The sequence below is a fragment of the Pongo abelii genome, chromosome 2 (genome assembly GCF_028885655.2).
Source record: "Pongo abelii isolate AG06213 chromosome 2, NHGRI_mPonAbe1-v2.0_pri, whole genome shotgun sequence".
NCBI classification, from domain to species: domain Eukaryota; kingdom Metazoa; phylum Chordata; class Mammalia; order Primates; family Hominidae; genus Pongo; species Pongo abelii.
In genome coordinates, this window is record NC_085928.1 from 194,666,538 (window position 1) to 194,809,521 (window position 142,984).

General features: G+C 48.4%; 1 protein-coding gene and 2 long non-coding RNA genes across 4 annotated transcripts; 1 reads left to right on the top strand and 2 right to left on the bottom strand.

The window, feature by feature from the left end:
* Nucleotides 1-49,611: 49,611 nt before the first annotated feature.
* Nucleotides 49,612-51,339, bottom strand: MAGEF1 (MAGE family member F1). Its single transcript, XM_002814368.5, has one exon. The coding sequence runs from the start codon at nucleotides 51,070-51,072 to the stop codon at nucleotides 50,143-50,145; it is 930 nt and encodes a 309-aa protein (XP_002814414.2). The 5' UTR covers nucleotides 51,073-51,339; the 3' UTR covers nucleotides 49,612-50,142.
* A 54-nt stretch (nucleotides 51,340-51,393) lies between these two features.
* LOC103890322 (uncharacterized) lies at nucleotides 51,394-81,694 on the top strand. Of its 2 annotated transcripts, XR_008524101.2 has the most exons (6): nucleotides 51,394-51,512; nucleotides 52,826-52,907; nucleotides 54,266-55,414; nucleotides 76,775-76,991; nucleotides 77,853-77,980; nucleotides 79,434-81,694. It is a non-coding gene; the product is annotated as an uncharacterized LOC103890322 (long non-coding RNA). The 2 variants fall into 2 exon arrangements; XR_654658.4 differs by lacking the exon at nucleotides 52,826-52,907.
* Nucleotides 81,695-94,488: 12,794 nt separating this feature from the next.
* LOC103890323 (uncharacterized) lies at nucleotides 94,489-111,241 on the bottom strand. The gene is made up of 3 exons (XR_654659.3): nucleotides 111,066-111,241; nucleotides 103,410-103,559; nucleotides 94,489-96,789 (listed from the first exon to the last, which is right to left on the bottom strand). It is a non-coding gene; the product is annotated as an uncharacterized LOC103890323 (long non-coding RNA).
* Between the last annotated feature and the right edge of the window lie 31,743 nt (nucleotides 111,242-142,984).

Sequence of the window (142,984 nt, forward strand, 5' to 3'; positions counted from 1 at the left end):
AATTTCTCTAATCAAATAAAAGGAAAATGAAAAACTCTATCGTTCTCAAACTTTAATGCTCTTAATTGCATTAATTTGAAAAACATACAAGGTCTTTCTGAGTATGGTGTTGGAGCCTATAGGGAAAGAAGCTCAGGGCCTGGCTGGGGGAAAGGCTAGGGGTCTGATGGCAGAGAAGGGTGCCCGGGAGGGGCAGCCAGTGTGTCCAGGGCTTGAAGGATGGCCTGGCACAGACCCAAGTGACAGGCGGTTAGGCCTCTGTGCCCCCACGGCCCCTCCCAGCCTCGGTATTTCCGGGGCCTCCGTGGTGGCTGAAGAGTCCACTTGGCTTGGACCTGCTGCTGTCAGTCACTCTTCATCTGCCCAGACCCAAGGGGGAAGGGCAGATCTTGTCTGCTCTGTCAGCGCCCACAGCCCAGGGCCAGCTGCTCCTCTGACAGCACACCCTGCCCGGATGCCTCCAGAAGCCCAAACCCAACCTGCCCCTTCATTGCGGTCCCAGTGTGCTGGACCTGCCAGCCTTCCCCAGCCTCTTGCTGCCTAGACCCAGCTCCACATAGGATGCGATAGAAAGAAACAACCTGCACAAGGGCGTGGAGCCTGTCCGGAGGTGGCTGGAGCTTCCTGAAGCCTAAGGAGTTGTGGGCTTCCTCCGCTGCCCTCCTGCTGCAGGGCCTGGAGTCAGCAGGGGCCAAGCCTGTTTCTCACCTGCACTTCCCGGGGCGCCCACGGTGTCAGGGTGGAGGAATAATAACTGAGCCTGCAGAGAATGTGGGGCCTGGGGGTTCCTAACCATTCTGGGACACGGCCTTCCTAGAAAATCTGGTGAGGACTAGAGGCTGCGTCTCAGAAAAGTGCAGACACAGGCCAGGCGCGGTGGCTCATGCCTGTAATCCCAGCACTTTGGGAGGCCGAGGCAGGTGGATCACCTGATGCCAGGAGTTCAAGATCAGCCTGACCAACATGGAGAAACCCCGTCTCTACTAAAAATACAAAATTAGGCAGGCATGGTGGCGCATGCCTGTAATCCCAGCTACTCGGGAGGCTGAGGCAGGAGAATTGCTTGAACCCAGGAGGCAGAGGTTGTGGTGAGCCAAGATCACACCACTGCACTCCAACCTGGGCAAAAAGAGCAAAACTCCGTCTCAAAAAAAAAAAGACAAAAAACGAAAAGTGCAGACACATGTGCGCGCGCGCGCGCACACACACACACGGTTTGCACATGAGTGTAGAGGTCTTACAAACACCTGTTCTCCGCGTTCCAGGAGCTAGGTGAAGTCCTGCTCCTGAGTCTTGGCAGGGACATTGCCTTGCTAGGAGTCCTTCCAGGGGAGCAGGATTCTGGCCGCAGAGGCTGGGTGCAAGATAGCGGTGAGGAGAGCTCTCTGGAGCTGAGGAGGGTCTGAAAGACTGAGGAAGTTCAGGCCTGTGACACACAGGAAGATGGCCACAGACCGGGAAGCCTGTAGGTCGGGGTTTAACTGCAGCTTCTCCACACTCCACCTGTGTGACTTTGAGGCAAGTGAAGTTATTGTGTAGGAATAATAGAAACCCCACCAGGACTGTGGGAGGATTGAAAAGCTATGCTGCACGCCAGGCAGGCAGGAGGGGCTCAGGAAGTGTTGGTTCCCCTTGGGACCACAGTCCTTAGATGACAAAGAGGGGCACGAGGGTTGGCAGTGCGCACATAGGAGCTTCAGGGCTTTGTTTTTAGTGGCCACCACAAAGGGCCTTCTTTCTCCATCCCATAGTTTCCTCCTTGAATCACTGTTGCCTTGTGGCTCCCTCAACCTGGAACTCCCATCTTTTTTTTTTTTTTGAGACACCAGGCTGGAGTGCAGTGGCACAATCTCAGCTCACTGAAACCTCCACCTTCCAGGTTCAAGTGATTATCCTGCCTCAGCCTCCCAAGTAGCTGAGATTACAGGCACCCGCCACCAGGCCTGCCTGGCTAATTTTTCATATTTTTGGTAGAGATAGGGTTTTACCATGTTGGCCAGGCTGGTTTTTTTTTTTTCTCGGCTCACTGCAACCTCCGCCTCCCATGTTCAAGCGATTCTCCTGCCTCAGCCTCCCTAGTAGCTGGGATTACAGGCATGTACCACCACACCTGGCTAATTTTGTATTTGTTTTAGTAGAGACGGGGTTTCTCCATGTTGGTCAGGCTGGTCTCGAACTCCCGACCTCAGGTGATCCGCCCACCTTGGCCTCCCAAAGTGCTTGCATTACAGGCATGAGCCACTGTGCCCGGCCTGGCCAGGCTGGTCTTGAACTCCTGACCTCAAGTGATCCGCCTGCCTCTGCCTCCCAAAGTGTTGAAATTACAGGCAAGAGCCACCATGCCCAGCCTGGGAACTCCCACCTTTGCCTTGAACTTGTAGCGAGCTCATCTCAGCTCTCAAGTGTCATCTGCTCTATGAAGCCCTGCAGAGTCCCTGGGAGAACTAACTCCCCTGGGAGGGAGGCTAGGGATGTGTTATTGTTCCTATTTTCCAGAAAATCGAGACTCTGAGAGGTTGGTTGATTTGCCTGAGGTCACTCAGCATCAGAATCAGGACTAACATTCCAGGTAACGGCCTCCACTGTCCAGCACCTGCCGTGTGCTGGGCCCTGCACTGGGTCCTTTGCATATGTGAGCTTGTTGCATTTCTGCCAGAACCTAAGTGGCTTGGCTCCGGGTCCACATTCTTTCCCAACATCACACTGCCTCTCAAAGACGAGGATGGAAAACCACGTTTCCAGGGCTCTTTTAAAATCTTCTTCCTTTGTGAAGAATGTTGTCAGCCATCAGCCAACACCACTTACTCAGAGCTCTGGGCGTGGACTAATGAAGGACACTGTCCTCGTCCTCTGAGGGTGGCCAGACCTGCAGCCAGCCCTCCAGGGGGAAAAGGGAGTGAGAGAGGACAAATTGCATCTCACAGGAGTCTTGCCCTCCTGCTGGTTCTGCCACTAACCAGCCCTGGGGCCTTGAGGAAGGGATGCCTCTCCTGGCCTCAGTTTCTCTATTTGCACCACAAGGAGCTGGAGGCATAAGGTTTTCTAAGAGCACCCCGGCCCTGGGATTCTAGGGTTCTGCGACTTCTGAGAGTGCCTTGGGCTAGCTATGCCTGGGTGCAGGGAGGTGGTGATCAGCGGGGATTCTCATGGAAAAAGGTGCCTTGGTCTGCCTTAATCTTGTGGCTTCATTGTCTGCCAGAGCTCAGAACTCAGGAGGGGGGAGCTCCGCTGGGATAAGGAGAGCCCTGGTTGAAGATGATTTACAAAGGGAAGCTGTGCGCAGGTTAGCGGGGCCCGACGGTGTGCTGGGGGGAACAGGCAGATGTGCTCCTTCAGCTGGCAGATGTTATTTCTTAAGAACTTCTGAAGGCAGAGTCCTGGGGGGAGGGAATCTTATGGTCTTGTGTCTCCTATGACCTAATTTAATCATCCCACCTGATCTATTAGGGGAGAATATTGCCCCCCGCTTCCCACCCCATGTCTCCCCGTATTCCCCCATCCCAGCTCAGCAGTCCGTCAGGTAGTGGAAGTAAGGTCACCTGGCTGGGATGTAGTGGGGCAGAGATGCAAATGCAGGCCCGCTGGTGTCAATGGCCAGGTGCCATCCACTGTGCCATGCCACCCACACCTCATCTCCATTAGGGAGGAGTGCAAATCACAGAACCGGCAGTTGAACTCTAGTGCCAAGGAAACTCAGAGAAGGAAACTTCACATGAAAGGGCTGCAAACTGATTACTGGTGTGCCTCAGTTTAAGCAAATCCAGTATACCCAAATCTAAAAATAGCTCCTTCTATTGGAGCTCTTTCCCATATGAATTCATTCCCATATGAAAACGAATCACTGGTTCTTTTCTTCAAGAAGCCAACTCTATTAGTGCATTAAAAATACAACTCAAGTTGCCAAATGTGATTTCATATGCAACCCTCCTCCCGACCCCCACCCCCAATATACTTCTCACTCCTGATCCCAAAGGAACACTCCGCCTTTCATAAAGAGAGGTTCGCCGGCAGTGAGCGGGGCTGGAAACCAACATGGCAAACACATGTCCAGGATTTTCTGAGACCGGCTCACTTTCTAATATTAGGTTTCCATTGTCCCATGAGAACACTTGGAACTTGGGGCCTTGGGGACTGATGCTTTGGTTGGTACAATAAGGTCACCAGGGAGAGGAGGATGCTGTCCTGTCAAACCCATTTTCTACCCTGGCAGGCCTGGTCAGAGGGCAGGCTGGTTAGAGAGGGTGGTGACGGTGGGGAGCCCAGAGGCAAAGCCTGTAAGGCGGGGGGAGCCACATGGGGTGAGGGATTTGAGGTATGGGGTGAGTCAGCTGAGAGAGTCAGCATCTTGGGTTCCTGGGATCGATTAGCGAGCACGCCACGCAAAGCAGGCGGGCTGCAAAGATGCAGGCTCCCTCCATGGGCTCTCTCTGCATGGGAAGCAGGCGGGCGGGGCCCTGGAAGGTGGCCAGGGAAGAGCAGCTCCATGATTAAAGGGTTGGAGACCACGACTTTTGAAGCGAGACCAGGATGGCTGGTTATTTGTGCATTCACCTCTGGGCCCTGCCTCTACCCCACGCCACTCCACCACCCAGCAACTCAGACCTGCAGCCCAGCCCTGGACCCCATACTGGGCCCTGGGAAGTGGGAGAAGAAGACAAGGATTTCCAGAACGTTGACTGAACACCTGGGGTGTGGCAGCAGGGGCTTTAACACACCAACATCATGAATCCCCCCAACAAGCCCAAGGGGCAGGAGATACTAGCTCCGTTTTTACAAGTGTTCAACAAGAGTTTAAATTCTTGGCTTAAAGTCACATAGCCAAATGGAATAAGATCCCAGATCTTCTGATTCTACCTCATTACAGCAAAAACAGAAGTGACAGAGGAAGGCTGGAGTGCAAGGGTGAGGGTGCGGGCAGGGAAACCTGAATGAGCCCCTCCAGCAACTGCATTATTTCCCCAGGGTTGTTTATGTGTGAAAGTGTGTTCTCAAAACAGGAACAGTAATGAGGTTGCTGTTCTTTACTGAGTACCTATTACCTTTGTGGGGCATTCTTTTTTTTTTTTTTTTTTGAGACAGAGTCTCGCTCTGTCACCCAGGCTGGAGTGTGCAGTGGCACGATCTCGGCTCACTGCAAGCTCTGCCTCCCGGGTTCACACTTCTCCTGCCTCAGCCTCCCGAGTAGCTGGGACTACAGGCACCCACCACCACACCTGGCTAATTTTTTTGTATTTTTAGTAGTGATAGGGTTTCACCCTGTTAAGCCAGGATGGTCTCAGTCTCTTGACCTCGTGATCCACCTGCCTCGGCCTCCCAAAGTGCTGGGATTACAGGCGTGAGCCACCGCGCCCGGCCTACGTTTGTGGCATTCTAATCCTTACAGCGATTTCCCGGGGTATGTATTATAATCCCCATTTCACTGATGAGGAAACAGAGACTCAGAGACTTGCCCACAGCCAGGGAACTAATAAAGGGCAGAAGGGTTTTTTCTGCCTCCAAAGCCCACAGCCCTTCCAACCCCCCACCGCCCTCTGCACACCTGCATATGGTTGCTGGAGCTGCACACATGTTTGTGTGTTAAAGGTCCTGCCGCCACACCCCAGGTGTTCAGTCAACATTTTGGAAATCCTTGTCTTCTTCTCCCACTGCCCAGGGCCCAGCATAGCTCTTATCTATGGGAAGGGAATTTAGGGAGGGACCAGGGAGTCATTCTGAGAATGTCCTTAGAGCACAGGAGGGTTGCCCCAGGAGGCTGCTGACTGACTAGCTATATTCCAGCTCCCCAGGCCAATTCACGGCCAGGCTTTGGCTCATGCTGTTTCCTTCTTGCATTTGTTTTCATGTCAAATCCTACCCATCCTTGAGGACTGGCCGCTGATGGCTCTTCTTCATAACTCCCCGCTGATCTCCTAACCAGAGCTGTGCACGCCCTCTCTCAACTGTCTGTCTGCCTTTCATGTAGCAGGTAGGACCCGGGGCCTCCCCTATTTATCTGGCTCGAATGTTTGGAAGAGAGAGGGTGGGTTATGTTTAAGGAAGGGCTTCCTGGATGAAATTTCAGAGTGGGGATTCCTGAGTCCCAATCTGGGAAGCTTGAGTGAGTCATAGAGAAATGCTGCTCTTGGTGAGTTGAGTGTGGGGACAGCCTGCCCCCACTCCCAGCATCGGGCACAGGTACAGGCCCGGCGGGGCCTCTGCTTTCCCTCACCTTCCTCACAGTCCCACAGTGTTCCTGTGCGTGTGGAGGCCTAGAGATTCCTGCTGGCCATGCCAAAACCCTTCCTCTTAATGCTGCGTATCTGTGGCGCCTACATGGTGTTATAGGAAGAACTCAGCTGGGCGCGGTGGCTCATGCTGTAATCCCAGCACTTTGAGAGGCTGAGGTGGGTGGATTACCTGAGGTCAGGAGTTCAAGACCAGCCTGGCCAACAAGGTGAAACCCCATCTCTACTAAAAATACAAAAAATTAGCTGGTCCTGGTCATGGGTGCCTATAGTCCCAGCTACTTGGGAGGCTGAGGCAGAAGAATCGCTTGAACCCGGGAGGTGGAGGTTGCAGTGAGCTGAGATCACGCCACTGCACTCCAAACTGGGCAACAGAGTGAGAGCGAGACTCTGTCTCAAGAAAAGAAAAAAAAAAAAAAAAGAAGGAACAAACTCAGGACCAGGAGTCTCACTCGGCTGTGGTGGTTTCCCAGCCTGCGTGTGGCCTTGTGAACTTGGGTAAGTCACCTGTTGCTTCTGGGACTCAAAACTGGCCAGTGAGCTTTCCCCTGGGTTCAGGAAATGTAAGGATCAATAATAGAGGGTCCCTGCCCTTAAGAAGCTGACAGTCTAGAGAGGGACACAGTCGAAGAAACAGATTGCTGTAAGTCAATGCAGTTATTTCTGCAATAGAAAGATGAACAGCACCACAATGAGAGGAAATGAGGAGAATCAGAGGATACAGTGACCAACCCTGCCAGGGGCAGTCGGATGAAACCTTACAGAAGAAGCGATGTGAAGGATCACGGGAGTTTGTCATACAGAGAAGAGGATGGGAGCACTCGACTGTTGTTTACTTTGAGCTTTGCTGGTTGGGGTTCATCACCTGAGCTCTATCCCTGCCTTCTGATAAGGACGTGCCGTAGGTTATTACTTGGCGTTCAGGGAGGGTCCTGGTACCCCTGTGGAAACTCAACTCAGGCACCGTCTACATCCTGGCGAGGCTCAGTTAGAGGGCAGCTCACAAAAGAAATGGCTGGTGGGATAGGAACGGAAACCAGAGGAGGAGGCTGGAGGAGGGAGTTTCAAGAAGTAAATATTCAATAGCATTAAGTGCTACAGGGATCGGGAAAGATGAGGATGGTGAAAAAAAAGACAATGTTTGGCACTGAGAAAAAAGACTGGAGGGAAATATAGCAGAATGCTCATGATGGTTGCCTCTGGGTGGTGTGAGGATGCATGCCTGATCCTTTTCCTGCTCCTATGCGCTGCTCTGCACTTGCCAAATTTTCTACAATGAGCATTTATTTGATAACCAAGAAATAGAACAATTGAAACTTGTTTAAAAAAGAAGTCATTGGTGACCTTGGCAAGAGTGGATACAGTAGAGCTGTACCGACAAGCCAGATTGCAGGGCATTAAGAAAGTAGCAGGGGGTGAGGAAGCAGAAGAAGTGCGTGGAACACTCGGAGAGAGAGCTGGCAGGACATGGAAGGGCAGAGACGGTTCCGGAGGCAGCCAGGCCAGGTAGGGATGTTTATTCTTAATTTAATGTAGGAGGGACTTTTGAAAGTGATAAAATTTCCTGCATCAAAAATCAGGATCTCATAAAGGACTTTTGTGCCTTTTCTGAATATAAGACAAAGAAGGGCTGGGTGCAATGGCTCACGCCTGTAATCCCAGCACTTTGGGAGGCTGAGGTGAGCAGATCATTTGAGGTCAGAAATTCGAGACCAGCCTGGCCAACATGGTGAAACCCCATCTCTACTAAAAATAAAAAATAAAAAAATAGCTGGGCATGGTGGCACACACCTGTAATCCCAGCTACTGGGGAGGCTGAGGCAGAAGAATCACTTGAACCAGGGAGGCCAAGGTTGCAGTGAGCTGAAGTTGCACCACTGCACTCCACCCTGGGTGACAGAGCAAGACTCCACCTCAAAAAAATAAATAAATAAATAAAAGACAAAGAAGGAGAAAATTTATTGGAATTTCTAGGACTTTTCTGTGCATTGTAGAGACAACAGAAAAAAAGAATTATGAAAGTGGGATTGTCCTGGCAAATCTAGGCTTTGAGGTGGTTTATTGGGTGGGTTTCCAGTCAGAGGGGAAGGAACAAGTAAAGAAGAAGATAGAGAGGACGTTAAGAAGCAGGGAAGACCCATGTTCACAGAGGCGTTATTCACAATAGACAAACGGTGGACGCAACCCAAGTGCCCATCAATAGATGAATGGATCACCAAAATGTAGCACATATACACAATGGAATATTATTCAGCCGTAAGAAGGAAGGGAATTCTGACACATGTCCCAACGTGGATGAACCTCGAGGACATTATGCCAAGGGAAATAAGCCAGCCACAAAAAGACAAATACTGTATGATTCCATTTATATGAGGTATCTAAAACAGTCAGACTCGTGGAAACAGAGAGCAGAACGGTGGTTGCCAGTGACTGAGGGAAGGAAGAATAGGAAGTTATTATTGAATGGGTACAGAGTTTCAGTTCTGGAAAATGAAAGTTCTGGAGACATTGTGATGACGGTTACACAACAATCTATAACTTAGTGGCTAAAATAGTCAATTGTATATTATGTATACTTTAATCATAATTTAAACAAATCAAAAATAAATAGGTGAGTAGAAAGAATTACCCCACTTCCCAGAGAAGTAGGGGAGAAATGGGGAAGCAAGTCTTCCTGGATGGCAGGACCGTCCCTGAGTATCCCAACAAGGATGGTTTTGGAAAAGTGTAAAGAACACTTTTTGGCTAAGAGCAGTGGTTCATGCCTGTAATCCCAGCACTCTGGGGGACCGAGGTGGGTGGATCACCTGAGGTCAGGAGTTCGAGACCAACATGGCAAAACCCTGTCTCTACTAAAAATACAAAAAATAGCTGGGCGTGATGGCGGACACCTGTAATCCCAGCTACTCGGGAGGCTGAGGCATGAGAATCACTTGAACCCAGGAGGCGGAGGTTTCAGTGAGCAGAGATCGTGCCACTGCACTCCAGTCTTGGCGACAAGAGCGAAACTCTGTCTCAAAAAAACAGAACGCTATCTACCCAGAGCACAAAGTGAAGATGGGAAAGGGAGATACAGAAATAGAAGTGGAGGAGGGAATGGGAGTGAGCCCAAGCGCCCAGGTCTATCCCCACCCTCTATGGCTAAGGTTTAGAGAATAGGTTGGACTTATTCACCATTCATTTGTTCAGTGAAGTACAGTACTTCAGCACCAGCATACACATAGCGCCTTTGCGTGAATCAGAGAACAAACACCACCTCTTTCCCAGGCAGATACAGTCTCCTGGGTGCGGGGCTTAGCTAGCGAACAGTATCTCTGTGGGAGGGGGGAGTTCAACCCCTACCTGGCCACTTGGCTGACAGCCTCTGTATTATAAGCAACTTACACAGAAGCATCATCATCCCTGTGTACCAGGCACTGTGCTAGATTCTGTAGAGTTTTCTTAGCTATAGAAGACCAGTCTGTGCTCTGAACAGTCTAATGTTGCAAGTGTTGAAGGAGCCAGGGGAAGAGAGAGGAGGCAGTCTCTTCGACAGCATGACCCCGAACCTCATGCACTTTGCTTCTGTGGGGTTCTCAGGCCAGGAAGCAGGGATGCAAAAGATGGCAGGAGGGACTGGACTTGGGCCTTGGCAAACCCAATGGCAGGTCAAGGCCACGGGGGTGTGGGGAGGGGCTGAAGGGGCTGACTTGGTGTCCAGGCTTGGGAGGAGCCTGGTTTGGCTGGGGAGGAAGGCACCTGGACACTACACACATGTGTGAGGTGTGCAGGAAGTCTGCCTGCTGCCTGGAGGAATCAACTTGCTGCTGGTCTCCTTAGGCAGGTGAAGCCTCTCCGTACTAAGCCTGGTATACAGGGATAGCCGGTCAACTTCGACTCCTCTGAATTATCCCTGGGGCAGAATGCCTGTAACCAATTTTAACCAGAGGCCGGCAAGCCTGGCTGCATCTGATTTGTGCTGCCTTCCCCACTGTCAGCACAAGCAAGATAATGATCTTTGGGCTATCTATGACACAGGGTAACAGACTTTTGAGTCGGAGAAAGCAGTGTTCAAATTCCAACTCTCCAATTTATAAGCTAAGTGATCCTGGATAAGTCTCAAGTTTCCCTACCTGTAAAATGGATTCAATTATACCATCCCCCTAGGAGTTGATAAAGATGGAATGTGTTGATATATGTAAAACACCCAGCACAATGCCTGTACAAACTAACCAATGTTCAGGGGATGTCATTTCACACACATACACACACACATACACACACACAGATTCTCTCTGTCTCTCACACACATGTGCACAAATACATGCATGTGCACAACCACTTGCTTTGGGATGTCCACATCAGTGAGGTCTGACACCTGGCCCATATCAGTGGGGCTGGTACAGGTGACGGGAAAGACTTTTATCTGCAGCAGAGAAATTCCTTCTGTCCACTTGCTCGGAGGTCCCTCATCTCTCCTCTCTTCCTCTCCCAACCAGCAGGCTTAGAGACAGACCTCCTCTGCTGCCCATGGCACAGCCTCACAGAGCATGCCACACGCCGGACACGGCACTTCTCAGGCACTTATGGTGAAGTATGAGGTGGTATGCTGACTGGCACTGCAATGCAGTGAGGTACACCGTGGGGAGCCGAGCGGCCTTGGGATGAATTGGGGTACACTGTGGGGAGCTGAGTGACCCTGGGATGAAGTGGGGTACAGTGTAGGGAGCTGAGGTACCCCATGATGAAGTGGGGGTACGGTGTGGGGAGCTGAGCTGCCCCATGATGAAGTAGGGGTATGGTGTGGGGAGCTGAGCTACCCCATGATGAAGTGGGGGTACAGTGTGGGGAGCTGAGCTACCCCATGATGAAGTGGGGGTACAGTGTGGGGAGCTGAGGTGCCCCATGATGAAGTGGGGGTACAGTGTGGGGAGCTGAGGTACCCCATGATGAAGTGGGGGTACGGTGTGGGGAGCTGAGGTACCCATGATGAAGTGGGGGTATGGTGTGGGGAGCTGAGCTACCCCATGATGAAGTGGGGTATGGTGTGGGGAGCTGAGGTACCCTGGGATGAAGGAGGTACACTGTGGGGAGCTGAGGTACTCCGTGATGAAGTGGGGAACGGTGTGGGGAGCTGAGGTGCCCATGATGAATGGAGTATGGTGTGGGGAGCTGAGGTGCCCATGATGAATGGAGTATGGTGTGGGGAGCTGAGGTACCCATGATGAAGTGGGGTACGGCGTGGGGAGCTGAGGTACCCATGATGGCGTATGGTGTGGGGAGCTGAGGTGCCCCATGATGAAGTGGGGTATGGTGTGGGGAGCTGAGGTACCCCATGATGAAGTGGGGCACACCGTGGCAGGTGAGTACCCCAGGATGTAGTGGAGTACAGTGGTAAATGGAGGCTCACTGGTGAGGGCAGATGCTCTGGTGAGAAGCAGTGCTACCTTCTGCTTCATAACCCTGCCTTCTCTTCCTGCCTCTACTACTCCACTTTCAAATTAGACATTGCTGCTCAGGATTCCTTCCCTAGAAATGGACCTAAAATACCTCTCCTACAGACATGACCCTGAGGACAACCAGTGGCTTCTCACCTGGGCTCCTCGCTCCCAGCACCGTGTGCTGCTGGGTGAGAGTTCCCTTTGTGCAGAGCCCACTTACCACGTGTTGGATGGATGCGTCCATTAAGGATGGGATGGATGGAGTACAGGAGTCCATTTCGCACACATTTCCTGAGGTCTCCAGGGTGTCATGCATATGCTGGCCTCTGGGGATCAGACAGGAATATAAACTGGTCCCTGTTCTCAAGGAGCTCACATAGGCCCCCGGCTTCACCTGGCCTAAGAGGTATGACCCACACGCTTATTCAGTGTAGGGGACAGGCCACCAGCTCTGCCTTGGTAAGCCGGGGAAGCCTCGACAGAGTTGGTAATCTCCGAAGCGGGCTTTGGAGGAGGCATATGAGTGGAGGACCACGGAACAGGCATTTTAGGCTGGCTGTCAGTGGCTTCAGGAGGTTCTGACTTGGTGGGAGATACGTCCTATAGAGGTTCTCCAAGGACCCACAGTGCCATGCTGATTTTCTGAAACCCAGTGGGACTTAGGTAGGGTGACAAGGGCAGTGACGGAGCTACAGTTGTGTCCATTTAGAGGGAAGTAAGAGTGAGGATGGTCAGAGAACCTGGCTACACCCAACCCTTGCAGTCATAATCTATTCCTTTCCAATCAAAGAGGGTGGGAGAGTGGTTTTTCTCCCTCAGACATAAGGATGAGGCGAGGAGGGAGGAGCTGGGTGGGCTGGGCTTGGACCAGCCTGGCCCTGGTGGACCTGCAGTTGGGCAGGAGGATGCTGGTTATTTGACTACAATGTGTATTTAAAGGTCTCAGTTACAATGGGCCCCGGGCGCTCTGTAACAAGCTGCAGCTGTCCCTTTGCTCTTTAGCTTTCCTGACATCTTCTCGGGGCTGGTCCTGGGAGAGCAGCCCCCAAGCTCCTCCCTGTGGGCTGGGGCCCTGAAAAGCTGACTTCTTGCCCCCAGCCTCAGAGCTGCCATGATGAATGGCGCTGCTGCCCCGTGCAGACAAACGTCTTCCAGGAACAAGCCCCGTTTGTTTAAATCAAATGATCACCATCTTCTCTGGTGAAAGCCCCTCCCTGGACTCAAGGCCCAGGCCTGCCTCAACTGCCACCCGCCTGTCCCTCTGCCTCTGGACATTAGGAAAGGACATCAAGGGTCAGGAACAGCTCTAGCCACTGTCCTCAGAATGGGGACAGAGCAGGATCTCCAGAGCCAGCAGGGCCTGGTCGTCTTTGGAATTGGGGTGAGAAAGGACTAAGCCTTCACGGAGACATGGAGAAGCAGCCAGCAGCATGGGAAACAGGGCCTCAGCTGCGCTGCGTCTTTGCTCTGAGCTTTTCGCTTTCTACATGTGTCTCTACTCAAGTTACGCCTCTCCTGGCTTCAGACCCCTCAAGCATAGAAGAGTTTGTTAGGTCCACAGCTCTCAACCCCAGCTGCATACTGGGGTCACCAGAGGAACTTTTAGGAACTACTGATTCAGTTGGGTTCCAGGCACTGCGATTTCTTCCCCTCAGGCCCTCAAGCAATTCTAGTGTGCAGCCATCGGTTTGAGTAGCCCCCAAGGTCTCTGACCGCACTGCTTATCAGGTCTTCTTTGAAAACTCCTGGCTGCTTAGGAAACACCTCTAAGAAGCCATCAGTTTGCAGACTGTGGGTCCCAAGAAGTTCCTGTACCAGGAGTTCTTCCTAAAGAAACCCACCTGGACTGGAGCAGGAAGGGACCCCAGAGCCCACCTGTTCCAACTCGGTTTTAGAGATGGCAAAACTGGGGAGTACTCCTCCTCTCCTAGGGAGGACCCCCAGCTCAGACGGGAAGTGCTTTGTGAATGTAAAGCACCAACGCTGGGAAATTACTACAGATGGAGTCGTTGAGGATGGAGATTGGGGCACTGGAATTGTAACTACTATCTGTCTCCCCAACTAGATTGTAAGCACCTTAATTGCAGAGACCAGGTCTCCTTTGTCCTCTGTGTGTGTGTGTGTGTGTCCTCCTGACTTAGCAATAAATGACTATGTGGATGGATGGATGGATGGATGGGTGGATGGATGGATGGATGGGTGGAAGGGGCCTTCCACAGGTGAATTTCCCTTCCTTACCCGTCACTAGATTTTGCTGTATGTCACCTAGGCTGTCATCACCACTGTCACTGCTGTGAATAATGGAGTGTCAGGAGCTGAGGAAGGCAGTACGGTATTGAGAGAACCTATTAGCCTTGGGTCTCAGGGGAGGGCCATTAATAAGGAGTAAGCATCTGAAGCTGGTCCTGACAGGCTTGCTGTGAATGGTGAGGCCAGATTACATGCCCATTATACCCTGCTGTGAATCCACATCTCCCTAAGCCCCATCACACAGTGTAGCCGGGAATTTCTCACCCTCAAAGGTCTTCCAACCAAAAAAAAAAAAGGCCATTTCTGCCCAAGGAAGAATGTGGACCTGCAGGTTCCAGGTGGGAAGGAGAGGGGGTCAGGGTCTGGGTGAGGACAGAAGTTGATGCTCTGACGTTGGTATGAATAACGCCAGCAAAGTCTTAATTCCTCAAAATAGTGCCCAACATGCAACCGGCCACCTTTTATTGAACTTCCATGTGGGCAGACACTATGCTTGGCTGAGGATACAGAGGTAAAAGAGAAAGACGCTGCCCTCAGAGGACTTATGGTCAAGGAGTAGAAGCTGTCGGGGAAAGGGCAGAGGGCTGGTGAGCCATGGATGAGAAAGTGCCGGACAGGGCATGGACCCCAGGGATGGCTGCATAGAGAGGCAAGATTTAAGCTCGGTGGGAGTTCTTCAGCGTGGCTCCCGGGAATCTGAATTTCTGTCTTTTTTTTTTTTTTAGATAGAGTCTTGCTTTGTCGCCCAGGCTGGAGTGCAGTGGTGCAATCTCAGCTCACTGCAACCTCCGCCTCCCAGGTTCAAGGGATTCTCCTGCCTCAGTCTCCTGAGTAGCTGGGATTACAGGCATGTGACACCATGCCCAGCTAATTTTTGTATTTTCAGTAGAGGCGGGGTTTCTTTTATTTATTTATTTATTTATTTTTTGAGACGGCGTCTTACTCTGTCACCCAGGCTGGAGTGCAGTGGTACGATCTCAGCTCACTGCAACCTCTGCCCCCTGGGTTCAAGCGATTCTCCTGTCTCAGCCTCCCAAGTAGCTGGGATTACAGGCATGGACCACCATGCCCAGCTAATTTTCGTATTTTCAGTAGAGGCAGGGTTTCCCCATGTTGACCAGGCTGGTCTTGAACTCCTGACCTCAGGTAATCCACTCACCTCAGCCTCCCAAAATACTGGGATTAGAGGCATGAGCCACCGTGCCTGGCCAAATCTGAATTTCTTCTCAAATGCATGGGGGAATCTGTTGTGCCGACAGGGTTAGGAATGATTTGTCTAGTGAGTGGTGGAGAAGGCATCCCAGGCAGCAGAAACTGTATGTGCAAAGAAAGGGAGGTGATCTAAGGGCACACAGGGAGTGGCAAACAGTCAAATATATGTGTAGAAACCAGGTTATTTGGGGAAAAGGGGATGCAACCAGAATGGGAGGAAGAAAATCAAAACGCCATTTTGTTCGAATCGTTGAAAATAATTCCCCCAGGAAGCAGTAATCCATTTCAGCCTTCCTTATTCAGTGCTGATTTGCCCAAGTGGCAGGGAGATCTGGTGCCGATTACCAGGTTTCGGTGCATTAGGTAATGCAACAATAAAATCTGGGTCACTGCAGCACAAAGTCCCCTTTATTTTGACAAGTGTAGTTTTTACTCTGAAGTGTTGTCATAAATAATTAAATTAAACCAGTAAATGGGTTGTAGTATGCTTTGCTGCAGTAACAAAGTCTCTGTAACCCCAGACACTGAGCCACTCCTTTGGGGGATTCTTGGCTCGGAAACATTTGGGAATTTTTCAGAAGTCAAGAATATTTGGAGTAGTCAAAGGACAGAGGTAGGGCTGAAGGCTTGTTCCAGCCCATCCTGCTGCCCCGTTTCCCACTGGGTGTCCCCATCCTGCTGCACGCCATTCTATCATTTGACCTGTGGCAGCTTGAATCTGTAAAGGGATCACTCCTCAGCCCTAGGCTGGCCTCGAATGAAGAGGGGTCGAGAGTCCCAGTGCACATATTGGGCAGCCTCTTTTTTTTTTTTTTTTTTTTTTGAGACAGAGTTTCGCTCTTGTTGCCCGGGCTGGAGTGCAGTGGTGCAATGTCAGCTCACTGCAACCTCCACCTCCCGGGTTCAAGTGATTCTCCTGCCTCAGCCTCCTGAGTAGCTGGGATTACAGGCATGTGCCACCACCCCCGGCTAATTTTGCATTTTTAGTAGACATGGGTTTTCTCCATGTTGGTCAGGCTGGTATTGGGCAGCCTTTTTTTTTTTTTTCCATAATGCCCTCTCAGGCATCAGGGCATCAATCAGTAAATACTTCAAATCTTAGGGCAGAAAGGCTTGCAGGGACTCTCAAGACCACCAGACAACCCACCACCACCCATGACTTTCACCATTTCATAGACATGAAAACCAGGGAAGTGAAGTGACATGACCCATTGCTTGTTGGCCGATGGACAGGACAAGTAACATGCAGAACGTGAGTGCCAAAGACTCGGAGACCCAAAGGGGAGTGTGCTGGAGACACAGGGGCTGCATGCAGGCAGAGAAAGGGCAAGTTGCAGGAGGAAGGAAAGAGGAAACGGTAAGAGGCAGGGGTAAGGTCTGCTACAGGGCTGGGAGCTTTGAACCAAGTCTTCAGGCGGAGACCCTGAGGAGTCATCACCAGAGCCCTCAAGTACTCAGACTTCTGCCCGCTGCATCAGGACAGTTCTCAAACTAAGCAAGAGAGAAGTAAAATATCTGTAGTGAAGAAGGAAAAATGGTGCTGGAGAGAATACCCAGAGGCAGAACCTGCTGGCTTTAAAGCAGGAGCTTTTGGTCCCTCCCCAGGGTGAGTGGGGCTGCTTTTCGCCTCCTTCTCTACCATCTGCCCCCTCTGCTCTCCCATCGTCCTGCCTGCTGGACATCCAGGCATCAGCTTCTGTCACCCTTGTCAGGGCCTGCAGATAAGGTGGCAGTTGGTGGCCAGATTACAGGGGGAGTAGCCTTCCACTGCCCCCTCTTTTGGTGGCATCCAGGCCTGTAGGACTCCATGCAGGGACAACTCCATTCATAGAGCCAGAACTCCCAGTGAGAGTTCTAGAATGGGGGCTCCTTCCGAGTCCCAGAGCCTCCAGCTGAGCCAGCTCCAGGGAGAGCGTGACAAACAGGTATCCTGGATAGAGAGGCCTCTGGAGACCAGACGAGCCTGTCAGAATGAGGGGCCTAACAGCACGCACGGCCTTCCCTCCTGCCCCTCCACAGACCGACTGTTTTTCATAGCACCTTTAGTGGAAAGGAAAGCATGTTTTTCTAACTCCATGGAACTCTGAGCTATGTAAACAATAGAGATAGAGCTGGAATAAAACTCACCTACAGGGCCGATAGCTGCACCAGAAATCCCTCCGGGGAGGAGGCCAAGGTTCCTTGGTGTTAAACAGCACAAAAGCTCAGATATTAGTGAAGTGTCGGTGCCCAGGGCTTTTGCCCCAGGGCTGTGGGGTCTTCGTTTAGAGGTCAGTGAAGGGGAAGGCCCACACCTGGTGGGCTGCACGGCACCCCCTCCTTCTCCCTGACATCTATTGCATCGTTCTCAAGGTGTGTGGACCAGGGACAGGGGAAGTGAGCTCAGCTGACCCAGAAACCCCGGCAAGGCCTGTGCCCAGCTTGCTGTTCCTCACCGGAGACCTTTGGGGTTCTAGGCCACTCTTAGGTGGTGATGGCAGGGCAGGTGTGCACAGGTCTGCCTATGAGGTGGGGATCTGCAACTGTCCCCAGAAACCCACTGCTAAACTGGGTCCTTAGGGACTTCACCGCCCTACTGGCCTTCTCCTCCCTCTGAGGCATCATTGACTCCAGGAAGCCCTCTGTGAACCCCAAGGCTGCACCCTGGGGTGCCAAGCTTCTCTGTGTGCCTGCACTGCACCTGTCATACTCAGAGCTTATCATCTCAAGTGTATTTCCTTAAGACAGGGCTGTGTTTGACTTACCTCTGTGCACACTTCCATATATAGTAGGTGCTCAATAAATGCTTGGTGGACAGAATGGGGCATCTCTAGGCCAGGCCTGGCATCCCTGATCAGGACGGCTTCAGTGGGAGGCCCAGCTCTCTGGCCTCAGCTGCCCTTGGCTCAGGGGGTCCAGTGCGGGAGAGACCAGGGTGGCCAGAGTGTGCACTGCCCTTCAGTCCAGCCCTGGGTTCTTTCCCACGACACGGCCAGATTCCATCTCCTCTTCAACACATAGCGCTGTGGCTACCACATTGCCTTTCTGGCAGACACTGTGGGGATGTGTGTAGTCAGGTTGCAGGGAGGGGACTTTAAACAAACAGTCCACGGCCCCAGTCAGTGCCAAGGCTCACCGCATCCCCACCCCCACACCCCCTCTCCAGGGTGAGGCAGCTTGCTGGACCGTGTGACCGGGAGCCCGCAGAATTCATTTCATAAAAAATGATTTGGTGCTCTGCTTCTCACCCCACCCCCAGCTGGGCCAGAGAGCACCTGAGTGCCCCTCCTGCTCTCCCTCCCTCTTGGGCCTTTCGCCCCCTAATCCACAAAGTGGGGAGCGGTCACGTGGGCCCCCAGCTCTTGACAGGAAGCTGTCAGGCACCGCTGGCTCGCCTGGCCAGCTCCCTTACCGCCAGGGAGGCAGGCTGCCGTCCCCCAGCCCGGCTCACTGAAACCCAACCCCTCTTTCCAGCTGCAGCTCGAAAGAGCCCCTGGCCAGCCTTCCCCAGGGACCCTGCAGCCTGCAGATCTCACGGTCAGGGAATTTTCCCTGCGCAGTGTTCCAAGCCAGCCAAGCCTCCAGAACAAAGGGCAGAGAGACAGAGACCGGTCTCTTCCTATCCCCCCATCAGGGGCAAGAAAGACCCAGCCCACAGAGGCTGCTCCCCTGATCTGGGGGAAGGGTATACCCAGAGGACAAAGACCATCCTTCCTGGGAGGCCTGTGCCTCGGGAAGCACTCCCCGGAGGAGCCAGGACCAGACAGATTTGCAGCAGCCCCCATTTCTTCCACCCCACAGAGGAAAGTGACCTATACTGGCCCTGACATCCCAAGGGCCACAGGTGTCAGGAGGCCTGTGTCAGAGTCAGGTGCTGCACAGAAGCGGATTGTTGCTGGTTAGTGGGGAGGCACACGTTCCAGAATGCAGTGATTCCTTTCCCTGGGGAAAATGCAATTTACAAAAGAAAAATGGGCCGGGCACGGTGGCTCACACCTGTAATCCCAGCACTCTGGGAGGCTGAGGCAGGTGGATCACAAGGTCAGGAGATCGAGACCATCCTGGCTAACACAGTGAAACCCCGTCTCTACTAAAAAATACAAAAAGTTAGCCGGGTGTGGTGGCGGGCGCCTGTAGTCCCAGCTACTCGGGAGGCTGAGGCAGGAGAATGGTGTGAACCCGGGAGGCGGAGCTTGCAGTGAGCTGAGATGGCGCCACTGCACTCCAGCCTGGGCGACAGAGCGAGACTCCGTCTCAACAAAAAAAAAGAAAAGAAAAGAAAAAGAAAAATGGGGCTTTTTTGTTGTGGTCCCTAAGAACAGACTGTTCCTCAAACTCAGATAATAAACTGCTGTCAAGCAGCAGCCCTGGTAACATGTAATAGAGCGGAGAGAAACCTGCAACCAGCATTGGTTCAAGCTCTGATGTCATCACTAACTAGCTATGTGACTGGTCTAGCTCTAGGGACACCCCAGCCATTGTGGCCAGGACAGAATATTTTATAACTAACTTCTCTGAGCCTCATTTTTTCTCATCTGTAAGATGGGACTAGTATTGTTTACCATACCTACCTTCCTTCATTTAGCAAACATTAAGTACCAACTGTGTGCCAGGCGCTAAGTCTGTTGCTGGAAGCTGAAAAATAACAGGATTCCCCACCCCAGGTCACATTAACTAATGGGTATAAAGGTGCTTGGAAAACTGAAATGCCGAAATAAATAGATAAGGACCAGCTGTAATGATCTCATTAACTTTCTGGGAATGAGGCTGCTAAAGTGATTTTTAAAGTTCTCAAAAACAGTTAAGTAAGCCAGACCTGTCTCGGTAATCTGGCCTGCACTATTTATTTGCTTAGCAAACCATTTCTTCATAGATAGTGCAAAAGGAAAGACTTCAGACCAGCCCGAGGCAGAATTTATCCCAAATTCAGAGTGAGTGGGGTCTGAATTAATCAGGTCTTTCTGTAGCTTAATGTATAAACCTGGGCTCAGGAAATTTGGCCTTTAAAGCAGGTGCCCTTTCAAATGAGTGGGTTTCATGTGACTGTTTTAACTTCAGCTTCATTACCCTTTATGGGCTGCAGGAGTGGTAGGGGGAGCAGGCAGGAGGGATCTGGTGTGAGTCTGCTTCCGTGAATGGGGAGCCAAAGGAACCGTAAAACAGCCCCTGGGTCCTCAACAGCCTTCTCCCAACCAGGGCCTGCCAAGCTGACCTGCCCACCTCCCCATGGAGGTAAATTCATACTTACTGGCCCCGTCTGGGGTCTCCTCCAGTCTCAGGTGAGGGCAAGGGCCAAGGCTCCCAGTCCTAATTGTGGGGCTGGTCATCCGCTGGGGTTTCCTCCTTCGACCTCTCATTGTTCTTGAACTTCTTGTTCTAGCTCATTGGCAGCTTCAAACTCCGCAGCATCAGAGCGCTATGCCAGGATACTCTCTCACTCAAGAACCCGCGGTTATTCCCTACTGCCTGAAAGTCCTCAGCCCCCACCACCCGCTCTTATTATCTGCCCAAGATGCTCCAGATCACCCGTCCCTTTAGACAGTCCAATATGGCAGCCACCAACCACCCATGACTATGGAGCACTTGTGGCCAATCCCGATTGAAATGTGCTGTAAAATATACACCCAGATAATGAAGATTCAGTGTGAAAAAAGTAATGTAGGCTGGGCACGGTGAATCACGCCTGCGATCCCAGCACTTTGGGAGGCCAAGGTGGGTGGATCACCTGAGGTCAGGAGTTTGAGACAAGCCTGGTCAACATGGTGAAACCCCATCTCTACTAAAAATACAAAAAGTAGCTGGGCATGGTGGCGGGCACCTGTGATCCCAGCTACTCAGGAGACTGAGGCAGGAGAATCACTTGAACACCTGGGAGGCAGAGGTTGCAGTGAGCCAAGATCATGCCACTGCACTCCAGCCTGAGCAAGACTCTGTCTCAAAAAAAAAAAGAAATGTAAACTATCTCATTAATAATGCTTATAATTTTTATATTGATTACATATTAAAATAGTATGGATATATTGGATTAAATAGAATATATTATTAAAATGAATTTCCCCTGTTTCTTTTTACATTTTAAATGTGGCTACTGGAACTTGTGAAATTACCCATGTGGCTCCCATGTTGGCTTGCAGTAATGTCTACCGCCCAGCCTGCTCTGGAGCATCATGCAGTGAAAGTGCCTGGGCTGGGTTGTGGGCAGATTTCCCTTTCGGTGCTATTTGGTGTGTAACCTTTCCAAACTTCTATTTCCTTTTGTTTCAAATGGGATTAAAAGTACCTGCTTCAGGTGATTACTAGGAGAACGAGATGAGCCAACAGCTGTGAAATCTACTAGCATAGAGCAGTTAACTCAATACGTGTTGGTTTCCTTCCCTGTCCTTTCCAAATCTCATTTCAAAACATCTTTTAGCGCAGTGGTTCTCCCTGGATGCACCTAGAAATCACCTGGGAAATTTTCTATTAAAGAAAAATATATATATGCCCAGGTCTGGACTCCATTTTTGTTTGTTTGTTTGTTTTTGATAGGGAGTCTCTGTCTGTTGCCCAGGCGGGAGTGTAGTGGCGCGATCTCAGCTCACTGCAACCTCCACCTCCTGGGTTCAAGCAATTCTCCTGTCTCAGCCTCCCGAATAGCTGGGACTACAGGCACACACCACCATGCCCAGCTAATTTTTGTATTTTTAGTAAAGACAGGGTTTCACCATATTGGTCTGGCTGGTCTCGAACTCCTGACTTCAGGTGATCCACTCACCTCAGCCTCCCAAAGTGCTGGGATTACAGGCGTGAGTAGACTCCATTTTTTTTTTTTTTTTTTTTTTTTGAGACAGAGTTTTGCTCTTGTTGCCCAGGCTGTAGTGCAATGGCGTGATCTCGGCTCACTGCAACCTCCGCCTCCTGGGTTCAAGCAATTCTCCTGCCTCAGCCTCCTGAGTAGTCGGGATTATAGGCATGCACCACCATGCCTGGCTAATTTTGTATTTTTAGTAGAGACGTGGTTTCTCCATGTTGGTCAGGCTTGTCTCGAATGCCCGACCTCAGGTGATGCGCCCGCCTCGGCCTCCCAAAGGGATTACAGGTGTGAGCCACTGCCCCCAGTCGGACTCCATTCTTAATTGGAGTCAGGATGAGTTTAATTGGTCAGGTTGGGACCTGGGCATCAGCATAGTTTAAAGGGCTCCAGGTAATCTAATGCATAGCAAGGGTTGAGAATTCCTGCGCCAGAAGAACCAGTTGCTCCTTCATCCCTCAGTGCTCTGACCCTGTGCTTTATGTGCTGTCCCTTTAGCATTTTACATGTGTTTGGTGCTACTTTAATGATAACCAACTTTCCTGAACGCCTACCTGGACACCTTTCCTGAACATCTGGCACTTTACGTATAGTATCTTTAATCCTTATCACAACTCTGCGAGGTAAATTAGATTAACCCCATTCTGCAGATGAAGAAGCTGAGGCTTAGAAAGGTTAAAGTAACTTACTTGTTAAATCAGTGGAGGGGAGCCAGGAGGAAGCACTCAACCCCCGGCAAGCCTGACTCCAGCCATTGCTCCCTAGACTATGCTGCCTTTGCTTTCAGTGATTCAGTCACAAGAATCTACACGTCCAGGGGCAGGGTGCTTTCTTCCTGTTTGCAACAGTTCTCAAATGAGGCGTTCAGCAGCCCCTTGATAAATACTGACTAAACCTCAGAGTATCTGAGTTGTTTTTTTTTTTGTTTGCTTGCTTTGAGATGGAGTTTCACTCTGTTGCCCAGGTTGGGCGTACAGCGTACAGGCTGGAGTGCAGTAGCATGATCTCGGCTCACTTGCAACCTCCACCTCCTGGCTTCAAGCTATTCTCCTGCCTCAGCCTCCCGAGTAGCTGAGATTACAGGTGGGCACCATCACACCCAACTAATTTTTATTTTTTTCTTTTGAGACAGAGTTTCACTCTTGTTGCCTAGGCTGGAGTGCAATGGCGCGATCTCAGCTCACCACAACCTCTGCCTCCTGGGTTTGAGCCATTCTCCTGCCTCAGCCTCCTGAGTAGCTGGGATTACAGGCAGGCACCACCACGCCCAGCTAATTTTGTATTTTTAGGAGAGATGGGGTTTCTCCATGTTGCTCAGGCTGGTCTTGAACTCCCAACCTCAGGTGATCCACCCACCCTGGCCTCCCAAAGTGCTGGGATTACAGGTGTGCCAGAGTACCTGTTTGAGGGTATCCAAAAGCAGGCTGAGAGGCTGGAGAGCTAGCGTTGGGGCCCGTAAGGATTCGGGTCTGTGCTGCGCTCTGCTGTGTGCCGAGCAGTTTCAGAGCCAGGGGAGTTTCAGGGCTGCCCTCCCCAGGCAGGCCTCTAACAAGGACAGGACAGCTCTAAAAAGAACAGCGGGCAAATGAGACAGGCTCCTTGGTTTCTAATGTATCATTCTCCCATACTCAGTCTCTCTTAGCAACTCTCTGGCCCAGGAACGCTGTTGAGAGCACAGGTCCTTCGTGGTCAAGAAGGCAAGAGACCTGACTCTGGTGGCTCCTGGGTGGGTGGCAGGTGCCCCAACCCCACCCTAGCAATGCCTCCACCACCTGCAGGTCCCCTCCCCAATCTGCCACCACCAAGGGCTGCCTGGATTTTTTGGACCAGCTCTGAGTCCACGTAATTGCATTCTTTTCAAAATAGGTGGTGTGTTAAAGGCTTGACTAAATGGGATTCAGTTTTTCTACTTTTGTAAGACTTCAAATACAAATGTTCTTAAGTCAGAGGTGCCTCCACCCACATGATGGACTCACCTGCAGCCATTCAAAAGGAGGACAGGCAAACCGCACAGTGGCACGGAAAGACAAGGATGATGGCCGCGAAGTGGGGGCAGCATCCGATCCACATTCTAAAAGTAGCATAATCACTATTACTAAACATTAAAAAAAGGAAAATAAAGAGGTAGGAGAGCAGGGGAGGAATACATGAGAATGTTCCCGGCAGTTGTGTTACGATGGTGAAATTACACGTAATTCTATTTCTTTTATTTGCCAAATTGTCTGTAATGTGTCTATATGACTTAAATAAAGGGAAAGAAAAATTCCTTTGGGGGTAATCCATCCCAACAAAAATCATCAAATCTGATCCGCACTCCTTCATCTTCGGTCTCCTCCATGCCTTCCTAGAAGAGGACAGGAACACAGGCGGGAGGCTCTGTGAGCCCGCTGGAAAGCCCACCAGGCCCTGCTCTGGGGTGGTGACTCGGTCAGATTTTCCCACACCCAGTCTGGCAGTGGAAGATGGAAGGGCTGTATCCTCACTCCAACTGCGCTCCAGGAACAGGGTCCTTTGGGTCCCATGGACGGGTCCCTGTCATTCTGCAGGGAGTAGGAGGGGAAGTGGGAGACCACTGCAGCAGGTGTACTTTCCCCTTATGGGGCTCCTAGTGCCTCCCCTGGGTTCAGAGCCCAGCTTTGGAGCAAGCCAACCTTGACCCTTTTCCCAGCCGGGTGCAAAGGCAGCCCTGTGGTCTTTGGTGCCTGCAAGGCTGACAGGTGTCCAGAACGGCCGTCACTGAGAGTCAACAACTTTCCCTTTTCTCTGAGGCTCTCTCTTCTTCCCAGCGTGGTTGGAGGCCCACCCGGAAGATAGCCCTGCCCACCCTGGCATTTTAGGTTGGTCCCCAGATAAAGCAGGCAGTGGGTAGAGTGGTTATGAGCTTTGGACCCAATCAGACGCTGGTTCAAATCTCATCCAGTTTTGCCACTTACTAAATGAACAACCTCAGGAAAATTACATGCAGTCAGAGCCTCATCTAGAAAATGACATAATGACTCCTGTCTCACAGGGCTGTGATTTGGGTCAAGGGAGAGAAAATGGACATAAAGCACCTTGAACAGCCTCGACACACAATAGCTGTTATTGGTGCCTCCGTTTTCCTAGCCCCTCCTAAGCCAGGCTCTTGGGGCTGGGGGAGGACCCTGGACTTGACTTTAGGGGTTGGCCTCTTTTAATGCTCTGCTCTCACGGCTGAGTGTAGGGGGCTGGGTTTGGGAAAGCAATGTGACTTCAGGCTGGCTATTTAGCCATTTCTTTGTGTCTCTTTGGCTCTGAAGGGGTGAGGTAATCCCTCAGAAGTGCATTCTTCCTGGGGAGAGAATGTCACTGTTTCTTAGGGGGTTATAATCACTGTCCTTGCTGGAGGTTGAATGAGGACAGTGAGGGAGCTGAACCTGCCCCCTCCCCACCTTCCAGCCCTGGCCACACCCCACCACAGGATCTCAGAGTCAGGGGACAGACTCCAGTCTCCAGTCTAGAAGGCTCTGGGAGTGTTTCCCTGAACAACATACACAAGCATTGGGGGTATTTCTGAGGGACAGTGGCTGCTTTTATAAACTCACAGCAATATAATAATCGTTAAGTATTATGTGGCCCCTCAGTTTGGAAAGGACTTTCTCGTACCTCATCTACTCCTCTCTACAACAACCTTGTGAGTGACATTATTATCTCCATTTCACAAATGAGGCCACTGAGGTTCTAAAGGGTAAATGATGATGATGAGAGGTAAGCGATAAAACAATGTCTCCTGACCACAAATCGTGGAATTTAAACATAAGTGTAGTAAACATGAACTCTAGGAAGCCTCCTGGGGCTTCTCCCTGTGTCTGGAGCCCCTGCACATGCCAAAAGGAAGTCCTTTTGGTTCTCCTTTCGGTAGAGAAAGGGAGCATTTCATTAACAGGGAGGTGGGGAAACAAGAGTGGTTGTAGGGGAGGCCAGGTGCGGTGGCGCATGCCTGTAATCCCAGCACTTTGGGAGGCTGAAGTGGGTGGATCACCTGAGGTCAAGAGTTTGGGACCAGCCTGACCAACACGGTGAAACCATGTCTCTACTGAAAATACAAAATTAGCCAGGCGTGGTGGCACTACCTGTAATCCCAGCTACTTGGGAGGCTGAGGCAGGAGAATCACTTGAACCTGGGAGGTGGAGGCTGCAGTGAGCCGAGATCACACCACTGCCCACTGCACCTCCAGCCTGGGCAACAGAGTGAGACTCCATCTCAAAAAAAGAAAAGAAAAAGAGGCCAGGCGCAGTGGCTCACCCCTGTAATCCCAGCACTTTGGGAGGCTGAGGCAGGCAGATCACCTGAGGTCAGGAGTTCAAGACCAGCCTACCCAACATGGCGAAAACCCGTCTCTATGAAAAATACAAAAAATTAGCCTGGCGTGGTGGTGGGCACCTGTAATCTCAGCTACTTGGGAGGCTGAGGCAGGAGGATTGCTTGAACCCAGAAAGCGGATGCTGCAGTGAGCTAAGATGGTGCCACTGCACGCGTAGTGGGTAATCTTCCCCAGGCATTGGGTGTGAGATTAACAGGCTGAGAAGGCAGATGCCTGAATGTCAAAGGCGGTGTTTTGAGAGTACGGAGGATCAGCTGGTGCCACATCTGGGGCCTCTGAGGTGGCTGCCCAGCAGAATATGACCTTGTCCTTCCCACAACCCAGCCTCAACCCTTGGGAAAGAGAACCAAGTTTCCTGCTGTTGTGTCCCTTCTGATGCATCCTGGCCATGGGAGAAGAGAAATCTCTGAAAAGGCTTTCCAGGGTGCAAGACCCCTGCAGTGTTCAGAGGGGCAGGAAAGGAACTCCTTCTCCTGACTTGAGTCTGGGTCAAGTGTCCATGTCGCCTACCTCCTAGAACGGGAGGGATGGATGGGGCGGGTTTGCGGAGACCAGGAGAAGGTTGCTGGCAGCCAGCCCAGGCTCCATTTCCCTGCCCTGGGAGGGTGTGGTGGCCCAGGACCCCACAGCCTGTGGGGCCCAAACCCAGTGACAAAGACATGCTTTGAGTCCCTCTGACTTCCAGATTGCTATGGGGAATGGGGAGGAGGAGAGGGAGGAAGGAAAGGGCGTCCATCCTAGACTGAGTATCCTGAAGCCGGCCAGGACTTCGGTTTTGCCACTGCCTGTCCCCCTGCCTTCGTGGCCAGTTGTGTGGTGGTGCTATTTTCAGCATGAGCAGTAGTAGCGCAAGTGTCGTTCTGCGCAGTCAGCCAACTTCCTGATGTGAAACCCTAGCCGGAGGTCTCCCGGGCCCCTCCCCGAGCACGCGGGCAGGCAGGCCCTCAGACTAGTTCCTGGAAACTTTATAGCCCCTCTCTCTGCACTACTCAGTTCCTCTCTCAGGGATTGCTCAAATAGTAAAATAAAACATTATAGTAACAGTGAGCATTTATTGATCGCCTACTATAGGCCAGGCACTGGGCGAGGCGTTTCATTGATATTATCTCATTAGTTACCACCTTGCCTTGCTTGTTCTGTATCCTGCTTGAGAAAGAGGTATAGTGTGTGGACAGCAGGCATGTCATTTCTAGCTCATTAAATTTGTTGCTGATGGATTGGTCTTCAAAGCCATCATTTTTATGGAAAAAGTAGATTTCACTTACATTGTTCTGCTTTGCAGGAAAACCTCCAGAAACTTCAGTTTGAGCCAGGCCCATAGCTGCCTGTGTCCACATCAGGCATGACCTCAACAGTCATGTCACCCATAATTCACAAGCATCTTTCTGGTCCCAGCTGTTCGTCTCATCAAGGAGGCTGTATTTTAGATGTCTGTTTCTCCAGTCTTTCTCTCTCTCTTGCTCAACGACTGAGGCCTTTCTTGCCAGAATTGGAGGAGCAGAGGTTCTGGGTCCAGCTATGGATTGGTGGGACATGGGGTTGGGGGAGGGCTTAGCAAACCTCCTCTCCCAGCCACTGGGGCCCTGGGCCACTGCCCCTGCAGGAGCTGCCAGGAGAGTGGAGGAATCTCGGAGGAGGGCTGTTGGTGTAGGTGGGAAAGGGGAACATTCCTCCAGCTGGTGGCAGGAGCTGGCTAGCCAGAGGCCTTTTTCACGGCCAGAGGCCTTTTTCACGGCCCAATGCAGTGCAGCTCTTGTGTTTATGAGCTTTGTGAGATTTAGATCACTCTGTATTCACCACAGGGTTTTGGGGGTCACATCAAAGGTTAGAAAGCTGTGGAAAGAGTTCTTTCCCCATGAATCACACTTCCCAAAAATGTAAATCTCTGAGAGGAGCCAGCTTGCTTTATAGAGCTGGTAGGAGAAAGGGGACAGCAAGAACTCCTGGAGAGTTTTTCTAAAGAAACCTCTGGAAGGTCGGACAAAGGAATTTTTATTGAGGAGAGGAGCCAGAGGGGAAAGACGCTCTGGGACCAGATAGATAGATGGGGTTGGGCATTGGGGTGGGGGCAGCAACAGCACTTCAGTTGCTGCTGGCCTGGAAGGACTAGACTGCTGCATCACACAACTCCAAGAGGTATCCTGGCTTGTGCAGTGCACGACCTGTGCAGCCACACATGGCAGCCTTGTCTTTCCTTGGTCCCTCCTGGATGGATTTGGTGGAGCCTCCTTCATGGGTTCCTATAGAATCCTCCAGATGGTCATAGCTTAAAACTATCCACGTGCTTGTCTGCACCCATTTCTGGCCACTTCATAGTTACATCTTTGAGAACAGAGGCCATGTCTTCTAAGATTTTGCTTTCTAGCCTGGCGCATAGTATATGCTCAAGAAACATTTGTGGAATGAATAAATAAACATTGTTAAGAGAATTCTAACATTTAGAAACCGGTACGGCTAAGACCAAGCATTGGGAACGAGAAAGAGCTTTGATTTCTTTGAAGAAAAAGTATGATCCAAATACATCAACTCCTTAAAGATCCAACCACTACCTTTAGGAAGCACCCCAATAAAATTCTGTTCATTTAGTCCCTCCATTTCTCAAGCACTTACCATCCCCTCTGTCAGGCACCAGCTGGGGTTCCTTTAAGATGCCCACAGTCCTGATGGGGCAACAGACATGCGCCCCTGCTACCTGCTGCCAGAATGAAGCGGTCACAACTGCCTGGAAGGCCTGTGCGAGGCATGTGGGGCACTACAGGGCGCTGGAAGGGGAGCCGCTCACTCACTTTGCCAGAGAGACAGGCTTCGTGGAGGAGGTAACGGGGCAGGGGCTTGGAGGGAAAGCACCCTCGGCTTTGCTCCTGTCTAGGTTTTGGCTTTTTAAAAATATTTATCTTTTATTTATTATTTGTTTTGAAATGGAGTCTCACTCTGTCGCCCAGGCTGGAGCGCAATGGTGCAGTCTCGGCTCACTGCAACCTCTGCCTCCCGAGTTCAAGCGATTCTCCCGCCTCAGCCTCCCAAGTAGCTGGGATCAGAGGTGCACGCCACAATGCCTGGCTAATTTTATGTATTTTTAGTAGAGATGGGGTTTCACCATGCTGGCCAGGCTGGTCTCAAACTACTGACCTCAGGTGATCCACCTGCCTCGGCCTCCCAAAGTGCTGGGATTACAGGCGTGAGCCACTGCACCTGGCCCAGGTTTTGGCTCTCTTGAACACAGAGAGGGTAAGTGTGTACTCTAAGGTCACAGAGCTCATAAGTACATCTTAAAACCCCGTTCCTCAACTCCACATCCTGTGACATACCCCCGACTTGCTTTCTGTGCTCGAGCCCAGGCCTGGAGAAGCCCCCTCCGCAGGAGCAGTGAAGGAAGGTGATGTGAGAGGAGGGCCCCACAGCAGCTGTGGATTTTATTCCTGGGCCAACCGGGGGACTTGCCTAGGCTTCTCTTCATGTTGGCCCCATCGACCGTGCAGCTCCTCCTGCCTCTCTAAACACACTGGTGCTGCGCTGCCTTGCTTCGCAGCTCATGTGCTCCCTGCTTGGTTCCTCAGCCCTGACCGGTATCACAATTCCTTACAGCGCCTTGGCACCCTCTGTCACCTGGGTGCTGCCCTTTTCCTGGCTACCCTGGCTGGTGTGCCAGCCTCCAGGCCTTCATAGGGGACTGGGGGCTTCGGCTCCTCCAGGTCTGGGCACAGCTCACTCCACTGAGCCTCTCACCCCGGCCTGAGCCCAAACAGGGCTCCTGCCACCAGCTGCCAGCCTTCCCAGCCAGTCTCCCCTGCCCGGGCTCTAGGCATTGCCTCTTCCCTGGGCTCACCAGTGGTGACACTGCCCATTCCTGCCAACTGGACTGCAATGTCAGAATACTTTGCCCTCCAGCAATGTGGCTCAGGAGAGAGGACATGGGCTCCAGAGTCAACTCTGTCATCTGCCAGCTCTCAGAGTTCCTTAACATCCCTGGGCCTTACGGTTCTCATCTGTGAAACGGGAATGACACCTCTCTCAGAGAAACACAGGCACCGCGGTGCGATACATGCCCGGCTCTGTGCCTCATACCCAGCTTCTAAGGACAGCGGGAGCTGACAGCAGCTATTGCTTCCAAACGCTTCTCACGATCATTATCAGTCTTGTTCTACCCTGAGATAAGCAGAGAAAACTTCATTGTACCCATTTGACATCGAGGAGATTTGGGCTCAGGAAGAGTAAGTGACTTGCCTAAGGTCACCCTGCTCGTCAGGAGAGGGCTGGGTGGGAACCCCAGCATTGTGATTCTGTATTCTGTGGCCCCAGAATAAATTGTCCCCACTCTCTCCTCCACTGTCAGGGCTCCCCTGCCTTATTGTGAGACCCCTGCCGCCTGCCCTATGCTCAGAATGCCAGAGTGAAGGGGCATCATTCTGGCTCTTTCCATGGTCTCAAACAGACCCTTTAGGTGGGGAAGGGTGACAAGAAACCTCCAGATAGGTCATGGGGTGGCTGGGGCTCCAAAAGCCCCCTTTGAGACCACACTTCCTCTCTGTGGCCCACTGGGGACTGCCGAAGGCAGCACCCGGAGCTCCGGGAAGGAGGAGGCTTCAGGTTGGGAGTCACGCCTTACGCCGAGTCAGCCCGGACTCTGCTCCTCGCGCGCCCCAGCCCCTGGCCAGAGCAGCCCCATGGCCCGTTGGCGGCTGCTGCCCAGCCCCCATCTGCGGGCTGCCAGGGCTGGCAGCCTCACGGCCACGCTGCACAACTCCGCGCCTCTCCTCCTCAGTTTATTCCTTCCAGACACACAGTTGCTGCTTTTTATTTGGATCACTTTTCTGTGTTATGGTATTTGGGTTGTTTTTCCAATCCCTCCCCCAACCCCTGCCTTTCCCCCATGGCAGGATTCCTAAGAAGACTCGTTTTTGGAAAGCGCTGCAAGCACATCTGCTCTCTGACTGCAGCATTCCGGGAGGGCCCTGTCAGGGGGCTCAGGTCTCGGGAAGCCAGGACACGCTGGGCAGGGGGTGCCGGCGGACAGGGTGCAGGGCCCCTGGCCGTCAAGGCCTGTGGTAGGCACACTCACTGAGGCAGGCAGTGCTGGGCCTGGGGGTCTGAGGCTGTTGCCAAAGTCCTGGAGCCACATCTCACCAACTCCCCGGCTCCGTTGGCTATGGCTGCTGGCTCTCAGCTCAGACACGAGTAGGCCAGACTTGGGGTGAAAGAGAAACCAGGAGCCTTTAAAAACACCCTGGCCTTCGGGCTCCCTTCGGTGAGCAGATCTGAGGGGTGGGGTCCTGTGTGTGGTAGGTGTTGGAGTCTGCATGGGTGTACCTTATGTGTACTAGAAAAAGTGTGGTGGTTGTATGGAGGTTCAAAAGCCACGGGAGTTGGGTTCCATTCCTGACTTTCCCACCAACTGGCTGTGTGAATGTGGGCAAGTTGCTGTGAAGCAGGGATAATAGCATGTCCCCCAACTCCGCTGTGAGGGTTAAACGGGTTAATACATGAAAATACTTCCTGGCACATAGTAAGTGCTCAATAAATGTTTTAGCTGTTATTATTATATATGCATTAGGATGTGTGTGGAATTATTAGATTTGTGGTGGTGCTCTCGGACTTTGGAGTGTGAGCATTGCTCCCCAGCTTGCTAAAAGTGCTGGCTTCTGGGCCTCACCGCAGAGATTGTTTCAGCAGATCTTGGGAGGGCTCAGGAATTTACATTTTAATCCAGAGGCCTTGGCGATATTGACATGTTGGTCCAGAGTCTGATCTGGAGTCATCTGAGGTGTCTGGATGAATAGAGCCTTGGGAAGGCTTGGGGTGTGTGTGTGTGTGTGTGTGTGTGTGTGTGTGTGTGTGTGTGTGTCTTGGTGGCAGGGGCTGCAGGGGTGTGAGAAGGATTGGATTATTTCCTAGGCTCTGGTAAATCACTCAGAACTGCTTTGCAAATGGAGCTGGAGACTCAGTGAAGGAGTGGAGTGGAATGAAGTGGCCCCAGGCAGGAGTCACCCCAGGCCAGAGCCTTGGGGCTCTAGGAAGGAACAAAGACTGCTGGGGTTTTCAGCAGGGGACTGACACAGTCCAACTGAATGCTTTGGGTTGGAGCTGCCTGGTTTACAGCCTAAGGCACAGCAGATGGCAAGGAGGGTATAAAATTGCAACTAGCTCAAGGCCACAATGGCAGAAGGGTCTATGCCCTGAGAGCAGGAGTGGCAGCAGGATCTGGAGGAAGAGAGGATCCCCCAGATTGAGCAGCTGTGCCCACCCCCTTCACTTCTGAGTTAATGACACCAGAGCATCCAAGCCAGGGCCTGGTCTCCATGAGCCCATCGCTCCAGCAGCCCAGCCAGGATCGCTTAAGATAAGAATCTTGTAAACTCACCCACTCAAGTGCTTGTAGTCTCTTGATTCATTTTCTTCTGCTTTCTCTCTCAGCAAAGATGTTTTAGAAAAACTCTTCGTTTTGACTGAGCTAAAAAAAGGAGGTGGACCCTCCTAAGGCTAGAGAGAGAGCTGGTCGCCTGTTCCAGGAAGGAGACTGGGGGGACCAGCTGTGGCCTGATGGTGTGAGGCCTCCCTTCCAGGAGCAGGCCAGTGGGGGCAGCCGGGAAGGCATGGTTCTCCCAGCGGGGGTCTCCTTTCAGATGCTGGATTGTATGTGTATGTAAGTGTATGTGAAGGGTGTGTGTGTGTGTGTGTGTGCATTCACAGAGCAACAAGATATTTACTGAGTGTGGATTATGTGCCAGACACTGTTCTAGATGCTAGGGATACACCTGTGAACAGAATGAAGATCCGTGCACTTGAGGAATGCAAGGTCGATGGGAATTTCGTGTCTGGAGGGGATGGGTAAGTGCTGTGTGTATGAGTCCACGGTGCACACATGGGTGAGGAATGGAGAATAACACATACGTGCCCAGGCAGACCTCGGTCAGGAAACATCTGCCATTCTCCAGGCATGTGATCTTGGGCAAAATATTTTCTGACCCTTGGTTTTCCATAAAATGGAAAAATAATCTTTCTCTTACAACTGTTGTGAGACTAAATATGCAAATGCTTGGAAAGCTCTAAGCAAAATACCTGATACATGATAGTCGCCAAATGATATTTTTTTCTTCATGTTTCCTATGGAGTTGGTGGAGCTGTTTCTGCATGTATATACCAAGTATGTGTTTGTGTCTGGGTGGGGTGTCCCATGTGTCTGAGAGGTCTAAATGTGTGGGTTCTCCCCAGGTGACAATCTCCTCCCCTTAGGATGTGCCTTGTGCTGTAGAGATATCTCAGGTCTGACTAAAGATGGCATTGCCTGTTCCATTCCAGCCAGGGGGCCCACTAATAAAGAGAGAGAAAAGGTCATTCAGTCTGGAATCCTAGGAGTTGGCCCGTTAAAGCCTTGGCTTAGGTCTGTCATGAGTCTCTCCAGCTGCAGTGTGACTCTCGTTTGCAGTTCTGTTTGTAGTGCACACAAAGAATCCTCAGCCACCCCTTGCTGACACCCACTTACACCAACTTGCAGCTTTTCTTTCCCAGTTCTATGACATCTTGGCCACGCTGCTCCCTGCTGAGACCCTCCCAGTATCCCCCAGGTCACTTGTAAAAGTGGATCTAGAAGGTAGACCCAGGACCAGCCCTCAACAGGCAACTGTGGGAGCAGAACTGCATTGTTTAATGATCCGCTTAGGACTCCCACCATTCTTGCTTCCTCCTGCAGAGTGAGAAGAAAGGTGAGTCCCGTTCCCGCTCTCCCTGCTCTAGACTGTCTCCCAAGGAGAAAGCCCATGGTTTTGGTTATGTTCTTTAAGAAGGTGACTCAGAGTGTCTACTCCTAGCCTCAGTGTCCCTCCTCTGCCCCATTTCTAAGTGTCCATTGGCTGTCCAACTCAGCAACTGAGGCTCAGTGTGCCTGAAGCCATATCCACCTTCCTGCCCCCAAACCAGATCTCCCCGGGCATCCAGCTGTTCTGACGAGTGACTCCGCCACGCTTCCAGGTGCTTCAGCTGGAAACACTGAATCATACCTTACATCTCCCTCCGTTTCATTTCCCACAGTTCATCCATTATCAAATCATTTCAAGTTATTCCCCCAGCCAATCCTTTCCCACACCCATTCCTGCTGCCACCATTGCCCTGGTCAAGCTGTCATCTGGACTATTGCAGAGGCCTCCCACTTGGCCTCCTTGCCTCCAACCTCCCCTTTCACAACCAGCCAGTCCATCTTCCTCAAGCATTGCCATGAGCTCACTGCTGTCCCTCCCTCCCTCCACCGCTTCCGCAAGGGGCTCCTCTCCATCCACAGCACCCTCTCCTCTCCTCCAGACTTTTGGCTCCAGCATAATCAGTCCCCTCGTTGTTCCTGGGGCACAATGCACACTCCTGCTACCCTTCCGCTTTTGGGGTAGTTGTTTCCCTCCCCTGGAATCCTTTTCCCCATTCTAACCTTTCCCCTACATTTTCACCATCTTTAACACTAGGTGACATCCCTGGCTAAGCTGCATCCTAAGGTTTTAAAAACAGGGTGAGGAGAAGGCTAGAAAAGTTGGGGGAAGGGTCCGGGCACAGTGGCTCACGCCTGTAATCCCAGCCTTTTGGGAGGCCAAGGTGAGAGGATCTCTTGAAGTCAGGACTTTGAGAGCAGCCTGGCCAACATGGTGAAACCCTGTCTCTAGAAATATAAAAACTAGCCGGGTGTGCTGGTGCGTGGCTGTAATCCCAGCTACTTGGGAGGCTAAGGCATGAGAATCGCTTGAACCCGGGAGGCAGAGGTTGCAATGAGCCGAGATTGCGCCATTGCACTCCAGCCTGGAAACTCAGTCTCAAAAAAAAAAAAAAAAAGAAAGGTTGGGGGAAGGGAGCAGAACTGCTGGCAGTTTGCTAGAGGTAGAGAATTTAATTCACCCCTGGGTCAGACTTTTGCTTTGTTTTGGGAAAATCAACACGAACCTAAAACTGTATAGTTACTGTCAGCCTAAATACAGATGTTAACTGTTCTGGTTCAGCGATGGAGATGGCCCTGCCTTGGGAACCTGGTCTGCCTTCCCTTCTTTTTCACCCTGAGGTTTGAGGGAGAAATTATGGACGGAGGGAGCCTAGATTTGTCCCGATGGAGGCGGCTATTTTCAGCTGAATTTGGGAGAGTTGCTGCAAGAGATAGAAACAGAGACAGCCTTCCTGAGGAGGCTGAAGGGCCCTGGCACTGTTGCTTTGGGACCTAGGTGACATATCTTGGCACAGACTGCGGGAAAGGACATTGTATCCAATTTGGAGGGAACCCAGCATCTCTCCAGAACTCCACCGGCATTAGAGGATGCGGCAGTCATGGATGCCGGGGACCCCTCAAGGCACACTCCCAGCAGAGGGTCCTTTCCTGGGCCTCCATGAGCCCTAGTTATGACTGCAGTGGACAGATGGGTTTGTGACATCATGTGAGACATCCACTAGAGCTCTCAGAAGTATTTGCGGAAAATATCGTACAAGGTGGGCTCAGTGTCATTGTAACTCACTGTTAAAGTAGCGATAAGTCATTTATACCCTGGGCAAGTGAAAACAAGATTACTAGAGCTAGAAAGCCATACTATACTGTTAACCATGGTTGCCTCTGGGTGCCAGTATTGTAGAGAATTCCTTTTCTTCTTTGTATTTTTATGAAACCTTCCAATATTTCCACCGTAAGTATTTGTAATTAGAAAAACAAAAGCTATGAATAAAGAAGATGCTCTATCTTTCCTTCCCCTTCCCACTGCCTGTGGCCATGCCGACAGTACCTCCCAGGTGCGGGGCTTGACACGCAGTCAGGGCAGATCAGCATCTATTTCTTGTTGCAGGTACATGCGCCAGCTCTGCCAGCTCTTTCACAATCAGGAACATCTCTCCTCTTCCGGCCCCACCCCCCACTTACACTGCTTGCTGGAGCTATTTCTCAGAACATGCCTGGCCTGCTCCCAGCCTGCGCCTTCATACTTGCTGTTAACTCTGCCAGCTCCCCTCCCCCAAGTCCCTCCAGAGAGCTTCTGGGCCCCTGCTTATGGCTTTCATTTGTGACTCCAACATCACTTCTCGGTGAGGCTTTCCTAAGCTGGAAGGGAAAGGACCCTTCTATTGGGTCCAAGCTATTTAAAACTGACCAAGCTATTTAAAACTGTACACCCTCCCAGCACTCTTTCCCCCTTGCTGGCTTCATTTCTCCTTAAGACACACGTCATCGTCTATATCCTTCTGATGTAGGCTCTGTGAGGGCAAGGGTTTTTGTCTATTTTGGGTTCTCAGCTGTAATCGCACTACCCATGTGTATGCCTGGCATTTAGAAGATGCTCAATCAATATTTATAGTTACCACACTCCAGACCCTGTGGTAGGTGGTTAGTAACTCCCCCAGTTTTCAGTGTTTTGAGGAGTTGGTAGCATTATCTCCATTTTAAAGATGAGAAAAACCGAGCTCAGAAAGGTCAGATAACTCTGCTGACGCTGCACTGTTATCACATGGCAAGCGGGAATGGAGCGTCTGCTCTGGGAGCTTTCCATTTCAGGAGGCTTCCTTTTTTTTTTTTTTAATTTTTGAGACAGGGTTCCTCTCTCTGTTGCCTAGGCTGGAGTGCAGTGGTGCAATCATGGCTCACTGCAACCTCAAACTCCTGGGCTCAAGAGATCCTCCCACCCAAGCCTCCAGAGTAGCTGGGAATACAGGTGCATGCTACCACCCCTAATTTTTAAATTCTGTGTAGAGACAGGGTCTCATTATGTTGCCCACACTGGTGTTGAACTCTGGGCCTCAAACAGTCCTGCCTCGGCCTCCCAAAAGTGCTGGGATGACAGGAGTGAGCCGCTGCCCCTGGCCGTCCTCTACCTTTGTGGCTTGGGTATGTGGCTGTCCATCACCATGCTCGATACACAGCAGCCCTCCCGAGTCTTTCTTAGGCAGAGGTTGCTGTTTTCTCTGCACTGGTTGCCCCAGCGCATGGCCCACAGGGCTACTGCAGCAGGTCTGGGAGATGTCTCAGAGGCATCATCCCTTAAAAATGGGCTCCTCTCCCAAATAAGGTCCCTACAATCAGGGAAGCCAACTTGCCCCGCTCCCTCGTCGTTGCCTCCGCCCTCCGGTTTGGGAGCTGTAGGCTGTGATGCACATGAACACTGCCAGAGGTTTTCTTTCCTCCCTCCACAGCCCCGCTTCTATAATGGGAGTTGGCTGCTCCCTAAGTACCCTCTGAGGGTGGAGTGCCAGCAATATCCCAGCTGATTTAGGTTGAAGTTCTGGATGTGCCACTCACTAGTTATGTCGTGAGCTTGTCCAAGTCATTTAACTTGGGCATTGAAAGAATGGAAGAAATTATTCCTTCCTCATGGTTTCCTTGGAGTATCTTAATGCTGGCAAATGTGGAACCTGCCTCATAGGGCTGTCATGCAGATGCATGAGATAATGGGCTTATCATACTTGGCACTATGCCTGGCATACAAAGCTTAATAAATGCTGGCTGCTACTGTTATTGGTCATGGCTGGCTTGGGAACTCGGCAGTCTGAAACCAGCTGGTAGGATGGTGTGTGGCATGTGGACGGCATCGGATCCCTACTCCAATAATCCACTAACCTCTTTCCTAGATCTTCAGCCCTGACACTGAATTTTCCTGATCAAGGTTACATAGTGGACTTTGAAAAGGCCTTGATTGGGACACTTTTCAGAATAGCTAACCTCCTTAGTCAGTACACTGTTTCTGCTGGGAGGTAACTGTCCTCTCTGCTGGGCTGCACAATTTGTGGAATAATTTGCACAAGTATCAATTGCCACCATGACCAAGGCATGAAGCATAATTACCTCAAGTGGAAACTGTGATTGAGGCTGTGAATTGAGGCCGGATTTGCAGGGACCGCAAATGAGCTGCCACCTCTGGAGCACTATGTGCCTACTGGATATGGGTCTGTAATCAACCTGAGCCTGTTTCCAAACACTGGCTCTCTCAGTTCCAACAGGTCAAAAGTCCTGACTTTGGTGAGTGTCATGATCCCTGCAGAGTGTGTGGCTGAACCGAGAGAACGTCCCCTTGTCCAAGACATGATTCAGAGTTGTTTATTTATTTATTTTTTGCAGGAGACTGGAGTTTTATTATTACTCAAATCAGTCTTCCCGAGCATTCACGGAGCAGATTTTTTTTTTTTTTTTTTTTTTTGAGACGGAGTCTTGCTCTGTTGCCAGGCTGGACTGCAGTGGCACGATCCCGGCTTACTGCAACCTCCACCTCCCGGGTTCAAGCGATTCTCCTGCCTCAGCCTCCCGAGTAGCTGGGACTACAGACGCGCACCACCACGCCCAGCTAATTTTTGTGTTTTTAGTAGAGACAGGGTTTCACCATGCTGGCCAGGATGGTCTCGATCTCTTGACCTCATGATCTGCCCGCCTTGGCCTCCCAAAGTGCTGGGATTACAGGCGTGAGCCACCGCGTCTGGCCTGGGGAACAGAGTTTTTAAGGACAACTTGGTGGGTGGGGGAAGCCAGTGAGCTGGGAGTGCTGATTGGTCAGAGATGAAATCATAGGGAGTCAGAGCTGGTCACTGGGTCAGTTCCTGGGTGGGGGCCACAAGATCTGATGAGCCAGTTTATTGATCTGGGAGGTGCCAGCTGATCCATCAAGTGCAGGGTCTGCAAAATATCTCAAGCACTGATCTTAGGAGCAGTTTAGGGAGGGTCAGAATCTTGTAACCTCCAGCTGCATGACTCCTAAACCATAAGTTCTAATGGTCAGAAATGGCTAATGGTTTCTAATGGCTAATGTTAGTCCTACAAAGGCAATCTAGTCCCCAGGCAAGAAGGAGGTCCGCTTTGGGAAAGGGCTATTACCGTCTTTGTTTAAACTATAAACTAAGTTTCTCCCAAAGTTAGTTCAGCCTACGCCCAGGAATGAACAAGGACAGCTTGGAGGTTAGAAGCAAGATGGAGTCAATTAAGTCAGATCTCTTTCACTGTCTCAGTCATAATTTTGCAAAGGCCGTTTCAATCCTCCCTTTGGGTTTTATAACACCTTAATCTTAAGGTATAGGATGTGAAGATGGAAAAGGCCATCAATTGCTCTGGCTTCTTCTTGCTAACAGGGGACGTAGTGGGAATGGGAGTGAACCCCAAGGTGAGAAGAGTGGAACCGCTTTGCAACTCTCTGAGTGACTCATGCAGGCCTGGGTCAGCTTTCACGGCAAAAACATTAGCACTCTCATCTATAGTTTTACTACAGTGTTTAAGTGAAACAGCCTACTATAAGGTAAATAACAAGTCCTAGGATGAGGAGTACAATTTCCAATTTTAAAAGCAAAGATGTGAAAGCATTAGTTTGGGGACTTCCAACCCACAAAGAATTAAGAATTTAGTCTAAACTTCAGAAAAAAAAGAATAGCTAACAACAGTGTACTACAGTTTTTCTTTTGAAGCATAATTTTTCTCTCTCCAGTCCCTATTTTTACTAAAAACAAATCATTATAGAACTGATTTGTTTACAAAATAAACCTTAGTCTTACCGATTATTTGCATAATGTACAGCAAGAATAATTATTTTTCACTTAAGCTTTTTTAATTGGCTTATGACAGAACTCTGTTCCATGTAGACTCTCAGATAAGACTTTTTAGAAGCCGAGCCCAGCCATGGGTTTGTACTCTCAGATACCTATGAGGTGGGCAAATTCCTCTCCTCTTGAGGTCCCAAGATAACTTGCGGTTCCTTGGCCTGTTAGAAAGTGACATTCTTTACTTACCACAGGTCAGGAATTTTGTACAGGGACTCTGTGTGGACAAGGCATGAGGCCAGATGCCCCAACAGGCTTTAATTGGCTCTGTAAGTCAACTTTGATTCTTTAAAGGAAGCATGCCATTCCAGTCAAAGCCTTGGTAAAATAACCAATTTCTCCAATTGTGTCCTGTTACAAAAGGAAACAGATTATTTTTGCACTTATGCAATTAACTATACTGCCATAAATTGAGAATGTTCACAAATAGTTTCCAAATTATGGAGAAATTAGGTAGAGAGGAGCAAATATGCTCCAAATTTTGTTCACAGGAGTACATTTTACTCACTTGTTAAAAGTTGCAAATAGCTCTAAAGAAATAAGTTCTCTTGACTCTGAAAACAAAAAGTTTAGCAATGTTTAACACATTAGCTCTCCATGAGAGTCCTAGAAGTTTGGTTTTTTCCTCTATTCCAATAGCACAATTTTTAAAGTCATCAAACTTATCTGAGACCTGCAGTTAAGAGTCCTATATTTGATTATAAACTTCTTTTTGAAAAGGACCAAAGCAAGACAAAATGTCTGTGGATGACAAAAGTCTATAGCCACCATTAAAGCTACAATTGACTAAGAATTTTGATTACTTACAGCATACATTTTTTTTTCTTTTTTTTGAGACGAAGTCTCGTTCTTGTTGCCCAGGCTGGAGTGCAATGGTGCAATCCTGGCTCACCGCAACCTCCGCCTCCTGGGTTCAAGTGATTCTCCTCCCTCAGCCTCCCAAGTAGTTGGGATTACAGGCATGCACCACCACACCTGTCTAATTTTGTATTTTTAGTAGAGACAGGGTTTCTCTATGTTGGTCAGGCTGGTCTCGAACTCCAACCTCAAGTGATCCACCCGCCTCAGCCTCACAAAGTGCTGGGATTACAAGCATGAGCCACTGTGCCCGGCCACTTGTGGCATACAATTTTACATAATAATTATAATTATTAATAATGTGCACTAAATTATATCAACATTATAGAAGTTTCCCATAATTTTGGAATACATACTAATAACATATTTATACAAATGCAGTCCAAAGTGAACCAAAGACCATTCACTCTTCTATTTGAAAGTTTTTCCTCTATTCTAATGTCACAATCTCCAGAGTTATTAATCAGAATCCTGAATTAAGAGCACCTGTTAAATTTTATAGCTGATTATACAACCATCTTTTAAAGAAGACCAAAACAAGACAACAATTGTCTGTGAATGACAAAAACATTTTAGGGCAGCAACAGTTAAAGACATGATTGACAAGGAAATTTGTTACCTCTGTGGCATACAGCCTGTTAACATAATAATTATAATTATTACTGATAACATATACTAAGTCATATTAGAATTATAGAAATTTTACATAATTTCAGAACACATACCAATAACACATTAACACAAATATAGACCAAAGAAAGCCAAACACCATTTCATATTGGATAATGCTTCCTGTATGATTTTTGTACCAAATAAGCCAAATGTCAATTCTGGACTTTAGAGGACCTAACATCTAAAATATTAGGTTAGAAAGAGACGTAATTTATAATTTGATTTTGGAAAGTTTGTCAAATATCAAAGGTTTAAAACACTGCATTGTGTTTTAAAATAGAATCCCAGGTCACCATAAAGTCATACATTTGGCCAAAATGATAATTCCAATAAAATTTTTTAAAAAGAAAAACCTTGGCCAGGCGCAGTGGCTCACACCTGTAATCCCAGCACTTTGGGAGGCTGAGGCGGGCAGATCACGAGGTCAGGAGATTGAGACCATCCTGGCTAACATGGTGAAACCCTGTCTCTACTAAAAATACGAAAAATTAGCCGGGCATGGTGGCGGGCGCCTGTAGTCCCAGCTCCTCAGGAGGCTAAGGTAGGAGAATGGCGTGAACCCGGCAGGCGGAGCTTGCAGTGAGCCGAAATCACGCCACTGCACTCCAGCCTGGGAGACAGAGTGAGACTCCATCTCAAAGAAAAAAAAAAAAAAAGAAAAACCTTTACTCTGATAGAGGAGACTTAGCTTTCCAACAAGACCCAGTGAAGATAGCAGGAGACCAACTGAATCTTCTCTTCTCTCTCCCCTCTTTTTTTTCCCCTGCCATTAACCCAAAGGAGAAAACAAAACCCTTTCATTATCTTTTAACATTACATAAAAATCGTCTTCAAAAGAGAAAACCAAATTTCATGTTTGCATTAGTGCATCTTTAATGTTAAAGTTAGTTTTTAAAATAACATTTTATATCTCTATCCAGTTTTAATTAGTTTGACCATAAGGTAAGATTTTCATTAACTTTTTAGAACCCTTTATAATTTTCCATCAAACAGCAGATCAATTTTCTAAGAAAACCCTGTTATTCTGACAAATGGGTCCAGATTCTGGCCCCACATCAGTATGATTTTAATGTTTTAACCTACGGAAAAAAGCTAAACAGTTTATTTTAAATCTTAGCCAACTTGTTTACACCCACAGAATTTTTACAAGATCAACACTTTTCAAGCCCTTTTCACTTTGCTTAAACCTTCAGTTTTGTTCCATTACTCTTTTAGGTTAAGACAATCTTTAAAACCCTCTGGGCTGGGCTCAGTGGCTCATGCCTGTAATCCCAGCAGTTTGGGAGGCCGAGGAGGGTGGATCATCTGAGGTTAGTAGTTCGAGACCAGCCTGACCAATATGGTGAAACCCCATCTCTACTAAAAATACAAAAACATTACCCAGGTGTGGTGGCATGTGCCTGTAGTCCCAGATACTGGGGAGGCTGAGACAGGAGAATTGCTTGAACCTGGGAGGCAGAGGTTGCAGTGAGCCGAGATCGTGCTCAGTGTGGGCAACAATGAGACTCTGTCTCAAAAATAAATAAATAAAAAAAATAAAACCCTCTGAACTAGACAAAATTACATTCCCTTTAACAGAAGCCATATTCCCATGCCTTCTTATAATCTTTTACCAAAAACACATTCCCTACCCACCTTGTGTGTAAAACTGTTTCTCTAGTGGTCTCAACTACATGTTACAATGTTAACTCTTAGCAACTTTAATTTTTACTGAAAAACCTGATAAGTAAGTAATTTTAATTATGTACTAGGGGTGGAGCCTAGGACATCAGACAGAAATGAAGATAAGGTCTGAATCCTTCTAGCATAGTTAGTGGCCATGGCTCTCCATATGTCCCCAGGCCTTATCTGTAATCTAATGCTCCAAAGTAGGTAAATTGAATAATTTTCAAAAGTCAAAGAAACAGTTTGACCTTAAAGTATCTAGCAAATCTGATATCTGACCTTAATTTAGACCAAATGTCTACATTTTTGAGACATTTTATTTTACCAATAATCTTTAAAACTGTCTTTATTTCCCAAAGAGTACTAAAGTCACGTGAACAAAAAGACATTAAAGTTTCTATTTTTCTGACAAAATATTTGATTTAAGCACTTATTTTTCTAAGCCAATTAATCAGAGTTCTTTTATATATAAACATACAACACATATAACTATACAAACAGACAGAAGATTCAGCACTTGTAATGTTTTTCATTTGCCAGTTTCTTAATTGGATGACTGGCTTCAGGGTGGAGCCTGTGGAGGAACAGGACCAGGAAACATGCGTTTCCAGGGCCAAATAAGCAGCAAATAAGCAGCTGAAGGCAAAGACAGATCCCCAAAATTAAGGGTGCCATTTTATACTGGTTCCTGAATCCCCAAAAGGAGGGAAATACTAATGGGAGAAGACAGTGCAGTACTTCCACTCTGCATTTCATTTTGCAAGGCAGCCCAAAGCCAATCAGCCCATTTTGCAACCAGCCCATCCCTCATGGGAGTCTCATCTCCATTGTGGGGTGGGGATGTTCCCTTATCTTCCAGGTGTCCACGAGCATGCTTCTCTGATCCATGTGTGCAAACAGTCAAGTATCCCTCCATAACTACTATTAGCCATCCCTTAAAGTATACTTCCTATCTAGTTATTACACACCAAAGCTCTCTCATGAGAAGTAATTTCTGATACCCCCAAAACTCAAAACCATCAGATAACACAGTGCAAAACAGAACAGAGCCTTTGATTTTGAGAGGGATCTATCCGTTTTTAATTCCCGGTGTTTCGTGAGGAAAACAGAAGTTTTGTTTTTGTTTTTGTTTTCCCAAAACAGGGTCTGTGGCGCCTCCTCTGTTTTTCCTAAGGAGTCCCAGGCTACCAGAAGTTATCTTAGGGCCTCTCATGTGTGCATTAAGAGTGGCAAGACAAAAAAAATGAAGAAAAATAATTTAGCCGACTGAGAAGAAAGAATTTCTCCAGAAAAACAAGTTCCAAGAACAGAAACACATAAAGGTCTTTTAAATACATCTATAGCTTGTTTATCCACTTTTAATTAAGCTGACTTTAAACCATAGTGCTCTTTAAAAAAGAAATCTTTTCAAAACTATTATTACCCAATTTTAGCATGCCAAGTGGCCAATATTTCTAGCTTCTGAACTTTACCAAAGGTAACCTCCTACGTGCTTCGAAGACACAGTAAGCAGGTTTTTGTTTGTTTGTTTGTCTGATTGATTGTTTTTTACAAGATTTAGAATCTCCACAAGGTAGTTCAGAGAAAGGAAAATTCAAGAGAGGAAATCAGAAGCTATTTATAAGCGAAAAAAATCTCAATAAATGGCAAAGTTACACAAATAACAAACCAGAAAGGAATCATTCCAGAAGCCGATAATTGAACCCAGGCCACCACTGTCAAAAGATAAAGCCTTAGCTACTGAGTTATACAGCATGGAGCAGCTTCTATTGCTTTTCCCAGAAGGGGCCTAGAGAAGCCAATTTCAAGCTTGCAAGGCTTTTAACTGCTCAAGAAAAACGTTTAGGACTATGACATGAACCCCAAAATTCCTGTGCTCTGGATTGTGGAAACCAAAAGAAAGTATGTGCACATGATCACAAGGTTAAGCTCTTAAGGACACAAAACAAGACAGAGAAATTTCATACAGTATTGGTTTCAGGGACCCGTAGCAAAATTTGTAACTGACCAGCCTGCCAAGCTGACTTGAAAAGCAGGCTTATAGGGGTCCTAAACCCACATTCTATCCTGTGATACTCCTGTCTCCATTACAGAACACAGAAAGACAAATTTTTTGCACAAAATACACCAGATGTGTTACAGCCTAAGACTAGTCTCACAAGTCCTTTTTTCTATTAATCAAACCCTTGCAGAGGAGACAAATAGTTTACTGTTTATCCAGACAAAGAGAGAGAGACCAGAAACTTGGTTGGTAAGAATTTCTTGCCCTTTTTGTTGGGATACCAGGTTTCTGCGTTCCCTTTCTCTGGAGCTTCCAGAAGAATGAAGCAGCTTCTGATGACCCTGCTCACTTGTGCTATAGCCGTGGGGTTTAAGCCACTTTACAAGAGAAAATCACCCTTTCCTGCTTTATGGAACCATAGACAAGATTCTCAAATTGCAAGATGCTGCCCAACGGGCTGCATGGGGAACTGAATTAATATTTTCCATCCCAGCAAAATACACATAACAAAACAGACATTAGTCACCTTGTGCAGCACCCAATATCAGCCTGGCAAAGCTCAAAATTTTTCCATTGGTCCCTGTTATCTTTGACCCACTCCAGGTGGGGATGGATGACCTCTGAATGCTAATTCACAATGGGGTCTCTAGGCAAGGGGAAGAGCAGATAGTCACCCCGAGAGGCCTGTTGAACCTTCTTTAGAGCTCATTGAATGTGGCCAGACAAATAAGGAGGGTTCTCTGATTTAGGCCTGCTGGACTTTCATCAGCAACCCCTCTGAGATGCCTGCTACATACACAAACACACACAAAGATGAGATGGACAGACGGCCTTCCAAATCAGATCCCTAACCAAGAACTCCAAGAGTATCCTTTCCAAACTACTCTCCTATTCTCCATCTGAGAAACCTCCTCAAAATCTTCCTGATTGAGGAGAAGTCTCCCAACCAGGACTCTTCCTACTAGAAAGAAAGAGCCAACCAAGACCCCCCCCCCCCAGGAGCCAGACACCCCACGATGGGCCTACAGACACAGACACTCCATGCTGGAGCTACAGACACCCCGCAATGGGGCTACAGACACCCCACCATAGGGCTACAGAACCAGTCAGGAGAAGGAAGGAGGCACTGGCAGCGCCTAGGATACTCACCAACCAGATACCCCACAATGGGGCTACAGATAGACATCCTGTGATAGGGCTACAGTTAAAGGATGTCTCCCTGGAACTATTTCTCCATTGCAATTAAATCCATGCACATTGGGTTGGCAGTGCCCCGCCAGTACAGAGTACCGGAGTCAGCCCCAGTCCAAGAGAACTAGGTGGCTGCTTGGGCTGGCTTCTGGATCCATCACTGGAGGGGGGCTACCTGCCCATGGTTCACTGGGCCCCCTCCAGTGATGAATCCCGGATGAGCCCCCAAATTTGTAACTGCCCAAGGGGTTCACATTGCCCACTGCCCAGACAGCCAATTTATCAAGACAGGGGAATTGCAATAGAGAAAGAGTAATTCATGCAGAGCCGGCTGTGCAAGAGACCAGAGTTTTATTATTACTCAAATCAGTCTCTGATTCATAGTTTTCAAGGGAATTTCCTTCACTGACTTTGCTTCCTAGTTGTATTATAATAAATATGATTTGGAGTAATCTATCTGCCAACACTCCCTCAACCAAATCTTCCCTGCCCCAAACACACAGTGTTTCGCCCAGGAAGATCCAGTTCTGTTTGTGTCTGAAGGGGGCAGGATGGGGGATCTAGGCCTTCCTTCTCCCTCATGTGAGTGGCCATAAGCAACAGAAGAATCTATGTCTTGACCTTAACATGGCCAATGTCTGCTCCACATATGGGTCCAGAGGCACATTCTAGCACTTCTGGGAAGCTGATAACGACATCTGCAATGGAAGTCTTTCATCCTGAGGCAAGGGTACCAGCTCTGCCAGCCCTTAGTATTATTTGGAAACAGTGTTGGGAATCACATTTGCAGATCCACAAATGCTATTTGATTATTCCATGGCATGAAAGATGAATTTGAGGTTTAGTGGACAGGGCAGACTAAAGGCTGAGGAAACACAGTTTGTAAGGGCAAAATATGCTAAGTTTGAGCAAAAATACATTCTACATGTAGCCAGCACTCTGAGAACACTGAGGAGAGTAGGTAGAGCTGGGCATTCAAAGATAATGCCCCAACTGTATTTTAGCCTCGTTTTTACCTGCTGGCCAGCGTCTTATCATAATTACCTTGGCTACACAGCCCTTGTTTGTATCTCCAGAGACAGCAGTGTCTGAAGAAAGAAGATGATTCAGAAGACAGATGACCCAAGTCTGGAAGGAGTCTCAAGAAGGAAATGTGTAATAGCGAAAAGTGCAACCTCTTGACTCAGATTTCATCTCCAATCCTTGTTCTGTCATAGTCTATCTGTGAGACCTTTACAGCATCCGAGTCTGTTTGCTTCATGCAAAATGGAACAGATGATATCTTCTGTTATAAAAATCGTTAAAACATGTAAAGCATAAAAAGCTGGCTCATCTTAGGTATTAAATAATTGGCAAATGTAACTATCATTAGTATCTGTAAAATAGAGATATTTGCAATGTGCCTGTGAAAAGGAGAAAAAGAATGCCTTTGGCCTGTAGTAGATATTTAGAAATGGTCCTGTCTTTGCCATGCACCACTACACGTTTGACCCTGAGCAAAGCCACCTCTGTCATTGGTAAGACGGGGAGTATTTATTTCTACTCTATCTCACTCCCATAACTGCAGTGGTGACTGGAGGTAATTACACATGCCTCACTTGTTTTTTGGAGTTGTGATGACTAAAATTGAAGGCTAAGAATGGCGAACAATGCACTAGAATGAAACACACTGGATTTCGGGGCAACAGACTTGGGTTCTAGTCTTGGTACTGCATTTTACCAACCAAAAGGCCTTAGGCAAATCACCAAGTAATCGGACCTCTCATCACTGTGAGAAAATACAAATGTGAGAAATTATTGTTATTGCTCCTTGAGGGTAAAACCAGTCTTTTTTTTTTTTTTTTTTTTTTTTTTTTTTTTTTTTTTTTTTTTGAGACGGAGTCCTGCTCTGTCGCCCAGGCTGGAGTGCAGTGGCATGACTTCGGCTCACTGCAACCTCCACCTCCTGGGTTCAAGCAATTCTCCTGCCTCAGTCTCCTGAGTAGCTGGGATTACAGGCATGTGCCACCATGCCCAGCTAATTTTTGTATTTTTGATAGAGACAGGGTTTCACTATGCTGGCCAGGCTGGTCTCGAATTCCTGACCTCTTGATCCGCCTGCCTCAGGCTCCCAAAGTGCTGGGATTACAGGCGTGAGCCACCGCGCCTGGCCAAGTCTTCTCATTTTAATAGTTCTGGTACCCATCAAAGTTCTTAGCACAGAGTGGACACTCAATATTTATGTTTAATGAACCATAAACTACCCAGAAGTTGTATTTTTAACCATTAGCAACTTTTTTGCCCCTAAACTGGTAGCTTTTGTCCCAATCTGATTTGTTGGATCCCTATGTCCCAAAGTAGTTTGTATTCCATGCCAACCTTAACATCCTCAGAGATGTTACTTGGACACAACTGGAAGAAAAAACTGGTAAGAGAAAAGAAAGCAGCTCTTCTGTTTATGGCAGTTGCAGGGGAACAGTTTCACCATCTGCTCACCCTGCCTCCCCACCCTCACCCACTCTCTGGTTTGGGAATCACTTCTCTAAATTCCCTATTATTCTAAGTACCCTTTCTACAGGATTTATCCTCATGCAGGAGGTGGTGGGCATTGAAGAAGCCAGAACTGCTTACAGATGACTCTCCACGGATAATATGAAGGGGAGGGATGCCTTTAAGTCTCCTCTAAATGGGAGGTGGCAGGTGGAAAGCAGCAGGCAGAAACATGGAAGGGGGAACTGGGCTTCCTGGTGCCAGAGGAGAAATCTTGAAGTGGAACTTCTTGGTAGTAGTAGATTTATGTACCCTTCATCCACACTACATTAATATTCCAGAAGTGTTACCTTATTTGATCTCTGAGGGCTTTGGTAGAGGAGGGAACCCTGTGGAGGCTGAAAAGGAGACAGAAAGGGCCAAAAAGTTGACAGTCACCATCTTTGTGCACTGTTAACAATCTGGTCTGGAAAGACAGCACTGGCAAAGGTAGAGTATTTTCCAGATCTGCCATGTATCAAGTCCGCTCATATTACTGAGGAGTAGCTGTGATCTGAAATTATTTTTATTTCTAATTTGTTTCTGAGACAGGGTCTTGCTCTGTCTCCCAGGCTGGAGTGCAGTGGCATGATCTCGGCTCACTGCAACCTCCACCTCCTAGATTCAAGCGATTCTTGTGCCTTGGCCTCCCAAGTAGCTGGGATTACAGCTGTGTGCCACCACGCCTGGTTAATTTTTGTAATTTTAGTAGAAACAGGGTTTCACCATGTTGGCCAGGCTGGTCTTGAACTCCTGACTCTGGTGATCAGTCCGCCTCGGCCTCCCAAAGTGCTGGGATTACAGCAAACCTCACTCAATCATCCCAGCTGGGTTAAGTATCCCTTTGTAGACTTCAACTCATTGCACTGCTAATTTCTTGTTTATTTACTTACTCTTCAATTCTGAAAAAGAGTAGGACCTTTATCTTGTGTAGTATTCTATCCCCAAGTGCCTACACAGTGCATCACAGAAAACAAGACGCTCCACAAATATTTAATTTATTAAGTGTACCAGGGTATACTGCTAACTCATTGCATTTTAATTTTTGTCTAGATACTCAAATAGCTAAGCAAATGGAGGTACATGCCAGTCTTTCTTCTTTTATACACAACAGACAAAAGTGTTGGGGGGCTAGACACCAATCAGCTATTTTTTTCCCCTGGAACCAGATCATCATACTGCTGAGTTCCTTCAAACCATCAAAGTACAGCCTTCCTTCCAATGTTGCATAATCTGTTCAAAATCACAGTATAAATACAAAGTTCTTCAATCCATTTTACAAAACCAGCAAAACTCTACAACAAAATCCTACAGGAAAAACTAAACCAATCTCACTTACAAACAGCATTTTAACAGTAATTATTAAATGTAACAAAGCATAAGATACAAAATCTAAATCCTTAAAGTCACACGATTTCTACAGAAATAAGACCCTCGCCCCACCTATATTACTTATGACTCAGGACAGTAGCTCGTCCTCACGGGGACCCACTGGCCAACTTTTCATCAACCCTCACCAGAGGTGGATGCCGGCCCTAGCACTGGCCCTGGCCCTCATACTGGCTTCAGCTCTGGCCTTGGCTCTGGCCCTGTCGGCCTCGTCTGCTAGGGCCTCACGGTACTGCACTGGCCAGTGCTGGGGTTCCTTCTTATGCAGCTTGGCCACGAACCCCAGGACTTTCATCTTGCTGATTTCCAGGTTGCTTCGGGGACCCCAAGAGAATTCATATTCCGGTGGATTGGTGTGAGGCACCCGCCTGTAACTGAGATATCGCTGCTGCACAAAATCTTCCATAATAAGCCTCTTCGGATACCCAAAGAGGAAATGATACTTTGAGGGTTGCACCCCCAACCGACGCAGCATCTCCCAGACCTGGGCCTCCCTGGCGCTATTACCTCTCATATAGATAAGGCCCAGGATCATCATTAACAGACCCAATCTGGGGCCATCTCCTCCCAGATCCTCCTCCTCCTCCTCCTCCTCCTCCAGAGGTTTTAGTTTGTTGATCAGGATGTAAGTGTGGTGCTTGCGGTCAAACTGTTTCAGCTCAAAACCAAAGACATACCGCAGATGCTCTGCGGCCCTTGCGATGATGTCCGGGAACAGAGCCTTCAAGTCTCCAATAACGTATTTCACCATCTCCGAGCGTGTGATGGGACTCTTCTTCTTGTCTTTCACCAGGAGGAACTGCACCAACTCCGCCACCGTCCGATTCAGACGGCGGTAGGCCCTGCGCCTTGCCAAAGCTTTGGCCGCCAAGGCCCTCGCGCCTTTCCGGGCGAGGGCGGGCTCCGCAGCCCCCTCCTCCCTTCCAGCGCCAAGCTCCTCCTTAGGGCGCTCCTGCGAGGCAGTAGGGGCCCGGGTCTCACCATCATGGCCGCCATCCTTCTGCCCCTCGGCCTGCGGGACCGGGAGCCCCCTGCTCTCTGGTGTCTGCAACATGTTTTCGGGCAGGCAGGTGCAGAGCGCGTACACGGGCCGAGGGGTGTGGGAGCCGCCGCGCAAGCCCCGGGGGAGGGGTTGGACAGCGGCTGTGGCGGCGGGAGTACAAGGAGCAATGGCAGCGGGAGCTTTGTGGCTGCTGGGCGGCACCGCACGGGAGTCAAACCTGCGGCCGCAACGCCGCCAGCAGCCGGAACCTGCAGCGCGCAGCCTCAGTCCGCGCCCGCGCGAGGGGCCACTTCCGGCCACCTCAGCCAGGATGGCGACCCTAGTGCCGCTCGAAGCCCCTCCTTTTCCGGTCCCTCCTGGGTTAGGGGTGTGCCCAGGCTGCTATAAGTGGAAGTGCCCTGGAGGGTGGGGACGGAGGGTGCACCCTGTGCCGGGTTTTGGGCTTGAAAAGTCGGGGGCGGGGGAATGTAACCAGGACTCTCCCATCCAAGGTATGCAGACTGGGGAATGTTTCAGTGTACAAGGGATGAAATAGGGATGGAGTGCCACTCACGTTCTTTCTGCAAGTGCCTATTTGTAAGTGTGTATATCTCGGATTTTCAGTGTTTTACCGTGGCTCTAGTGCAGAGTGCACGGTGAAGGCTGCGAGGTAAGACTGTGCGAGCCAATTAGTAAAGGATGCTAGGGAGATTGAAATTTATTCTGGACGTAAAGAGAAAATACTGCAGCGGGATTTAAGCAAGTGAGTGTCCAGACCAGATCTGTGTCCGTGTTCTGGCGGTATTGTGGAAGATAGATTGGAGTTCGGCCAGCTAAAAGCTAGAATCCAGTTTGGAGGATTATTATAGTGCAAACTAGGAACTGGGACCTGGCCTGTTTACTGGGGTGTATCCTCGGTGCCTAGAGCAGTGCCTGACACAGGAACTCAATAAATATTCAGTGGATCATTATGATGAGGGAGTAAGGACAGCAGATTCCATGGGGATAAGAGGAAAATACTGAGGAAGTACAGCAGCAATAGGGACTGGTTGGAAGAAAGGGGAAGTTTTTTTTTTTTTTTTTTTTTTTTTTTGCACAAGTCAAATTTGACTACTCCCATGTATTTTTCTTTTTCTCTTTTTACACACTGAGCTTTCTTCCACTTCTTGCTCCTCCCTTCCTTCTTTCCTTCCCTCCTTCCTTCCTTCTTCCTCTTCTTCCTCCCTCCCTCCCTTCCCTCCTTCCCTTCCTGCCTCCCTTCCTTTCTCCCTCTCTTCCTTCCTTCCTCCCTCCCTCTCTCCCTCCCTTCCTTCCCTGTCAGAAATGCCCTCTCTATCACCTCCATTTCTCCAAATCCTGTCCACTATTCAGGGCCCAGTTTAAATATCACCTTCCCAAGCCTTCCTTAGTCACCACGCATAGAAGTTATTTACTGTCATCTCTGAATCACTTTAGCAATTTGTTAACATCCACATATATAGACTTTATTAGGTGCCAGGCTCCATTCTAATCACTTTTCAAATATTTATTCATCGGATTCTCACTAATGTAGGTACTAATACCATCATCTCCATTTTATAGATGATTGTATCTTTTCTGTGACACAGTTTGCTACTTACTAGCTATGTAATCTTGGGCAAGTTACCTAAACTTCTGCCCTTCTGTTACCTTATCAGTAAAATGAGTATAATAGTAGTAGCAGCATTGTGGAGATTATGTGAAGTAATGCACATAAGCATTTAACACAGTGCTTGGTACATACTGATATTCAATAAATGTTAGCTGTTAATTATTGCATATTTTTATATGCAATATACAATATTAGAATTGCAAGATGAACTGTCCTGGAATGCCTAGCACTCTGTGGAGATGCGGAGGAGGTGTCCTGGGACAAAGCACTGAACCAGGTCAGTACTCACCCATTCTGTGACCTTGCATAGGATTCTCGAACACCCTGGGCCACTTTTTTCTGATACTGTAGCCCTGCTAGGTAGTGGTATTATTAGCCCCATTTTCCAGGTGAGGTTACACACAAGGAGGTTAAGTAACTTGCCCAACATCACACAGCTGGGATGTGAACCCATATAGTATGACTCCAGAGACCGTGCTCTTAACCACTACATTCATAGATGTTAATTATTATTATTATTATTATCATTTACTATACTTTGTATTATAATTTGTTGTGCTTATCTTATTACCCTCCCCAAACCAAACATCCTAAAAGGTAGGGCTATGTTTTTAACTCTTTTGAAGAGCTTCTCATAGTCAATACTCGATATATAATTGCCAATGAATAAATGACAGAAGGCTTTACTTTTTTCCCTAGGAAATAACAGTTACTTATTTTAAGTAAATATCTGACAGACTTTTCTAAATCTAAATATCAAATCTTCCTTTTAAAAACTTTTGAAAATATATACTCATTTGTATCCTATGACTTACAAAAACTGGAAGTATGTGAATGAAGCAGGAGAGGATGTTTATTATAGCCTAGCTCGAGGCTATTATTAGTTTTCATTGTGCCAAACATTTTATGTACAATATAATTTAGTCCTTACAAATCCCCATTAAGAAGGTATTATTATCCACATTTACAAATGGGAAAACAGTCACAGAGAGGTTAAGTCACCTGCCCCAAACCACCAGTCTGTTAAGTGCTAGACAAGAAATGAAAACCCAGATCTGTAAACTCTGAAGCAAGACTGCCCGGTTATCTGTTTTTCCTGAAGGTAGAGAGAGCCACCCATACTTAAAAGGACAGTGCTAGAGATAAAATAGTCCACTTACATATTTTCCTCACTACAAGGATTGCCAGGGAGATATGCGGGAGATATATGCATGGAAAGGAGCATGCAGAAGATATATTAAATGAAAAGAATTTTGAGGGAGAAATCTGTAGTAATAGGGCTGGATTTTAAGAACTGAATAAATGACGATACTACTCATGAGAAGGAACAAACTACTGACACAATGTGAATGAGTCTGGCGGATATGTTGAGTGACAGAAGAAAGATACAAAAGATTATACATATAATATGATTCCATTTATCTGATGTTCAAGGCAGGATAAGCTAATCTACGGTGATAGAAATTAGGACAGTGGAGACCTGGGGTGGTGTTGACTGGAAAGGGGTATCCAGGAACTTTCAGTGGTGATGGCAATGTTCTGTGTCTTGATTTGGATATACATTTGTCAAAACTTGTCAAACTGTACACTTAATAGCTATGCATTTCTTTTCTTTTCTTTTTTTTTGTTACCCAGGCTGTTACTCTGTTACCCAGGCTGGAGTGGTGCAATGGCACAATCTCAGCTCACTGCAACCCCTGCCACTGCAACCCTTGCCTCCCAGGTTCAAGTGCTTCTCTTGCCTCAGCCTCCCAAGTAGCTGGGATTACAGGCACCTGCCACCACACCTGGCTGATTTTTGTATTTTTAGTAGAGACGGGGTTTCACCCTGTTGGCCAAGCTGGTCTCAAACTCCTGACCTCAAGTGATCTGCCTGCCTCAGCCTCCCAAAATGCTGGGATTACAGGCGTGAGCCACCATGCCCAGCCAGGTATGCATTTCATAGTGTATGAATCATACCTCAAAATTTATAAAAATAAAAAAGGATTTTAAAAAATGAACAGCCCTTTAGGTATGGGAGGAGGCAAGGAGTAAGAAAGGTGAATGGACTCTGCATTACCACTTGCCAATCGCTAGATGTTTCCATGTTATAGTGGAAGGAATGCAAACAATAATTTTTCCCATTTTTTTTTGTTATGTCCACCATGTAACTGGGCATGCAGAATTTTTTTTTTTTTTTTTTTTTTTTTTTTTTTTGAGATGGAGTCTCACTCTGTCGCCCAGGCTGTAGTGCAGTGACGCATCTCGGCTCACTGCAAGCTCCGTCTCCCGGGTTCACGCCATTCTCCTGCCTCAGCCTCCTGAGTAGCTGGGACTACAGGCACCCACCACCACGCCCAGCTAATTTTTTGTATTTTTTTTTTTTTAGTAGAGATGGGGTTTCACCGGGTTAGCCAGGATGGTCACGACCTCCTGACCTCGTGATCTGCCTGCGTCAGCCTCCCAAAGTGCTGGGATTACTGGCGTGAGCCACCGCTCCTGGCAACAGGCAGACTTTTAACACATTCCTTACCTAAGCTTTTAAAAGGGACGAAAGATATATGTCTTTGGTTTGGGAGATGACGAAACATATGCTTTAATGACTATTGGGTTGGAATCTTCTTGAAAGAGGATCCTTAGCCTAGACTAGAGTCTTCAAAAGCCCACAGTGCTTCGTACAGTTTCATACGTGGAAGGGAGAAGGATGTTCCACTGGAAAAGCAGAATTGCAGCTGAGCTGTCCTGGAATGCCCAGCACTCTGTGGAGACGCGGAGGAGGTTTCCTGGGACACAGTGCTGAACCAGGTCAGTACTCGCCGATTCTGTGACCTTGCACAGGACGCTGAACCTCTCTGAGCCACCTTTTCCTCATCTTTAGGCCCCGACAACCCTTGTTTTGCCCATCCTCACAGAGTTATTTTGAAGTTCAATCAAGATTATACACGTAAATATGCGTTTAAAGTGCTCCACCATTAAGAAATAAATATAAAATGTTACAGACCCTTTTCTAAAAGAAACATGGTGGAAAAATCCCAGTAATGAGGGTGACTGGCCTCTTAGACAGACATTTCGGAATAGCTTACACATTCCTCGTTGAAAAAACTGTCTGGCCAAAAAAGATTAAATAAAGAAATGTCAAGTACTGACACTCCATTTGAGGCCAGTGAATACTTTGGTGCAGAGCCAGGGTTATCTTGCTGGATTCCTTCTAAACTTGGCAATAGAGTCCTCCAAACTCTTGAATGCCTTCTTCACACAGGTGCTCAGTAACATGTCACCCCAGATCTGATGGCCTCCAGGCTGCATGGGTGCTTGTGTCTTCCCTATTTCTCCTGACAGTCTTGACAGCCGTGCAGCTGATCTGGCTCCAAACAGGGATCAGAGGAAGAGCTTTGTCCCTATCCCTAGGCCAGGACAAATTGAAGCTGGTTTTGTCAGAGCAGAATGGGCAGAGTGTGAGGCTTTGGGTCCCGTCTGTGGGGCTGGGATTGAGGCAGGATGGCCAGGCGGATGATTCGATCTGACTTGGGTAATGAAAATTGTTTGTTACTGTTTGAAGAGTAATTGTGTAAGCAACAGTACTTCTGTGTTTGGCTGCCAGTGACTCACCAGTGTCTGTAATATAACACCAAACCCAGAGGAGGAGCAGACCCTGGCCAGCGGGGAGGGGGAATGGCAGGGGGCAGAGGGCCCCCTACTCATTCATCCCCTTCTCCCTCTTCTACTGTCCCACCCCCTCTCTAAACCTCGAAGGAGAGTTGGCGAGAAGGCATTTGCCACCTGGACACAATGAGGCCCAGTGCAAGGGGCGGGTGAGAGCCTGGCCAGGAGCCAGGGCCCTGTTCTGAATGGCTGTTGCCAAGGGGCTGCCAACAGCTCATCTCAATCCCCAAGAGGCTGGGCAACGGCGGGGGGCCCAACCCCCACCTCCGAGGCCCACCTCACACCATTCGTAGGCCGTGATCAGAATGTGCAGGACGCGGGGGCTTTGAGCGGCTGAACAGAGCCGTTTCCCCTCTGCTGGCCGCCGGTTTGCTTGGATTAGAGCGGCCTCTCCGGAGCCCCTTTGTGGGCTGCTTGTTATTCCGCAGGCACAGAGCACTGTGCATTCATCTTTATTAGTTCTAATTGCTTCCCCATTCTAATGGGATCTTGATATTCCCATACAATTGAAAGGAAATGTATTCATTAAAATAATTCTTCTCCTAACTGCCGCTTCAAGCTGCTCCTCTAAGTGACATTGTCTCTCTAACCGCAGCCTGCTGAGGCCTCTTATTAAGACTCTAGTCAAAAGCCAACTTTGGGCAGCAAACTTTCCTTGCAGGAGTTTCCAGACACTGAAGAGAGGGTGCTTTTTAATCGGCTCACACACAGAAGTTGGAGGCCAGCTGGTGTAATTGGGGGTGCTGCTCCCGGGTGGATGGAGGGAGAAGGGCTCGCCTCCAGCTCTGCCTCCCGTAACAATGACCCCTTTCTGCACACCAACCAGCTCATTTGGAGAGGGCTTCTCCCCCTGTCATGTGTGTAAAACTTCTTGTTTATGCCACAAGCAGTTACTAGTGTGTTTTAAGCACAAGGCGCTGAGTAAGGTGCTGTGGGAAGTGTGGAGACAGAGCTGCAGATTCAAGGCGTTTATGGTCTTGGTGGGTGGCTCCCAACTCCAAGTCCCTAGAGTTAGGTATGAGAGGAAAGGCTGGCAGTGCTCTCAATGTTCAGAAAGCTTACTAGGATCAAGAACTGAGAAAAGCAGACTATTATTTCATAAATGTGTTTGATTTAATAACCAAAATCTTTCAAGCTGTGGGACCATGGGGGTAATACAAGAAGCTTTTTGGGACATTGGGAACCACTGATCTAGTTAGGGGAAATAAGCTGTCGTAAAAAGAATGACTACGTAAATGTCTGCTCTTGACATCAGTGGTATCAATAAAGTGTTGTGGGAATTTGGAGGGGTAGAAGGGAGTATGTGCTGGGCACTGCACAATTGCTTGAACCTTATTTAATCCCTAGAACAGCCCTTTGAGGGAAGCATAATTATTCCCCATTTTACAAATGAAATCTAAGAGAAGTTAGGTAATGTTTCCACTGTCAAGAGTTGGAGACAGGATGAACACCAGCATTCTGATTCCAAAACACAGGCTATTTTCATGGCACTTCTCACATCATATCTGTCTTGGGCGATCAGAGGTTTCCTGTGAGAGGTGGTGTTTGATCCCCCTTGAGGCCTTTAGGAATAGGGTTGTCAACAGGCAGGGAGTGTGGTCCCAAAGGAAGCAAAAACACACACAGGGACTGGGAAGAAGCTGGCATAGCAGGAAATGACAAGAGTCCAGGTGGCCCAGACGCTGGAGTGTATGCCGAGGTGGAGGAGGAGAAAAGTAGAAGGGTTTATGAAGGCCAAATTTTAAAGAGCCTTGCTTGTCAGGAGTTTGGATTTTATCCTGCAGATAATTCTCCAAGGAGGATACTTGAAGCCTCCAGACAAACACAGTATTTCTTTCAGGAACATCAGTTTTCCTTGAGGTGAATAATTTTAAACATCTTCATATTAAAAGAAATTCAGATATATCATGGAGTAGAATGCAAAATTCTCATGAATTTTTAAGAGAAAACAAGAGACTTCAAAGAGAGTTTGGGTGTGTTGGCAGGAGCTTCAGGCTCTGCAGTACCCGGGGGGAACATAAGGCATTTCTTTTGTCTACTGTTGGTGCGCTTCAGTGGTAAAGACTGAGAAGCACTGATTTTGCACAAACTGTTTTGATCCCAGGAATAGAATCGATAGCTGTATTTCAAGATGGGAGGCAGGGGCCTGCAAGACAGGCTGGGCAGGGCAGGGATTGAGGGCAAGAGGCCAGTTAGGAGGCTGTTGCAATAAACTCTCCAGAGACATAAAGGGCCTGGGGCCTGCCTGGGTCTCAGAGCTCACCTCTTTGCCCTGGCACTTTTGGAGGGGGCTGCCTAAGAGACACCCACCTTGTAGCTGCTCTTTTATTTTATTCTATTTTATTTTATTTTAGGAGATGGAGTTTCACTCTTGTCGCCCAGACTGGAGTGCAATAGCACCATCTCGGCTCACTGCAACCTCCACCTCCTGGGTTCAAGCGATTCTCCTGCTTCAGCCTCCCGAGTAGCTGGGACTACAGGTGCGTGCCACCATGCCTGGCTAATTTTTGTATTTTTAGTAGAGACGAGGTTTCGCCATGTTGGTCAGGCTGGTCTCAAACTCCTGACCTCAGGTGATCTGCCTATTCTCAGCCTCCCAAAGTGCTGGGATTAGAGCCATGAGCCACCAAGCCCGGCAGCTCCTTTCTTTTAACAAACTCAGCAGTAAGACTAAGATGGCCAAGGAGGCTGTAGCAGAAGCAGTGAAAGGAGGGTCTGGGCCAGGAACAAGTCTTGCAGAGAACCTTCGTGCCCTGGCCTCTTCATCAACGATGCTGCCCTCCAACCACCTTCTGGCCCAACAGGTCTGTTGACTTACCTGCTGGAAGGTGAGTGGCTGCACCAGTGATTCTTGGGGAGCACTGCCTTGTTGCAGCACCTAGCCTTCATACACTGGTGGGCAGTTTTGTTTTACCTAGTGTGGTGGCCAACACCCTGTGGTCAAGAGAGACTCAAGGGAAGGAGGAAAGGGGGATAAGCATCCCAGCTGAGGACCAAGGCCGTGCTTGACTTCTGCTTATCATCAGTAGATGGAGATAGCCCACCTCAATTAGCCAAAATCCCTAACTCATATGGGTCTTTCTGGAGGAGCCAGTTCTTATGTAGTTCATAATTTGTTTCTTGAATCATCTTTGTTTTTAAACCATTACAAGATAGCTTAGTGCTTTTTTTTCTAATTTTTAGAAGATACTATTGATTGTAGAAAATTGATAAAATCTTGACCATCAAAAAGAAAAAAACAAAAACAGAAAAACACCTATAATTCCACCACCCAGGGGTAACTACAGTAAACAAATACATTGGTGCGTGTCCTCCTCCAATTTTTCTAAGCACATACAATTTTATTTTTTTAATGGAGTCATTTTGTGTATACTGCATGTATACTGTGGCTTTGTATATGCATAACATATATTTCTTCACATACCTTGAAACTTTCACTCTAATTAATATTTTCCTATAAGGTAATTATTTGTGATTGAAGTTGCCCATGGACCCCATGTCACCTTTAATGCCTATTGTTACAGATTTAGTTTGTTTTCAGTTTTTCATTCTTAAATACAATGTGAGGAACTTATTTGTGGCAAAATTTTTCACACAGCAATATTATAAATATTTTCTCTTATACAAATAATCATTTTATTGCTGATAAATGTAAGTTAAGGCAAAAAATAATTAAACACCTGAAATGTTACCATTCAGAAATCATATCTATATACCTTTCAGTGCCTATCCTCACAGATTTAATTCTCTGCATGTGTTTATATCTATACATAAATAGATACATTGAGTAAAGTCTGTAAGTCTGGTATAAATATATTTTTGCTAAAACAATACTATTTTCTAGCCTGCTTTTTCTTAATAGATAATGACCATCCTTGTCATTAAATAGAGTTCAATATTATCATTTTACTGCTTTCTAATAATACGTTGTGTAAGTGTCTAACACTCATCCTGTTGTTTATTTGAGTTTTTCCTGGACCGTTCTTCTTTTTCTTATTTTTTGCAAGATTCTTTAAATAGTAAAGATATGAAATTTTTTTGTCATGTTTCAAATATCTTTCCTGGATTATTCATTTTTCCTTGGGACTTGTTTGAGGTAAGTTTTTTCCTCTTTATTTTCATAATTATAAAAATAAAACATGATTTTTATTAACATTAGAAAATACAGATAAAAAGAAAAATAATTAAAATGAAATACCTAAATCCCACCAACTAAAGATAACCACTATTAATATTTTAGACTGTATCTTGCTAGTCTTTCCTGTTTCCCAATATAGATGAGTAGGACCATATAAGTATGACATATTTTTTAAAATTGGGATTATTCTACATATAATTGTGACCTACTTTATGCACTAAATTGATTTTGAAAGTCTTTCTATGTCAACACAAATGAACCTGTACCATTATGTATTAATTTTATTTTAAAAATAGATAATGCTTTTACACAGTTCAAAAATCAAAACAACATTGAAAAGCATACGTTCCCACACATCCCCATTCACTTGGTTCTCTGCCTTCCCTTCCCATAGGTCACTGCTTTTCCTAGTTACAAGCAAATGCAAATATATATTCCCCATCCTTTCTCACACAGAAGATAACACACTGTATATGCTATTGGGCACCTTACTTTTTTTGTTTTTGTTTTTTGTAGAGACTTACTTTTTAGCAGTTTTAGGTTCACAGAAAAATTGAGAGCAAGATTCAGAGATTTCCCATATGTATCCTGTCTGCACACATGCATAGCCTCCTTCACTTATCAACATCCCCCACCAGTTGATACATTTGTTACAATTGATACATTTGTTAAAAAGTATCAATTGTAACAGTAATAAATGTACCAATTGTAATATATTTGGTAAATATATTAATTGTAACAAATGTATCAACTTTTGTAACAAATGTAATACATTTGTTAAATGTATTAACAAATGTATAATAAATAATAATAAGAAATGTATCAGTTGTAATACATTTGTTAAATGTATTGATTGTAAAAAAGTGTCAACTTTTGTAACAAATGTATCAACTGGTGGGGGATTAATATACAATTAATACATTTGTTACAGTTGATAAACCTACATTGGCGTCATTATCACCAAAGACCATATTTTACATTAGGGTTCACTCTTGGTGTTTTTTATTCTGTGAGTTTGGACAAATGTTTCATGACATATATCCACAACTACAGAATCATACAGAGTATCTTCACTGCCCTAAAAATCCTCCGTGTCCACCTGTTCATCCCTCCCGTCTGGCACCTTCCTTAAAAAAACAAAACAAGGCCGGACACAGTGGCTCACGCCTGTAATCCCAGCACTTTGGGAGGCCGAGGTGGCCAGATCCTGAGGTCAGGAGATCGAGACCATCCTGGCTAACACCGTGAAACCCCGTCTCTACTAAAAGTACAAAAAATTAGCTGGGCGTGGTGGCAGACACCTGTAGTCCCAGCTACTTGGGAGGCTGAGACAGGAGAATGGTGTGAACCTGGGAGGTGGAGCTTGCAGTGAGCCGAGACTGGATCACTGTACTCCAGCCTGGGAGACAAGAGCGAGACTGTCTCAAAAAACAAAACAAAACAAAATGAAACAAAAAAATATATAACCAAAAAAACTTAATGGCATATAGTGGAGACTTCTCATATCAGTATATAGAGAGAGCTTCCTGGTATTTCATGGTATGGATGGATCATAATATCTAACCAACCCATATAATTGGACATTTGAAATATTTCTGATATTCTGCTATTATACATAATTCTATAATATGTACGTATGTCATTTCTGTCCATGTGCAAATATATTTGCAGGAAAAATTCTGAGAGTAGGACTGATGAATCAAGGGGAAAATAGATTAGCAGTAACATCAATAGAAAATACCAAATTGCCCTTCATAAGGATGTACCATGTTGCACTCCTACCAGCAAAGAATGAGGGTATCTGTTTCCCTACAACATTAGCAAGTGAGTATATTTTGGATATGTGCAAATCTGATAGGTAAAAAGTGAGTATATCATTGCAACTCCTATATAATTTGCTCTCCTGTTATTATAGATGAGGTTGAACATTCTTTCATATGCTTAAAAGCCGTTTGTATTTTTTTTCTGAAAATGGGTACCTTTTTATTGGGATATTGGTTTTGATTTATAGAAACAAATATGTATTAGAGTGACTAACTTTTTGCGAAATGAGTTGTAATTTTTTTCAGTTAACCATTTATTTTTCTACTTTGCTCATGGGGTTTTTGCCATGCAGGAGTTTTAAGATTTTTCTGTAGATGTATTTTTCAGTCTTTTATTTCATGACTTCTTGATTTTTGAATCAGTTAGAAAGGTCTTCACTGCTCCAAGATTATAAAAGAGTTCTATTATTAATCTGGCAATTTTATGGTTTTATTTTCCACATTTATATCTCTGGTCCAGCTGAAATTTATCCTGGCGTACTGTGAGAAATATTGATCCAGCTTCTATCTTTTTCCAATTAGCCAAATGCGATTTATTTAAAAATCTATCTTTGTCTCACTGATTTGATATTTTTCAAAGACCAAATTCTCGTATTTCCTTGGGTCTGTTTCTGTGCTTCCTAGTCTGTTCCATTGGTCTGTCTATACAGCACCATTTTTGATAGCTATATAATATTGCTTTTTATGTGTAGCATAATTTATTTGACTAATTTGTTTTTGTTAAACTTTCGGGTTGCTTCCGGTTTTTCAATATTCCAAACAGTGCATCAGTGAATAAAATCCTTGCACACATGCATTTGTGTGCATAGTGAATCAATCCTGTCCTTTCCATTTTTATACATGGAATTTCTGGGTCAAAAATATGTGCCTTCTTAGGCTTTTTTCATACATATTGCCAAAATGCCTTTATACCAGTTTACACCCCCTCCAACCGTGAGTGAGTGCAAATTCCCCCACCCGTGCCAACTCTTCAGTATGATAATTCTTTTTAATCATTGCCAATCTGATCAGCAAAAAAGGTCTCTTATTGCCGTTTTAATTTTCTTTCCTTTGAATGTTAGTGAGGCTGAATATTTTTTCAATTTATGGTGGGTTTTGATGTACAGAAGTTTTTGATTTTTTTTGTAGTCAAATCTATTAATCTTTTCCTCTATGGTTTCTGCTTTTGTTGACATGTTTAGAAAGTCCTTCCCCATCCTAAGATTATAAAATATTCACTCATATTTTCTTCTAGTACCTTTATGATTTCATTTCCATCTTTATCCATCTGGTATTCATTTTGACAAATGGCATGAGCTGGGAAATAACGTGTATTATTTATTTATTTATTTCCCGGATGGGTACTTAATTCTTTCATCACTGTTAAAAAGCATATGTTTGTGTGTGTGTGCGTGTGTGTGTGTGTGTGTGTGTGTAACTATTCCTAAAGTGAACATCTTGAACAGCTGGACACTGAAGGTAACGCAGCTCTAGACTTTGGGTCATCATTAGAAATATCAGCTTAACAGGCAGAAATATCAGCTTAACAGGCAGATGTGGCACTTTCTAACAGGTGTGAGCTTTTGAATCAAACGGATTGACATTTGACATTCAAATCCTAGCTTTGCAGCTCACTGCTGGTGCAACTTTGAGCAAACCAATGATCCTCCCTGTGTCTTGGTATCTTCACCTATAAAATGGGATAATAATACTTATAGGGCTGTAATGAGAATTAAATGAGCTAACGTTTGTAGCAACTGTCTACACACGCCTTTCACATCATGGACAGTCAATATTTATCACTTGCCCTTCACACTGCAGCCATCATTGCTCCCTCCTCCCCATCAAGTGAGCCCTCAGGCCTTGACTGTAAATAGGATATGCTGGAGTGGGGAGTGGTTGGATGCTGTGCTTGCTTTTTATAGGTTTTCTATCTTTACACTGTGATCAGACTTCCATGTGTTATGTCTTGCTGCTTTTAGTGTCTTTTCATTAGCAGCCTTTCTCTCCCCTTCTAAAAGTACTGCTTTTAATCTTATAACAGCTAGAAAACCAGACAACAGGATTGTTCGAAGTATATATAAATTAAGAGTAACTGGGATCTGAGTGAGAGCCTGAGGGCCTCTCCTATTGTATAACATGGTGGTTCTCGGCTCTGGCTGTACATTAGAATCACCTGGGGAGCTTTGAAAACATATCCATGCCTGGGTCCTACTCCAGACTAATTAAATGAGAACCTCTGGTGGTGGGGCCCAGGCATGGGTGTGTTTAAAAACTCCACGGGTGATTCTGAAGTGCACTCAGGGCTGAGAACCATTGCTCGCACGCACAGGCTTTGTGAGATCCACATTTACTACTGAGAGGTTTTTCCCTCTGGTTCTCTCCCGAAGTGTGCCCCAAGTTGGGGCAGCAGCTCTGTGGAGCTGAAGGCCAGATGGTGGAGGTATCAGTGATGTTTAGGCTGCTGCTGTGCTTGCTAAAGTGAGCGGCCCCAACACTCAGGTCTGTGTAAGAGCACGTTCCTCAGGGCTTTCGGAGATGATGTCAGTTTCTCTTTAAGATGGAGCTGTTTTAGTCCCCGTCCTGATGCAGCTTCCCCTGCCTCTAGGGGCTTCCTGGGACCATGCCGACTTTGACTCCTGAGGAGAGTGGGAGATAATGAGAAATAAATCTTGAGAAAACACCTTTAGATTTTATTTCTATTTTGTTTATTTGGGTATTTGTTCTCTTTTTCTCTTGGCTCCTTCTCTGTCCTCAAAAACGTATGTAGGTGATATAGTTTGGCTATGTACCCACCCAAATCTCAACTTGAATTGTGGCTCCCATAATTCCCATGTGTTGTGGGAGGGACCCAGTGGGAGATAATTGAATCATGGGAGAGGTTTCCCCCATACGGGTCTCGTGGCAGTGAATCAGTCTCATGAGATCTGATGCTTTTATAAGGGGTTTCCTCTTCCGTTTGGCCCTCATTCTCTCTTGCCTGCCACCAGGTAAGATGTGCCTTTCACCTTCCACCATGATGGTGAGGCCTCCCCAGCCATATGGAACTGTGAGTCTCTTTTTCTTTACACATTACCCAGTCTCAGGTATGTCTTTATCATCAGGGTGAAAATGGACTAATACAGTAGGTGACATGCGTCCAGCCTGCTTGGTTCCCAACTTTGCTGGATCCATTCTATCTGTGGATGGAGCCACTATCTCCTAAAGGTACACTTACCCCATCAACTATTAGTGGACCCGCTTTGTCTCCTGGCAAATAGATACCAAATGTGCTCCCTACAGCCTACAAATTGGGCACCAACGTCACAGTTCCTTGCTACAAAGTCAGCCTTCACGCTATTGTCAAATTCTGATAACCTGCCAGGGGGCTTAGCCCATGGGCTTGAGACCCCTTCCTGGTGTTTTGCCTGGTTCATCTAAAACTAGGGCCTCCCTGGCTCCACCAGATCCTGCGGAGGAAAAGTCGCCACCTTTTCTAATGAATTAAAGCCAATTCCTGCAAGCTTAGCAATGAAGGGAGAGTCTGTATGTGGAGAGGGGTGACTAGAATTTCCCCTTGAGATTTCTCACCCATCATCCCCACCCTTCAACACACACAGGGTAGCTGAGACCATGCTGGATTCCTCAGACCAGCCTTTACCACTGGTTGGGGAGAACAACAGAAATAAACAGAGTAACATGAGCCTATAAAATCTTGTTTACAAGATACGACTTGATTGTGAGGGCTCAGGGCCTGCCCTCACCAGTGTGGGGGCTGCCTCCGCATGGTCAGTGCCATGGCACCAGCCCTGGCCTCAGGGCAGAAGCTGGGACAGCTGTGCTCTTGAAAGTTCAGATGGACCCACTAAATAAAGAATGAAGCTGAGAAGGAGATGAGAGTTCCCCTTGTGTCTGGTGTCACCATCTGAATCCCAGAGTTCTGTTTGAGGATCTGTCTCTTCCTGGGATGATTAGAAATGATTGCTTCTTTTGGTGGTAAATAAGCCTCAGATTCAAGTAAGGTTTTGTTGATCATTAAGGCTGCATCAAGAAGGAATGGGGTGAGCAAACACTAGCTTACTACGTCACCCCAATGCCTTGACCGGTCTTGCTAGAGAAGTGCAGTTTTATATCCACAAAAGACAGTGGCTTTTCTTTAGATACATTCAGTTGAGAGGCAAAATGTTACAACCTTGTGAAATACTCTGTGATGTTCACAGTGGAGCAAGAGGTGAGCAAACTGAGGGTTATTTGCAAAGAATGCTGATGATATTCTTTTCAAAGAGCTCCCAATAATCGTCCAGGGAAGAAAAATACAAGGATGTATCAGTTTGGAGAGACTTTTTTTTTTTTTTTTTTTTTTTTTTAACTTGGAAGTCTGTGCGACAGCTCTGTCTGTTTTGGTGCTGATTTCTTCTTCACTCTTTTCAGGAGAGATCTCATCCACTGTCCATTGGGGAATGGCCTTGCCCTATGGCCCCTACCAAACAAAAACGTAGCAGAACACAGCAAAACAGCAGAGTCAGAGTGTGAAGTGCTGATAGAGTTCCCTAACGCTGACTGTCTGCTCTGCATTTCTGGAGATTGTAAGCCTGTCATCCTGCATTCCTCTGTAGGCTACCTATTGGATAACCCCATGAACTCTGGCCCACTAATCGTCAATGGGGATAGTGCTGCCCCCTAGAGGCACTTTAGAAACGTGTGGTGTTTGTTACATTGGTTGGGGGCACTACTGAGGTGGAGTCAGAGGGGAGCCAGACTCCCTGCCCTAGGCAAGGCAGTCTTGTACAATGAAGATGTCTCCTGCACATCTCCTGACATTTGAATGCCCCACCAGATGTTCATGTAGGTAGAAAACCTCTTCATATTGGTCTGAGCCTAGAAGACCTAATTCTAATTTGTATATAAACACAAAGTACTTTTGTACAATTTTGTATATTTATTTATTTATTTTTTGAGACGGAGACTCGCTGTCGCCCAGGCTGGAGTGCAGTGGCACGATCTCTGGTCACCTCAGCCTCCACCTGCTGGGTTCAAGCCATTCTCCTGCCTCAGCCTCCCTAGTAGCTGGGATTACATGTGCCTGCCACCATGCCCAGCTAATTTTTTTGTATTTTTGTTTCACCATGTTGGCCAGCCTGGTCTTGAACTCCTGACCTTAAGTGATCCGCCCGACTGGGCCTCCCAAAGTGCGGGGATTATAGGTGTGAGCCACCGCACCCTGCCCTTTGGTAAAATTTTAATATGCACTGAATTTTTAATGAATGCTACCATCATATAAATGGAAAGAACACTGTATTTTATCTTTCCCGGGAGTTGTTTACCATTTCAGAAAACCACAATACCAACAATAATATGTTCATAGTATTTGAGTTGTCAAAACAACACACCTCTATTCATCTGCATTTATAGATGAGTAATGATTCTACATATCTGTATGACTGTATAATACTTACTTAGTCTTGTTTCAGAACACCAAATATAAAGAAGTACCCATAATGTTCCAGTGAATATTATTTTACCTCTCTTACATTCAAACTTATTTATTACAAATAGGTGCAATCCTTTGACTACATTATCTCTTCTAGTGTAGTTATGCCCAAGCATTTCTAGATCACAATGTGTATTTGTTTATTCTAAGTTATTTTCCTTTTTGTTCATTATCTTATAGTTAGGGTGGTATACTGATTTTCTAAAAAATATGTGCATAGATGGGTTATATCATCTATAAATTTCATTTCGGAATAGTCAAGGTGGACTTACAAAATATTTGATGTAAAAACGGGAGCACTGGGTCTGATAGGGTTTGGGACCCACTGCTCTAGGTGACCTCATGGAGGATATTTGATTTTATCTCATTTTCACAGCAACTCTTTGAGCTAGGTCCTATTATGATCACCATTCTGCACTGGAGGAAACCGAGTAACAGAGACATGAGGTAACTTGCCTAAGGCCACATATCTAGAAAAGCGGGGAGCTAGAGCTCTAGAGCCCTCTTGCTATACCAGTTCACTATTCCACCTTCCACCCACCATGTCTGCCCCATCTTCCATGATTTGTCCAGGTGCCGCAGGGCCTTTCTACCTGGAAGCCCATCCTCTGCCCCTGTTAGGCTTCTTTTTTTTTTTTTTTTTTTTTTGATGGAATCTCGCTCTGTTGCCTGGGCTGGAGTGCAGTGGCACAATCTTGGCTCACTGCAACCTCTGCCTTCCGGGTTCAAGCGATTCTCCTACCTCAGCCTCCTAAGTAGCTGGGATTATAGGCACGCGTCACCACATCCGGCTAATTTTTTGTATTTTTAGTAGAGAAGGGGTTTCGCCATGTTGGCCAGCCTGGTCTTGAACTCCTGACCTCAGATGATCCGCCTGCCTTGGCCTCCGGAAGTGCTGGGATTACAGGCATGAGCCACCGCCCGGCCCCTGCTAGGCTTCTTGCAGGGTCCACTGGGGACACTGACTGGAAGGAAAAAAATGACTTTTCCCTTTTGGATAGAATTTTAACAGAATAAATAAAAGGGAAGAATTTTGCAAAGAGCAGATCCCCAATAAATTTTGCTGAAAAAATGAATGAATGATTTGGTAACGTATTGGGGAGAGTACTGCTTGGTCCTTTGGAACAACCCCCGGGCTTTTAATAATTGATTTCAGCAAACTAATGTGAGTTTCCCTGGGGTTGATGCTGGGGTTTGCAGGGCTCTCAGCTCAAGGACAAGGAGGAACACTTCCACTGTGTCCCCGCAGGCTGAGGGAGGCTGTTCACTCCTTTTCCTCAGGAAGCCCAGCTGTTGAAACGGATCAGCACATCTCCCTTGCTGTCTCCCCATGCACACTGACGTGGTTTTCATGTCCTGGAGTTGGGGGTCTTCTTTATTTTATTATTTTTATTATTTTTTACTTTTTTATTTTTTCTGAGACAGTGTCTTGCTCTGTCGCCCAGGCTGGAGTGCAGTGGTGCGATCTCGGCTCACTGCAAGCTCCGCCTCCCGGATTCACGCCATTCTCCTGCCTCAGCCTCCCGAGTAGCTGGGACTACAGGCGCCCACCACCACACCTGGCTAATTTTTTGTATTTTTAGTAGAGACGGGGTTTCACCATGTTAGCCAGGATGGTCTCGATCTCCTGACCTCATGATCCACCTGCCTCGGCCTCCCAAGTGCTGGGATTACAGGTGTGAGCCACCGCACCCGGCGGGGGTCTTCTTCAAATAACAGCCTTTCCTCTGGCCCTTTGGCCTGTGATCTGACTGACCCCCTGTGTCCTGGTCTGAGGAACACCAGCTCCTACAACTGACAACCACAAAGGGATGCTGCACTTTTTCCCCATGGGTCTCTGGCAGGGTCTCACTCTGAGCTACAACTTTTTCTTTCCTTTACTCAGCAAATGTTTTCTGAAGGCCTACTTTGTGACAGATTCTGGGGTGCAGGGATGAGCAACGACGCATTGTCCCCATCCCACACTGATCTCAGGTGCTTTCTTCCTCAACTAAACCATATACCCTTGCTGGGGGTGACTTGGGGGGCCATCCCTCAGCAGAAGCCAGACTCCCCACTCTATCCCATTCCAAACCTTCCCCTCAGACCCAGAAAAGATACTCAACTTCAGTCACCCTCTTCAGACTCAGATTTAGTACAAATGACTGGGTTTTGCAATAATGTGGGAAGAGCTGTGACAGGAGCATACAGAAGCTCTGGGAACCCATGGGGACGGGCAGCTGAACCAGCCTGGGGAGAATAGGGAAGACTTCCTGGAGGAGGGGATGCCTGAGTGTAGTCCCAAGGAATGGCTATGATTCGGCAAAGACAAAGGATGAGTGCATTAGTCAGGGTCCTAAAAGGGAACAGGCCCCCTTAAGTTAGGATGATTTGAGGAAGGTTTATGCACAAAGAGGTTATTTGCAAAGGTTTGGGCAGAGTGTGGGAGAACAACACAAGATAGTACAGAAACTCAGGGCCAGCGACAGCAGAGCTGTTTCCACCCCTAGGCCAGAAGACATGGGAGAGGGGCAGCCTGTACCCTGGAAAGAGGGAGAGTCATGTCATTCAGGTCACCTTCCCTCTAGGGAATCAGCCAGCCTGATGCAAACTTACAAGGAAGGAATCAATTGCCTTGACCTCATTCTTTCCTGTCTTCCAAAATCTTGCTGGTGGTCCCCATTGGCCAAACCCAACCAGGAGCCAGAGGGCACTGGAGCTGATTGATGTGATCTATACAGGGCAGACTTTGGGGCACAGAGCAGGCTGGAGAGTGGATCTGGCATGGTAAGTAGAAGATATCCAGCATGCTGGGTCAGGGAAGGCCTTTCTAAGAAGAGGAGAACCATTTGTGAAGGCCAAGAGGTATGCAAGAATGTATAAGTTGGGGAAATGCTTTCTTTATGTCTGGAGTAGAGTGAGTAGGAATAGGGGCGTCCATCATGAAAGGCCTTGCATGTCTTTCTAAGGAATGTGAAAATTTATCCCAAAGGCGATGGGAGCCACTGAAGGGTTTTTGGCAGGAGGTGACCTGATTAGATTTGTGTTCTGAAATGACCACTCTCGTCCTAGTGTGGACGTGGTCTGGAGGAACACTTCAGACTAGAGATGGTGAGGCCTGAACCAAGACAATGGTGATGGAGAAAGAGGTGGACTGATTTGAGAAATGTTTAGGAAGTAGTCTCAAAAGGCGATGAAGGATTGGACGTGGAGGATGAAGGAAAGGGAGACATCGAGAGCAGTGTCTGGGTTTCCACTTGAAGCTCAGGCTGGGGAGGGAGCGTGAGGGAGCAGGTTGCCTGTCCAGCTGTTGCTTCCTCGGCTTTGCTTTCTGGATTTGGGAGAAAGCTTAGATTGGCCCTCATTAGCAGGACCTCAGGTTTTCAAGGGGGCCTTGGAGGGACTTCCTAGCCATGCCACAGGTTGGCCTCCCTTGGTTGTCTCAAGAGCACGCCAAACTAGAGAGCAGGCAAAGTCACCTTTTGCTGCCACCCTGGGACCTACTGAGCCGGGACCTGCTCCTCTCCCACCCCCTGCCCCTTCCCATATGGACAGGGGATGTGTTTTCTTTTAACTTGCTTCATTGCAGGAGCAAATGAGGTCCAGCTGAGGGGAGGGAACCAGCCATGGCGACAGAGCATGGGCTGTGTGAGCTTGGGCGAGAGTGGGGGCCCTGTCACCCTCAGTTTCCTTCCACTGGCTTTTCAGAAAGCTCTGGTCCCTGTAGGCTCAGATTTCATCCCTAGCAATTCTGAAGAACCTGCTATCCAGTAACAGGTCCCATTCCTTGGAGTTCTTTACCTAGAAACCTGGAATAATTTTCTTTTGTTGCAGAGGAAAATGCTGAGGTTGTTCTTTCATGGTCTAAGAACTTGAGTAGTCATGGCAACGCATGAGGGTGGGGTGGGTGAGGTGGGGGCGTCTTAGCAGTGTTTCGTTTCAAATGCCAGATTAAAGGAAAAGCGTCTTTGGAGTTCGCCTCATTAAGACATAGCTCAGTGCAGGCTTGTTGGATGGTTCTCCAGCTCATCATTTTACACATTACATTTTCCCTACATTTCCTTGCCTGATGGGCAGTCTTCTGGGACTTCTCCCTGAGAATTTTGGCTCCGAGACTTCTCCAAGAATTTCAGCTCATTTCTGGCAAGAGTGTTGGTGGGGGTGACTCTTTTGTTCCTGTCAAGGACCTTGTCTTGTAAGTCCTTTGCTTCCAACGGGACTGCCACTTTAAAAAACCAAAGGTAACATGTTTACTGAGGGTTTGTTCTGGCTACAAAAAGAAAGATGGCGATTGAGCAGCCATTTCCTTTTCACACTACACTTTTGGTCCAGGATCTTTCTCTCAGAGTTTGGCCAGGTCAAGCCCAACGCTGGCTCTGGGGATCTAGGCCATCCTTCCAACTGCCCTTCCGGGACATGTCTTGGAGAAAGTAAAGGTGGAAACGTTTAACCTAGACACTGGCTGCAAGTGCTTTTTTCCTCAACTGAACCTTATCCCCTTGCTTGAGCTGCCCTGGGGGTCCTCCCTCTTGAGGAGCCAGACTCCCCACCCTGCTGCGGTCCAAACTCTTCTATACCCGCAAAAGATGCTCAACACGTTAGCGCTGCCCAGTTATCCACTAAAATATTTCCCAAGTCCTCATTTATGCTTTCCAGTGATCTCTTAGATTCTCCTTGTGATTAATGTTCCTATTAACCATAGCCCTCATGTGCTGAACACTTACTAAGAGGCCAGATTTCTATTTATCACCTAATTTAATAGTCACCAACAACCCCGTGAGGCAGGTACTAGCAAAGTCTCATCTTACAGAGGAGGGAACTGAAGGCCCCCAAAGCTAACTTGTCCAGAACCAAATAGCTGGTAAGAGGTAGAGCTGCGATGACGTGGGGTCTGGTGACACACAGTGCTCTTTCCACCAGGTGACACAGCCCGCATCCTCAACCGCTTTCACCCCCTCTCACCTGATCACAGCACACATTCCTACCTGCTCAAGCCCCCACCTCATTCCAGCCAGAATGTGGTCACTGAACCATCTCCCTAAAGTTCCCCTTTCATTCTTTTTTTTTTTTTTGAGATGGAGTCTCACTCTGTCCCCCAGGCTGGAATGTAGTGACTTGAGCTTGGCTCACTGCAACCTCTGCCTCCTGGCTTCAAGCGATTCTCCTGCCTCGGCCTTCCCGGTAGCTGGGACTACAGGTGCATGCCATCATGCCCGGCTAACTTTTGTATCTTTCGTGGAGATGGGGTTTCACCATGTTGGTCCAGGCTAGTCTCAAACTCCTGACCTCAAGTGATCCACCTCCCTTGGCTTCCCAAAGTGCTGGGATTACAGGCATAAGCCACCGTACCTAGCCCCAAAGCTCCCCTTTCGTTGCTCCCGTGCTAGGCTTCCCTGCTAGGCTCAATTTTGAGGGTACAGAGACCGTGACAGTCTTGTTCACCCTGGTATCTATAGGGCTTGACCTGTAGAAAGTGCGCAAGTAATTACTTACTTACAGAGTCAATGGAAATATCTTTCTTCCACCAGCGCCACCCCCCGCCCCCGATATCCCCCTTATTCTTTCTCTTCTCCCTTCCCAGCTACAGCCACAAGCTGTCTCCATCATCAGATGTGGCTTACCTGGTTCCTGAGTCAATTCCATCCAGGTAGGAGGAATCCTATCAGAAAGTATGTGAGCGCATTTGCATTCCTGTGGGGCCCCCTTAGCTCTGGCTGCATCTGCTTCTGCAGGGAGAAAGTATCCCTACTGTGAGAGATCTGGGATCTGGAGTACAGAGGGTAAGCCCTGGGCCCCCACTTACCCCCGGGGTCCCATCCTCATTCACCTCCCTCCTGTATCATCCTAGTCCACAGAGTAGCTTTTCACTAAGCTCTTACTGGACTGGACTCTTCACTTATATTATCTCATTTAACCATCACAACAACCCCAAAGGCACACAGTAGTATCTCCATTTTATAGGAGAGGAAACTGAGGCTTGAAGGGATTACGTCACTTGCTAAGGACCCACAGGGATTTGAACAGGGGCTTCTCTGTGGTCGCAGCCTTTGTGATGTTTCCTTCTCACACAGGCTGGGCTTCTGCTGTGTTCTACCCATCTAACCTGGGAAGCCCTCCTGATTTCTGGGGACCTGACAATCTCAGGAGCTAATCATCATGGTTAGAATAGGTACAATTTTGTGAGCATCTATCTATACTAGAAGCTCCACAAACGGCCTGATTTAACCTTCATCCCTGTGAAGTAGGTGCTAGGATTCTCTCCACTTTGCAGATAAGGAAACCGAGAGGTTAAGTGTTACCGCCAGTGTTGTACAACTGCTAAAGGGGGGGAACAGGATTCAAACCAGGCTTGTCTGAGACCGAAACCCGTGTGCTATACTACTCCTTCTAAGGGTGTCTGACAAGGGCTGGACTTTGATCGTCGTCTGCTCCCCTTTGGGAACCCTGCTTCTAGCTGGGGTCCAGCCACCCAGAACCAGGTTGCAGCTGCCTTCCTGCTACTGACCTCCCACTGGCTCCACCCCACCTGCCTGATGGGCCAGCCTCCCAGCCCCACCTGAACGGAGCACACTTCTGTGCCCCTCTAGTGCTGTGCTTGGCCACGCGGCAGCCAAGTCAGTTTCTCTGGCCCAGCTTCCTCCAGTCCCCAACCCTGCCCTCTGGTGTCTGTGGCGGTTGCCATGTGCATGGAGAGGTTTTCGTGTGATTCTTTCCACCACCATCGGCCAGCTGGATGGGCTGCTACCTGCTCTAATACCTGCACGGCTCTCTAAGGTGGGCTAAGCGAGTGTCAGCACCTCTCCCTGGCTTCTTGGGCTTCATGTAGCTCCCTCACTTCTATCCACCAGTGACAGCCTCTTCCCTGTGGCCCTGGTACCCCCCTTCTGAGACCAGTCTCTGTGGCTGAGCCTGGCTTAATGCCTCCTCAGCACTAGAGCTCATGCTTCCTGCGGCCCCCAGCTGCTTGCTGACCCGAATGCCTGCATTCCACCCTGTTCTGCCATCTGATGCCTGCCTGAGTGTCTGCACTGACTCCTGTCTCTTGTCTTCCTCTGACCCCTGAGCAGCACAAGCCCCTAAGCCTCAGCATGTCCCCACAAGCCCCAAGCCCTGCCTCATGACCCTTGCCCAGTCTCACCCCACTTAAGTGGACATTTTCCAGCCTTTTCCCTCAACATCTCTCAACTTGGACTCTGCTCCCCATAAAGCAGAATCAATGACTCACCTAATAATATGTGCTGGGGGTCCATGTACAAGACATTGCATAGGGCACTGAGACCTCCCAGCTGTCCCCTGACTCTCAGGCCCGCCATCTCTCACTCTTTGTGGCTGGTTTTTGCTATTTTCCTTGATTCCTATTAGGGCAGCAGAAGCCCCTCCATGCTGCCCACCTCACTAAAGGCCTTGTAGATTTTGTTTTGTTTTGTTTTTTGAGACAGAGTCTTGCTCTGTTGCCCAGGCTGGAGTACAGTGGCACAATCTCGGCTCGCTGCAACCTCCGCCTTCCGAGTTCAAGCAATTCTCCTGCCTCAGCCTCCCGAGTAGCTGGGATTACAAGTGCACGCCACCACACCCAGCTAATTTTTGTATTTTTAGTAGAGATGGGGTTTGGCCATGTTGGCCAGGCTGGTCTCGAACTCCTGACCTCAGGTGATACGCCCACCTCAGCCTCCCAAAGTGCTGGGATTATAGGCCTGAGCCACCATGCCTGGTCGGCCTTGTAGGTTTTGAAGCCTACCTGGAGGTCTCTAAGTCAGGGCTTCCCAATGTTCTTTGCACACGAAGGAGTGGATACTGTCTGTGTGACACACTGCAGGAACTGCTGGCAGCCTGAGAAGGGCAAGCTAAGGGGTCCAGACACCCCAGGCCGAGAACCAAGGGCTAAAGGGATGGGTCAGGTCTCTGCTCACCTGGAACCCATTCTGTTGAGAAGCTCTCCTCTAAGCCTTGGCTATAAAAATAGTAATAGTTTCTTTTTATTGAGTGATTAAAATGTGCTGGGTGGTGTGTGGGGCATTCTATATACATTGTCTCTGCAGTGACGGGAAGTCGTCACCATCCCCATTTTATAGATGAGGACCGAGGCTCAGAGATTTCAGCAACTTGCCCAAAGGCGTTACCTCTCTGAACTTCTAATGTGCTTATAAAGCAATGTCAGTGTCAAGTGATTTACCCTACAACATTCTTTGTTTCCTCTATATATTGTTTGTTTTTTTTTTTTTTGGAGATGGAGTCTCACTCTGTCCCCCCAGGCTGGAGTGCAGTGGCGCGATCTCGGCTCACTGCAACCTCCGCCTCCCGGGTTCAAGCCATTCTCCTGCCTCAGCCTCCCGAGTAGCTGGGATTACAGGTACCTGCCATCACACCCGGCTAATTTTTGTATTTTTAGTAGAGACGGGGTTTCACCGTGTTGGCCAGGCTGGTCTCAAACTCCTGACCTTGTGATCCACCCCCTTCGGCCTCCCAAAGTGGTGGGATTACAGGCATGAGCCGCGGCGCCCAGCCTCCTCTATATGTTCTCATCTTGCAACAAAACAGGGAGCTCTTCATGTCTAATGCGTATTTTCATCCCTACTTTGCATCACACACTTAGGTGTTCCAAGGTTATTCTCCAGGTCCTTCTGAGAAGCCCACAGCTCCTTAGGCCCAGTCCTCACCACTTCTGTCCCAGAGGAGTAAACCCAAATGCCTTCCGTAAAGGAGGCCAGACCTTTTATGTAGGGAGGGTGTTTGGGAAGAGGAATGAGTTGCCAGCAGGCTGCCTGGTGACTGTGGCCTTATGGGAATCAGGATGTTTCCAAGTCAAAAGCTGCAGGAGTTCCTGTGTCTTTGCTCTTCCTCAGCAAGGGATCTGCACATGCTCATTCCACGGTCATGGCCTCGGGGGATCTTTTCCACTTTGGGTATTGAGAAATCTCGCATATCTCTATAAAGATGATCCTGTCTTTATGCCCAGCTCCTTATGGCAATTCTTGAGAGAGGGAGAGCGTCAGGGAATTGAGAATGGGGTGCTGTTGCCACACTCCTGCCTCCATTCTGTTGTGTATAATACAGAGTGATAGCGTCATGTGACACTAGAAATTGCTGAGCTGGTCCAATCTCTCCACTTATAGATGGTGAAGCCAAGGCCTGAAGACCTTTCCTGCAAGGTGACAGAGGAAGAGACAGAAGGACCAGAACCCAGCTCCCCTGACTCCCCATCCAGTGCCCTTCTCATAGATTACATTGCTTCAGCATCCACTCGGCTATTGCTCCATTCAGGGGTTACAGGAGTCACTGACTGTTTTGGTTGCTTCTTGGTTGGAGGATGTTGTGCCTCACCGATGAGGGGTGGGTATTGGTGGGCAAGGCCACTAAACAGGTCAAAAATTCAATAGTCCCCACATGGCCTTATTGGCCCCTGCAACACTGGGCAAGTTGACAGACAGGTTGTTTGTGATTGCCAGTGCCACGCTCCCTGTATTCCCATTGTCTGGAAATGTGGCAGGAGGGCAGTTGCCTCTATTTTGAAGACTGCAGTTGCTATGGACCCATCAGAGGCACAGACTTTCTAGCGAGTAGATCTCTGGGTCCAGCTCTTCCTCAGCCTGGCAGGACCAGTAGGGTTAACTGCAAACTGCTCTCCTCCCCATCTTTGCAATTTCTTCCAGAGAGAAGGAGCGAGCACTCTGCCATCTACATATTTTCAGCTGAGTTATATTTTGCATAAAGTAAACTTAGCAAACAGAGAACACAGTGAGAATATATTTGGCTTTGAAGCGTCAGTGCTCTGACAGGCATTTCCTATTAGCTATCTCAGAGCCGACCAGCCCGGCTGGGTTTTGCTTAAGTGGCATAATTCTCCTGCAGTGGAGACAGCTCATTCATTAGTCATTCCAAAAGACAGATACAAAATATCCTTCTCTAAGCCAACTCCACCAACCAGCTCCCCAGCTCGGGTGGAACAATGAAACTATGAGGCTTACCAGCCCGGCAAAGGTCAGCCCGAGAGTTACCTGTCTGCGGGCTTTGGAAGAGAGCTTTGACTGCAGCCTTTCATTTCCCTCAGGAACAGGAAGGACGCGTCTTCCTCCTGTTGGCAGAGGCCTTAGGATCCTTACCGAGGGTGGGCTTCTTCCCGTTTCACTACAGTGTCACTTGCAACAGCACAAAGCCCTGATTTAACACACTGTTTTGTTTGTGTTTTTTTAGCCGGAAGAAAAGGTACCAGTTCTTAGAGGAAGCATAGGAATGTGTCCCTTCCTGCTCGGGTCTCTCAACTGAACTCAACCCTTCCTTGATTGATTGACAGGCATGTTATCTCTTATAATCCCTGCCAGGTAAGGGCTGATGTTCCCATTTTACAGATGAGAATATTGGCGCTCAGAGAAGTGAAATGATTGCTGAAGGTCACACAGCCCGGCTTCAAGCCTCTCGGGCTCCAAAAGGCATCTTCTGTTCTCTCTGTCAGGAAGCCTCTTTTGGATGATTAACTGAGATTAAAAATGAAAATACACATGAAAGAAAGCTCCTTTTTTCAACTTGACAAGAACTAAGAATGCCACTGTATTCCAGGCACCCAGACCAGGGTGGGCTGGAAAGCCAGCCAGGGAGAAAGCGGGAGAAAGAAAGCGTGTTCTAACAGGAAGGTTAAAGTACCCTGGGATGCGAGTTGGGGGTGGAGGGGTGAAGAGGGCGGTTCTCACGGGGGCAGAGCTTGGTTTGGGGTAGGCCAGGAGCTGGGACAAGAAGAGGGACAGGGAAGGGTTTATTGTGGGTCCACGGCCCAGCTCCACTGCACGGGCCATCTGACAGCGCCTGACCGAGCAGTATGCCAGGGTGTAAAGACCCCACTAATACCCAGTCAATGAGAGGAATGCCAGAGGAGCGCCCAGAATGTTCTTGTGCAGAGGCAAAGAGCAGGAGTTTGTGACCACAGCTGGCAATCCGTGTCATCCTCACTGAAGGACCTCTTAGCATTCCAGGTGGACAAACATATTCACAGGTGCCCAGACAAATGAGGTCTGCGGGAGAGAGACAGGCTATATCAGAGGTAGAATATGTATTTACATAAGCTAGGAATGAGAGTCTCAGACTCCTTCCAAAGCAGATGTCTGCTTAAACCTCTTGAGCAGTGCCCTCCTTAGCCTGGAAGGAATGCCTTGCTCAGGTAGTCTCAACCCGCCTCTGTGGTGTGATTTAACACCTTCCCCTTCATTCCACCACACTCTGTCTCAAACTATTTGTTGTTCTCAAACACACAGAACACTTTCACTCCACCAGCTCTTCCGCATGTGATTTTCTTTGCATGTACTTCATCTTTCTCATCTGCAGCCCCACCTGGCAAACTCCGACTCACCCTTCAAAACCCTGCCTAAATGTCACTGAATCTGGAAGCCTTCTTCATCTTCTCAGTACACATTTGTCTGTATTCCTGATCCTTTGTCTATAACTCTGGTAAATCATTGATCCTAGTGCACTGTCAAGAAACTTGTCCTATTTTATCTGTGGATTCCCAGAGCCCAGTCAAGATCCTCGCATGTAGAAAGTACTACATCAATTAATAAAGCAAGCACAGCCAGAATGGCTGGGAATTTGAGAGCGTGTGCCCCAGAATGATTGTACCTCAGAACTGGAAGAAAATGTAGAGTTGATCTAAGTAAACCTGATGTTTGAACGCCTCATCTGCATTCGCAGCCTGAGGTAATATACATAAACCACCTAATCTAGTAACTGGCAGGTATTAGTCAGTGAATTGTGGCTGATATTTTTGTTTTTGTTGTCATTTCTTAGGGAATCAAAATAGACATAGAAGAATTCGCAGAAAGAACAACAGATCTGCAGTTGGAGCTGTGGCTCTGCCTCTAAGACTCTCCCTTTATGACTTTGAACAAGTCATTTCACCCTCTCGAGGCCTCGATTTCCTCATCGATAGTTTGGGGTACAACTAGGTGTCCTGTAATTGGTGCCTTTCAGCTCTAATCAAAACAAAAACAAGACCCAAGCAAACATCATCACTGACAGATCTGAGGGAATCCAGCTCAGATCTTCCTGGTGTCATCTCTGATCAGAAATCAGGGAACCAACCCTGACCTTAATGGCCCTTCTAGGGGTGTGCTCTTCCCCTGGGCAGAGCCAATCCCCAGGGAAGCAGAAACTCCTACTTGCCAAACTCCTGGCCAGTCACACCCGCTTTGCCATCCTGGAGAAGGAGGGACTGTTGTGGAGCTTGTGGCAAAATCCCTCTTCCTCCCCCAAACACAGCTATGATTAGCTGTGTCCTCACCACGGAACTGCAGGGGTGTGTGCGGGTGAGTCATAGCTGTTCAAATCACATTTATAGAGAGCTCGCATGGCAGGGGGCTTGGTGGCTGTCAGAGGCACCCCAGTTCCCTTTCTCTACCCCCAACAATTGCTGAGATTTTAGGATCCAGGCATTTGGGTTACAGAGTTTCAGAATCATCTGCTGATGCCACCGGCTTCTTCTGCCAGGCCCCAGCCACCCAGAGCGTCTCCCCTGGAGGAGGAGGGGGCTTGGTCCTCATCCCATTGCCCACCCCATCCCACCTGGGAGAGCTGTCCCAGGGTCAGACCCAGGCCTGAATTGTCACTGTCTCTCACCGCCCTCTCCCTGGGGCCTACCATCCCCAGGACCACTCCGAAGGAATCAGGTACTATCTCCAGGTGTGAACCCCACAACCTCCAGGAGGCCCAGCTCCTGCCACTCCATGCCCTAAGCTCACTCATAGCTGTTGGCACAGGTGTCCCAGCCTCTCTGAGCTGTGCACTATGGTCTCAAATGCCCTCTCCCACTCCCTTTCCACCCAGCCATGGGGACCCTGACAGCTCCCATCAGGAGCTGAGAAAGAAGCAGAGGCCTCTTTGGTGGAGGAATCCTGGCAGGCTGGCAAGTCCCAACAGGCCGATGTTGGGCTGCTGCAGGCAGACAGTGAGTCACCTGGGTCCCCGCTTCTTACAGGACAGAGCCAGAATAATGACAATAATAATAGAGATCCAGGGTGCTGTTATTAACGCCCACCTTTCCTCCCAGGACCCTGTCTCCTTTATCCATCTGACAGCCCTTGGGGCAGGGAGGGGCCGAGGGCCCAAGAGATTTTGTTGCCCTGTCTTAAATAGGGGGGAAACTGAGGCTAAAGTTGTTTCCCACTGAACTGCTAGTCCTGAGAAGAGGACTCTGCCTCCTAATGTCCCTGATGCCAGGAAAGTTCTGCAGCCCCACAGTTAGTGGTCTCCTCACTGGCAAAGCTCTAGGCTCAGGGAGGAAACAACCCACATTTCTGGATTTCTCACACTCTGTCCTCTAACCCTTACTTACAACAACAGCTCTAGGGACTAGTTATGATTATTATCCTCATTTGATGGATGAGGAACTTGAAGTTCAGAGAGGCTAGGTAAATTCCCAAGGTCATGCAGCAAAGGAGAAGCAGGCCCAAGATGTGAAGCCAGGTTGGTTTGACTGTGCTTTCTCACTCAGGGTCCTGTAATCCAGGATCTAGAGTTTCCAAGTCTGGCTTCCTAGGCCTTTTGGGCCTGTTCTTCCTCCATTGCCTTCCCCACCTGGGCTGCCTCTATCTCAAGATTAGGATTCCTCCCAGGGCCCCCTGGAGGCCAGCTTTCATTTTCATCTTGAGCAGCCGTGGAAAAGTAAGGACTCAACCACTTTAATTTTGGGGTGTTAGTAATTATCTGACACTCACCACCCACTCAACTCTGCCCACTAGTTATTATAATAATAACAATAATAATTTAGAGAAGCAGTGGCAATGATCACAGTGTTCACGGAATCCGGGACTGGGCAGAGATAGATACAGCCTCACACTTCCTTTTTCTATCAGTGTGGTGCTGGTTTTGGGAGTAAGGACTTTTGGAGTCTTGTCAGTTCTGGCAAGGATGCCGTATATCACATGACTGAGTGAGCCCCTAAATGCCTGTGTGCCTCCATTTCCCCCTCTGTAAAATCCGGGAAAAAGTCTTGCAAGATGATGTGCTTTCAGCTTCTTGAAATAAAGTGATAAGCAACCTTTTCCTTTTCACCACCCTATAGTCACTATTTACAATGACCCAGGAGTCTGATGCCTAAATGATACATTATCTTCATGCTCCAGTCTCCCACTGTCTGACTGCCCAGCTCTTCTTTGACGAGAGATCTCACCGATTGCTGCCTTTGGCCTTGGGAAGGGTGATGGGCTGGGCTGGAGGCCTGGGCTGAGCTCTGGGGTGCAGGGGGAGCCTCAGCTTTTCCAGCCCTCATCCTCAACGGCTGCTTCTGCCAAGGCCCTGGAGCTACAAAAAGCAAGACCAGTGCCTGAGTGCAATAAATGCTTTTATTAGTCCTTTTATTAATGACGGTTGGTATTTGTTGAGAAGCTGGGACAATAGTTATTCCAGTAAGAGGATATTAAGCTCCCTCGAACAGGCCCTGTATATCTAACAGGCTCTGGCCTCCAGCCTCCCTGACACAGCTTTGTTACACTGCAGCACACCCCTGGCCTCCTAGCAACTCCAAGAAGGGAGAGGAGGGATGGGGGAGGTAGGGATAATCTGGTGTCATTAAACACACAGGCCTTTGTGGAGGTTACTGTACACCAACAGCAGGAAGCTTTTTCTTCCTTCTGAGAGCATAGGGAGCCTATATGATTTTGCTTTGTTTTTTTTTTTTTTTCTACCCCTGTACTCTTGGCTGTTTTACCTCCAGAGCTGCTGGTGATAAGTTCGTAAAGGAGGACCTCCTTAAACCATTTGTTAAACCATATGAGACTGTTCCTAGTACTTGTTTTAAACTATTTTACATTATTTTTAATGTAATAAACACATTTATAATACTATGTAGTGGCAATGTTCCGAGTGCTTTTCAAATACTAATTTATTTAATCCTCATAACATCTCAATGAAGTAGGCACTATAATTATCCTTATTTTATAAATGAGGAAATGAGGCCCAGAGAGGTTAAGTGACTTGCCCAAGGTCACACAGCTGATAAGTAACAGAGTTAAGGTGTAAACCCATGCAGTTGTCTCTAGAGTCTATGCTTTTTATCTGAAATTTCAAAACCGAGTCTGAAAAGAACTGGGAAATATTGCCTAAATTCACAAGCTTTATTGCTTTACGAAAAGGAATTAGATATTCTCATGTAGGGGATGGTATAATAAATTGTAATAGAGTTCCCCCAGAATCAGAGCATCTCTGAGATGAAAACGTCCTTGAAGGTCATCAGATCTAATCCTCTGACGAATACAAGAATACTCTCTGCAGCGTCCCTGATACATGATCCTCCAGCTTTTGGCTGAATATCTCTAGTGTCAGGGAGCTTATTACCTAATCCAGCAGACCATCCCAACTTTGGGCTGTTCTCACTGTTAGAAAAGAAAGCTCTTGGCTGGGCACGCTGGCTCAAGCCTGTAATCCCAGCACTTTGGGAGGCCGAGGCGGGCTGATCACGAGGTCAAGAGATCGAGACCATCCTGGCCAACATGGTGAAACCCTGTCTCTACTAAAAATACAAAAATTAGCCAGGCGTGGTGGCACGCTGTCTGTAGTCCCAGCTACTCAGGAGGCTGAGGCAGGAGAATTGCTTGAACCTGAGAGGCAGAGGTTGCAGTGAGCCAAGATCATGCCACTGCACTCCAGTCTGGTGACAGAGCGAGACTGTCAAAAAGCAAGCAAGTAAGCAAGCAAGCAAGCAAGAAAGAAAGAGAGTAAGAAAGCTCTTTTCTTTCTCCAACTGGACTGAAATTTAGCTCCCTTTAACTTAAATGGACCAGCTTTGTCTTCCAGAATTGGGTGGGCGGCAGAGCAGGGGAAGCCTTGTCCCTTTGGTATAGGGCAGTCCATAAAGTGCTGAAAAATAGTTTTTGTTTGTTTGTTTTTTTTTTCAGACAGAGTCTCGCTCTGTCACTCAAGCTGGAGTACAGTGGTGTGATCTTGGCTTACTGCAACCTCTGCCTCCCGGGTCCAAGCGTTTCTCCTGCCTCAGCCTCCCGAGTAGCTGGGACTACAGGTGCTTACCACCACGCCCAGCTAATTTTTGTATTTTCAGTAGAGACAGAGTTTCACCATGTTGGCCAGGCTGGTCTCGAACTCCTGACCTCCAGTGATCCACCTGCCTCGGCCTCCCAGAGTGTTGGGATTATAGGCGTGAGTGACCGTGCCTGGCCTGAAAAATAGCTTTCATGTCTCCCTTAAATCTTTTTTTCTCTTTTGGCTTAAACTTCCTTAGTTCTTTCATGGCCATGGTCTTCATTTGTTTTTTTAATTTCCAGATTCTCAGATTCTCCATCTCCCTGTTTCCACCTCTCTCTGAAGCACCAGAACTTACCAGTGTTCATTTTAAAGCGATGTAGGAGCCGGGGGCGGTGGCTCACACCTGTAATCCTAGCACTTTGGGAGGCCGAGGCGGGCAGATTGCCTGAGTTCAGAAATTCAAGAACAGCCTGGGCAACACGGTGAAACCCCGTCTCTAATAAAATACAAAAAATTAGCTGGGTGTGGCGGCGGGCGCCTGTAGTCGCAGCTACTCGGGAGGCTGAGGCAGGAGAATTGCTTGAACCTGGGAAGCGGAGGTTGCAGTGAGCTGAGATCGTGCCACTGCACTCCACCCTGGGCGACAGAGTGAGACTCCGTCTCCAAAAAATAAAAAAATAAAGCGATATAGGAATGAAACACGGCACATCAGGTGTGGTCCTGCAATGCTGAGTGCGGGATCATCACCTCCCTTATCTCCTTTGTTCATATTCTACATTTCCAATGATGCAGCCTAAACTCGCCTTAGGTTTTTTGACTCTTGACTCACAATGAGTTTGCAATCAATGTGTAGCACTTTTAGCTTCATTTTCCAAATTCTGAATTTGTGCAGCTGTGCTGGGTTTTTTTGTTTGTTTGTTTTTTAAGCCCAAGGGCGGGACTTCACATTTACTGCCAATAAATTTCATCTTGTTAAATTCAGTTCCTTGTTCTAACCTATCAAGGCTGACATGGAACCTTACTCTGTTACCCTATTTCGTGATTTCCTACTTGATTTTGTATCATCTGAAATTTTGATAAATATGCCACCTGTGTTGCCATTCAGGTAGTCACTAATTGTTTTTAAAGCTGGATAGGAAAATTTTCCGAGGTTGGGTTTATGGAGGAAGATGAGGCGAAGCGAGAGTGACTCCGAAGGAAAGATTTCTGTTTGGATGGATCTGAGTGACGAGCACTGTGCACCTCTGGGGGTGTGAGTGGCTGGATAACCAGGTAAAGTCTCCCACGGCATCACGCCTGCGTCAGAGCCTGTGACCCATGACGAGGCCGGAAGGCAAATACTGATAGCGCCCAGTTCATAGAGCTGATTGTTTCCTATGTCCTCTGCTGACCAGCGCTGAGGGTGTGAAATAGAGGATATCATAAAATAGAAGCAAGGCCCATTGTGAGGCGACAAACAGGACTCTCAGTTGAGAAAAAGCCAGGTGCTTGCTGTCAGCATCAAGACCTCCAGAAGTAAAAAAGAAGACATTCTTGGAGCAAAAGTAGAGCGGACAAAAAAAGTGCTTGAGCACACTGCTTGGAGTTTGAAAACATTTTTCTCCAATTAAACAACCCTTCTGTCATTCCTTAGAGGTCATACCTGAAAGCCAAAGAATCAGGCTGAGGCCACATCATTGGGGTTGACAGCAGGGGTTCTCAGTTTATCCCCGGGGGTACTGGAAATGAATTGAATGTCGCAATCTTGCTACCGCTGGGCCTGTAAAGCACTCAGCCCACTCAGCCCACTCCCCCCCTCCCCCACCCCCACCCCAAGCACCCAGGGAGAATATTTTTAGCTGTCTTTCTAATACTCACTCAAATTGTTCTCCTCCTTGTCCACTTCAACCCTGTCTCTTATTTTCTAGTTCCCACCCCTTCTTCACACCACCTTCCCGTTCCACCCCCCAGGCCAGGAGTCTGGAATGCTATGGTGTCCCAGGCCCCTGAGTCAGGTGCAGCTGCAGGGACCAAGGTAGGTTTTGGCGCCTAGGGAGAGGGGCAATTCTTGATGGCTGAGACTAATGGGATTTCCAAGACAGTCATGAGGCAGAGATAGAACCAGTGCCCAAGTCTAGGTAGGACAAGCCAGGAAGGATGTACTGGAGAGAGCCTGGGGCCAAGAGGGAGCCCATATCTGGGGCAGAGCAGAGCCATGGACACTGAACTGATGAGCCGGCAGTGCCTTGTGTGCAGCTCTTATGACCAGAGGCAGGGCTAGGGGAGAATGTCCTCAGCTGTATGACTTCCTGGCTCCACACTCTAGCCTTGATGCAACTTCACATTCTCCTACTCCAGTAATGCACTGGAACCTGCTTTGTCAATTTGCTGAACTCGATGCACACGCCTACTCTCAACTCAGTAGGTTCTTCCCTCCCCTCAAAGGGCCTGTGATCATGGTAAGAGACACTCCTGCCACCTACCTTAGCCCATTGGCGCCCCACTAGGGGGACCACCTCGCCCGGCCTCCCTGCTTGGCTGGGGCAGGGGCTGCTGGACACTTAACTCAGCATCAGGCACCATGCCCAATGAGACCTGAGCTCAGACAGACAGAAGGAGGCCAGCCTCCAAAGGATGGAAACCACTTATCTGCACAGAGCCAACATTTCCATTAATTTAGTACACTGAGACCTTTTTTCAGTGAAGTATTTGAAAAGAAGATGAGGCCGGGTGCGGTGGCTCATGCCTGTAATCCCAGCCCTTTGGGAAGCTGAGGCGGTTGGATCACCTGATGTCAGGAGTTCAAGACCAGCCTGGCCAACGTGGTGAAACCCCGTCTCTACTAAAAATATAAAAATTAGCTGGGCGTGGTGGTGCATGCTTATAATCCCAGCTACTCTAGAGGCTGAGGCAGGAGAATTGCTTGAGCCTGGGAGGCGGAGGTTGCAGTGAGGGGAGATTGCGCCACTGCACTCCAGCCTAGGTGGCAGAGTGACACTTGGTCTCAAAAAAAAAAAAAAAAGAGAAAGTAAATAGAATCTGTTTTTTGGCTGTGTACATTAAGGAGGCACACAAGCAAACTCCTAAGGTTTGTCTGATTGAATATTTCACTGTACAGTGTATCTTCAGGTCACACCAATCCAGTCTCTGGCAGACCACTGGTGTTAAAAGGCCGTAGGCCTTATTTTAAATTATTGTTATTTTCTATTATTAAGCAAATTCTTATTTAATAATAGAAGCAAATAAGTGGTCTGATTCTTTCAGGCCTAGGCTGTGGGCCTGTGTTAATTTGCATGGTTGAGTTATTCATGCTGTATTACTATCTAGTCTATCAATTTTGTTTTTTTCGAGAAGGAGTTTTGCTCTTGTCACCCAGGCTGGAGTGTAATGGCACGATCTTGGCTCACTGCAACCTCTGCCTTCCAGGTTCAAGTGATTCTCCTGCCTCAGCCTCCCAAGAAGCTGGGACTACAGGCACGTGCCACCACTCCTGGCTAATTTTGTATTTTTAGTAGAGATGGGGTTTCACCATGTTGGCCAAGCTGGTCTCAAACTCCTGACCTCAGGTGATCCACCCGCCTCAGCCTCTCAAAGTGCTGGGATTACAGGCTTGAGCCACCATGGCTGACCTAGTCTATCAATTTCCTACACATTTTCCCCTCCAGATTATCATTAATACAGAGTGAATTAAAACTCTAAACTCGGGGGTGGGGAAAGGGGGTTAGAATGGGATTTGAGAACTGAAGGATGATCTCTCTGCATCTTGCCCCAGTGTCCTGGACCCCAAGAATAGAAGAAAGCAGACATTGCCTCTCACCACTCACTGTTCTCAACTCAAGAAGGAGAGGGAAATGGGAAGATAGCACAGATAAACACACCAACTCCACCCAAATGACTCAAGTGAAGGCGCGTCTCAGAGTCGTGTTTTTCTGAAACTCAAGGCCTGAACAAGGAGAGCTGTCCAGCTGCCTGTGCTCGAACGGGAACTTCATAAATCTCCAGAAAGCCCCTGACCCCTTCTCTTTTCACTCTGGCTCTATTTCCTTCTTTGCTGAGGTCCCCATTTGTCAGAGCAGAAGGGAATTACATCAGTCAGTTTTGAATCAGACAAAACAGAAGTAAGTGGACAGCCTTCTTTGGAAAGGAAGAAACAGTGGTGGGAAGTTTTTTTTTTTTAACCACCCTCGACTTATTAGGCAGCACAAAGTATGCTAGAGAAGGGTAGCCAGGGTTGTAAAGTACATGAAGCGGGCAACAATGTGAACACTGGATGGAAAGGGGGCTGGGTGGGAAAGCAAGGGCTGGGACTCAGCCTCATGGTTCTCCCTCTCCCCCTGCAGGTGGGAAGAGACACGTTGAGAGTCAGAAACAGCAGCTTAGGATGCGCGGGTGTGAATATGTGTGGCTGCTGGGGTGCACATGCACACACTGATGCAAGTAGTAAGTACTGTGTGAGCAAAACTGGCTTCAACAGAAAGCAGTCCAGGGTAAGAAAGAAAAGGTGGATGAAGTAGAACCAGAAAATACTCTGGGGCCAGGAGCAGTGGCTCATGCCTGTAGTCCCAGCACCTTGGGAGGCTGAGGCGGGAGGACGGCTTGAGCCCAGGAGTTTAAGACCAGCCTGGGCAACAAAATGAGATCCCTATCTCTACAAAAAAATTTAAAAATTAGCTGGACATGGTAGCATGTGCCTGTGTTCCCTGCTATTTGGGAGGCTGAGGCAGGAGGATTGCTTGAATCCAGGAGATTGAGGCTGCAGTGAGCTGTGTGATCATGCCACTACACTCCAGCCTGGCCAACACAGAGAGACCCTGTCTCAAAAAAAAAAAAAAAAAAAGGAAAGGAAAGAAAGAGAGAGAGAAAAAGGAATAAAGAAAAAGAAAGAGAGAAAGAAGGAAAAAATAAAGAGAGGGAGAGAAAGAAAGAAGAAGGAGGACAGGAAGGAAAAAGAAGGAAAGAGAAAGAATGAAAGAAAAGAAAGAAAGAAAGAAAGAAAGAAAGAAAAGAAAGAAAGAAGAAAAGAAAAAGAAAGAAAAAGAAAAAGGAAGAAAAGAAAAAGAAAGAAAAAGAAAAAGGAAGAAAAGAAAAAGATATTCTGGGCAGTAATAATGATAATGATAACAATAACCATTAAGGAAAATAATTGATAAAAGAACATATGCTGCATCCGTTCATTCTATATATATAGCATGTTCTAGATGCTGAGGAAATGGCAGGAAATAAAGTGTCTGCCTTCATGGTGCTTATGTTCAGGTGTAATATATGTCAGGCATGTTACACACATTATTGCATTTATGGACCATATGAGGTGATTTCTATTATCCCCATCCTTAAAATGGTGAAACTGAGGCACAAAGAAGGTTCAATAACTTGGTTGAGTCTCACAGACACAACCGAGTAGTGGAGCCAAGATTTGACCCAAGTCTGCCAGACCCCAGAGCCCTTGCCTTTGACCCCTCTAGCGGGACGCATCACCCCTCGCTGGCAGGAGCACACGGACGGTGCCTGTTCGGGCGTTCAAAGGGACAGACACTCTACCAAGACCACAGAGGTGTCCTACAGCAGGGGGCATGTCGCAGAGGACCAAGACGTGCCACTTTCTCTGTGATCCGGGCATGTGGGCCAACTCCTGTAGCAGAGGGGTTCTGCATCTCTCTCTTTCTTTCTCTCATTCTTCTCTCTGTGTTTTTTTCATGTCCTGAGCTAAAGCCCCACTTGTCCTGCCTTAGTGATTAGAACTCGTTAGAAAGACCATTTTCCCTCCTGGAACCTCGGTCTATCCATCTGTTAAAAAGTGGGATTGGATTAGTTGGTGTCTGAAATCTCTTCTGGCTCTAGAATTCTGGCTCTAGAATTCTATTATTATGGGGAAAATTCGATTTTGGCATTTCCTCCCCTCCCCTGAGCAGGTGCTTCTTCTGGAGAGAATCCTAAGCTCAGTGGATGTTCCAAAAGAGGTCAATGCCTAGGGGAGCCTTTCCCACACTGGTTCTAAGGATTCCCTTGTAAGGATCCACTGATTTTCTATGAGACCTTTCCTTTTGGGAAACAGAGTCCTTGAGAGCCTGCAGCTCCAGAGAGAAGCAAGCCTGGGCTTGGCCTCTGGATGCAGAGGAGGGACTAAAGTTGGGGGAGAGGCTGCTGGTGGTCAGGATGGAGCTAGTCCAGGCAGTTGCCTGTCCTCTTGGACGTACAGAGCTGGAGCAGTCCCAGAATAGTTCTAGAAAAAATGAACCTGGGAGAAGTGGAAGGCAGGTGGGGCCAATCTGAGGCCCCAAACTCAGCGCCCAGGAAAGCAGGTACAGCTCAGGCTGCATGGAGGGTGGGCCGGTGGGGACTCTGGGAGGATCCAACTAAAACATCTGAGAGAGAAGGGACATGTTACCAAATGGTAACGTGCTACTCAGCAAGGTGAGATGGGTCCCAGCTTTTCACCTTAACCCTGGCTCACTTTGCGTCACCTTGTGGCCCTCCTGGCCGGTCAACCGTGCTAATGTGAGCTTTGTCAACTGGGAAGGTGACGCGGCCCTGTGATCCAGGCCAGCCCCTTAGCTATATGCAGCCAGGGTCCCTGATAAGCTTAGGCAACTTATTAAGTTACACAGGAAAAGTCGAGATGGAATATTAATTCTGCACACCTCTTCTCTCTGTCCAGGGAACCTGCCTTCCTGGGTTTCGGTTTTCAAAGGCTGAAATAGATATGGAGATTTCGCGCTTAATTAAAGGAGAAGGGTGCTCAGTTCAAGTCTTTTCAAAACCATTTTGGTTGTGAGCTCAGTGGAGCCAGTGGAGACCCAGTCACCATCTGGCATGAAAGGTGTTAACTCGGAGTCTCCGGTCCACTCTAGACATCAGATCCAGAAACAAAGAGAATTAATTTCGGAGGCCCCCTCAGATGCCCCTCCTCTCCAGCCTGTAAGTTGAGAGTCTCTTTATTGACTTGCTAGGTATTAAAAAGTGAGGTCTGAGCGGTCACCTGCGATGCAGAACACCAGGTGCCAGAGCTCACCCAACAGGCCAGGATTATCTTATCAGCTAGGCTGATAAAACTCATGAAAGTCTGGCCATAAGGAACAAATATTTATAAGCCCAACACTTTTCGGTCCATAGCAGATTAGGCACAGAGTGTGAGCAAGAGCAGAGGGGGGCTGCTTCCTGATCAGAAACTCCCGGTGTTCGGCCTGTCTCATTAAGGAGAACGCATGTTTGAAAGTTGAACTGTTTAGGGGACACTCTCTCCTCTATCACATGAGCTCATGCCAGCCTGGTGATCTTTACCTCCATTTTACAGCTGAGGACACCGAGGTTCAGGGAGGTTAAGTGACTTGCCCATTTGCTCAGCTAGGAAGTGGAACTTGAACACAAGTCTTCTGACTCCAGGCCTGTGTGCTTTCCACAGGCCGTTGGTGGCCTGGACTGGATCTCACTTGACTGTCCCGTAAGTCAGCAGCTCCCCAGAAGGCCCCTTCATTGCCCTAGTCCCAGGGTCACAGGTCCAGCTCTCTTGGCAGAGGAGGCAGGATGGTATCTCATGAAGAGATAAAAAGAGTGACCCTCTCAGCCGGGTGTGGTGGCTCATGCCTATAATCCCAGCACTTTGGGAGTCCAAGGCAGGTGGATCACCTGAGGTCAGGAGTTCGAGACCAGCCTGGCCAACATTGGTGAAACCCTGTCTCTACTAAAAATACAAAAATTAGCCAGGTGTGGTGGTGAGCACCTGTAGTCCCAGCTACCCTGGAGGCTGAGGCACGAGAATGGCTTGAGCCCGGGAGGCGGAGGTTGCAGTGAGTCAAGATCATACCATTGCACTACAGCCTGGGAGACAGAGCGAGACTCTGTCTAAAAAAAACAGAAGAGTAACCTCTCCAGAGATGGTTGAGGGAAGCTGTAAGATAGCCCTGCCCCCAGTGACAGGCAAACCTGGAGTCTATTCTTGGGGTTTGCAGTTGATTCCTTTGGGCCTCCAATTCTTTCCTCTGTATTTATTCTCCCTGGGAGAGGAGATTAAATGCAAATGTATTTGGATGAATGGCCTGTGGTGCCTAGGAGGCCTACTGATTGGCTTTCCTCTTGTGCTAATTGTGGAGAGGGGTTGGGTGGAACCTGGAGGAAACCCCCTCCCTCAGGGGCCTGGGTTTTCTCCTCTGCCAAAGGAGAGGTTGAACTAGATGATCTCAGGGGTCCTTCCTGCACTGACCTCTCAGGCACAATCTCCTGGGACTGGGAGCCCCGTAGGCCCTTCTCTTTGGATCCTTAGCAACGGGAATGGAAGCGTTGTAGAGGAAGCAGCTTCTATGCTAAGAGGAGAGGCAGTGAGTAGCTGGGTCAGGAAGCAGCCCAGGCAGGGCCTGGAGGTGAGTGCAAACATGAACATGCCAACCGTGTTGGAAGGCTGGGCTGCAAGAAGATAAGAGATGAGGCTCGAGAGATAAGCAGAAGCTAGATCCCAAAATGCCTTCTAAGGCTGTGTCGAGGAGCTTGGGCTTTATCCTGAACACAATAGGGAGCCAGAAAGGAGTAAAGGCTAGGAAGTGGCATGATAATGTTTGTGTTTTAGAATGTTTCCTCTGGTGCAAGTGTGGAGACTAGATGGGGAGGGGTGTGGGAGAAGAAGAAGGTGGTGGGAGAAGAAGGTGTTGGGAGAAGAAGGTGTTGGGAGAAGAAGGTGTTGGGAGAAGAAGGTGGTGGGAGAAGAAGGTGGTGGGAGAAGGATAAGGTGTTGGGAGAAGAAGGTGGTGGGAGAAGAAGGTGGTGGGAGAAGAAGGTGGTGGGAGAAGGAGAAGGTGGTGGGAGAAGAAGGTGGTGGGAGAAGAAGGTGGTGGGAGAAGGAGAAGGTGTTGGGAGAAGAAGGTGGTGGGAGAAGGATAAGGTGGTGGGAGAAAAAGGTGGTGGGAGAAGAAGGTGGTGGGAGAAGAAGGTGTTGGGAGAAGAAGGTGGTGGGAGAAGAAGGTGGTGGGAGAAGAAGGTGGTGGGAGAAGGAGAAGGTGATGGGAGAAGGTGGTGGGAGAAGGAGAAGGTGATGGGAGAAGGTGGTGGGAGAAGAAGGCGGTGGGAGAAGAAGGTGGTGGGAGAAGAAGGTGGTGGGAGAAGGAGAAGGTGATGGGAGAAGGTGGTGGGAGAAGAAGGTGGTGGGAGAAGGAGAAGGTGGTGGGAGAAGGTGTTGGGAGAAGGAGAAGGTGATGGGAGAAGGAGAAGGTGATGGGAGAAGGTGTTGGGAGAAGAAGGTGGTGAGAGAAGAAGGTGGTGGGAGAAGAAGGTGGGGTGGGAGAAAGAGACTCCAAGTAGGCTTAGTTCTGCTTCCCAATCCCTTCCTCTGACCTAGGCTGGGATGGTTGTGAGGACACATTGTCATTGCAGGGGCAATGACAATGGCTACCATTAATAGACACTTACGTGGCGCCAGGCACAGTGTGGGACATGGTACATGCTTTGTCTTGTTTAAGCCCCATAAGAACCCTATGAGGAGGCCGGGTGCAGTGGCTCACACCTGTAATCCCAGCACTCTGGGAGGCCGAGGCAGGTGGATCACCTGAGGTCAGGAGTTCAAGACCAGCCTGGCCAACATGGTGAAACCCTGTCTCTACTAAAAATAAAATAAAAAATTAGCCAGGCATGATGGTGAGAGCCTGTAATCCCAGCTACTCAGGAGACTGAAGTGGGAGAATCGCTTAAACCCAGGAGGTGGAGGTTGCAGTGAGCTGAGATCACACCATTGCACTCCAGCCTGGGCGACAGAGCAAGACTCTGTCTCAAAAAAAAATAACAAAAACAAAAACAAAAAAACCCTATGAGGTAGAAACTCTTATTTTACAGATGAGAAAACTAGGCTCAGAGAGGCCAGGCATCTTGCCCTGGGTCACACAGCTGGCGAGTGGTAGCACCAGGACAGGTGTGGCTCGTTTCAAAGCCCCTGGCTGAGACCACCGGCTGCCCTGCCTCCTGAGATGGCCATCGGCACACACAGTCAGCCTACACTCTCCAGTGGCAGGAAGAGGTTCTGTTGGTCGGCTTCCTGCAGCAGAGGGGCGTGAGAGCAGTCACAGAACACGTGCCATGTGCTGCGGATCTCCTCAAAACAAGCTGCAGTTTCCATCTGGAGAAGCGTGAGGGCTTTGGGAGTGTTTGGGCTCCCAGGGCTGGCTCATCCTTGCCTGACATGGGAGGAATAGAGCTGGGTCTGGGGCAGGCTCTGGAGCAGGCTCTGGAGCTCATGACCTGCCCCTCCTGTTCTCATGTGGAGGAAGCCTTGGACCTTCATGAGCCATTTCCCAATCCAAGAGAAGCCCAGAAGTCACACTTTCCAGAGGCTGGAAAACCTACTAGTAGCTCCTTCACACTTTGCCTTTTCCTAAAGGGGAAGCAGGGCCCTGTCTGTGGGCCAGGAAGGGCTGGAGGGCATCCCAAAGTGGTTAGAGTCAGGGCAGTGCTCCCTGAAGGCTGGGCTGGAGGAGAAGGGAAGAGTCTCATCTCTGATCCCCCAAAGTCACTGAAGACGCTCAAATGAAGTGGTGAAATTCACCCGCTTCTAGCCAGCAGTAAGAAGCAGGAAGGTTACTTTGCTGAGAGCCAAAGTGTACGCTTCTGATCTGGCACAGCCACAGGCAGCTGGGTAACCTTGGAAAAGTTCCTCCCCTACTTCCTGCACCTAGGTTTCCCCACGGGAGGAGGTGAGCCTTAATCCCCCCTTTTCAGGCTAGCAGGCTTCATGGTCCTGGTCAGCCACTGGGGCCCATCCTCTCTCTTAGAGCCACTCGAGTGGGGCTGGTAGGTGCAGCAGCTCAGGGCTAGCACCCTGCTCCACCCCACCCTCCACCTCCAGCCTTATAAGGACACTAGCTCATCTGGCTTTGCTCTGTCAGCTGGAAGAAAGGGCCGGCTTACACCTGCAGCAGGGCACACTGATTAATTTATTTTGCATCACTTTGCATTACCTGGCTCCAGGGCCTCCAGCTTGACATGCAGATTTATGTAAGAGAGACCTGACATGCAAATGAGCCAGGCCTGTGTCTTGTTTCCATTACAGAGAGGGCCGCATCACTGGTTCCTGGCCCAGCTGCTCTTCCCCAGGCCCACAGATTCTCACAGCTGGTGAGGTGGAGCCATGGGGCCGTTCTCCTCCCTGTGCTGCCCCTGCTCAGAGCCCAGGCCAGGGCAAACGTGCACTTGACAGTGAGGCTAGAAAAAAGGTTAGAAACGCACCTTCCCCAACGAAAGTGCCTGGCTGTGTTACTTGATGAGAGAGACACAGAGATGAATAGAGAGAGAGAGAAACACACACAACAAGACAGAGAGACAGGCAGAGTGAAGGGAAGGAGCACAGGATCCAGAGGGGGCTGGGAGTTCGGTGTGTCCATAGAATAAGCACAGAGGAGCGGGTCAGGGCGATGGACAAGCTCAGAGTCAGAGAGAGTGAAAAGCCAAGGAAACACAGGCCAGGAGGCAAGGAGATGCAGAAAGAGAGATGGGGACACAATGAGGGGGCTGCTGAGGGAGGGGGTGAGACCCAGAAAGAAACAGATTTCAGAGTTGCTGCGGAGGAATGAGTGAGGATATAGCAACAGCCTGCCTGTGGGGGGAAGTGAGGGAGGAGTTGGTGATGATGACAGCTTGACGCTTGGGAGTGGGGACCAGGAGCCACAGGCGGAAGTGACGGGAGAGGAGTGCAGGGAGACACCCGAGCTGCCCTCTTGGAAGAACTAGCAGTGGCTTGGCTGCCGTCAGCGCTGCCGCCTACCTCCTAAACCCTTGATTTATATCCGTCTATCTATATTTATACACACACATATCTACAGACATACGCACATGTATATAAACTACACAGGCACGCATCGGCCAGGAGAAAACATTCTGCAGCCATCGGGCTCTAGAAAGAGAGCTTAGGGGGTTATCTAGGACTGCAGTGTGTCTGTCCTAGAGCAGCAAAGACTGGACTTTGCCTCTGCAGGCCCAGAGGAGAGTGCACACCCTGCCCCTTGTCTGGCTCAGCAGCCAATGTCCCTCGGTGCTAGGATGCTCCTTCCACACCTGTCTGAGCCAGGGTCACCACTCTTCCTCTTATGAGACCGAGAGAACTAGCTAGTCCCCTGCGTATGCACAATGTGAGCGGGAGAGCAAGCAAACAAGCAAACCAAAAGAGAAAGCAGAAAGCCCTTCTCGCTCCCCAGCCTCCTTTGTAGGGAAATTGACTTTCTGGGAGGAGGGAGCCCAGGGCAGGCCCTGGGTGGGTGGTCCTGAAGTGCAATGGGGAGAGGGTTGGGAAACTTCTGTGGCTTTTGGATAATCTCTACTTTCCCCACCCCACAAACAGGAGCCCAGGGAGCTGGAGGAGGCACATTTCTTTTTTTTTTTCTTTTTTTTTTTTTGAGAGGCAGTCTCGCTCTTGTCACCCAGTCTGGAGTACAGTGGCACAATCTCAGCTTACTGCAACTTCCGCCTCTCGGGTTCAATCAATTCTTCTGCCTCAGCCTCCCGAGTAGCTGGGATTACAGGCATGCACCACCACGCCCGGCTGATTTTTTGTATTTTTAGTAGAGATGGGGTTTCACCATGTTGGCCAGGCTGGTCTCGAACACCTGACCCCAGGTGATCCACCTGCCTCGGCCTCCCAAAGCGCTGAGATTACAGGCATGAGCCACCACACTCGGCCAGGAGGGACATTTCTTAAAACCTAGGATGGTGGCGCTGACGGGGCCCTCAGAAACCCTGTAGGCCAACTCCATCCTCCCCCAGGAGGAAGCTGCCGTGCAGAGAGGCTAGTGTGGAGGTGGGCTGAGGGCCTTTCACTATGCAGCACTGCTTCCTTGGCATGGCCCCCTTGGCATTAATGACCTCCCCGCCCTGTCTCTGATCCCCTGAGCTGCCCACATCAGCACTGGGCACACTCATAGCTCCTTGGAGACTGGCCGCTGTTTTCCCTTGGAGACAGATGACCTTCATACACATTGTGAAAGTTATAGGCCCAGACCCTTCTGTGCACTTTTCACCGACACCGGAAGACCTGGGGCCCACCGTGGGTCACCTTTGCTGTCTCACTTGTGAATACCTGCCAGTGTCCCAGTACATGAAGCCGACAGACAGCTCAGGCCCAGTGAAGGTGTGTCCCATGGGCCACGGGATCTCGCCTGGCAGAGATCTGCTTTAAGATGCCATCTCCAGGAGCCAAGGTCATCTCCAGAATCTCTCCCCACATCTAGAAATGAGATGTGTCTCATGTGACTGCCTGAGCCTGACCCAGTCTACTTGTTTCAGCCAGAAGTCATCTGGTGCCACTCTGACCCACTTGTGGCGTGACCTTTGGGTCACTCTGGCCAGCCTCAAGGGTCACCTTTGTGTTAACCTCCAGCACAGTGGTTTTTAGCTTCTTGAGATGAGAGACCCTTTGAGAACATGATTAAAGTCCTGTAATGCTGCCCAGATCCACAATACTTTGCACACAATGTCAGGAGATTCATGGACTCCCGGAAGCCCTCAGTCTAGGACAGACCCAAGAGTCCATCTGGCATCTTTAGGCCTTGGGAAGCTGGTGTCCATGTGTGGAGGCCCCAGGACCCCACTCATTTCAGAGGCAAATCATAGCCCTGACAAGGTGGCATTCCAGGACACTTTCCACAGAAGGTCTTCTTTCCCCTTTTCTGCCTCAGAGATTCCTTTCTAAGCAACTGTTCCTCCCATGTTGAAGTCAGATCTCAGCTTCCTCCATCCCCTAGCTACATTTCAGGGCAAGCTCAAATGACATGCCATCCAAAACTCATTTCTAGGCTGGGCGTGGTGGCTCACGCCTGTAATCCCAGCACTATGAGAGGCCAAGGCAGGCAGATCACCTGACGTCAGGAGTTCGAGACCAGCATGGCCAACATGATGAAAACCTGTCTCTACTAAAAATACAAAAATTAGCCGGGTGTGGTGGCATGCACCTGTAATCCAGCAACTCAGGAGGCTGAGGCGTGAGAATCGCTTGAACTTGGGAGGTAGAGGTTACAGTGAGCCAAAACTGCACTACTGCACTCCACCCTGGGTGAGAAGAGCGAAACTCCGTCTCAAGAAAAAAAAAAAATTTCTAGTTTCCCTTGGACACCCTCTCTGTGCCCCTCCCCAAACCCCCTTCCTACTTAGTCCCCTGAACCTGACTCCACTTTGTTCTGTCTCCTGCCAGGTTCAGCTGAGCACCAGGTCCTGAGCTGGCACCCACAGATGAGCAGAGCAGAAGACACTGAGAGCTGGTGAGTCCTGTCCCCTCAGCAGCCAGCACAGACGGTGGATGGCCACATGCTCAGAAAAGGACCTCGGAGGGCACAAGTGGTGGAAGGAGCAGAGAAGCCTGGAGAGAGGCTGGGGCATGGGGAGAGTATCCAGGCAGGGGATCCTCTCTGCGGATCCCAGACCCTGTTCTCCGCCTGCCTGCTTCCCAAGAGCTGCTGATGGAGGAAGTCTTGCACTCCAGGCTCTGGGCCTGGCTCAAGATGCTGAGAGGCCTCTGTGAAAGGGAAGACATGGGAGGGCTGGAATCTCTTGTGGGGGCAGGGAGGGGGCGTGGGAAGTTCCATGTGGAAGGCCCGGGACTCAGGGTGGGCCAGGGCTCAAAAGAGCGAGAGCAGCCCCCTCGGCAGAGAGGGGTCTAGCCAGCCCAGGGGGTGGCCCAGACATCCAAACTGCCTTGGATGGAGAAAGCTGTTTAATCTCCCTATGGAAATCGGGAAGTTGGAACCCACACAGCTGATGGCGAGGCCAGAGGAGCGATTTCAGAGGAAAGATTAAAAGAATTAAAGTCAACTCAGAAGGGAGCAGACGAGAGGGAGCCCGGGGCAGGTGGGGAGCTCAGGGGTTGTCTGCAAGGCCCCTGCACCCTGAACCCGACTGAGGGTGCTTCTAGGGGCAGGGGGTGGGGAGTCCTGCTGAGGTGCAGTCCGTGGGTAAGGGTTGACCCCGTCATCCATGGAGGATTCTGTTGGGGTGAGAGGGAATACCACAGGGGGCTGAAGATCTTGAGAGGGGTCTGAGAGGAGATACACAGAGGCCAGGAACACAGTCTAAGCCTAGATTTCAAGTCCAGGCAGGTCCACTCTTGGAGGGGGTGTGTGGGGAGCAGCTCTGCGCTGTGGGGCCTGGTCCTCTCAACTATCCCTCCCCTCCAGGCCTGGAAACTCCAGCCCCAAACCTTCTGGCTAAGCAGGAAACGAGGGCAAGACATGCGTATGGTGGGTGGGTTTTCCTTAGCAGAATGTGTCACTGAGGCCACCTTGGGGCTGAGGGGCAGGAACAGGGGCTATTGTCCCAGGAGACCCCACGTTGAGGGACAAGGACAGCCTTCCGGGCAATGCCCTTGTACTGCTCCAGGTCCAGACCAGAGAGCCAGGGCCAGAGGGTAGCTGGGGCTCAGGCAGGGATTCTGGTGGCTCCTCTGCTCTGCTGTGTGCTCTAGCCACACACATGTGTGCACACACACGCACACACACAGAGGCACACACACCGCTCAATGATGCTTGCCTGCTCTCATATTCTCTCTCTCGCTCTCTCTCACACACACACTTAAACATACATTTAAATAACTTGCAGACGTATATTAGCAAAAACATTCCATCTGGGCTGGGATTTGTCTCATTGCTTTGAATTCCTCTGGGTCTTAACTTGAAAAAAAATAGGAAGAGGCAAAGATTTGACTAATGTTGGGTTAAGTTTTTTTTCTTTCTCCTTTCTTTCTTGGTTACTGACTGCCAAGAATTTATATTTGTAAAAGGAAAAGAATTAACTGTGTTGATTAAGAGGCAAACTCCCTGGAAATGTTCTCTCTTAACCCTTTGGTAACCTCTCAGCAAGAGATAGGAGGGTTCTCTGGCATGGGGCTTGACATCCCTGGGCTGGAGGCCCAGAACCTTCTGGAGGTCTGCTTCTCTCCCAAGGGAGCTTATAGAGCAGAGGCAAGCTGGGCCCTCTGGCGTGCGTGCAAGTGTGTCTCTAAGCAGATGCGTGGGTAAGTGGTGTGAGTGTCTGTGTGTGAGCGTGGGTACTGTGAGCTGGCGTGTGGGAGGGGGTGTGCGCATGTGTGCACGTGAGTGTGGTAACTGCACACATGTCCTCTGGCAAGTGTGGGGTGTGCTAGAACTCTCCTGGGCTGCTGGCTGCGAGGTCAAACTCCAGGGAGGGGAGATGACCTTCACCTTGACCTAATTAGCGGAAACTGATTTGGCAGGAGGAGGGGACGTGTGGAGGCTTAGCACAGAACAGGTGAGCAGGCGCTGGGGTGGGGAGGCCTCAGCCAAGGAAGCAGGATCTCCCCTGACACCCAGCAGCTGTCGCCACGAGTATGCAGTGACCCAATACAGGGATCACCCCGGATGCTGGTCAGTGTCCCTGCATGGAGGGGTGGGGACTTCTCCTCTTTCTTGCCCACTCTCAGCTCCCCATCCCGTTTTCCTTCCACAGCTTGTCTGTCCCTCCAGAAGGGCCTGGGCTGCATAGCCCCCAAGGTAGGATAGATTTTAGCATCAAAGAGGCTGAAGCCTCTGGAAAAGGAGTCTTCTGGAGCTGGGGCTGAGGGATGTGACCAGGGAAAGTGTGTTGGGGGCTGAAAGAGAAGAAAAGAGGATCTTGCTGGAGGCTCCAAGCTTCCTGTGCATGCGTCCAACCTTACAGAACTACTTTTAACTCCCTGAGCCCCAGGCCCGGCCTGGCTCCTCCCAGACTATTTCCCTCCACCTGGAAAGACCTTCTGTCCCTCCTTTGTTAGCCAATTCCTACTTGCCCTCCAAGTCTTAGATGCCACCTCGTCCAGGAAGTCGTCCTTACCCCTCACGCTTAGCTGTCTCCCTCCTGCATGACCACACCTGGGCATAGAGGCACTGTCCACATGGTGTGACCCTTATATCCTCTGTCTGTCTTTCCTACTGGATCCTTCACTCCTTGAGGGTGGAAGCACTGTCTTCTTCATCCTGAACCCCTGGTACCTAATACAGTGCCTGGCACACAGCAGGGGCCCAGTCAACACTGGCTGAGTTGAACTGAAGGCCTTTGACTGCTGAAAGGAGCCTTGTTAGTTGCACCATACACTGTAATCGAAAGTGCCGTGCAGACACGCCCCCACTAGAACACTGACCATAGACTCTGAGATTATCTAAACATACATATATTTGATCCTCTCAATTTTTTTTTTTTTTTTTTTTTTTTTTTTTTTGAGACGGAGTCTCTCTCTGTCACCCAGGCTGAAGTGCAGTGGTATGATCTTGGCTCACAGCAACCTCCACCTCCCGGGTTCAAGCAATTCTCCCTGCCTCAACCTTCCAAGTAGCTGGGACTATAGGCGCCTGCCATTACACCCGGCTAATTTTCATATTTTTTTGGTAGAGACAGGATTTCGCCACGTTGGCCAGGCTGGTCTCGAACTCCTGACTTTAGGATGATCCTCTCAATTTTCTGTGAGCTCATCAGGGAAAGGATTCAGTCTTAGTCTTCCCCAGGGCCTAGCAGAGCATCAGACAAATAGCAAATGCCTAATAAATGTTGAATGAATGAGAGAAGAGCCAACACATGATAAATATCTAAGAACATACACACGGTGTGTATGTATGTTTCCACCTCTTACTGAGGCTGTAAAATGTTGTTAAGGGCTGGAGGAGAGAGAAGAAACTGCTATCAGAGCAAGGTTGAGAGGAGGGAAGAGTAACATTTGTTGAGCACCTACTATGTGCCATCACTGCCCCAGGTGTCATCCTCATCTTCATCCATGAGGAAGAGATACTTACCTCATGTTACATGTAAGGAAATTGAGACTAAGAGAGGTAAAGTAATTGCCCAAGGTCACCCAGCTGGTGGGACAGGTTAGGCTTGGATTCAAACCCAGGTCTGTCTGATCCCAGAGTTTATGCTTCTCCCACTGTGGCCACCACTGCCATGTTTCATGAAGGACGTGGGTATTGAGCAGAGTTTTGAATGATGAGAGGGACATGACTTTGTAGAGGAGGATCTCAAACCCAGGCAAGTGGAGAGGACCCAGAGTTCCCAAGAAGGATGAATGCTGGCTCTCTGCTTCTGTGTGACCAGGAAGCACCAACATGACAAGGGACAAAGGCAACTGTGGAGGAAGGCAATACAGCAGAAAGCAGTCACAGAGGCCTCTCAAAAATAGACCTTAAGGCCAAGTGTGGTGGCTCATGCCTGTAATCCCAGCACTTTGGGAGGCCGAGGCAGGTGGATCACGAGGTCAGGAGATCAAGACCATCCTGGACAACATGGTGAAACCCCATCTCTACTAAAATACAGAAAAATTAGCCGGGCGTGGTGGTGTGTGCCTGTAGTCCCAGCTACTCGGGAGGCTGAGGCAGGGGAATCGCTTGAACCCAGGAGGTGGAGGTTGCAGTGAGTCGAGATCGCGCCACTGCACTCCAGCCTGGCGACTAAGCAAGACTCCGTCTCAAACAAAAACAAAAACAAAAAACAGACCTTCAGTCCAATCTTGGCAGAAGGAGCCAGTACAGAAATACTGCTTATTTGGTGGAAAGCACTGTGCTAAGCACTTTGTTAATACATTTGACTCTTAAAACAAGGCTATGAGATGGGCCCTACTATTAGCCACAAATACAGATGGGGAAGTGAAGGCTCAGAAGGGTTAATAACATGCCCAAGGGCACACATGGCTGGCTAATGGTAAACCTGGGGTTTGAACCCAGACAGTCTAGTTCTGGAGTCTATGGCCACTACACCAAGGAGGGAAAGTGTGGCTAAGGATGGCCTTCAACTGGTAGAAGTCAACATCAGTCAGCCTGGTGGGCTTGAGTTTGGGAGTGTGATCACAGTCCGGTTGGAGGGACTGTCACAGACCAGCTCCGTGCCTCTGTCTAGAAAGTCCAGAGGCATTCAGGTAGAGTGCAACAGCCAAGCTGTGGGCTGCTGGAAGATTGTGATCCCCACACATTGTCCTGGTCTTGTGATTTGCTTTTTGGGGGAAGAAGGAACTTTGTACCAGAATACTAAGAGATACTCTAAACCTATGTTCAAGAGAATTCTCCCTACTTTGGAACTTTGGGTCTGGCTTCCTGGGATTCCCCCAACAACTCCCCTAACCACTCCAGAGCAGCCTCCAGTTGCCACCACCACCACCACCCCCAGGCCAGAAGTCATCTTTTTTTTGTTGTTTGTTTTTGAGACGGAGTCTCACTCTGTTGCCCAGGCTGGATTGCAATGGCGCGATCTTGGCTCACTGCAACCTCTGCCTCTCGGGTTCAAGGAATTCTCCTGCTTCAGCTTCCCGAGTAGCTGGGATTACAGGCACCCGCCACCACGCCCAGCTAATTTTTTATATTTTTAGTAGAGACGGGGTTTCACCATGTTGGCCAGGCTTGTTTCGAACCCCTGACCTCAGGTGATCTGCCTGCCTCGGCCTCCCAAAGTGCTGGGATTACAGGTGTGAGCCACCGCACCTGACCCAGAAATCATCTTAAAACATTCCCTCAAACAACCCTTTACCTTGGTACAACACCTCATAGTCACCAAAGCATTCTTACATCCTCAGTCCATGGGTTCCTCCTCCCCACATCAGCCCTGGAAGGCAGGCAGCTCAGAGATTATTAAACCATTTTACAGTTGAGGAAAATGAGACAAGCTTAGTGATGTTTGCAAGCCACATGGTTGGTGAGTCACGTTGGCTGCACTGTTAGATTTCAAGGCAGTGAGACCAGAAGGTAGCCTCGTATGGGGAGGGGTGGGATCTGGGTTGATGCAGCCAAGGATTTGCATGAATTGGATGAGAGATCCCAGCTCCTCTGTGCCCAGAAAGTTCCACCTTGAGTCACCTGCCTTTCCCTCCCCGGGACACCGCACCTTCCCAACAGAGCAGTGTTGAGTCAGCTCCCCTTTTTCTGCCTCTCCAAGGTGCTCTCCGTCATGCCCTCCTTCTGGCTTTCGTAGGATCTGACTCAAGATCCACTTTAGGCCGGCAGTATCTGTGGAACCTTCTAGTGTAGGGCCCACCTGTAAACAAGAGGAGGTGTTTGGAAATTATTCATGAAAGAAGAACACCATGAACAGCATTTGACCTCTTCAGAGAAAAGAGATATGCAAGTTTATAGCGGTAGTGGCGATAGTAATATCCAATTACATAACAACTTCAACAATTACACCTTGCATTTCTTCCAAAGAGCTTTAAGCATTTTTGAGTTTATTGGGCTATTTGATCTCATAAAATTCCCACAAATGGGTAGTGATGGTTATTATTATCGTTTTATAGATGAGAAAACTGAGGCCCGGAAATATGTCAGTGATTGCCTAAGGCCTGGCAGCGAGGGAGGAGGGAGGTAGGGCTGAGTCTGTTTCTTCACATCTCCAGGTGTTTCATGTGTGGGACTCCCTCTTGGTGTCTGAGTTCCTGTGAAGTAAGGTGTGGACAGAGGAGGTGGCTGGCGGCAGGCTCAGAGGATTTTTCTGCATATGGTCACTGAGAGACAGTGAGTCAGGCACCCTTATTTTGAGTTCAGTTTCCTCTTTCACTTCCCCAAACAATTTCTGGAGATGGAGTTCACTTGGCACCCATTCTCAGGTGAGGAGCTGAGGGTATCTGCACAGCTGCCCCTGAAGGTTTTCATGGTAGTGGTGATATGGAAAGGGTGGATGCACACATTCCTATCCTGAGACTCCTCCTGTTCTCCTGGTCTACCAATATCCCCGCCAGGAGGGGGGTCCTTGCTAGCCCTGTCTGTTACCACGGACTCCTCACTGTTTTTCTGACCTCAGTATCTTTCCTTTTTTTTTTTTTTTTTTTTTTTGAGACGGAGTCTCGCTCTGTCTCCCAGGATGGAGTGCAGTGCCGTGATCTCGGCTCACTAGAACTTCCGCCTCCCGGGTTCAAGCGATTCTCCTAGCTCAGCCTCCCGAATAGCTGGGACTACAGGTGTGTGCCACCATTCTCAGTTACTTTTTCTATTTTCAGTAGAGACAAGGTTTTGTCATGTTGGCCAGGCTGGTCTCGAACTCCTCACCTCATATGATCCACCCACCTTGGCTTCCCAAAGTGCTGGGATTACAGGCATGAGGCACCGCGCCCGGCCTGACCTCAGTATCTTTTTCATTCAATCCTCTCCATGACTGACCTTCCGAAAGCTCTCCCTCCACCTCTCAGAAATTGTCAGTAGAATCTCATTACTTCTGGCCTCAGCTTGGCACTCAAGGCCCCACCCAGTCAAGTCACAAACTACCTTCCCACCCTTGGCTCCTCCCTCTCATCCTCCTCTTGAAGCTTTATCTTCAGCTAGACTGGAGGACTTGCCTAGACATGCTTCGTGTTTTCCCAACTCCACAGTTCCCTTGGCTTGGAAAGCCACTCCCACCCCCTCTGCCTGCTGGATTTCTATGCAGCCTTCAAAGCCCACAACAAATGTCACCTCTCTCATGAAGCCCTCCTTGATTCCATCATCGGAAAATGAGCTCTCCCTCCTGGGATGTCTCACAGTGCCTGGCATACAGGTCTCCACACAAGCAGTTCTGTGTGTGTTGTGGCAGTGGTGTCAAGCTTTGGATGTTTGTGAAACTACAAAGACTGCAGGATTCGGCAATACCACTTGTGTGCATGCGTGTGTGTGTGTGTGTGTGTCTGTATGTGTGTGTGTGTGCATGTGTGTGTGTTGGTATGAGGAGTGAGCACAGCTACATAAACAAGTGTACGTCAGAAAGGGATGAGACACTTACTAGGTTTAGAGTGTGTCAATCACTTCAGCTCTGCCAATGAACAGAGAGCCAGATGTCTCTCTCCGAGGAAAGAGAGCACTCACAATAAAGTCTATAAACACACTTGGGGGAAGAAAGAATGGAGAGAGGGAGGAAATGAACAAGTATGTATGGCTCATTTACTATAGTCCAGGCGCTGCGTTGGAGAGGAAATTTCATGTGAGCCGTGTGCTCACTTAACCCTCACCGTAGCGGAGAAGTAGGAATCTGCCCCTGTTTTGTGGTTGAGTACTGCTTTGGACCAGGTTCTCAAAACGCAGGCTCTGGGCATGCGGGGTAACTGGGAGCACTCATGGAGCAGCCCCGCAGGGGAGTCATGAAGGCAGGCTGGCACGGGAAAGGCTGAACGGCAGCGAGGCTGGTGTGCTGAAGCTTGGGTGGCCCTTTTAAGATGTGCCCCCATTGAGGCGATGGGGTCCTTGTGCCCTCTGGGAGGGGGAAACCCAGGCAAGATGGCTCCCTTCAGCCGAGGGTGGTTCCTGGGGGGGACAGCACCCACTACACGTACACTGTGGATTAGAGAAACGCGTGACCCTGCCACACGCAGCACTGTCAGCAAGTGGAAGGGGCAGGAATGGAACTCCCTTCCACTAAGGGGGCTTCACCAGATTCTCCTGTTTCAAGGAGAAATAGAGTTTGGAAACCTCTCATTTTATAAATGAGGACACTGAGGCACAAAGCAGGGTGGTTGGTGCCTTGCCTAAAGTCATACAGATTTCATGTAACAAATTGTGCTGGCTAGGTATAGGAGGATGCAGAGCTCACAGCACAGATGAATACCTCCATCTCAAAGGCTGAACCGAATGCCCCGTTAAATCAGGAGACCTGCCTCTCTCAGCTTTGTTTTCTGAAGAAATCCCTTCCCGGGGTTTGAAGCCCTCAGGCTAGTCCCGAGGCCCGGTGTGGCCTTCAGTCCATCTCAGAAGACAGCATAGTCCAGGCGCGGTGTTTCATGCCTGTAAGCCCAACACTTTGGGAGGCTGAGGAGGATCACCTGAGATCAGGAGTTTGAGATCAGCCTGGCCAACAAGGTGAATCCCCATCTCTGCCAAAAATACAAAAATTAGCTGGGCCTGGTGGCGGGTGCCTGTAATCCCAGCTATTTGGGAGGCTGAGGCAGGAGAATCGCTTGAACTCGGGAGGTGTGGGTTACAGTGAGCTAAGATCACACCATTGCACTCCAGCCTGGGCGACAAGAGCAAAACTCCATCTCAAAAAAAACAAAAAACAAAAAAAAAAGAAGAAGAAGAAGAAGTCAGCCTCGTCGCCCTGTGCCCATTGTGCACTGTCAGGTATGAACGGAAGTCTGCACCCAGAAAGCTCCCAGGAAAAGAACGCTCTTCCCTCTTTCTGAAAGATTTCAGGTAGATCTGGTATCAAATAATAGCAATGAGAAAGGCAGGTGTGGACTCTTTTGTTACTGATATTTTCTGTTACTGTCTGATTCTTAGTCACATTTTGCTTTTATTTTAATTTTTTTGAGAAGGAGTCTCGCTCTGTCGCCCAGGCTGGAGTGCAGTGGCGTTATCTTGGCTCATGGCAACCTCCACCTCCTGGGCTCAAGCGATTCTCCTGCCTCAGCCTCTTGAGTAGCTGGGACTACAGGCGCCTGCCATCACATCCAGCTAATTTTTGTATTTTTAGTAGAGACGGGGTTTCACCATGTTGGCCAGGCTGGTCTCGAACTTCTGACCTCAAATGATCTGCCCACCTTGGCCTCCCAGAGTGCTGGGATTACAGGTGTAAGCCACTGCGTCCGGCTCTTACTCGTACTTTGGAAACATTGGTAGTGGGATCCAAGTGTGATCTTTAAAATATTTAACAATCAGGTAAACCCCCAGGACACCAGAGTAGATGCTGGCAGTGTGGTGCACCAGCGCATGCCTGCTGTACATTATACCTGCTGGGCCCTAGAGGACAAGGCTGTGGTTCCTCCTGAGTGCCGCATGCTGCAGAAGAACCCTGGGAAGGGATTTCTTCAGAAAACAAAGCTGAGAGAGGCAGGTCTCCTGATTTAACGGGGCGTTTGGTTCAGCCTTTGAGATGGAGGTATTCATCTGTGCTGTGAGCTCTGCATCCTCCCATACCTAGCCAGCACAATTTGTTACATGAAATCTGTATGACTTTAGGCAAGGCACCAACCACCCTGCTTTGTGCCTCAGTGTCCTCGTTTATAAAATGAGAGGTTTCCAAATTCTATTTCTCCTTGAAACAGGAGAATCTGGTGAAGCCCCCTTAGCGGAAGGGAGGCAAGTGGGCCGGGCACAGAGCCCCCTCCCCTGCTTTAGCTGGAGCGGCTCTCTTGTATTTGTTTATGCCTCCATACGGTTTCACTTAAACCCAGCATTCCTCAACTAAAAACAAAGCTTGGGAAGCACCGAGCTGCATGTGGTATCTGAGGGCCCCTACTCACGGCTCTGCCATGCTCAGCTGTGATTAGGCGAATGAGTGAGTGAACGAATGAATGAATGAACAGACTCTGTGTTCCTAGTTAACAGAGGCCGGTTCCTGGTCACACCTGTTCTTGGAGCAGATGGCCAGCAGTCTTGGGTAGTTCAGAAATCTACACAGGGCTAGACTGGACGCTCTCCCGACATCCCATTAAGTGTAGGGTTCTGTCTGTCTCCGCCGTTGCCACTGACAAGGCCTCCTCCCTTCGGGCATCTCGAATGCCACCAGGTATGAAGTGGAAAGTCATCAGCGGCGAGTCGCCCTGTGTTTGTCTTCTTCGGCTCTCCCAATGTGTTGACTCAGCTGAAAAAAGATACTGACAACAGCACCCCGAGTCACCGGCAGGCTTGACAGAAGATTCACTGGGTTTTCTCGGTGTGTGTCCCGGGGTGTGGCACCAGGTCTGGCTCACGTCAGTTTTCTTCCATCACAGGGAAAGGGCTTCCAGTTTTGGCCTTGTCTTCCCTCCCACCACCCCTACTGCCTCCCTTCCTTGCCTCCTTCCTTTCCTTCCTCTAAGGAAGTGGTTCTCAACCTTGGCTGCACGCTGGAAGTGCCCAGGGAGACTTAAAAATTACTGATGCCCAAAGATTCTGATTTCATGGTTTGAGGTATGGCCTAGGAAATAGAGCTTTTTAAAAGTTCCCTAGGTGATTCTAATACGCTGCCAAGGTGGAGAACCACTGGTCTGAGGACACGGAGTAGGGATCCTAATTTTAGCCTCAACCGTTTCCTAGGCTGCTGGGTTTGGAAAAGTGTGGGGCACAGATGTCTACTGGCAGTGGATGGAAGGAAAGGGAAGTGGAGAGAAACATACTTCACCCCCCATCCCACCTCACTACCCTGCGAGACTCAGGGAGGTCAGTTCTCTTGGGTGTCCAGGTGACAGCATATGACAGAGTGGAGAGGACACCCCAGGACACAGGGAGGTGTGCTGTGTGCTGTGTGTGCTGAGGGCATGAGGCCAACAGCCCTGTTCTGGAGCCTCAGGCACTGCAGTTTTGGGGGCTTCAAAAGGCAACGCCCTGGGTATGGGTGGCAGCATTCCCACAGGGCAGGCCAGCAAATGAGGTGACCCTGGAGTGACTGTGAGCAGCATGACATCAGCGCAGAGCCGCATGGGGAGAGGGACTCTCGCTGACAGTCCTGTTCATGAGCACATGTGGGGCACTCCCAAGGGGTCCCCCAAGTCAGAGTAAGCCTACAGCAGACAGAAACAAGCACAGTGAATTCTGGTCATTTCACCGATGGGAGCCCATCTGGACCTATGGATGGTGAGGTCTGGGGTCACAGATACACGCCATAGTCGTGAAATAGTCTGGTGACGGCAGCGGTGCAGTAAGGCCCAGCAGACGTTTGCCAGCCTCCTCCGATGTTGCCTCCTCGTTGGGTCAGCCACCCTGAACAGTTTTCATTCCATATGCGCACCAGGCAGTCAGGGTCTTCTCGACGCCAGGCTTTTCTGCATGCATGTTCTCAATGTGGAGTATTTGCTTTACTTCCTGTGCAAGTTTTCTCTCTTTTTGAAAAAATCACATTCTCTCCTAAATTAGAAAACCTCTTTAATTGTTAGCAGGAGCTGGGGTTCTGTTCCTTGCATGGACAATATCATTAAACATTGGAAAACAAACAAACTGGAAAAGCTTAAGACATTTTCAAACTCTTTGCTTCCCAGAGGGCGTCTGGGGCCCCGGGTGGGACAAGGTTCTGCTGGCCTGGGTTTATACTGTGTTGATAACTTGACCCCTCCAGCTGTGAGAAGCCACACTGACAGCAGGGTTGTTTTTCCTAAACTTCCCAGGACTGCAAACTTGACTTGGGAGGCATAGGCGCTGATTTGCACGGAGGTCTCCAGCGACTGCGCTGAGCTTCCTCCGGGGCGGAGCGCACGCTGGGAGGGGGCCAGTGGCTGCGGTGGCTGACGGCTGCTGTAAACCATCGCTGTCCTCCAGCATGAATACACAGGGCTGGGGAGGACAGGGGAGCTGTGGGAGGGAGCGGTGTGTGAGAACGTTTCTTTCCATCTTGCTGAAATGTGAGTCTAATGAAATGATAATGAGGTTGTGGCCTTTAAGCTCCATTGAGCTTCTTACACATTGTAATTTTACCCAGAGTGGGGCCAGTTTTTGAAATGATTAAAACTATCGATTCCTAGGCCTGTTCAGCTTGAATCAGAATTCATTAGAGGCCCAAAGGTGAGGGATGTACATTTCTCCCTTGCTGAGCCAGGAAACAGACCCCATCTTGTGTGACTCTCCGGCAGGCGTGGCTGCCCCTGGCGGTGCTAGCAGACGGACCAGTAATAGGATCTGTCATCCACAGAATAAGTCATGAAGGTCCCATCCATGAGTCCTAGCCGATTTTCTAGGGACTTCTCCCTATGTTGGAAGAGGGAGGTTCTCTATGTTTAATCTTGGCTCTATTTTCTTACAGGTATTATAAGTAAAATATCTTCTTCATGAAAAGAAACACAGAAATGTTCCAAAGTTTTGACTCAAAAGAATACTGGAAGGAGAAACCGTAGCTGGGAGGGGTGGCTGACAACGTGGCCTGAACTTGGCCTCCAGAACGCCACTTCTGTGTGGATACAAAGAGGGGATTTTCCCTCTGATATTTGCCACCACTCTGCTGACTCCCAGGAGCACAAGATCGCTCCTTTAAAGTTCTATTCCAAGTCCTAGAGCTGAGATAGGTTAGCATCTTCAAAAGTAGCCTTCCTAGCCGGGCGCGGTGGCTCACGCCTGTAATCCGAGCACTTTGCGGGGCTGAGGTGGGCAGATCACTTGAAGTCAGAAGTTCAAGACCAGCCTGGCCAACATGGTGAAACCCTGTCTCTACTAAAAATACAAAAATTAGCTGGGTGTGGTGGTGCACACCTGTAATCTTAGCTACTTGGGAGGCTGAGGCAGGAGAATTGCTTGAACCTGGGAGGCAGAGGTTGCAGTGAGCCAAGATCGTGCCATTGCACTCCAGCCTGGGCGACAGAGGAGACTTTGTCTCAAAAAAAAAAAAAAAGAGAGAAAAGAAACATAACTATAAGGCAGTTAAGCCTATATACCTTAACTTTAAGAAGAAAGAAAAGGAAGGAAGGAAGAGAAAGAAAGGAAAGAAAGAAAGAAAGAAAGAGAAAGAAAGGAAGAGAAAGAAGAAAGAAAGAAGGAAGGAAGGAGGGAGGGGGAGAGAAAGAGGAAGGAAGGAAGGAAAAGAAAAGAAAAAAGAAAGAAAGAGAGAGAGAAAGGAAGAAAGAAAGGAAGGAAGGAAAGAAAGAAAGAAACTCTGGGAAGGTAGGGCCTTGCTTAAGGTCACCTGATTCCCAGAGCTGGCGCCAGGGCTGTGGTGCAGTCTGTTAGCTCTGAGAGGGGTGTCCCTGCCCACGCCAGCTCTGAATCTTGCAAGCCACTGCACCTTTTGAGAGTCACTCCTGAACTGCCTCCTACACAGGTGGTTCCCAAGTGGTTCATATCAAGGTCCCTTTTATTATCATCCCCCCCACTGCACCCCCAGCACCCGGGCTTTGAAAGATCTGGCCTACCAAATGAACTGCAATTATGCAGTAATAATGACTCTGTTTTCTCTCTCTCTCTCTCTTTTTTTTTTTTTTATTAATAAAAGACATATGTGGCATGCCACTCAGAGCTTTCAGTGGGGAGAAAACGAGTTTCCCCCACTAGGTTAATAGAATTGCACCCAGAGGCAGACAGTTAGCAAACCAGCTTCTCGGGCTGAGGCTGGGAATCGCGCTACACTTGACAGCCCTTTCCATGAGCCTCCCCGGCCCGCCTGCCCTCGGCCTTGAAGTCAGGGGAGACAGGGGCCATTTCAGCTGCTCGCGCTCGCTCGCCTTCCCGTCCCTGCCGGAGTCGGCAGACCCTGACTTCTGGAGAAGCGTTTCTGCGATGTGTCAGCTGCTCGGGGAGAGGCTGGAGTGATGGATTCCAAGACCTGTCAGGAGAAAGGGTTTACGGTCAGTTAGGAGCCGTGAGCTCCTGCCCGTGGAACTGCCGCTGGAATTTTAATTTTCTGTCACCCTGTGTCTGGGCACTTCCTTCCCTCCTGGCCGCGCTCTTCAGGCGTATGGAACAGGGCTTATGTCGGAGGGTCCCCGGGGAGATCCCAGGGCTTCCCTGGGTCCCAGTGTCACGGCCGAAAGCCAGAGGCGAGGCTCCGACAGGATGCGGCCGGCCTTCCTGCTGCGCTGGGCCTTGGCCGGGGCCCTTTGCCGGGTCACTGTCCCGGGCTCTGTTCCCCTTCATGGCAGCAGCCAGGCCCTCCCTGCACAGGCCTCGAAGGGAGAGGAAAAATGGAACGCTAGCCTGGCTTCTTGACTTCCTTCAGGCAACGAACCCATCTTGAAGGCCCACTGTGTGCCAGGCGGGGATCCAGGAGCTGGGGAAGCAGACGCGGCCCCTGTCCTCGTGGCACCTCTTCCGTGCGGTGCTCCGCTCTCTCCCCCACGGAAGGTAGACACGGAACAGGAAAGGGAAAAGAGTGGAGGCCGCCAGGAGGAAGATTTGCAGACCGGAAAGACCTCAGCTAAGAGGAAATGAAGGCCGGGCGCAGTGGCTCACGCCTGTAATCCCAGCACTTGGGGAGGCGGAGACGGGCAGATCACTCGAGGTCAGGAGTTCGAGACCACCCTGGCCAACATGGTGAAACACCGTCTCTACTAAAAATACAAAAATTAGCTGGGCATGGTGGCGGGCGCCTGTAGTCCCAGCTACTCAGGAGGCTGAGGCAGAAGAATGGCTTGAATCCGGGAGGCGGAGGTTGCTGTGAGGCAAGATGGCGCCACTGCACTCCAGCCTGGGCGACAGAGCGAGACTCCATCTCAAAAAAAAAAAAAAGGAGGAAGCAAAATAGAAAAACAGGATCTGAATGATTTGGGAGCCAAAAGGACACTGTACATCCCTGGCTTTCTGATCACGGCTCACTGCAGCCTCAAACTCCTGGGCTCAAAGTGATCCTCCTGCCTCAGCTCTCAAGGGGCTAGGACTACAGGTGTGTACTACCAAGTCTGATTATTATTATTATTTTTTCTATTCTTTTTTTTTTTTTTTTATAGAGACAGGGTCTTGCTATGTTGACCAGGCTGGTCTCAAACTCCTGGCCTCAAGCAATTCTCCCGTCTTGGCCTCCCAAAGTGCTGGGATTACAGGCATGAGCCATCATGTCTGACCACTTATGCCCTTCCAGAAAAAAAAAAAAAAATTCCCCTCAATTTTCTTAAGCTGCTTGACATTCTGTTGTCATTCCAGAGCCATCCTGGCAGGAAAGCTTTCTGTTCTTTAAGAGTTGCCTCTGAAAATGCAACATTCCCACCCCCACCATCAAAGGGCTGCTGCTTAAATTACATCCCCTAAATCCTTAGTAGGAATGCAGTCTTCTGAGAAACCAGGCCAAGAATTGGGGACCAGGGGAACCTCCAGAGGACATAGACGAGCCCCACACGCTTTCTCACCCCTGCCTGGGCTGCGCCCCAGTGGGAGTTGTGCTGTGAGCGTCTGGTGGCCATTGTTAGCCACTCAGAAGTGGGATGGGGTGGAAGACCTTCCCGCACAGGAAGGCGGGGCCATGTCTCTTGCTGTCTACTGTATCCTCAGCACCTGGTGTTGAGACTGGCACCTAGTAGCTGTTCAATAAATGTTTACTGAATGACTGGAAGAAGGGTGCCTTTCTCTAGCCATTTCCTCACCCAAGATGGCCTTTGACTATTCTAGAAGGGGCAGAAGGGAGGAGGAGAAAAACTCCTCTCCTCTCTGCTGAAGGCTTGCTCTGCCCCAGGCTCTGTGCTGTGGCCTCGCGAGGCGGGCACATGCATGTCCTCCCATCTCTTCTATGGCATTTACTCCCGCCTCTGGCTCTGCACACTGCCTCCTCTCCCCTCACCGTCTCCTCTGACCTCCTCACCTGGCCTCTTTCCCCACGACACCACTGAAACCACTCTGACAAAGGGCAGGGGCGATGTCCTGATGAAGCTGCTGGGAAACCCGTTTTAGTCCTTACCGGTGGTATTGGACCCTGTTGAGTCCTTCTTTGTTCTTGCACCTCCTTCCTTCCTTGATACTATCCTCCCCTCATTCCCTGCACCTTCTGACCTTGGCTCATCTGTCCCCAAATCTACATTTCTTGCCTAAAAACTACTCTTAAGCATCAGACCCTCTACATCTGATGATCTTCACCTGGAGGTCCCAGAGGCAACGCATCCATGACCAAACTCAGCATCTTCCATCAGCTGTTTAATTATAATATGTGATTTTCTTCTCCTTCTCCTTCTCCACTAGACTATGAGTAATCTGATGCTAGTCCCAATGTCTTGGTTATCTCTTGTGTATCCAGCACCCAAAGTCAGCCCCTGGCATATGGCGGACATCCAGGAATGTTGAAAAATGACCAGTACAACTTAGAAGATGCAGCCTCTACAGATCAGTTTCCTCGTTTTTCCCTGAAACTGCTCTCGTCTGTTTCCCTGCAGGGAAGGAGCATCCCATGCCTACAACTCTCAAGCATCGAAATGGAACCTGTGAGAGTTCTTCACCCCACAGGGAACTTCTTCCACCAAACTTGGGGGGAGCGAGAAAGGGGTTGTAAGGACTTGCCTTTGTATCCCCCCGCCCCCTGCACAGGGCTGGATTTGCATATGTTAATATGGAGAACTGCAACTATTTAATGAGAAGCAGTGGGCCACGTGGGTGAGCAGAATTTCTTAGAGTATTTTTTTCAGATGTCTTAATTCACTCTCTCTTTGTTGTATTTCAGCAGATCCAGGTGTTTGCACTGAGTTGGTCCCAGTCCCCACTCCTGTCCCCCAAATCTCTGAAACCACAGATCTCATTAGATGCCATGCTCAGCCTTGTGTCGGGAGGGTGATGGTGGGCGGAGTGCTCTGCCTACCTGGAAGCAATGCCAGGATGGCTGGAGGTAGCCTACTCCAGACCAGAGAGCCCCAGCCCAGAGGTTGGGCGGGGATGTGCTTGAGGGGAGGTGGGGAGGAGAGGATAGAATTCCAAAGATGAGAACCCTCGATGGAGACAGCTCTCTGGGCTTTCAGCCCTCCATCTGGGTTCCACTAAAAACACATTTTGCGTGTTTCTATTGTTCTTAAGTCTGGGTTTATTTCAAGGGGAAAGTTATAAAGAAACATCTCTCCCTTTATTTCAACAGAAGTTTGTGCTTGAGTAGATTCTCATCTGTCTGGTCTGTCCTGCCTGGAGGTAAAAGGAGTAGGTTGGGGTGGGGGTCCCAAGAAGCCCCAGGAGACTGAGGCCTCAGGTTGTGCTTGCCTCCAGTGTGTTAGACCAGTGGGTCTGTCACAGGTTCTGACCTTCCAGCTGATAGCAACACACACCACCAGATGAGAGACTTAGGGGGTTGAGAATGAAAGGAAGGGACTTGGGGAAGCACAGAACAAGGAGAGGCCTGGTGAGGTGGCCCCACCTGGGAAACATCCACAGACAGACAGGCTAGTGACTGTCCCCATGGCTGTTTGAGAGCCTTCCTCTCTGAACCCAGGGCAGCATCTGGCAGGTAGCCACCCAAGTGAGGCAGGGTTTTGCCCCGGTCGGAAGCCAGAGGTAGCATCCAGTCTTCCTAAGAATTCAGGTCCCAATTCAGTCTGAGAATCCCGAAGAGGACCCAGAGCCCTTGAATCAGTCCATACCTCAGAGACACAAAAAAAGAAATGTCAGCACTTGAAAGGCCCTCAGCCGTGTAACCCACTGCCCTCATTTCACAGATGAGGGAACAGGCCCAGGGAGGGAAAGCTCCTTGCCCAGGGCACACAGTGGGTCAGCGATGGGCTGGTCCTGTAGCCCGGGCCTCAGTGTTCTCCACTCTTTTCTACTTTTCCGCCCTGCTGCTTACAAGGGTAGGCAAATGGCCACGTCTCCACGGAGGGATCCAAGGGCTCTAATAAACATGCCCACTCATGGACTCACACGCATACATGCACAGAACGTGTACACTGGCCCTCGGATCCCATCAGCTGAGCTTGCCAGGGCTTCCCCAGACATAACCTGGGTCTCTCCTCCAGGGTCATCTTGGGCATTCAGGCTCCAGGCAGACGTAGGACTCAGGACACCACGGTAGATGGTCCTGTCTTTGCACAGAGCTGGTGCCAGACACAAAGAGAACTTGAGGCCCAGCGCCCAGGCCTTGGCCTTCACCCACCAGCGAGAAATTCTTGCAGAGCTCTCTCTTGCTCTGAGACCGGCCTCTGCAATGACTCAAGTCGACGTGCTTAGGAAGGACTTGATTGCCCCCTGGTGGCCATATCTGACATCTCATGCCAGCTCCCCGGTACCACAGTCCATTCATTTATCAGAGATGTATTGAGCCCCTGCTGTGAGCCAAGGAAGAAATATTTACTCTTGTTGAATGAATGAACATCCCCTACCCCCAAGAAGAGGTCAGTCCACTGTAGAAGCCTGATATGCAAAGCAACAGTTACAATACAGGCTGATTAGTGCAATTATAGAGGTGAGCTTAGGATACAATGGAAGCTAAAATAAAAGGGAGGGGGAGTGGGAGAGGGTGTTATTCCAGCTTCTATGTAAGGAGCCTAAGGAAGATTCCTCCAGGGGCGTGGGTTGACCTGCTTCTTGGGGTATGCATAAGCAATCAATAATTACACTCATTTATCTAAGAGTTTTCATTTTACCAAAAGATTGCACTTGCATTTCCCAGTTCATCCTCCCAGTAGCGCCATGAAGTGTGTATAATTGTCCCCATTTTACAGAGGAGGACACTGAGGCTTGGAGAAGGTAAGTGATTTGCTCCATGTCACTGTCTGGTATTTGATGACTATAATTCCCAAAATACTCCCAACTGAATCAGACTCCCACAGGGAGGCGGGTGCACCAGGCGAGGGTTACAGATGGAGGTTGACTGCCTCTGCCACAGGAGAGTTGGTAAGTTGGAGGTTTGGATGGATAAGCAGCTCTCTCCCATCTCCCAGACAGTGGAGCACAGTTGAGCTCTGGGAGCAGCACAGTGATGCGTGGTGAGCCTCAGCCGGTGCAAATGCAAGCTGGAGGGTCCTGGGTTCAGTGGCTATGTCACAGCCTCATCACAGACCTGAAAATGGTGGGCATGAGAGGCAGACGTGTAATTTCCTCTTTACTACCACCAGTCATGTGATTACAGCCGAGCTCAGGAGGGCGGGGTGAGCATTGCAGAAAGGCTGTAGCTAGATAGGATCCTTAGGGCCAGAGCAAGGTTAAGGAGTGCAACTCTAGGAAAACCTTCATTTTCCACACCCGCTCCACTTCCAAACATAAGCTGAAGGTCCCAATGAACTCCCTGTTAAAGAAGAATGAAAAGTCTGGTGCAGCTATTTAAAAACAGGCAGGCATCAAGTGGCCAATGGCAGTCGAGTGCAGCCGGGGCAGCGCTTGGGAAAATCATCCACCACCATCAGCCCTGGAGAGGCAGACCTGGGGTTCCCAGCAGAAGCAGGTGTGGGTCCATTTAGGCTACCCCGTCATCTTTGTGCCACGGAGCTAGTTCATCACGGGGCCCTGCTGATTCCTTCCCCAGCATGCCTCAATAATCCCACTGCTCTTCTGAGGCCGAAGCCCTTTCACTCTTTGCTTAGAAGCCCAGCTTTGTTTCCAGACTGTTTTCCCTTTCTCTTCTCCCTACAGCCTCCCTTGACAGGGCAACTTTAGTGTCCCTGCTTCCCAGAACCAGTGCTGCATACTCACCTGCTGGACTCCCCCAGGATGTATAGACATCTCATAAGAGTGGGGGCTGCCTCTGGGAAGGGACTGGAAAAAGGCTGAGGGGAAGAAGCTCGGGGGCTGGCAAGCCCGGATGCGACAAAGCACCGAGGTGGGCTTGAATGTGAGTGGCTGTGGTGGGTAGACAGGTGGGCTACTGTCCACAGGAAGTTTAGGTGAGGGAGGATGTTAAGACTCTGCTGGGGTGGGTGCGGTGGCTTCATGCCTGCAATCCCAGCACTTTGGGAGTCCAAGGCAGGCAGATCACTTCAGCCCAGGAGTTTGAGACCAGCCCAGGCAACATGGTGAAACCCGTCTCTACAAAAAAAAAATACAAAACATTACCTGGGCATGGTGGTGCCTGCCTGTAGTCCCAGCCACTTGGGGTGGGTGGATGGGGTGCTGAGGTGGGAGGATTGCTTGAGCCCAGGAGGTCAAAACTGCAGTGAGCAGAGATCGCACCACAGCACTCCAGCCTGGGCAACAGAGTGAGACCCTGTCTCACAAAGAAAAAAACTGCTTGGGCACAGGTGACTTTTACCTCCCTCAGGGTTCTAGGCCTGTATGTCTTCCAGTGAGCTATAAAATTGGGATCCTAGGGAAGGGCATGTTCCAACGGAAGGACTCAAGGCACAAGGTCCTTTGGACCAAAGAAATTGGCAAGAGGTGGAGGCTTTACATTTGTTGGCCCTTCACTGACAGTGCACCATGGGCCCCACACTGTGAGGCTCGGACTTAATCCCGCTGAATCCTCACCACAGTCCTCTAAAGCCATGGAATTTAAAGAGGTAAAGTAACAAGCCCACGGTCACAAACCTAGTAACAGTGCTAAGATTCGAACCCAGGCCTCTGATGCCACGTGGTTTTTTCACAGGAGCATCTTTTGACTTTGCTAATTTCTGGACATCATGTGGAGCCTTCTATGAAAGAGTCAAATATTTGGGAAGGCAAACATCAAAGGGAAGAAGTGCAGGTATTTTATGTAAGCGGATTGCCCTGCCGTGGTGTCTGATTTTCCTGCCAGCCCTGCCCTCTCCCAGGACACACGTTCTCTGCCATGCATTCGCTTTTGTCAGTGCTCTCTGGAACTGCATTTTCTAGGACTCCGTTACTCCCCAAGCATACAAATGCCTCTCCTTCATTTTTTCCCATTAAGCAGATTTAAAGAATGAACTAAGAATCTTGGCCACCATTAATTTCACAGCTTACAATTATTTGCATCCCCCCCTCCCTTTTTTTTTTTTTTTTTTTTTTTGCTTGAGTCATTTTAAAAAGCCCTTATGATTTCCTTTAATCCCTTTTGGTAGAGCAGTTCCATTCTCTTCTCTCTTAACCTCCTCTCTCCTGAACGCCCCCCTCCCCCTGAAAGCTTTAAATAATGCAGCAAATTCTTGTTTCATTTCCTTTTCTCTGTTTCCAGATGGATTTTTCTCCCCAGAACATCCCTGGGAATCATTTCTGTCAGACGCTTCACTGGATGTCCCTTGGTCTTTACAGCCATCTATCCTCCTTCTCCAACCCCCACCTCGAATTGCAACTTGCTATTTTAATTATAGTTTCTCTTGCCACACTGGGGTTTTTTTTTTTTTCCTCTTCTCAGTCCTCTACCTCGCTTAGATTTTAATCCCTTCTTCCAGTGCAGAAAATTCATTAAGATTTCTAGACTCCTCCAAATTTGCTTCCTTGATGTTGAATAATTCTTAGTCTATGTATGATGCTGATTGTTCAGATGCTGAATTAAGTGGCTGAGCAGTGGGGCCAGGAGGCTCTGTCTAAGTGCAGACTGAATCCCCACTCTGGAGTGGAATTGGGGTGTCCCTGGGTCTGTCTGGTCCCTACAGTCCTGAAGCTGGCTGGCCCTCTCTAAGACCAGACCTCGGCCCCAGGGCAACCAGCCACCTGTGCCTGCCTCCCTGGCCACCCGATGAGAGGTCCTGGGATTGTTTGTCTTTGGTTCCATAGATTGATCCTTGCAGGCTGGGCCAGGCTGGCCCTGACCATAAACCACCTGGGTCACCTGCAGCTGTTTCCCAGGTGCCTGCTAGGCCTGCGGGCTGGGGTTGCAGCTGGAAATGGGTCTGGGCAGGAAGTGAAGGGGGAAGTAACCTGTGTGGCTGGGGAGTCAATGAGACCATCGCGTGAGGGGAGGACTGGAACGCAGTTCTCTGATGCATTCCAGGGATAAAGGCTGAGTTACTCACCACGGAGAGGAATCGCTGAAAGCTGCCACCCATCCTGTTTGGGCTCACAAACCTGTCCCTGTTCTGTCCTTTGGGTAGGTATATAGGTCAGTCCTGGTGAAGGTAATTTACTGTGGGAGCATGTCAACATCAACCTTGAGCCTGGCTCAGTCAGAAACACGGGGTGCTCTGAAGTGGCCTAAAAGTCCCTGGAAAGGGTGATCCACTCACAGCTGCTTAACCTGGGGCAGGTCACATCACCCCTCCGAACCTCAGGGCTGATATGAGACAGTGTGCATGAAAGGTCACTACGTGGGCAACGCTGATATCATGATGCAGGTGAGGGGACGCAAGAGGCAGTGTTCATTCCTTCATTCATTGCTACCTTGTTCTTAGAGATTTAAGGCAAGAGACACAACTGGAAAATGGACAAAGGAAAATGATTTTGAGGATCTAGAGGATAAGATAAGGTCTGAGATTGTCTCACGTGGGAATAAAGGAAGTAGAAGGGAGGGTGGCCCTGTAAAGTCAGGCGACCTCTACCTCAAGGTGAGGAGGGGAACGCAGCGGAGGAGGCCCTAGAGGACCTGGTACAGGATCAATTGGAGAAGTGGGAGGGGCAGAGGGCTGCACGTTCCTAATGAGCTTGCCTGCTAATCCCAGAAGGTTGCTGCACTGGGAAAGCACAGGCAGAGACCTCCTAAGATGTCTGGAATACCAAATAACATGGCAGAATGTGAGGCAAATAAATGAGTCAAAAACTTGGACTCTTATAACTCTGCAAATAATTCTTTTTTTTTTTTTTTTTTTTTTTTGAGATGGAGTCTTGCTCTGTCACGCAGGCTGGAGTGCAGTGGCACGATCTCAGTTCACGGCAACCTCTGCCTCCTGGGTTCAAGCATTTCTCCTGCCTCAGCATCCCAAGTAGCTGGGAGTACAGATGCACGCCACCACACCCGGCTAATTTTTTTATTTTTAGTAGAGACGGGGTTTCACCATGTTGGCCAGGCTGGTCTCAAACTCCTGACCTCAAGTGATCCACTCGCCTCGGCCTCCCAAAGTGTTAGGATTACAGGTGTGAGCCACTGTGCCTGGCCTCTCTGCAAATAATTCTGACACCTGGGAGTTGCACTTTGTATATCATGCTTTTATATGCAAAGGACTTGTTTTGCATGTCTGTTCCACTTCCTTGAATAGTGCAAGGGCAGTGGCAGTGCCAAGGAGTGGCTTGGAGAGGTATGTTTTATGCCCCTCGTCTTCATGAATCACCCACGCCTCCCCCCCCCCAAAAAAAACCACTAAAAATCGTACTTTTGACATGGGCAGGGGATGTCTTCTTAATCTTATGGAAAATGTGAGTACAAGCCCCTTTAGAAAAATTACTGTAAAGAATCAGATGAAGGCCGAGTGTGGTGGCTCACGCCTGTAATCCCAGCACTTTGAGAGGCCAAGGCAGGTGGATCACCTGAGGTCAGGAGTTCGACACCAGCCTGGCCAAGACAGTGAAACCCCGTCTCTACTAAAAATACAAAAGTTAGCTGTGCATGGTGGCAGGCGCCTGTAATTCCAGCTACTCTAGAGGCTGAGGCACGAGAATCGCTTGAACCCAGGAAGCAGAGGTTGCAGTGAGCCAAGATGGCACCACTGCACTCCAGCCTGGGTGACAGAGCGAGACTCCATCTCAAAAAATAAAAATAAGATAAATCAGTTGAATTCTACCACAGCTTTGAGACAAGTCCCTGGCCCTGCTTCCAACCAGATTGCTGTTTCTAAGTTTCTCCCAGGCAGACATCCTAGAGTCCCAGCTCCAAAGGTACTCTGCAACGAACAGAGCGGCCAGGAGGTGCTGGAAGAAGGGAAAGCCCTGTGTGGTCAAGAGTTCACAGGCAGTGGGGATTTCAGTTGAGCTGGACACGGGGAGGGCAGGGGCAGACTTCCCTCGGAGAGGAGGGCAGAGACAAAGCCTGAGGCAGTAGGAGCAAGTCTGGCTGTTCAGGGAGACCCGGGGTTGGTCTGCTGAAAGGGAGGGTGTCTGGAAAGGAGGAGTAGGAGGTGAGGATGGAGAGATGGTGGTGCCAGATCAAAGGAGGCGTAAGTGCTGGGCGAAGGAAGCAGATCTGTGTCCCTGAGCAGGACCCAGCAGGAGGCTTCCATGCCAAAGAAAGTTTGGGTGAAAATAGGATTTTAGTAACATTAGTCATAGTTAGAATAAACTGGAGGATGGGGGAGGACCAGTCAGGAAGGTCACTTAGGAGGTTTTGGCTGTAAGTCCCGCATGAGCTGTAAGGACCTAGCCTAGCTGTGTATGGCATAGAAATAAAAGAACAGGCCAGGTATGGTAGCTCACGCCTGTAATCCCAGCACACTGGGAGGCCAAGGCAGATGGATCACCTGAGGTCACGAGTTTGAGACCAGCCTAGCCAACACGGTGAAACACTGTCTCTACTAAAAATACAAAAATTAGCCAGGTGTGGTGGCGTACACCTGTAGTCCCAGCTACTCGGGAGGCTGAGGCAGGAGAATCGCTTGAACCTGGGAGGTGGAGGTTGTGGTGAGCCGAGATCACGCCACTGCCCTCCAGCCTGGGGGACAGAACAAGACTCCGTCTCAAAAAAGAAAAAAAAGAAAAGAAAAGAAAGAAAAGAATAAATAAGGCCAGGCACAGTGGCTCATGCCTATAATCCTAGCACTTTGGGAGGCCGAGGTAGATGGATCACAAGGTTAGGAGTTCGAGACCTGCCTGACAAACATGGTGAAACCCTGTCCCTACTAAAAAAAAAAAAAAAAAAAATACAAAAAATTAGTTGGACATAGTGGCAGGCGCCTGTAATCCCAGCTACTTGGGAGTCTGAGGCAGGAGAATCGCTTGAACCTGGGAGGCTGAGGTCGCAGTGAGCCTTGATTGCGCCACTGCACTCCAGCCCGGTGACAGAGTGAGACTCCTTCTCAAAAAATAAATAGCCGGGCGCGGTGGCTGACCCCTGTAATCCCAGCACTTTGGGAGGCCGAAGCGGGCGGATCATGAGGTCAAGAGATCGAGACCATCCTGGCCAACTTGGTGAAACCCCGTCTCCACTAAAAATACAAAAATTAGCCAGGCATGGTGGTGGGCATCTGTAATCCCAGCTACTCAGGAGCCTGAGGCAGGAGAATCGCTGGAACCCAGAGGTGGAGGTTGCAGTGAGCCGAGATTGCACCACTGCACTCCAGCCTGGCGACAGAGCAAGACCCTGTCTTAAAAAATAAAAATAAAAATAAATAAATACATAAGAAGTGAAATGGAAGGGACGTGGCGATAGGAGGGGGCAGCCCGAGTAGAAGCACTGGAAGGTTACCAGGAGAAGAATGCCCCAGAAGCAGACAACATGGTGACTTGATGTTCCCAGATGCATTCCCAGAAGGGAACTAGTTAGTTAGGCTGGTTAGTTTCTGCTGTCCAGTCCTTGCTTATGTGGCACAAGAGCAGCAGAGAGATTTTCCACAAACCTCCCCTAGGAGACAGCAGAATGAGGCAGGCAGAGGTTAATATGGTCTGCAAATAAACTGCAGATTAATCCTCAATGGTACTTAATGCAGGGTAAAATGTGATAAATTATTCACATCGTACAGCGTAATAAGCAGGTTGACTCTGTGGCACCAGGCCTCTTGAGCTGTATTTTACACTTAGTTCCTCCTCTTGTTCCTCTTATTTAATCATTTTCAGAACACCTGACTTAAATAGGTGTTTCAGGTCCCATTTTTTTTCCCTGAAAAAATAAATTAGATCATAGATTCATCTCATGACATTCTGACATTTACCATCTTCTTACATTAGAATAAACGTGATTAGAGAGAAAGGAGCTCAGGAATTAGGCACAGGAGGAAAACGAAATACACTTTTCCTGAGGTTACCCCTTCTGGTCTTTGTGCATGATGGTCTGTTGTGCAGAGAGGTTACAGGAAGCTCATTTGCATGTGGGATACAAACCCAATTTGTGGTTAATCTGAAGGAATTAAATCTGCTATTTAGGGCTGACTGAGATTCTCTCTCCCATGGAGTTGGGTGTCTGGGTAGAGGTGCTCATAGCCCTCCAGGGTGTCTGTAAAATGTATTAGATGAATGAGGCTTTTGTAGCCAAAAGCCTCCCACTCGTGGGCAAGCTTTCAATGGTCCCAGTCCATGGCAGCCAGCTCCTCTAAACCATGACTGGATTTCTGCCCTCCCTTCCTCAGGCAGATCTCCCCAAGAAGGGCCCGAGCCCCTGGGCGTAGAAAGCTTTTGCGGAGGGACACAGATTATGGACTGAGGTGGGCAACATGCTCAGGAGGAGCATGTTGGAGGAGGAGCATGTTGGAGGAGGAGCATGGAGGAGGAGCATGTTGGAGGAGGAGCATGCTGGAGGAGGAGCATGCTGGAGGAGGAGGAGTAAACTCAGATAGCACTGAGACACGGGCAAACAGAAGCTCAGGAAGAAGAGGCCGTGTGCTAGCCCCATGGCGATGGCCAAAGGATCAAAGACATGGTCCCTGGAGAAGGCCAAGCTGAGGTAGAAGGTGTGGGCGCAGGGCAACAGCCAGGGGTAGGAATAAAGCTTTGGGAGAGAAAGTCAGGGACCGCAGAAAGAAAAAGGAGCCGGAAAAATAGGAAGAAGCAGAAAAGAGAATGAATGGCAGGAAGTGTAAGCAGCAGAGTCTCAGTCCCCAGCGATTCTAATGAACTAAGCTGAGCTAAGGGTAGATTAACAGCGTTGTCATCTTTCCTCTCCCAAGCCAGCTTCTTCAACAGGGTGCACGCGCATGCACACACACACACACACACACACACACACACACACACGTATATATAGTTTCTGATTTCTTTATTGCATCGCTGTCTGTAAAGTGCTTGGCACACTCAAACTGCAAAATCCAATGATGTGCTAGGGGTACCCTCTCCTTTACTTCAAATTCCAGGCCCAGCAGGATGTTTTTGAGGCTTAATTGTAAATATGAGACAGATGGGGACTAATAAGTTCTGCAAAATGCTGAGAAAGTGGTGGGCTCTTTGTGTCCCAGAAGTGAGGTTTCAGTCCCCTGGGCAGCCGATTCAGCATGTCTGGTGAGATTGGACAGTGGTCCTGACTAGGAGCTGTTCCTGTGGGATGGAGCCGAGGGCTGGGAGCCGTTTCCTGCAAAGGGAAGACTGGCGGCAAATGTTTAGAAGGAAGATTCTCATGGCTATCCAGCAATGACCTCAGACATTCCAGATTTCGTTGGGGGATGGCAGTGGCTCATATACAGTATGTTATGTAAGAAACCAGAGACAGAGAGAGAGAAGAGGGCAGCCCACGTTTCTCAACGGCTATGGAAAGCTGAAAACACTCTGATTTTCATGACTGAGGCAAGAAGCATCTGATGTTAACAGTGACATGTCAGTACCAAAAAGAGTGAGAATCACTGCAGGAAGAAACCCAGCAGTCTTTTGGGAGTCTGGTAGGCAGGTCCAGAGTTAAGGAAATATCACACCCCAGACCAAGCTGAAGTTTCTGAGAGCACAAGAAGGGCTGAGCTGTCTGTGTGTTGCGAGGCTTGGACCCACTGCAGTCCCACTTCCGGCTTCCTGAGCAGTTTCATCAGAGCTTCCTTATTAGTTCTGCCTAGCAGTGGCTGTTGAGCCCAATGTCAGCAGCAGGCTCTGGACTATTGCCTGTCCACCGTCAGCATGGAAGGGAGGCCCCCTGCCCAGACTCTCCTGGGCAACACGGTGCTGGGGACAGCTGGCAGCGACGTGGAGGCCTGAAGTGGAGCGTTCTCAGCCACCGAGGCCGAATGGCTTCCAGGCCCCCTTGCAAACGCACATAGTGCAGCAGAGCCATGAACTTGGGGGAGAAGTTTGCACCACTCTCTCTCAGCACAGTTCTTCTGAATGTCTTACCTAAGGTTGGTCATTACTTCATTTGGTCAAACGAAATCAATGTTTATTTAGCTGACATTTAAGACCAGCCCTCAAGGAGCTCGCAGTCCAGAGAGTCCACTCTGAGGGACGGACAATGTAACTTTTCGTCTCATACTGAGATAAGTGCAATGACAGATATTTGAAGAAGGTAGAGAAATGGCATAGAAAAGGGGAGAAGTGATATCTGAGGTGGACTTTAAGGGATACATAATAAAAACCAGCATTCCATGCTTACCACGTTCCAGACATGGTGCTAGAGCCTTCCATCAATTAACTCACTTAATTATCAGAAAAGCCTGGGAGGTAGGTTCTGTTATTCCCATTTTATAAACAGAGGCACAGAGGGCTTAGAAAAGTGATCCAAATGTACATAACTAGTAAGAGGGAAAGCAGGATTTGATGCCACTACATTTTTTTTTTTTTTTTTTTTTGAGACAGGGTCTCACTCTGTCGCCCAGACTGGAGTGCAGTGGCAAGATCTTGGCTCACTGCAACCTCCACCTCCCAAGTTCATGCAATTCTCCTGCCTCACCTCCCAAGTTGCTGGGATTACAGGGGCATACTACTTACTGCCAGGCTAATTTTTATATTTTTAGTAGAGACAGGGGTTTCACCATGTTGGCCAGGCTGGTCTTGAACTCCTGACCTCAAATGATCCACCCACCTCGGCCTCCCAAAGTGCTAGGATGACAGGTGTGAGCCACCGTGCCTGGCCTGATGCCATTACATTTGACTGCCTTTCTAAGATATTAAATGATGAAGGTGTCTACCTGGGATAAGAAGTAGAGGAAAGCATGGCAGGCAGAGCGAATAGAATACGCAAAGCATGGCGGCGTGAGATCACATGGCTCAGTATTACAGGAGCAGGAAGTGTGAGAGCAGGAAGGAGTGGAATGTGAGGCTGGAGAAGTAGATGGGTCTGCGAGGATGGATCTCCTGCTCTTGTCATGGGGCATCACTGAAGGATTCTTAGAGACAGAGTCGCAGGTACACATTTAAGAAAGACCACTCTTGGCTGGGCGTGGTGGCTAATGCCTGTAATCCCAGCACTTTGGGAGGCTGAGGCAGGCAGATCACTTGAGGACAGAAATTTGAGACCAGCCTGGCCAACATGGTGAAGCCATGTTTAGTAGAGGCCCGTCTCTACTAAAAATACAGAAATTAGCAGGGCGTGGTGGCCCATGCCTGTAATCCCAGTTACTGGGGAGGCAGAGGTTAGAAAATCACTTGAACCCAGGAGGTGCAGGTTGCAGTGAACGGAGATAACGCCATTGCACTCTAGTCTGGGCGACAGAGCAAGACTCCATCTCAAAAAAAAAAAAAAAAGAAAAGAAAAAGAAAAAAAATGGAAAAAGAAAAAGAAAAAAAAGACCACTCTTCGCTGCAGGATGACTTGGGTTGATGGGGGCAAAGGAGAACAGTTAGGAGGCTATCATAATAGTGACAGTGAAACCACTGGGTACTGTGCTAAGACAGTGAAAGGAGACATCTTTTTAAAAGGAATTTTTGGAAGATCCAATCAACAGGCCCTGGTGGTAACTACATGTGGGGAGTAAGGCAGGGGAGGTGTAGAGGAAGAGTCCTCAGTTTCTGGCTTGGGAACTGCTATGGCCACTAGCAGATTTGTAGGAAGGGGAAGGAAGGGAACCAGTAAGTTCAATTCTGGACATGCTGCATTGGGGTGCCTGCGGGGCCCCCAAGTATGTGAAGAGCTGTAGGCAACTGGCTATGCAGGTCTTGGTGGCCATTGGCCACAGTTCCCTCTTTTCTGCCCCATCCTGCAGACAGTCCCTCATTGGGAGCACAGTGACAGGAAACATGAGATGCTGGGATCCGGCATTGGCATGGCTGAGTGTGATTAATGCAGAAGAAATGAAGTCAGTATTGGATGGCAACGAACCCAGACTCTGTTAGATGTGGCGGAAAGTGATCAAAGTGGGTGGGATAAAGGTGGTAATGGATGATCAGAATATTCACTCCACTAGACAGTGGGGATTCTTAAGTGAGTTGAAGAGAGGGGAATTCAATAAAGGCACAACTATCTTTTATTTTTAGTGTCAACCTTTAGTGTAATACAACAAAACTTGTCGAGCAGTTGCCTTATTCATTGACTCAATGTTTATTGAACACCTGGTGTGTGCCTGGGCCTTTATAAGAGCTGAGGATACATCAGTGAACAAGACAAAAATCTCTGCCCTTAAGGAGCTTATTTCCTGGCTAGGGAAGGTGGGGAAACAAATGACAAGCAAAAGAAGAAATAAAATATATAATCTTTGGGTAACCACTAGCTTATACAACACCTTCATGCAAATTAGAAAAAGGCCACACCTGTGTGTGGGTGGAGGCAACCCTGTGCCAGGGCACAGAGCTCGGCAAGCAGAGCCTGGGCTCACTCTTTCTTGGCAAGGCATCCAACCTGCACAGCTTTATCTGGTGGCCCCATATGGAATGCCAATTGTCTGATGGAGAAAAATAAAGCAAGATAAGAGAGACAGGCGGTAAAGAGGGAGAGGGGTTGTAATTCAAAAGAAGAGGGTCAGAGAAGGCCTCCATGAGAAAATGACATTTGAGAAAAGACATCAAGGGGATGAGGAAGCAAGCCATGTGGCTATCTGGGGAAGACTCCCAGGCAGTGGGGACAGCCAGTGCGAAGGCTTGAGACAGGAGCATGCCTGGCTATTTGAGGAATGGCAAGGAGGCCAGTGTGGCAGGAGCAGGGAGACCAAGAGGAAGAGAGTAGAGGACTGGATGGGAAAGGCAGCTGGGGGCCAGAGAGTGCCTCCTAGGCCCCTGTAAAAACATTGGTATTCACTCTGGATGCCATGGGAAGTCTTGGAAGAATTTTGAGTAGGGAGCTACATGATTTGACTGACTTTTTACGAAGCTCCGTCTGGCTGCTGGGTTGAACATACTGTAGAAGAGGAGAGGTGGAAGCAGGGGCTCCCTGAGGAGGCCACCGGCCACCGCGATTACCAAGGTGAGAAGTGATGGTTGCGCAGAACAGGGAGGTGGCAGTGGAGGTGAGGAGGAGTGCTCAGATTCCAGATATATTTCGTAAAGCCAGCAGAATTCGCTGATGGGTTGGAAGTGTGGTGGGAGAGAAGGATGACTCCAAAGTTTCTGACCTGGACAATGGAAGAATGAAGTTGCCATTTATAGAGAAAAAGAAGGCTGTGGAAGGAAACACGATTGGGCATAATGTCAAACATTTTAATTTGAGCACTGATTTGTGAATGTGCAAAATGACCCTCCCCTGTAACAGGTTCTGACCCTGCAACAACTCATATTACAGAGGACAAAACCAAGACCCAGAACAACTTGCATAAATCTTGCCCAGCTCATAAGTGACAGAACCAGGGTTCAAACGAATCTGTCTGCTTCCACATCTGTGTACTTTGACCCATACTGCACGGTCTCAGGGAATTCCTGCTCCACCGAGGAACCCACGGAAACTAGACTGTGAGCTGTTGGGAGCTGAGGCTGTGTCTCACTCTCCTCTGTAGTCCCAGTGTTGGGATTTTGTTGGAGGAACTAGCAAATAACACTCCTCTCAACTTGATTTTGGAACCTTTGGAGAGACAGACACAGGAATCAGGCAGATAAGAAGATCGGCTTTATTTATTTATTTGTTTTTTATTATTTTTTTTTGAGACAGAGTTTTGCTCTTATTGCCCAGGCTAGAGTGCAGTGGCGCAATCTCGGCTCTCTGCAACCTCCACCTTCTGGTTTCAAGCGATTCTCCTACCTCAGCCTCCCAAGTTGCTGGGATTACAGGCGCCCGCCACTACGCCCAGCTATTTTTTTTTTTTTTTTGTATTTTTAGTAGAGACGGAGTTTCACCATGTTGGTTAGGCTGGTCTCGAACTGCTGACCTCGTGATCCACCCGCCTCGGCCTCCCAAAGTGCTGGGATTTCAGGTGTGAGCCACCGCACCCGGCCCGATCGGCTTTATCTTTGATCACTCTGGGGTGGAAGATGATACCTCAGTGTGTGGCCACAGTAGGCTTCCTGATGTTCCCCTGACCAGGCAGAGCTTGGACACTGCAAGTCTCTGCCTGGAGCCTTCACCTGAAGAAGCAGCTTGAAGCAGGTATCTGGCAGGCAGATTGGCTCTGAGAAAGGGAGAGGAAGGGGTTGAGCTTCTGAGGCTCAGATCTTCCTTTCAAATTCACTATCAGATAAATCCCTTCTCTTCCCATGGGGAGGAGTAGGGAGCAAGGCCAGTAGGGTTATTCTAGCTGCAGTCCTTCCCCATGGAAACATAAAGCACAGAAATGAAAGTACCCCCTCCCCCGCTCCAGCACAGCCTAGCACACAATAGGTGCTCTGTAAATGTTTCCAGTTTGTGTGTGTGTGTGTGTGTGTGTGTGTGTCTAAAATACAAGCAGGCACTTCTACCTAGTGAACACTATAGAAGGCACTCTTTATACACGTTCACTTCCCATTATTATCCCATGAGGTAGAAACTACTTTTCTTTCCATTTTACAAATGAGAAAGTGAAGGCATTGAAAGGTTTTGAACTTGACCTAGGATGCAGCCAGGACTTAAACCAGGTGGTTTATTGGAGTCAGAGCAGATAAGCAGCACAGGTATGCCCCTCACTCTGCTGTGCTGGTGATGATCCCAGGCAGTGAGGACATTATTAGACATTAGCAAGAAGTGCATGGGAAAGCAGGTGAGAGAGCAGTTAATTCTGCCTAGAGCTGGGGTGCGGGTGCAGAGGCAGAGACAGGCAGTCACAGAAAGAAGGTGAGAGCTGACTTGAGTCTTCAAAGACAAGTAGGGATTTGCCAAAGGGATAAGATTAGTGGAGAGAGGAGATGGCATTCTAGGTGGAACAGCTTGGACAAACATCCTAGACCTGAACAGTATTTGGGGAATAGTGAATGGACCAGATTGCTCAAAATACAGATCACAAAATGGCAGCCCACCCTCCAAAGTCAACCTGCAGATGTGAGTTGTTTGGCGTGTACAGTATATACACATATTTAAGTTGTCTCAACATTTAAAAATTGAGTGATTTCACCAAACACTCTGGACTTTTGGCTTTTCTTGAAAAACCAGAAGATAACCCTAAGTAACGCTAGGTATGTATTTCCATATGGCCACCTTTTTTGAGCCCTAAGAAGCTGCTAGCTCCTTCGGATGAACATGTGCTCCCCAGCTGGCCTCAACCCCTGCCACTCCCCAGCACTTCCATGTTTCACCCATTTACTTAACTAGCCCATCTTGCTCCTATGGGCACTTGAGTTTGCAACCCTTGGGCTAGATGTTTGGACGAAGTTTCGAAGGGCCTGGTGTGCCATGCCAAAGAGGGCATTTGGGAGTCTTTAAAGGTTGTTAAACAGAGGAGTGCATGGTGGGATGAGTACAGAAGATGGGTTAGGTGGGAGAGAGATGGAAGCAATATTGAAATTAGTAGGCACAAGCGTCAAATGGTTTCTCCTGGAGAATTCTTCTTCAGGCAGAAGTAGTAGTGGTTGTTCCAGGTGAGTCATAGTTGTGGACTGGACTTGGAGTTAGACAGCCTGAATTATTGTGTTTTTTTTAAATTTTTTATTTCCATAGGTTATTGGGGAACAGGTGGTGTTCGGTGACATGAGTAAGTTCTTAGTTGTGATTTGTGAGATTTTGGTGCACTCATCACCCAAGCAGTCTACACTGCACCCAATTTGTAGTCTTTTATCCCTCATCTGCTTCTCATCCTTTCCTCCTGAGTCCCCAAAGTCCACTGTGGCATTTTTATGCCTTTGCATCCTCATTGCTTAGCTCCCACTTATGAGGGAGAACATGCAATGTTTGGTTTTCCATTCCTGAGTTTCTTCACTTAGAACAATAGTCTCCAATCGCATCCAGGTTTCTGAGAATGCCATTAATTCATTCCTTTTATGGCTGAGTAGTATTCCATCATATATATATATATATGATATACCACAGCTTCTTTATCCACTTGTTGATTGATGGGCATTTGGGTTGGTTCCACATTTTTGCAATTATGAATTCTGCTGCTATAAATATGCGTGTGCGAGTATCTTTTTCGTATAATGATGTCATTTCCTCTGGGTAGATACCAGTAATGGTATTGCCAGATCAAATGATGGTTCTACTTTTTTAGTTCTTTAAGGAATCTCCACGCTGTTTTCCTTAGTGGTTGTATTCGTTTACGTTTCCACCAGCAGTGTAAAAGTGTTCCCTGTTCATCACATCCATGCCAACATCTATAATCTTTTCATTTTTTGATTATGGTCATTCTTGCAGGAGTAAGGTGGTATTGGATTGTGGTTTTGATTGGCGTTTCCCTGATCATTAGTGATGTTGAGCATTTTTTCATATGTATGTTGGCCATTTTTATATCTTTTTTTGAAAATTGTCTATTCATGTCCTTAGCCCACTTTTTTCTTTTTAGGAGTCTTGCTCTGTTGCCCAGGCTGGAGTGCAGTGGCAGGATCTTGGTTCACTGCAATCTCTGCCTCCCAGGTTCAAGCAATTCTCGTGCCTCAGCTTCCCTGAGTAGCTGGGATTACAGGCATCTGCCACCACGCCCAGCTAATTTTTGTATTTTTAGTAGAGACTGGGTTTCGCCATGTTGGCCAGGCTGGTTTCGAACTCCTGACCTCAGGTGATCCTCTGGCCTTGGCCTCCCAAAGTGCTGGGATTACAGGCGTGAGCCACTGCGCCCGGCCTGGAGGAGTCTTTAGGGTTTTCTAGGTATACGGTCATATCATCAGCAAACAGTGACAGCTTGACTTCCTCTTTACCAATTTGGATGCCCTTTATTTCTTTCTCTTGTCTGATTGCTCTGGCTAGGACTTCCAGTACTGTGTTGAAGAGAAGTTGTGAGAGTGGGCATCCTTGTCTTGTTCTAGTTCTCAGGGGGAATGTTTTCAACTTTTCCCCATTCAGTATTATGTCAGCTGTGGGTTTGTCCTAGATGGCTTTTATTACCTTGAGGTATGTTCCCTGTATGCTGATTTTGCTGAAAGTTTTAATCATAAAGGGATGCTGGATTTTTTTTTTTTGAGACAGAGTCTCACTCTGTTGCCCAGGCTGGAGTGCAGTGTTGTGATCTTGGCTCACGGCAACCTCCGCCTCCCAGGTTCAAGTGATTCTCCTTCCTCAGCCTCCTGAGTAGCTGGAATTACAGGCATGCGCAACCACACCCGGCTAATTTTTGTATCCTTAATAAAAACAGGGTTTCACCATGTTGGCCAGGGTGGTCTCAAACTCCTGACCTCAGGTGATCCACCCGCCTTGGCCTCCCAAAGTGCTGGGATTACAGGCTTGAGCCACTGTGCCCAGCTGGGATGCTAGATTTTGTGGAATGCTTTTTCTGCATCTATTGAGATAATCATGTGATTTTTGTTTTTAATTCTGTTTATGTGGTGTATCACATTTATTGACTTGCATATGTTAATATGTATCTGTATTAGAGGGCCTGTATCTAGAGGGCCTGAATTAAAACAGAAGAACGAATGATCCTTCTCCTTTCAAACACTGTTACCTTCACCTCTCCAGTAAGTCATCTGGTCTGTTTAGAAAATAAGAAAATGGGCAGGCGTGGTGGTAATCCTAGCACTTTGAGAGGCCAATATGGGTGGATCACTTGAACTCAGGAGTTTGAGACCAGCCTGGGCAACATGGAAAAACCCCATCTCTACAAAAAATACAAACATTAGCCAGGTGTGATGGTACACACGTGTAGTTCCAGTTCCTCAGGAGGCTGAGGTGGGAGGATCACTTGAGCCTGGGAGGCAGAGGCTGCAGTGAGCTGAGATTGCACCACTGCACTCCAGCCTGGGCAACAGAATGAGACCCTGTCTCAAAAAGAGAGAGACAGAGAGAGAAAAGAGAGAGAGGAAAGAAAGAGAGAGAGAAAAGAGAGGGAAAGAAAATAAAGAGAGAAAAAGAAAAAGAAAGAAAGAGAGAGAAAGAGAAAGAAAGAAACAACGAACGAACCTGGGTACCTCTGGCAAGCCACTTAACTTCTTTGAGCCTCAGTTTCCTCCACTGTAAAACAGGAATAGCATTACCATCAATAGCATTGCATGAGGAAAGGTGTTCGAACACATTTGTGGATGGTAGGGGTCCTAGGGAGTTAGGAGATTGCTGGAGTTGATACAGGAAGGCCCCACATGTTGGCTTGGCTCTGAGGTGTCAGACCTCTAGAGGTGGCACAAACCACACAATAGCTATGGTTCCTGCTGTCCTGGGACTTTTTAACAATGACACAAGCCACATCAAGCTGCTTGAACAAGAACATATGCATAAGGACTTACATCCCCTGCCTCTCCCTTTCCACCCCATACACCCATGAAATCTGGTGCAGCGGCAAAAGCCCAGGGTGTGGTCTGAGTTGGATTTGGCTTCTGGGTTTGGGGCAGGGCCTGGGGGATTCAAATCCCCTCTGTCCTGCACACAGCACCATGGTGACTTGGGGATGGAGGCTGCACAGTCAGCCTGGCTGTTTGCAGCCTCTCTGCTCCTCCCTCCCTTCTCTGCTCTGCTGCTCCCTCCCTTCCCCTCCCCCTCACTGTCTCCAGCCCTGCAATCCATCACAGCTCCGTGTCCCTGCCCTCTGTGACCGCGTCTCTCTGCAGCACTACTTTTGCATTTTGATGTTAAAACAATATTTTACCCAATATATGACAGCACTTGGAGCCTTTGCAAAGGCCTTTCACATCTGTTATTTCATTTGATCCTCACCAGGTTGCTGTCAGGTAGGCAGGGAAGGTATTATTAGTGAGGGTAGTAGTCAAAATATTTAACAGCCCATATACGATGGGCTCAACCATCAGAGTGGATGCAGGTCTAGTGCTGGAGAGGGCCCTGGAGGCATCCTCCCTTGGTTATTGGAGCAAGGTCTGGGGGAGGGGGGCTGTGGCGTAGGGACCTGGAAGTCTGGGGCAGTCCAGGGTGGGTGAGGGCAGACATGAAGGATTCAGGGAAGTGGCTTTTTGCCAAGCAGTCTGGAAGCATTTCTGTTTTTTTCTTTTCTTTTTTTTTTTCTTTTGAGACGGGGTTTTGCTCTTGTTGCCCAGGCTGGAGTACAATGGCGCAATATCTCAGCTCTCCACAACCTCCACCTCCCGAATTCAAGCAATTCTCCTGCCTCAGCCTCCCAAGTAGCTGGGATTACAGGCGTGCACCACAACGCCCAGCTAATTTTGTATTTTTAGCAGAGACAGGGTTTTTCCATGTTGGTCTTACTGGTCTTGAACTCCCGACCTCCGGTGATCTGCCTGCCTCAGCCTCCCAAAGTGCTGGGATTACAGGCATGAACCACAGCGCCCGGCCTCTGTTCTTTTTGTTTTTTGTTTTGTTGTTTGTTTTTTAGCAGGATTGAACTGTACCAGTGCTTACCATGGTCTGTAATTATCTGTCCAATTGTGGTAATGTGGGAACCGAGGTCCAGAGAGGTGAGTAACTTGCCCAGGGTGCAGGATGAAAAGAGGGCCAGCAGTGAGGTCGCTGGACTCCTCAAGCAGAGGTTTTTCTGCTGCCCCAGAGTGCAGGCAGATGCAAGGGCTTTCTTTGTCACCTCCTTCTTCCTGACAGAGCAGCAGCCTCGGACATTGGCGAACAGCACTCTTGAAATCTGATCCCGGACCTCACACTTCTGTCCACACTTCTGTCACCATGTCTTCTTATCTTCTCACTATCTTCTCTGTCTCGCCCTCATGTGTCAAGACTCTGCCCCTGAATTCCCTCGCTTGACTGTCTCCTTGATTTCTCCATGGACTCCCACACCATCTGCTAGTACCTTGCCGGGAGCAATTTCCAGAAACTCCCTGAGGCCCTGATTCTGCTCCTGAGCTGCCCATTGGATATCTCTCAGATGTCTTGCTAGCTATCTCAAGTCAACATGTCCCAAAGGGACCTCACCACCTTTTCCTCCCAAACCAGCCCTCCCCCGTGACCTTGCTGTGCCTGTAAGTGGTACCACCATTCTTAATCCTCCTGAACCACATGGACCGCCCGCTGGCACACTGCCCATAATGGCCATCCACCTGCTGTGGCCTAATGCTTTGGACACCCCAGTGAAGACTAGTTTTGAAGTCGAGACTGAGGCTGGGGTCTGGCTTCCTGCAGCCCTTGTCTTACCCTGAGATCATGACCCCATCTTCCTTTGCACTGGTGTGTTCATTTTTTTGTAAATATAATGCCATTTTTATTGAAATAATTCATATATACTACTTAAAACCAAATAGTCCTACTAAGTATATAATGAAAAAACAGATTGCTCCCTGTGTCATTTCTTTTTACTTGTGATTACTACTCCTTAGAGGTAATTGCAACATTTTTCGCTGTTTCTTCAGGTATTTATCTCCATTTTTTGAATGAGGTAAATGGTAATTTTAGATTTTTCATTCTGGACATTATCTATTGATTTTTAATAAAGATGCTGTCAGTATCCCATCTGTATGCCTTAGACCAAGCTTGTCCAACCTTCAGCCACAGGCAACATGTGGCCCAGGACGGCTTTGAATGTAACCCAACATAAATTTGTAAACTTTCTTAAAACATTGAGTTTTTTGTGTGATTTTTTTTTTTTTTTGGATGGAATCTCTCGCTCTATCGCCCAGGCTGGAGTGCAGTGGCGCGATCTCAGCTCACTGCAAACTCCGCCTCCCAGGTTCATGCCATTCTCCTGTCTCAGCCCCCAAGTAGCTGGGACTACAGGCACCCACCACCACACTTGGCTAATTTTTTTTTTTTTTTTTTTTTTGTATTTTTAGTAGAGACGGGGTTTTGCTGTGTTAGCTAGGATGGTCTTGATCTCCTGACCTCGTGATCCGCCCGCCTTGGCCTCCCAAAGTGCTGGGATTACAGGCATGAGCCACCACTCCTGGCCTTTTTTTTTTTTCTCACCATCTATTGTTAGTGTTAGTGTATTTCATGTGTGGCCCAAGACAGTTCTTCTTCTTCCAATGTGGCCCAGAGAAGCCAAAAGTTTGGACATCCCTGCCTTAGACATTTCCAAGCAGCATTCTTCCTTACTTCCAACTGCCGGGGGCTGCATCTCTGTATCTGAAAGTTTCTAGGGTCTGCCATCACAGACTAGACATACCTGGAAATTAATATGCCATCTCCCCCAATCCCACAGTCCTCAACTAATGGCTCTTAGGAGCTGGAGTATAAATACCTCAGCTCCCTCCCCCTTGGGTGCAATAATTCTGAGGCATGTGTTTTGCCCCATTTCCCAGAGTTTTCCCAGTAAGATTAAGCTCCAATTGCCCACAGCTGTGTCTGGCTTAATCACACATTCTTTATTGGCTGTTTTCCCTTCCCTACATCACTTTCCCAACTCCCTGTGAAAGCTGTCCCCTGCATTTCCCAAATAAACTACTCAAGTCTCAGGGTCTGCTTCTGGGGAAACCCAAACTAAGATAACTTCCTTATAGGAAGATGAAGATTTACCTTCCTGCCAACTTCTTTCCTGGAACACATTCTCTTAATATCATTGTAGCATGGTTTTTAGTTAAATCAACATTCAGTATATACATTATTATGACTATGTAAATATTGCTTGCAACTGAGCAACATAAACTAGGATTATATTTTTTAAAAAAGCATTTCCCCTTAGAGTTAATAATAGCTTCTTTCTTTTCTTTGCTTAGTTTTCTATGTACTCATCACTAATTTGTCCCCAACTCTCTTATAGAGTAGAACTCTATATAGTAAAATAAATCATGTTATCTCTATGTTCTATTATTTCCTTGGAAACCACTCCTGAAGCCTGGAGTTTTCCTGCTCCAATGTGGACTGGTTGCTTTCCTGGTTTGCTATGCAACTATTATCCTGGGGCTCCCTTCATTATCATTCTAGAAAGTTCTTTTCCCTCTCTCTCCTATATGAGTTCCCCTATTGTCTGTGTCCCATGTCTTCTTTCATGATTTACTTTCTCTTCGCGTCTTTTATGAGAATGGGTACATCAGAGACAAATTATTTGAAACCTGGAATGTCTGCAAATAACTTTGTTCATGTTTTATTGACAATTTGACTTGCTAGAGAATTCTAGAAAAAAAATTGTCTCCCAGAATTTGGTGGAAATTTGTCTACTATCTTTTAGCTTCTTTTTTAAAAATAATTTTTAAAATGATTTAAAAATTTTTAAATGATTTATTTGTTAATTATTCCCCAAATTTTTCTCAGTTCCTCCTTCTGGAGCTCCTGCTTTTGTTTCCATTTTACTTTATGTAGTAATTTATTTGAAAAGTATATTTAATACTTACACATGTATTATTTTATTACCTACTTTATAATATGATTACATTTTTGCATTTGAAATGCTTTATATATTTAATTCCACAATTTTTTAATTTTATGAATTCTGTTTTTTACAATGTCATTGAGGTATATTTTAGTTTTATAAAATTTCCCAATTTAAGTGTACAATTTAATGACTTTGCTGGGTGCAGTGGCACCTGCCTATAATCTTAGCTACTCATGAGGCTGAAGTGGGAAGACTGCTTGAATCCAGGGGTTTGAGACCAGCCTGGGCGATATATGAAGACTCCACCTTAAAAAAAAAAAAAAAAAAAAAAAAAAAAAAAGACTTTTAAATTCACCAAGTTCTACAACCATCATCACAAACAAATTTTAGAATGTTTCCATCACCCCAGTAAGATCCCTCATGCCCATTCCAGCATTTTTTCCCAGTGTATTCTGAACCCCAATCCTTTATAGGTGACTTAGTTTTTCCTCTCTACAAGGTTCTGCTCTTTATTTCTGATATATTACAATGATGTGCCTTAATGTGATTTTTTTTTTCACTATCCTGGAAAATTTTCAAAGGATTTATTTGGTAATTATTCCCCAAACTTTTCTCAGTTTCTTCCTTTGGGAACTCCTGTTATTCTGGCATTGAGCCTTCTGGAGTAATTGTTTGATGCTTTAATCTTTTTCTTTTATTAATTCTTTTTTGTCTTTATTTGCCTTATTTTTAGGAGATTTTCTAGTTTTTTGTCTTCTAAACCTATACAATATTAAAACTTTAGCAATCTTGATTTCCAAGAGCCCATTCTTATTCTCTGAAGGTCTTTTTTCCATAGCCCCTGATATTGTTTCCTGAGTTCAATGGTTTTCTAGCCCTCTAAGGATAATAAATACGCCGTTTAAAATTGCAGTGAATTCTCTGTCTGAATTGTCTCTGCTTCGCCTGAGTTTTCCTCCCTCCCTGCCTCCCTCCCTTCATCCCTCCTTCTTTCCTTCTTCTCCCTTCTCCACCTCTTCTTCCCTCTTTTTCTTCTACTGGGTTTTGCTTTAGAGCCTCTCTTCCTTTCCTCACCATCCGTTCATATTGAAGAGTGAGGCACTAAAAAGGTCATTGAAATCTCTGTGTGTTGGGGCAGGGCTGGTTTAGTGGTAGGCCACACCTTAAGGTTATCAGGTAGGAAGCTAATGTTTTACTGGGGACTCCCCAACAAATGCCAGCCAATGCCAGTATCAATAGATCTTTCTCTTGAGCCAGTCAGTTTACCCAGCAGGACCTTCCCCTGCCTCTTTCTTCTAGAGTGTAAGCCAGGCTTCCAGCATTCTGGGTCCCCCTGCTTTCCCTTCCCATGGGAAGGAGTGGGGGATCGCGTTGCTCAAGAATGAGACTTTTGCCTGACCAACATGGTGAAACCCCCTCCCTACTAAAAATACAAAAAAATTTAGCTGGGAGTGGTGGCATGTGCCTGTAATCCCAGCTACTCAGGAGGCTGAGGCAGGAGAATCGTTTGAACCTGGGAGGCAGAGGTTGCAATAAGCCGAGATCACACCACTGTACTCCAGCCTGGGTGACAGAGCAAGACTCTGTCTCAAAAAAAATAAAAAGAATGAGACTTTCACTTGATTGTCCTGCTTTCTCTATGCTGCCTTACCTCTTCATCTTCCATGGCTGGTGCCTTCCCCAAATCCAGAATCTCTCCTTCAGCCTCTCCAGAGAGTAAGCCTGCGTTTTGCAGGGTGGGATGAACAAAGCTATTTGACTGCCAGGGCTGGAGAGGAGAAGCTGATTTTCAGCTCATCCTTATGTTTGTAGCCCACTCAATCCCATTAACTTCACAGTTACCCATACCTCCGTTTTCTAAACTCTTCCATTCTTATTTTTTGTTGTTTTTCATGTAAAATTGGCTTTCTTTTTGAAAGCATCTCTGCCCCTTGCCTGCCCTGCAGGCAGCTTTTTTTTCTCTGCTAAGTCAGTTAATACTCATCCAATGGGATCTTTCTTCCAAAATTCTTTGACATCATCCATTAGCTGTTGTCTCTTCTCTTGTTCTGATAGTTCTTGTGGGTTTAGACTTTACTACTTTACTGTAATTGTAGGAACAGAGTCAAACACATGGGCTTAATGTGCCAAGTCTAACCAGAAATTCTCCCCCTGTCCCTGCTGCCACACTCTTCAGCCTGACTCACATTTCCAGTCTGGAATGCTTACTACTCCCCAAACAAACCCAGCTCTTCTTGGCCTCCTTACCTTTGCTGATAACGTTTCTGGAATGTACTCCTTGTCTCCTTTCCATCAAGACTCATCTTAAGTATCATACCCATGAAACCTCCTCCAATTTGCCGCTGCTAGAGAAACATCTTGTCCTTTCTAAAGCTCATTGCATGTGCATGTTTCACCTCTCCTGAGGCACCTATGGTATGAACATCCATCGCTCTGCTATACAAGTTCTTTGAGGGAAGGGACAACAGCTTACCATCTTTGAATCCTCTTCAGCCAGCAGTTGATCTACATATCTATCTATTATAACAAGAACCATAATAATTAAATGTCTGCCATAAAGTGTACAGGCATTTTAACCACAATGGTCTCTAACACCTACAGTAATTCTACAAGGTAGGGTATTAGATTTAATTTTTAAATCTAATAGGTTTTAAACTCTAAGAGGTTAAACGACTTCACCAAGGTCCCATAGCCAGCAAAAGGCAGGATCTGAATTCAAGCACTGGTTTCTTTGTCTCTAAAGTCTATATTTTTTATCCCAGCTGGTTCATTTCAGTTATCTTTTTAATTTTAAGATTTTATTGTTACCTTTTTATTTTTAACTTGGGTACTTAACATTTTTCTTTCACCTGTGTGTTACTCCTGCCATTCTGAAAGTGCAGGTGCAATGTGGTTATTTTGCTCATTCCAAACTCCTGTCCCTAAAGCAAGAACCCTCAGCTTGGCCCTGTGGACCCATATCTGTCATTTATTGGGCATAATTGACATATTGGGTCAAGCAATTAGTAACAAATATGGTTAAGGGCATGGACTCTGAAGAGAGGTTCAAATCCTGGCTTCTCCACTTACTAACTATGAGTGTGGGCAAGTTACGACCTCTCTATGCTTCAGTTTCCTCTTCTGTAGAATGGGCTTAGTAACGCCTGCAGTATATATGACAAAAGGTAATGGTGAGAATTAAATACATGTAAACTACTTAGAAGAGTGTATGGCACTTTATAAGCACTAATTGATGTTACCTATTGTAGTCACATATTTTGTCTCATTTAACTTACACTTTATACCAACCCTATGGGGTAAATATTATTATCCTAACTTTGCAGGTGAGGAGGCTGATATGCAAATGCAAATTAAGATCTTCCTGACTCTAAAAGCATTTTCTTTCTTTTCTTTGTTTCTTTTTTCTTTTTTTTTTTTTTTTTTTGAGATGGAGTCTCACTCTGTCGCTCAGACTTGAGTGCAATGGCCTGATCTCAGCTCACGGCAACCTCTGCCTCCCGGGTTCAAGCGATTCTCCTGCCTCTGCCTCCTGAGTAGCTGGGGTTACAGGCGTGCACCACCATGCCTGGCTTGTATTTTAGTAGAGATGGGGTTTCATCATGTTGGCCAGGCTGGTTGCGAACTCCTGACCTCAAGTGATCTGCCCGCCTCGGCCTCCCAAAATGCTGAGATTACAGGCATGAGCCACCGCACCCGGCCTAAAAGCATTTTCTTAATCACTATGCTATACAGCCAGAGAGACAGATGATACTTGTGGACATCCTGCAGGCTTTTAAGTTTTGGCGAACCTACGAACGAGAAGACACTGGTCTGGACACTGGTCTCCAGTGCAACTCCAGAGAGGATGTGAGGGTATCATTACTGGGTAGGGATGTGCCACCCCAGGCTGGGAGTCAGGAAACCTGAGCTCTAGACTTCCCTGTTGTGTGGACTCCCACTCTCTGTACCCTCCACTGCCACCCCTAGGCCTCATTTCTCTTATCTTAGAGATGAAGGGTAGCGCTGGCCTTCTGGGGCTCCTTGTAAAGGCTCCCAGCAAAACCAGGTATCTGCTGAATGCCAGCACCATCTGGTGGCCATGGGCCATAACCCAAGCCCATTACTCCCCACTGCCACTTGGTGGACACTAATGCCACCTTAGGTTTGCCAGGCATTTCACATTAAAAAAAGAATCATTGACGTGATCACATGCTATCTTTTCAGCAACTTGAAGAGATATGTAGGATTTGGTACTATCTTTTCCTGACAGGAAGCTGGGGCCCAAAGAAATTGGGTAAATGGCATGGAGTCACATGGCAAGCTCACTGGCTGTCACAGCCGGGTTTAAAAGGCTCCGAAATTTTTTTTTTTTTTTTTTTTTTTTGAGACAGAGTTTCGCTCTGTCACCCAGGCTGGAGTGCAGTGGCACGATCTCGGCTCACTGCAACCTCCGCCTCCCGAGTTCAAGTGATTCTCCTGCCTCAGCCTCCTGAGTAGCTGGGATTATAGGCGTGTACCATCACGCCTGGCTAATTTTTGTATTTTTAATAGAGACGGGGTTTCACCATGTTGGCCAGGCTGGTCTCAAACTCCTGACCTTGTGATCCACCCACCTCGGCCTCCCAAAGTGCTGGGATTACAGGCGTGAGCCACCGTGCCCAGCCAAGGCTTTGAGATATTAAAGCTACCTCTGAAATAGACTTTGCAGGCATATCGAGAATATACCAAGTACAAGATGCGTCACATGGGTCGTTTAATTTAGTCTGAGCATACAACTGAGACTCAGTGAGGTTTAATTTACTCAGCATATAGGGTGTTACAGAGGCAGGATTTGAACCCAGATTCTATGACTCTACCCAGCGCTATTTTTCTCCTCCTCAGTGTCTGGGGCTGGCCCTGAAGCATACAGAACAATTAAGGCTTCTACCCTCCAGAATTCCATAGTTCTTTAGGATTGAATCCATAAATTTTAGCTAGGCTGATGGCTATCCAGAATATAGATTTCATTTTTCTGCCTTCCTTGCAGCTAGAAATGGACCAATGGTAAGTAAGCAGGACTGGTGTATGCAGTTTCAGAAATTGAAGGGAGTAGATACACTCTTCTTTGCCAGCAGCTTCTAAAAGAACTCCCAGTGACCCTACTTCCTGGAAGTCATGCCCTTGTGTAATTGCCTCCCCTGGAGTATGGGCTGGAGCTTGTACTTCTAACAGATAGAGGGTA

Bases quoted from the DNA above. Each gene is read 5' to 3' on its own strand.
- MAGEF1 (XM_002814368.5), bottom strand. From the start codon at position 51,072: ATGTTGCAGACACCAGAGAGCAGGGGGCTCCCGGTCCCGCAGGCCGAG.